General features: G+C 35.9%; 1 protein-coding gene across 1 annotated transcript; it reads right to left on the minus strand.

Annotated features, from left to right (window-relative positions):
- Positions 1-33,501: 33,501 nt before the first annotated feature.
- Positions 33,502-37,330, minus strand: LOC121430006 (NXPE family member 3-like). The gene is made up of 3 exons (XM_041627278.1): positions 37,321-37,330; positions 35,260-35,349; positions 33,502-34,301 (listed from the first exon to the last, which is right to left on the minus strand). The coding sequence occupies exons 1-3, from the start codon at positions 37,328-37,330 to the stop codon at positions 33,502-33,504; spliced, it is 900 nt and encodes a 299-aa protein (XP_041483212.1).
- Between the last annotated feature and the right edge of the window lie 106,849 nt (positions 37,331-144,179).

A 144,179-nucleotide genomic window follows, 5' to 3' on the forward strand; every position in this document is an offset into this window, starting at 1 on the left:
TAGAAAGAAAAAAATAGGAAATTGCCATCGGAACTGTGAATGGGATTGGAATGCACATAGAAATGCATTTACTTCTGTGTCAGCAAGCCATGAATGATTGAGAATGTATATTAGGGCAATACAGCATTGCTGTGATTAAAAAAAGTACGAGATCAAATATATACATGACAACGTTATACAAATAGTGATTTTTTTTTAAGTCGTTGAAAGAGCAAAAAGATCCTCATTTACGTGGGATTCCGACACACCTATATACGTATACTGTATAACCGATTCAATTCTATTCAATTCTAATTGATCAATGAATGCAATATAACTACAAAAAGGTATTTATGTCAGACTACAATTGAAACACTCTAAATGTTTGCTCTGGAATTATGATAGATACAAAAGAATGCATTTATAGTGCATGGTAAACACAGTAGACAATATGTAATGTGTCGGAAACGTAATTATATGGGATCCTTATTTATGCTGGAATTTTTGGTTTCAAACAATCAAACAAGGCAAAAAGACCAATTGTGATGCCACAATTGAATCCGAAAAGGGGCAAGGTTTTGTTAAAATACGATAGTGCACTTGGAATAATGTAGACATTTGCTTGCAATGCAACCTGTTCTATTAACACTCGTTTACATGTAATTTAAAGGGGAATCCAGCCTTGGCCATAAAATGTTGTGTTGGGAAGGAGATAAAATAAATTAAACAGAATGGTGAAAGTTTGAAAGAAATTGGACAAGCAATAAGAAAGTTATAGCTGCTTTAAAATTGAGATCACTAATACTATGTAGATTTCAAATTGGCAACTGGGTAAGTAAATTATGACAAGAGGCAAGGACAACTTTCCCATAGGCCATCTACTTTCTTATCAGGGATTTGTGGTTTTCTCCTAAGTACCCATTCCCCTGGGGCAGTAATCTAAATATAACCCATGTAGTATATTGTTTTATGTCCTCATGAAAGAAAAATATAATTTGAAATAAAACTTCTGGGAAAAATGACATTTTAGCCATAATATGTATTGGAGTACATTGAAGAGTAGTCCTTGCCTTACATCACTATGACATCCCATATGCGGCCAATTTGAAGTCTCCATTGGTATAGTGATTACCAATATTTACAACTTTTAAAAATTCATATCTTTCTTTTTGTTTGTCCAATATTGTTTAAACTTTCACCTATCATCTTGTCAGATTTTTCTTTTCCTTATAAAAACAAGTTTTTATTTGGGTTGGATTCCCCTTTAAATTACTTGCAAGTTAGACAAGAGTGTACGGAAGACAGAATACAGACAAAACCAAATAAATGATAATGACATTGTATACAAAATCAGTTCAGTGCAAGACTTTAAACTGTTTGAATCGAATAAGCGATGACCATTTGCATTCCACTATATATATTCATTGCATTGAACTGTTTGGGAAGGTGATTTGACTCGCAATGAAAGAAAAAAAAAATCAGTTCTCTGCAAGACATTGAACTGTTTGAATTGTAAGGCGATGATTATTTGCTTAGGCATTCCACTATATTCATTGCATTGAACTGTTTGAGGAGGTTTGATTTGATTTGATTTTATTGTTCACTTCTGCAATTACATCATTCGTATATAATACATTTTCCATAACATAACAAACATAGTATATTGAGAACTTTTTTGGCATGAATCATAACTAAATGTACTAAAATTATCATTACAAACAAAACTGATCTCATACCAAATTAGTTAACATTTACAATTTGCAGGAGAAGGATTGTCATCATAAGCAGATTGCTTGGAAAAATGACAACCCCAGGTTAAAACTCATTGATTAATATAATACATTAATACAGCAGAATCGATATACAGTACATTTCATGAAAAACAACAGTAATGTAATTTGAGCAATGAAGATGGAGATGATAAGGATGAAGATGATGGTGAAATGGTGAAGATGAAGGCGATGGAGAGGATGATGGTGATGATGCTTTAATGATGACACATCGACACAGAAATTTTACTTCAAATATTCTGTTATCAACATAGATTTAACGTTTGCCTTAAATGAGTAAAGAGACGTGGATCTTTTTATAGATTCTGATAGAGAGTTCCACAAATCCGGACCATGGTGTCTTATGGATCTCTGCGCAATAAGCAATTTTGGGTTGATTAAATGGAAATTAGAAGAGTTCCGTGTAGGGTATGAATGGATAGATGTGTTCATAGTATAAAAATTGTGAAATGAAGGTGGGAGCATGTTATTTACGTATTTGAACATAAGCAGTAAGCTTTGAAATGAATTTATGTCAAAAATAGTTAGAGTCTTCAGTTCATGGAATAATGGATTTGTGTGTGATAAATATTGCGAATTAGTACAAATTCGAATTGCTTTTTTCTGTAATAAGTATATTGTATTAATTTTAGTTTTTGCACACGTTGCCCAAACTATATTGCAGTACGAAATATACGGCAATATTAATGAATTGTATAGGAGAACGAGTTGTAGTATGAGGAATTATGTTTTTCATTTTGTAAAGTACACCTACGTTTCTGGAGATGTTAGTAGTTATACAACGTATATGTTCATTCCAATTTAAATGTTCATCTATTGTGACACCTAAAAACTTTGTTTCTTTTTTCCTTTTGAGTGGAATATTATCTATGCTTATGTCGTATGGAAACTCAGTAATATGTGAACTTGTATGCGTAAAATACATGAAGTTTGTTTTGTCTATATAAAGTGAGAGCCTATTACATTTGAACCATTAAGATAGTTTAGGTAATTCACGATTAAATGTATCTACTAAAGTTTCTAAGCTAGTATTTGAACAAAAAATGTTTGTGTCATCGGCAAATAATACAAATGATAATAAAGGCGTTACAGTAGTCAAATCATTAATATATATAAGGAAAAGTAAGGGGCCAAGGATCGATCCTTGTGGAACTCCGCATTTTATTGACTGAAAGTTAGAAGAAATATTATTGTGAGTGACATATTGTTTTCTATCAGACAAATAACTCTCAAACCATGATAGTGCGATTCCCCGAATTCCATAATTTTCATGTTTTTTTAGTAAAATCTGGTGGTCAAGAGTGTCGAATGCTTTGCTTAGGTCCATGAATACTCCTATTATGTGTTCTTTATTTGTCATTGCATTTGTAATTTTATCGTATATTTGTATTAAAGCCTGATCAGTGGAATGCCCTTTCCTGAATCCATATTGGTTTGAATTTAGAAACTGAAAAGTATCTAGGAACTTATAAAGTCTTTTGTAAATAATCTTCTCTAATATTTTGGATATGCTGGGGAGAATAGAAATAGGCCTATAATTTGTTATTTCGTGTGGATTGCCTTTTTTTAAAACAGGATTTACCTTTGCAATTTTTAGGGAATCTGGACATTTACCGGTGCTGATCGACAGATTAAAAATATGACACAATGGATAGACAATATAATGTATGATCTGCTTATTAAGAAGGAAAGTACTAATTCTGTCATATCCCTGTGATTTGCTGGATTTGAGATTTTTTGTTATTTCAATTATTTCCTGAACATTTGTGGGGTTAAAGAATAGGGAAGAATTGATGGGTGTGGGAAGAAATTTTGCAAAACTTTGCTTTGGTCTGGCAAGGTTGTTAGCCAAAGAGGGTCCTATGTTAACGAAAAAGGAATTAAAGGTATCAGCCACATCATCTGAATTTATTGCAGCAGCATGAACTGTGAAATTGTCTTTAGGTAATACTTTGGGTTTCTTGCCAATCAAATCATTGATTATCTCCCATGTGGCTTTCATGTTTGATTTAACTTTGTTAAGTTTCTGGGAATAAAACAATTTGCGAGAAGCCCGAATTATATTGGTTAGTCTATTTCTATAAGTTTTATATTTATTTTTGTTTTGAATAGAAGGGTTCTTTAAAAATGTCTTGTATAGTTTATTTCGGGTATGCATGGATCATAGAATAGCTTTAGTAATCCATGGCATGTTTGCTTTTCTTTTTTTGATAGGTGATAGAGGAAAATTTTTGGCGTAATATTTCTGCAATCTTTTGTTAAAATTTATGTAAGCAATATCTGAATTTGACTCATTAAATACATCTAACCATTCCTCAATCGCAAGATCACTTTTAAACGATTCAATATTGATTGGTGATTCTTTACTATACATTGTAGATTTAGGTGAATTTCCTTTTGAAATATCATTATCACATAATAAAAAACCGCTAAATGATCAGCTATATCAGATATTATCAATCCGCTGGAAGTATCTCTGTTTAGTATTTTTGAAAATATGTTGTCGATAAGTGTTGATGAATGGCTATCAATTCTGGTCGGCTGATCTATGTGGGGATAATAACCAAATGAATGCATAGTGTGTAGGAATAAATCGTTTTCATTATTTTGGGATAACAGGTCAATGTTAAAATCACCCATTAAATATATTTGTTTATCTTCTTTTGTTATGGTATGAAAGCATGTTTCAAGCTCTTCGCAAAATAAATTTGCATTGCCATGAGGGGGTCTGTAAACAAACCCAATAATTATATTTTTGCCTTTCGGCTTCATGATTTCTAAGAATAAAGTTTCACTTTGTTTTAATGATATTTCTTTTCTTATTTTAAACTGCAAATGTTCATTGATGTAAAATGCTACACCACCTCCTCTTCGATCTTCACGATCTCGCCTTTTAAGATTATAATTTTGCAAGTTGAATGTGTTAGGTGAATTATTATGAAGCCATGTTTCCTAGACACCAATAATGGAGAATTTGAAGTTATTTAGAGTAAAGAGTAATGATTCCAATGATTCAAAGTTTTTGTTCAAACTTCGGGCATTAACGTTAAGCAAACTGAATTTGTGTTCTGTGTCTCTAAATTTAGAAGTAAAATCTTCAGTTGAGTAATATTTATTACATGATGCATTGTTTGTATTGAAAATAGAAAAGAGGTGATTTTAATTGCAATGAAAATAAAAATCGTGTGAACTCGACAGGATTGAAGTTGGATGGTTATAAACAATGATACAAAGAAGTTTTAATATTTAGGTGGTCTGTCATGAATATGACAGATCACCTATTATATTCGTCAGAATTTTCTTTATTTTTATTGCCAAAGCTGGTAACCACTTTATCTCAATATCGGGCATATCAATTTTCATGATTTTCATGTCATGTATGGCAATCATTATGGACATGCGAAAAGAAACTTTTCAAGGTTATCAAATCGTGATGACGTCATCTAGGCGCCATTTTGTAAAATTAAATGATTGATCATATCATCGCAACTAATCATCAAAAATCATCCATATTTGCATCATATCAAGTTCAGGTGACAAGTCATCAGGACATGTCAACACAGGTCATGCAAAGGTCACGACGCGCACGTACGCGCGCGTCAAAATTTAAAAATTTTCCAAATCAACCGTGGTCAAGTTTGGGTACGTTTCAGGCCATTTTGAGCATGTCAAGAATTTGCGCGCGCACAGGTATGCGTGCGCGTTCTTGCTCCTACCATCGCTATGCCTCTTCGAGTCGTCATTTATTTTGTGTCTGTCCATTGTCCATGATCTTCTGATTAATTTGATACCTCATTAAGCCTCTTACGACCAATAATACCGGAATGCGCGTCCATTCAAATTTGCATTGCACGCGCGTGCAAACTCGCAAAATAAGTCATAAGTGGGAAAAAATATGCCTATATAAAATTCACTGTAGCTCTTCAGGGAGTCCGTTGACCCCCATTTTTTTTCCTATTCGAATAGAGTATGAATTGGAGATATGATTTCATGCCACATTTGACCCTTAAAAACATCGTGACGTCATCAAAATGGCGTCGGAACTAAAAATTAACGTTTTCTGGTTCATGATGTCACCACACTCATGTAAATTGATTCTCATTCAGTAAATACTGGTCCTTATTCGCCAAATTTTCAATATGTTTTAGCCTATAATGTACCCTTTAGACAATATTTCCCTTGTTTTATCTTAAAGCTTGTACTACTCTCAAAACTAGAATTTGTAGAGGTTTGTCATCATGCCAATTTTCAACTTGGAAGAATTTACATTGACAATAAGTTTCCTGTTTTGCACATGCAGTTTGTCGAAAACAATTGTGGTCGACTGGATAACGCACCTGACTGGTAATGCAGGGGTCGGTGGTTCAAACCTCGCCTGACTTTTTTTTTTACCCTTTTTAGGTGGTCTGTCATGAATATGACAGATCACCTATTATATTCGTCAGAATTTTCTTTATTTTTATTGCCAAAGCTAGTAACCACTTTATCTCAATATCGGGCATATCAATTTTCATGATTTTCATGTCATGTATGGCAATCATTATGGACATGCGAAACGAAAATTTTCAAGGTTATCAAATCGTGATGACGTCATCTAGGCGCCATTTTGTAAAATTAAATGATTGATCATATCATCGCAACTAATCATAAAAAATCATCCATATTTGCATCATATCAAGTTCAGGTGACAAGTCATCAGGACATGTCAACACAGGTCATGCAAAGGTCACGACGCGCACGTACGCGCGCGTCAAAATTTAAAAATTTTCCAAATCAACCGTGGTCAAGTTTGGGTACGTTTCAGGCCATTTTGAGCATGTCAAGAATTTGCGCGCGCACAGGTATGCGTGCGCGTTCTTGCTCCTACCATCGCTATGCCTCTTCGACTTGTCATTTATTTTGTGTCTGTCCATTGTCCATGATCTTCTGATTAATTTGATACCTCATTAAGCCTCTTACGACCAATAATACCGGAATGCGCGTCCATTCAAATTTGCATTGCACTCGCGTGCAAACTCGCAAAATAAGTCATAAGTGGGAAAAAATATGCCTAAATAAAATTCACTGTAGCTCTTCAGGGAGTCCGTTGACCCCCAATTTTTCCTCACTCGTCAATAACTCAATATCCCATTTGGAAATTGCATAAATACCACAAAATTGCTTAAAAAATAAAAATTACACATTTTCGCAACATACGTCAACGTATTTATGCATATTTGACCGTATCTTCATTATTAGTGGTCAGTTTTCTCTCAAATTTTGATATGATGTAGTCGAAAAAATTCTCTACAAATAACGTGCGAATAATTTTCACTTTTGACCACAGCATCAATGTGTTTTGACCTGTTTAAGTTTTTCCAAATTTTTTCTGGGCCTATTTTTTGAGAATTTTCTTAAGAAAATATTTTATTAATCAATTTTACGGTCTTCCTATAAATTTCAAGCCAACTGGTTTTGCGTTTTTTCACGTAGGACATTTTTGTAATTTTTCCGGAACTTTTTAAGAGGTAATTTTAACATTGTAGAACATCATTTATGTATTTTCTTTGTAAACGCTACAATATTGAAATGCTGTTGTGTTGAAAAATTTTATTCCGGACATTTTGTGGAAATTTCCGGATTTTTGTTTTATTCGCTTTTCACTATACATAACATATAACAAATTTTTATATGCTTTCTGTAAAATTAAAAATTATGCAATTTACTTTAATACATATTTTCCCGCAATTTTGCGGGAAAATTGCCTGTATTTGAATCTTTTACCTGAATTTTTTCTAGTAAAATCATTAAGAAAGAATTTTCAATTAAAGGTTATAGTCATACACAATTAATAAATTGATATTGAAAATTCTTGACGGAAAATATAATGTGAAATGTAACATTCCCCCCCCAAAAAAATATTCCTTTCATCTAATACATGACTGATGAGTTTTGAAGTGAATGCTGTGAAATTGTAGCACTGTGAAATTTCTCATTAAAAATAATTCAAATTTAGCAAAAGTTTTGAATAAAAATATTTAAGATATTTTAGTTTTCAAAAAGTATCATAAATTTTCACGCATTCTGTGAATTTGATACCCACTGACATTGTGAAAATTCTTGCTTGTAATCTTAAAAGAAAAGTTGCTTACTGAGTAAAGAATTTTTAAAAAGATTTTGCAAAAAAACAAAAAACTGTCGTTTAAAAATGAGCTGCTCTGAAAATGAAGGCTCCTTTCATAGCGCAATTTCGGAAAGCCAATTTCTGAGTTGTTTTTAATGCATTTTACGTGCACCAAACTTCATTTTGTATTGCATTATCACCAACATATTTATAACCATCACGTTTGTCATCACACATTACAGAGTGAGTATTAAGCACCGGGATTTAGCAATGGTCAAAATTTACTCCCATGATGTCTATGATCAAGATTGTCTAATGATTTAGTTCATACATTAGCCGACACTTAATGAAATTTCATGACAGACCACCTAATTCGTCCTAATGACGAATTAAAATCTAGTTTAGATATGTTTTAGTATATTTCTGGGCCCGTATTCCATAAACAAGATAAGATTTTTGCTTAAGTCTTAGCAATTTGTCTTAGCATTTTGCTTGTCTAAGAAATCTTCCCTAACGATATTCTATAAACTTTAAGACATTTGTCTCAAGTCAGGCGATATGGCTAAGCCAAAGTCTCAAATTATATGACCTTCAGTGACCTTCTTAATAATAAATTGCTGCAGAGGTGACTGCAACAAACTTGCAAAAATGTCACAGAAGTTGTTTTTTCTTAAAAATTTGGATTTTATTGAAACTAATTACAACTATTGTAGTAAGAGAAGAGCATTCATCACCCATATATGGTAAGAATTTTTAATTCAAATTATCTATATTTTTGTTAATTACCAAAACATTTCAATCCCAAACCGAGTGACTTGCACAGTTTTTTTGTGTATCAGTCCCATTTATTACTTTTCATGTATTGTTTGTCAAAATATAAATTGAAATATTCCTCTCGACATCTCTACTCTAACTTCAGTTTAAGTAGACCTAGGCCCCCTTAGGGAAAACCTTTTGAGACTAGTCTTGGGTCTAACATTAGGCCTAGATCTAGCCTAGGCCCAAAATCTATAATATCCGTCTGTTAGGAGGAGAATTGAACATTATTTTGACTTTTTTTTATTTTCATGAGACATGAAGGCTGCAAAATGTAACTTTGTTAGACTGCCATAGACATAGTGGAGCAACCGACACTGAAGCTACATAAATTACATAGAAACCTAGGCCTATAGGCCTATCAGTATTGGTCTAGGCCTAGAACAACATTCAGGACTTAGCCTGGCTTAGCCTTACTTAGGACAGGGATAGATTTACATGCAGGACTAGAATAGATCTGACTAGGCCTAGGTAAAGTTAGAACAAAAGCTTCATTTCAGTCTCCGATTTTTTTTTTGCTAAACCAACGTTACGACTAGGCCTACGTCTACGAATACGACACGCGACAGTCTAATTGTAACATTACTTTGGCTAGACCTTAATCTCACCAATGTGATATGACAGTATATGTCAGAAACTTTTAAATAACTCCCAGAAACGACGGTTATTCATGTCTACAGTGCTAGAGTACCCATCATCGCTATACATTGCTTGCCAAAACTTAGATCTAGTCCTGACCTAGGCCTATATATCTATATGTAGGCCTAGATCTAAGTTAGATCTACTTCTGTTTTTGGTCCATCTGTTTGTTTGGAGGAGTTTCTATTTTATACATTTTTGGGGAGTTTGTTTAGATCTAAGGTTTCTAGAAAACAGGCCTGAAATAAAACCTAGACCAACAGCTCAGACTAGACTGGGGCCTAGATTTATATAAATTTACTAGATCTAGGTGGCCTAGCCTAGTATTACTAGGCCTAGTATAGCTATGCTTTCTTCTATTCATTCTAGATTCTATTTCTAGCCTAGCCGGTAGCCCTAACGCTAGGACTGGTTGATCTAGTCTACTGTTTGATCTAGAATCTCTAACGTAGATCTAGGCCTACATCTAGACTAAATGACTAAGACTAGTAAAAGTTACACCCTATCTAGATCTAGAAGTACAACTAACTATATCAATCTAGGTGTAGGCCTACATAGTATTAGGTCGAGATCTAGAGTGGAGACTTGTAGACTCTATCAAAATATAGATTCTAGTTCTAAAAAAAAATAAATGTAGGCTAGTCTAGATCTATTCACCTAAAATTAGGCCTGAAAAGGGAAGTGAGCTAGGGATCTAGCATTGGATTATTTCTAGGACTAAAGGATCTTGATTTAGGCTTAGGCCTACATCTAAAGCTAGGGGCTGTAGTTTGAGATCTAGAGGCCTAGCCCCCCTAAAATTAAAAGCTAGAACTAAGCCCACAGCTACATGTAGTTCTCCATGTAGCCAAACAAAATTTAGGATTTTAGCATTGACCATTGTCTTAATCTTATTTTGGCGTAGATGTTTGCAGTAACATGTACCAATACAAACACATGTTTTGATGAATGAGAAAATGTGTCTTGCAGATTATTTTAGCGCAAAACCTGCATTCCATGAGCATACAGGCCAATGTCATAAAATAAGAAGTAGTTTAATCCACATCATGCTGTTTAAACATTTATTGATTTGATATGCTGTTACCATGGAAACACATTTTTCAATATAGACTATGTCTTACAGATCTATACCTCAAAATCAATGTGTGAGCCAACTTTTATAAGAATTGGTTGAAAACTAAAAAGCGGTTCAAACCACAAGTTTTTTTCACCTAATTTCATTATATTATATGTTGTTACCATGGCAACACGACTTTTGATACAGTCAAAAATATGTCTTAGACATCTTCAAGACTAATGTGTATGCCAAATATTAGGAGAATAGACCAGTTGAAAACGGATGAAGTAATTCAATCACAAGATTTTCATTTATTTTTGGTATTTTTTTTGTTACCATGGCAACACAATTTTTTATATAGGCATAAAATATGTTTTGCACATCTTCACATCAAGACTAATGTTTGTGCCACATTTAATTAAAATTGGTTAAAAACTGAGGAAGTAGTTGGAACAGGAAGATTTATACATAATTTTTGCCAATATATACCGTTACCATGGCAACGCAATTTCCGACACATGCATAAATGTGTCTTGCACATCTTTTCCTCAAATCCAGTGTGTGAGCCAACTTTCATGAGAATTGGTAGAAAATTAATGAAGTATTTTAAACGGCAAAATTTTGGCCATAATATATTGTTACCATGGCAACACAATTTCTGAAAAAGAAAAACATCTTCCACCTCCTTACCTTAAGACCAATGTGTGTTCAAAATTTTATGAAAATCGGTTTAAAAAATGAGGCAGGAGCTCGAAATGCAATATAGGTATAAATTCTAATATTTTGTTGTCTGAATTACCTTGAAACTAATTCAATTAAGACAACTCACAGCTGTCTTAAAGTTAGGGCTAAATTCTTAGCCATGTTGTATTTATGAAATACAGAATCTGCAGTTTTAAGAAAAGTTACTTAGCCATTCATCCTATATCTGTCTTAGTTGCGCAAAACCTCTTAGCCAATTTCTAAGACAAAATTCTTAGCCAATTCTTTATGGAATACGCGTTTTGGCTAAGAATTTTATCTTAGACAGAAAATAAGACAAAATGCTTAGATTTTTTGACTTAAGCATGCTTATCTCGTTTATCAAATACGGGCCCTGGAAGCAAGAGTGAAGAAACAATCATTTATTGAAAAGCAATACCATAATCTTTTTTTACTGCATTCGATAATAAGAGAAATTTATTCAGTTTTTTCTGAAAAGAATATAAAAGAATCTCAGGTTCTCAACATGTCAATCGTGTATCATTGATTATAGGAGTGATATTTCATATAAGCCTGTAAACCTGCAAATTACAAGTAACAAAAATAATCGAAACGTTTACATTATTTCTAGGAATATTCAAAGTCACAATGTGTGTATACATAAATACAGCTTATCTTTCATCTTTGACAGTACGCTACTGTATTCAGTATTCTACTCGAAGTAACATGTTTTATATTTCTTTTGAAAAACAAAATTAAAAAGGTGAAAATGATCACAAGACATGTACACCTTGAATTGCCGATTATACAGAGCGATTCTAAACAAGGTATAAAAAGCAGTGCTTTTGAGTGATCATGTAGTTTAAGAAAAGCTGTATTAATGTAAACAAGCATGTCCAGCAAAAAGGTGTTATCTTGGCCAAACTGAATTGAGATCACTCAATAGCTGATGCGTACATTTCAATTACACACACATAAAGGTTTTCTTGTGAAACAGGTTTAACGAAAAGAAAGACACTTTCCGTGAAAAAGAATTTGTGCGTCCAAAAATTGTTAATATCGAAACTGAAATCATGACTGTATGTTTTCACCGATCAGTAAGAGTGGAATAATAAGCATGATTATTATTTTCTTAATGGGAATTTGATGGATACAGGACTAATCCCTGATAACAATCTAGAAAATCACACAGTTTATATTAAATTTGTTGCAAATGGTGAAAGCAACTCTTTCAATATTTTTGTATTATCATCAAAGAAAAAAAAAGTCGTACATCATGATATTTATAACAGCTTTCATTTTTTTCTCAGCAATAATACACATCGTATTTGGTAATAATGAATATGATTACAGTACTACATTTACAATGGAAAAGAAAAATCTTTACAAGCTCACACGTACATGTATATACCCAGAATGGTATATTAAGCAAGCATTTATATGGAGCGCAAAGATAATGCTATTGGAAATGCATGTGATTAAAGAAAAAAGAGGAGCCGTGTGAACGTGTTAAGCAAATTTCTGTTCATAGAAATGCATTAAAGAGTCAGACTGTGTTTTCATGCCGAGTTACATTATTTAGTTTTTACAGGCACAGTAAGAGTACGTTCCAGAATGTAAATGCTTAATATACTTTATCGTATATTGAAAATGAAACTGTTCTGCGGAATAAGAGCATATACAGGCATTTGACATGATTGTATTATCCATGTTTGATCACATTGTGGTCTTTTAATGAAATACATAGGTTTCGCAGATATTTAATACAAGAAGAAAAAAAAACACAAAAAACAATCCAATTATTTTATCTGGCTAAAAATTTGATGTATTAATTATCTTTTTAAAATTCTTTCAGCTCAATCTTCTTTTGTGAAATTAACAAGATAAAGGTTTAAATCTTGACATTTCTTTTAGATTTATCTTTTAATATTTATGTCAACAGACTATAACTTCGTTTTAAATAAAATGCCATTGAAACTAGACAAATATTTTAAATCATCGTCAAATCTTTCTCAGATTATCTTTTCATGAATATGTTTTTTTTACATTAAAATGAGGGAAAGGGGTGAATCTTGCTTTGATTTCATGTTCTTGCCTTGGGTAGTTGATCGGAGAAGTTTTCATCCTTTGATTAACTTGTTATTAACTTTTATTCGTCGTTGTATGTTTTCCATTCTCTCTCGCCTTTTCCCTTGAACTTGAGAATGACTTCAGTGCCTTGTACAAGTATCTTCGTAGACATGTTGTTTTCCTTGCGAAGGCGATATGCAACGCTTGCTAGCTTTCCACGACGGAATTTCATGCACGGCGGGAGATCAGTTCTCACTGATATTCTGCTTCGCGTTCCCCGGGGAGCACCCTGGCTAGTCGCTTGATCGTCGCTATCGGTTACGTTTTTGTTGCGTGCTAGGTAAGCGTTGTTACAACCGATAATGTCGCACCAACGCATAATGTCGCAGCAACGCATAATGTCGCAGTTTGCGACATTATGCCAAGAGCGTCCGACGCATAATGTCGCAGTCAACGCATAATGTCGTAGTTTTCTAACGCATAATGTCACATGTCGCAACGCATGATGTCGCAGCAAATTCAGTTGTCAACGCATAATGTCACATGTCGCAACGCATAATGTCACAGCAGTATTTTCTTTAGGACTCGAGCTACAGATAAGATATCAAATATGCTTTCACTTAGTATTTTGAGACACGAGAAAGAGAAAGGAAATATTTGGAAATCAGGATTACTCTTTGTATGGATATTTATCGGTTTATTGCCATTTCGTCTACTGCCTTTTCCCCCACTATCGCATGGTCTGATATCATTTCGACTACCATTAGTCAACTATCAACATAGTCCAATAACCATTTCGTCTAATTACCATCTCGTCTAATAGCCAGTTGGTCTAATAGCCGTTTTTTATATTATTATTTCGTCTAATTGTATTTTTTCAGTTGGTCCAATATCCACCTTGTCCAATATCATTACGTCTATTACCTTTTGGTCTAATAGCCAATTGGTCTAATAACCACTTGGTGTACTCTCATTTTCGTCTATGTTCCATTTTATCTAACTTCAGTTGGTTCGCTATCACTTTGTCTAAACCCGTTTCGGCTAACAAGCATTTGGTATCATTGCCATTGGTCCAATCACCAATAGGTCCTATTACCCGTTCTAGGACAATTACCCCCCAGGACAATTACCCCCTGAGGACAATTACCCCCGAGACAATTACCCCCGAAATATTATCATCGAGAACAATTTTCCCCCGGACAACTAACCCTAGACAACTACCCCCTAGAACAATTACCCCCCGGACAACTACCCGCCGGACAATTAATTACCTCTTGTACAACTATTCTAAATATATTGAAACCTGTGCCACCGACTAAGACTCACGAATGGTTCACGCCCGGGGGGGGGGGGCACTCAGTATATAATGCATAGTGGCCGGGTATGTGCCGCGGAGGGGACCCCCATTTTTACACTCAAATTTCAGTTCCAAGGCATAGCATCTTTATCTGGTTGAGAAAAAGAACCAAGAAAGCCGCTCCATAGCAAAGCATTTTCTTCTTATCGAGAAAAAAGAAGAAAGAAATCCGCTCCAAAACTTGACATAGTTTTCGTTACGCCGTTCCGGTCGCATTGATCTTCTACAATGAGCTGCAATTTTGGTGAAATGCGGCCGCAGAGCGCTGTCCGACCTTGCCGCCAGGCCAGCTGCATCATGCACGCATGCCCGTTCCAAAGGGATGCATACGCACTCACACGCTGGCGATCCGTTCCAAGGACCCCGTTTTTTGTCTCGCCCGCGGCACAGCCCTACCACTTTTTTGTCGAGTGCTCCCCCCCGGTGGTCACGCTTGATTCTAACATCGATGCCGGAGAGAAGGTGGGGAGATTTTCCGGGGAAATTGTCCCCACATTAAGGGATTTTTTTTTTTTTGGGGGGGGGTAATTGTCCGGGGGTAACTGTCTGGGGAATCATTGTCCTCGGGAGCAATTGCTGGGGGGGGGGGGGTAATTGCTCGGGGCTAATTGTTAAATGGGGAATAGTTTTCCAGGGGTTAATTGTACGGGAGGGGGGGGGGGGTAATTGTCCTCGGGGGCTAATTGTCAGGGGGTAGTTGTCCGGAAGGTGATTGTCTGGGGGGGGGGGGTAATTGTCCTAGAACAGGTGATCGGACCTATTGGTGATTGGACCCATGGCAACGATGCCAAATGATTGTTAGCAGAAATGGATTTAGACGAAGTGATAGCGAATTAACTGAAGTTAGACCAAATGGAACATGGACGAAAATGAGAGTACACAAAGTGGTTATTAGACCAAAAGGTAATAGACGTAATGATAATGGACAAAGTGGATATCGGACCAATTGAAAAACTACAATCAGACTAAATGACAATAAACAAAACGGCTATTAGACCAACTGGCTATTAGACGAGATGGTAATTAGACGAAATGGTTATTGGACTATGTTGATAGTTGACTAACTAATAGTAGTCGAAATGATATCAGACCATGCGATAGTGGGGGAAAAGGCAGTAGACGAAATGGCAATAAACCGATAAATATCCATACAAAGAGTAATCCTGATTTCCAAATAATTCCTTTCTCTTTCTCGTGTCTCAAAATACTAAGTGAAAGCATATTTTATATCTTATCTGTAGCTCGAGTCCTAAAGAAAATACCGCTGTGATATCATGCGTTGCGACATGTGACAGTGTTAGAAAACTACGACATTATGCGTTGACTGCGACATTATGCGTCGGACGCTCTTGGCATAATGTCGCAAACTGCGACATTATGCGTTGGTGCGACATTATCGGTTGTAACAAGCGTCGAGAATGTGCTGGCGATCCCTCATGATTGCAAACTTGGCGATAATGGGTTCTGGTCCTTGATCGCGTGCTGGTGATCCATCCATGCCGTTTTCCGTGGAAGTCGATGAGCGTTGATGATCGTAATCCCCACAGCTTCTTACCTTGGTAGGCCCAAATCGATGAAGACATTTACAATCTTCTCGTACACATTTTCCTCTCTTGCTTGCTCAACTCCATAGAATAATAGGTTACCTTTACGTTGATAAATTTCCATCATCAAAATCTTCTTTTCCAATGCTGCCACCTCAGCTTTATGCTCGTTGCGTAGTTGAGGGATTACATATTGTTCAATATTCAAGGCCCTGTCGCTGCTATCTTTCAATGATGTTTCGATATCAGAAATTTTACAGTGAATTGAGTCAATCTTCTTGCAAAGAACATCAGACAATTTCATGACTTCCGCTTTAAGTTCACTGAGGGTAGTCTGGTCGGGCGGGGCAGTGGGCGGGGCTGGTGCGTGTTGATTCAGCGGTTGCTTTGCTCGTGTATCATACGGCATGCTTGAGCTGCTGAAATTCAAGTTCGATGACAGAACTTTATTTGAAGAAATGAAGTCAAAAATTCGTCAAAACCCGATGAAACTGATAAATTGTTTCCAAGATTTGATAACTGAATGTATATATGATAAGTAAATCCAAGAAATGTACAGTTTGATTGTAATAATTCTGTAGTAATTTGCACCAACCCGGAGCTGTCAGAAAAGAGCGTGTTTACACAACGGCGTCCATGTAGCTATTTGTTTAGTTCCATTATCTGTATACCTTCGCGCTCGCATTATTCATAAAGGGAGATAACCATCCTTTTCATAATGAAAAATATAGTTTTCCGTTTTTAGATCTTAGTCTCAAACTTTTCCCGCTCGCATCAATAAATTGTTAAGTTATACTGCTATCTAAATCTTAAACTTTAGTTGGTGCCCTTTTTAAGATTAAAGTCTCGACACGAGCTGCAAAAAATTGACATTCTAAGCATTTTTTATGAACATGATAAAGGCAGATTGATCTGAGCGTGAAGCGCGAGCGGGAAAAGTTTGAAATTTAAATCCCAAAACAGGATAGGCCTACTCTATTCATATTTTCATGAAAAGGGTGGTTATTTTCCCACATAAATAATGCGCGAGGCCGAAGCTCGATCGAGCTGAGATATTTTGAGATTCAGACCATAAATAAAAGATTACAGAGCACTTAAAAGCTGAATATGCGTGTTTTGTTATTTTGACTAAACGAATTTAATCTCCATTTCAGCCTGTTGAGCTGTCTTGAGCGTTGGGCAAGATAATTATATCTCATCGAACAGGCAATGCGAGCGCGGAGCAAGAGCAAAAAGTTTATATTATCTAGTGACATGAATCTTTTTTTCATAGTTTTCCTCACACCTTATTTCATTCACTCGTCTCCTATTCTTATTTGCCTCTTTTTTTTTAGATTCCTTTTTTTCCCTTCCCTTTTTTTTCTTTCTCCCTTTTTTCGCGCGGCCCCTTTTACCTCCTGGATCTGCGATGCTGGCCCCATAGATTTTTAAAATAGTATAATTCATTCAATAATGACAAAGTTTCTTTAAACGTACTGACTATAAAGCTCGATCACACGTATATAAAGTATATGAAATTATATAGGAGGGCCGGGGGAGGGGTGACCCCCACATTGTCCAGCAAATCACTTAGCGATCATTATAATGTGCTGTAATGTGAATAAGTAGTCACAACCCGGAGTCATAAAAGCCCACAAAAGGCGTGGAAATCGAAATAAATGAATGAACAAATTATGATAACTGTAATAAAAACTCTAATCCGACTTTTTAATTAAGTTTACAGGTTCGACGCGGTGCTTATTACGTACGTACGTAATAAATACTACGTACGTACGTAATAATACTACGTACGTACGTAATAAATATTACGTTCATACGTAATCAATTACATACGTAATAAATACTACGTACGTACGTACGTACGTAACTGTAATATGCAAACCGTAAATAATCTTTCTAGAAAAGTTTCCAGTCTCCTTACTACAATGCAAATGACACAGGTAATATCTGAACCCACTAGAATTTCACCACATAGCAAGTCAGTAATCGATTTGGTATGTATTTCTGATGCGCTTGTTTATAATATAATTAAGTCAGGAGTAGTGCAGTCAGCTGGACTTAGTGATCACTCTGTGATTTTTACTGCAATTAAAGGGAAAAATCAATCACTTTCTCAAAAAATAACTAAATGTCGTTCGTTCAAGTACTTTGGCAGTGAGAAATGTAAAGATGACGTAAGGAAAGTTGATTGGCATGAGTTCTATTCCTGTGGGACTGATGTTGAAAAATTGTGGCACTACTTTAAAACGCACTCCTGGACATTTGTGACAGGCATGCCCCCGTTATATCATTGAGGCAAAAACAAAGAGGGGTACCTTGGATAAATGATGATTATTTGGTGTTAGCACGCGAAAGGGATTATTATCGAAAGCAATTTAGAAAAACAAAATTAATTTTTTGGTGGAATAAATTTCATTCTTCCCGTAACAGAGCTAATAACTTGATTAAAAATTTGAAAAAAAAGTATTTATCAGGACAAATTTAAGGACTGCGAAAATGACATGAAGAACTGGAACATTTTATCGAAGCTTATGCCTAAGAAAAATAAAACCACGAGTCATGATGTTAAATTAACAATTGATGATGATCAAATACCTAACAATGAAATAGCTCACGTTCTAAACAAAGCCTTTAATGAAGTCGGCTCAAGGTTGCAAGCCCCGTCGAATAATTTCTCGAAAGATTTATTAAACAATTTACAAACTCTTTTTATTCCAGATTGTGAATTTAAATTTTGTGCAATAAAAAAGGAGTATGTTTTGAAAGAGCTATTACATATTGATTGTTCGAAAGCGGTCGGAGTAGATGACATTTACCCTAAGTTTCTTAAGCTGGCAGCAGAGAGTATAGCTGGACCTTTAAACCATTTATTTAATACAATTCTACAAACTAGTGTTATTCCAGAAGATTTTAAGACAGCAAGAATTACTCCTGTACATAAGGGAGGATCTTTTGATATTGACAATTATAGACCAATTTCTGTGCTTCCAGTCCTGTCCAAAATACTAGAGAGAGCAATACATGATTAATTGTGTAAGTAAATGATCTACTTGCAAATTGTCAGTCTGGCTTCAGACCGTCTTATTCCACTGCCACTTGTCTAACTGAGATTACAGACTTTTTGTATGATAAAATGGACCGAAAACATGTTACTGGTGATATTTTCTTGGACCTACGCGAAGCTTTTAATGTTAAATTACTCACAATTTTATACTTGCAAAACTTAAGTATTAGTAACTTAGGTATTACTGGCAACGAATACAACTGGATGGAATCGTATTTAACAGACAGAAGGCAATATGTAATGAGTAACAATTGTCACAGTGAATTTTTAAAGATAAAATTAGGTGTTCCACAAGGATCTATATTGGATCCATTGATATTTTGTATTTTTATTAATGACATGTGTAATTTGAAACTGCATCTACATTCTAAAATGTCTCTTTATGCTGATGATACCGCCATTTTTAATCACGGTGAATCAATTAAGGAGGTACAAAAGTATTTGCAAGATGATTTTGATTCAATATGTAAATGGTTAGACTTAAATAATATGCATTTACACCCGCAAAAACAAAAGCCATGGTATTTGGTCAAAAGAAAAAGTTGAAGGGTGCTTATTTGCCATTGAAATTGAGGAACATACAATTAGAAAATGTAAAAAAGATTAAATACTTAGGTGCTCGATCCGGGCTTGACTTGGTGTGAACATATTTCTAACATCGTTTGTAAAATATCTCGAGCAATAGGTTATATATGGCTGATTAAGCATTTACTGTCGATCCTTTGATATCATGAAGAAGCTGTACTTTTCTATGATTTTACCTTAAATTAATTACTGTAGTACATCTTGGGGAAGCAGTGCAAAAATACATTTAGATAAGATATAAAAACTTCAAATAAATATGCCAGGATGCTTTTGAAAAAAAAAATTATAATACATCACAAATTTCTTTGTTGCAGTCACTGAAGTGGCAATCAGTAGATCAGCGAATAAAATATCAGTATTGTGTTTTTGTATATAAAATAATGAATAATTTAGTTCCAAATTATCTAAAACCTTTAGTATGTAAACGGCCCGTGAAATACAGGACACGGTTTTCTTTGCGATGCCCCCTTCAGCTTCCCAAAGCTAAAATTGAATATAAAAGAAAATCTTTTGCATATTTCGGACCCAAATTATTTAATGCAATTCCTTTAAATTACAAGCCTGTACCTCCTTGTTAGTTTTTAAAAAAAATATGCAAAGCCTTTCATGCGAATTGATAAAGAACGAAATAATATTCCATTGATTTACAATGCTATGTACTTGTATGTTTAAATTGTCACTTCCCACTCTATAGTTTTTGGTGTTAATTGTTTCTGATGTTAAATAGTTTGTATTTTGTATTTTTGACGTTGATTGTTTTTTATGATATATTTTATAGTTATCTTGACATGTATTTTAAACTGCAGGGCGCCTTTGTAAAGCAGTTTTAAGAACTGAACAGGCCTACCCTGCAGTATAAAATAAATAAAGCAAAATAAATAAATATATTTTTTACAATTCACTTAGTTTGTAATTCTTAAATCATCTTATGCAGTGTCTCTTGGCACAGACAAAACACCAATTAAACATTGACATAAGGAAAACCGTTCTTTGAACGCAAAGCAATTTATAAACTATATTCAATTCATTGCGAATGTTAAGTAATCAAACAAAATATCTTTCAAACCTAAAAGAGGGAGGATTTTCATCACACGAACACTGTTATATTCTGGTCAATATGTCTTTGTGTATAGAGCGATAAAGCTAACCGAGTTCGGAGTTTCAGTCAGTGGATTTGTAATGAAATAAAACAGCATAATAATGGTTTGTATGATAGACTTTGATCAAATAAATCATGTTTTTTAATCAAATAATGTATTTTGTGAGTGCTCTGACCAATGGGGTTTAGCTGCAGAAAATTAACTATTTACTTTAGGGGCAAAAAAACATAAAACTTGCAATCAATCGCATGGCAATATGTGACCTCTATACAATAACAGGTTTATAACAATTTATTGATGTCCGGTAGAAGGTATAAATTCATTTGTTGCAATCATAATTGATCAGTAGACTATACCAATTTCGAATTTGCAATTGAATGCAAATAAACCTTTTTTCAACATCTCCAAAGCAGTTTTGAACAAGTTACATGGAACGGAGAGGCAATATACTTCATTAACCTGTAGGTTATCCATAATTCTCATTCTATACTCATCTTATATAGCCTCATTGTTACATGTATATATATATATATATATATATATATATATGAGACAAAGCTTGATATGCAAACATAATATTGAGATAAACATTTTCTTTTTAAAAAAATCCTATAAAAATCATCAAAATGATAACTGGTCTCAAACCCTAACTAGTAGTGCAGTTTGTCCATGGAGGCAATAATTAAGTACCGCACACACGCTTTGTAAAAATAAATAAATAAATGAAATTGTGAACAAAATTGCACCTTCACCCTAAAGATCATGAACATTGCAGAGTCATCAGGCTGTTAAAGATAAATACCAATTTTGGTAACGAGCTCAACATGAGTTCGAACAGAATCCAATAAGATTACCACTAAAGTGTTTGTATGTATGAATTAAAGAAATATGTGCCAAATGATTCTAAAGAAAATGCGTAACTGCAGAGAAATGAGTAAAATAAGCCCGGAATTCCATTTAAAAATGTCGGGTATTTTTCCGAGCAATGATACACTGTCCAACATATGCTTTCTTACCTTAAATTTTGAAATTCAGATTGCAAGAGATGATACCTCAAGAATGAAAGGAAAATTATCTACAACTTTTATCTCACTTTTCCCCTCCACACTCAATCAACTCAACGACATGAACATTAAACAACATACTTCATCAGCCGTGGATCCATGATTTCTCTTTTTTTTTACTTAAAGGGGTGCATTAAAACAGTCTAGATATTGATTTTGTTGCTTATGTTGTATTCTACACATACAGACATTTAAAAAATGACACACTGCTGAATATAAACCTTGATTTTCAAAATCGTGTGGTAGTAGAAATGAGACTTGATCACCTATTAAAAACAATGCTTAATACCCGGGGGCAGTCAAATGTATTGCAGTACACACGCGTGGCCAAATTATTTCCAAACACCGCCGAAACGAGCTTTTCTCTGTGTGCAAATACCAGGGGGCACTTCCATTGACGAGTGGATACCATGCGGGACCAGGGTGTCTCGAAAAGCACCCTAAACAAGTATTTTCCATATTCTGAAAATGCACCCCTTAACAAGTATTGGCGTGTGAACCCCTACCCTTAACAAGTATTGGAAACAAAACGATACTCTTGGCAAGAATTCCCTGAATTGAACCCCTAAACAAGTACAGCGATATTTTGATTGTTATGTCACGGACGTCGGTCGTAGGTTTTACCTTTACCTACATTTTGGGTTTATACGGCTCCACCTCCCACACCTCGCGCAAATCGTACTCTAAACACGTCACGTAGTGTTAACTGTTGGGGTAAAAAGTACATCTTTTATGAAACATTTAAATTTTGATTTCTATTATCTCGCCATTTGACCCTAAACAGGTATACCTTTCCGATAGTGAAATAGACACATTTTTTCATTATTTTAGTGTTTTTGACAACCTGATTACGTTACATACTTAACGTGCCCTATCTTGAAAAAGACATCCGTTTTACTTTTCTGTCGCGCATGGTTGACACTCGTCAATGTAAGTGCCCCCCCCGGGGGGGGGGGGGTTAAATAACACCCTTAACAAGTTTTTCACGGGCTTTATTTACACATTATCCTAAACAAGTTGCCGCCAGAATATGACCCCGGGGAAAAAGCTTGGGGGAAAAAACATACCATAAACACGTTCGGCTATATGGTCTTTAACAAACGCTTTGGAATAAAAACATACCCTAAATGCGTTTGACCCTGCGATTGACCATTGACCAGTCTATAAAAACTACCCTTTGAAATAAATAGAGTTTTTGATACCCTTAACGAGTGCAAGCGAGTGTCACGGTACAGCAATATGTTTGACTACCCCCCCCCCCGACACAATATAAGTACACACACATGTTTAGTGGTAGACACTGAGGGAGAGAGCTCAAACGTGAGATGGGAAATAGAAAATGCACGGTCGCCGTGCAATAAAAAATAAAATTTGCATGCAGCATAAAATTTATCAAGTATTTTATGACTTTCAACCAATCAAATTAGAAGAATCTTTGTATGAGTTGTATAATCATGATAATAAATGACTATTACATCTATAAACTAAAAAAAATAACAACAGTGAAAAATGCAATTAACTAGTTGGATATACGTATACATACATGAAAATAAATAAACTAAAAAAAAATAACAACAGTGAAAAATGCAATAAACTAGTTGAATATACGTATGGGCGATTTCACACTAGAACTTCAAAAATATCATAAATTTCAACATGCTTTCAATAAGTCATAAGTAGTGTAATATTTTACTATGATACCTAAATTTTATGAAAATTATGAGTTTTAACCAAAAGTGAAGACAGATATAGTTTTTTGGGGGGAGAACAATGGAATTTTAAATTTTCAATAATTTTGCGCATTGAATAGTCAAGTACTAATTCCACCTGAAACAATTATTTGCAAAGCAAGAGAAGATTGAAAATATTGCAGGTCAATAGAATAATATATCAGTGATGGTTCCAAATAATATCTACAACATTTTCGTGATCCATAATAGGGGCAGTCCTGATTTTTCCGAACCTATTTTTGGCAATGTCCCGTACGACACATGACAATGCAAAAGTTTTTCCTACAATTTTTTTTTGATGATGCAATTTCATAAAATGAGTTTCTCTTTGTTTGACCCATGGGTGATCGATTTATCCCATAAGGATCTAATTACTGCCCTTCATTTTTCAATTATTGTCCTATTACAAAATGTCCCGTACGACACACAATATATTAATGCATTTAATTGCAGGATTTGGATTCAGAAACCATAAATAGTGGGCATATTTAAATTCATTTAATTGATTTAACATAAACTGAACTGAAAAAGTACTTTGTTTATCTCCACAGAACATGAAATAGGTGATTCTAAACATTTTAATTGATTTCATGTAGGCTTATTCTTTTGTGAATCCCTTCAGCTGAACTGGTGATTTTCACTGATCAGAGCAGGTTAATTTCTTTTCATTGAGCATGAAAAGAAAACTTTTATAATTATTTCAACCCAGCCTGGAAGATGACTCCCTCTTGCATGCTAATGTGGAATTATTATAAGATGTAAAAAAAATACATATCAATCATCATGATCATCTATTTGGACTTCCCTTGATGATCACTATTTTTATATACAGTATTGGAACTCCTTACTTTTTTCAAGATGTAAAAAAAATCTGGAAAATAAGACAAACCATATGGTTTCATGAAATGCAGATGGGTTTGAAAAAGTAGAACCGCATTTCTTTAGAAAAAAAATTGTTACCACAAAAAAGCAAAAAAAGTGACAGTTGTGACTCGCCCCGGCTATCGCATCGCTACTGTACTGTACAGTACTGTGCATACCCAATGCACTGTCAAATCACACAGTGTTGTGAGAAGGAGCGAGATGCTAACGGTAACTGTAAACAATCAAATTTAGCCTGAATAAGTTATAACTGTGTTCAATCACTGGCACAGAGGTCTGCATCATAAGATCAACATACACTAAAAGTTGATAAAACCTAAATTACTTAATTTTCTGGACTAGAGTGTGAACAATGAATTAATATTTTCCTAATATTAATTATAAATCTGGAGTGTGAGAAGTGAGTGGGAGTGACCAGCATTTTCACTGCATGAAACACCTAATGACATTCACACAGGGCTGTGAGTGCGTTACAGGTATCATCACCAGTCGACCTGTGACTGTAAGGAGCGTTCACACGTGGATATAAACAGACATTAATATCTACACTCATTCATTTAAATACCTAATACGTACAGCGAACATACACAATGAGTAGTGGAAAATATCCAGAAATGAACTGGGAGGCAACAGACCTACCCGAAGAGTTCCAGCTTTTCAGACAAAGAATGGAGCTGATTCTAGCAGACCAAGACATAACTGATCAGAGAAAAGTGGCTATAAAAATCAAGATTGCTGTAGGCAATGAAGGCTTGCGTCGAATCAATGCATCGGGGCTATCAGAGACCGATAAAGAAAAACCGCAAGAGCTATGGAGACTATTAGAGGCACAGTTAAAGGTCAATATCAATTTTCGCATACACCGCTTAGAGCTAATGCGGTACAGGCAGAAACCAGATGAAACGATCGATGAATTCGTTACCAGGTGTAGGGACAAAGCCAAAAATTGCGATTTCGAGGAAGCTGAGTTAAATGAGCGAATCATGGAGCTAGTGATTGCGTCAACTCCAAGTCTCGAATTCCAAAAGTCATTGCTAGATCAACCGAAAGGTTACAAGGTCGAACAAATCTTGGTAGAAGGTCGTAAATACGAGGCAGTTGCTGCGAGCCGACAATGTCTTGAGACACTAGACCCTAAACAGATTATCGATTCGTTCAAGCGTAACCAGGGACGAAAAGCGTGTGGTAACTGCGGACGTTTCCACAAACCTCGTCAGTGCCCTGCGTATGACGATGAGTGCCGTGCCTGTGGCACCAAGGGCCATTGGGCCAAATTCTGTCGTAAATCGAAAAATGATCGTAGTCGTAAACAGAATCGTAGATCAGATGACCAAAGATCAGACACGGTATCTGATGATCGGAAACCAAAACAAAACAAATCACGATCAAAGTCGAAAAGTCGAAAGAGTAAACCAATAAGCGAAATGGACATAACACATGATACTACCACAGATCATGATCATTATCAATCTACAGATAGTCCATTCAACGTAGCACAATTTGACACCATACACACTAATGGACCACACACAGTTGTAAATCCAGAAGGTACTGTAGCATTTGCTAACATTGACATAATATGCCCACAGAGAGTAGGTCAACATAAGCTTTACCTAAAAGTGGACTCGGGGGCAAGTGCTAACACTATCACAGTACGTACCGCCAAAGCAATTTACGGTCCAAGGTGGGAATCAGTAGTGAAACAAACAACAATAAAACTTGTAGCTTACGGAGAGACACAAATTCCATGTAAAGGTACACTAGACATAAAGTGTAGATACAAGAGTACAAAATGGTCAACACATACATTCTATGTAGCAGATGTCAAGGGTCCAGCGATCCTAGGGTTGTTAGGTTGCACTGACCTTGGAATTATCACAATTCACTCAATGCACAACAAAACACCTACACCCAATCCTAAACAAACACCTATCACAAGTGTAAGGGATCTCAAACAAGCATATCCGAATCAGTTTGACGCTATTGGTAGTTTCCGGGGGAAGGCAATGCTTCATGTCAAGGATGATGCTAAACCTACCATAGACGCACCCCGCAAGTGCAGCGTACACTTGAAAGACAAAATCAAGGCGGAACTGGACAATATGGAGCAGCAAGGAGTCATCAGAAAAATTGAGTACCACACCGATTGGTGCAGCTCCATGACCACTGTTGTGAAGAAAGATGGATCCATCAGGATTTGTCTTGACCCCAGGAGGTTAAATGATGCCTTGAAGAGATGCCCTCACAAGGTACCAACCTTGGAAGAGGTTCAACCTGTCTTTGCAGGAGCTCAGTACTTCTCTAAGTTAGACGCGAAGGCTGGTTACTGGTCGGTTCACCTATCAGAGGAGTGCCAGGATCTCACCACATTCCGTACACCATTTGGAAGGTACTGCTTCCAAAGACTACCATTTGGGTTATGTACTAGTCAGGATATCTTCCAGCAGCATATGGATAGGATTGTCCAAAATGTGCCAGGCTGCATATGCATCGCAGATGACATAGCGATCGTAGGAAGAACGGAGGAGGAACACGATAGGAACCTCTACTTACTCATGGAGACGGCAAAGCAAGAAGGCTTAGTGTTCAACAGCTCCAAATGTACTATCAAGAAGGAAGCCATCAACTTCTTCGGTTCCAAGTACACTAGATCAGGTATCTACCCAGATCCGAGCAAGGTAGAAGCTATCACATCAATGCCATCACCCAAGGACAAAGAAGATGTTCAGAGATGCCTAGGATTATTCACATACCTAGCAGCATACATTCCTAACTTCTCAGAGAAGTCAGCGCCACTTCGAGAACTTCTACACAAGGAAGTACCATTCATCTGGGACGATGATCATGAACATTCCTTGAACAGCCTGAAAAGTGCAGTATCATCAGGTGCATGTCTACAATTCTATGACCCAAAGAAAGAGACAACTCTTGAGGTAGATGCATCGATGAAAGGGCTAGGAGCATGCCTGCTCCAGCAAGGCAAACCAGTTGCATTTGCATCCAAAAGTCTTTCCACTGCACAGTCCAACTATTCCAACATAGAGAGGGAAACCTTAGCCCTAGTGTTTGGTATCAACCGCTTCCATACATATCTGTTCGGGAAGGAATTCACCGTCATAACAGACCACAGACCATTGGAGATGATATGGAAGAAACCTCTTAGAAGTGCACCACCACGTCTACAGAGATTGCTTATCAAAGTCCAAGGATACCGATTTCAAGTCAAGTATCGACCAGGAAAAGACATGATTCTTTCCGATACCTTGAGCCGACTTCCTAATCCCAAGGAAGCACGCGATGTTCCGCTAGATGTCAGAGTGGAATCCATCTGCTCTGAAGCCGAAGATTCGCACCAGATTGACTTGATATACTTCGGACAACACAAGAGAACAGAGCTTCAGAGAGAAACGGCTAATGATCCTGTTCTCAGATCACTATGGCAAATAGTCACTCAGGGATGGCCTGAGACCATCCAAGAATTGCCGACATCCCTTCGTCAATTTTGGTCTTACAGAGATGAAATCGGAGTATCACACGGAGTACTCTTCAAGGGAAGTCAAGTCATCATACCGAAGACACTAAGGAATGACATCCTTAGACAGCTTCATCTAGGACACATGGGAATCGAAAGCACGAGACGACTTGCTCGTGAGACAGTGTTCTGGCCAAACATCAACAAGGACATTGATCAGCTGATAAAGCAGTGTGAAACATGCCAGAAACACCAAGCAAGACAGCAGAAAGAGCCACTGCATCCCCATGATGTACCACCAGCACCATGGACCAGACTGGGTACCGACTTGTTCATGCTCAATAGACAAGAGTATCTACTCGTTACTGATTACTATTCCAAGTATCCGATCATTGCTAAGCTAACCGATACATCCAGTGCAGCTATAGCAAGACAGATGACGGGAATCTTCAGTCTGTTCGGTCCACCAGAAGAGATTGTGTCCGACAACGGTCCACAATTTGTCGGGAAACCATTCCAAGACATGTGCAAGAAGTGGAATATCAAGCACATCACTTCTTCACCACACTATCCAAGATCCAACGGATTAGCTGAGAGAATGGTTCGTACAATCAAGAATCTGTTGACAAAGTGTTCTCAAACTAGCCAAGACAGCCAACTAGCCATGATGCACCTGAGAGCAACACCAGTTGACAATAACTTGAGATCACCAGCAGAGATGTTGTTTGGAAGACCCATCCGAACCACATTGCCAAGTCACTATCTTTCGAGAGATTCTACTGCCACCGAGTTTCTCTTGAATAGGCAAGACAAAATGAAAGAAGTGCATGATCGACATGCAAGTTCTGATCTGCCACCACTGCATGTAGGACAGCCAGTGAGAGTTCTGCATCCAAGAGACAACACTTGGATACCAGCCAAAGTATCCAAAATCTGTGAAGAACCTCGATCCTACGAAGTTTCAACGCCGAATGGAGGAATCTTGAGGAGAAATAGATCTCACTTGAGGGAAATTCCATCCACCAACCCAACTCCGAAGCGTGTGAGGTTCGACGAAGAAAACCATTCCACAGAAACTCAACCAGAGGAAGACAACGTCCAACGAACACCAATGTCCAACTCTAACTCTAATCAATCTCAACAGACACACTCACAAACCACGAGGTCTGGACGCACTATTCGCAAACCAGAGAGATTCATGTTCGACGATTGAACATTATGAACACTCTAAACTCTCAAACAAAGAAGAGAAAGAGAAGAAAGAAGACAACACTGAAGACATTAGTGTAGTTTTAAGTTTGTTATGTGCATGTATAAACATTGTACATTATTTTTGGTATGTCAAGATAGTGTTTACGAAATTATCAAAAAGACACTATAACCAAAAATTATTTTTTGGAAATATTGATTTCAGGATCAATCCGGTTATCCAAATTATTTTCAGTTTTGCACAAGATTGAAGTTATGTAAAATTGAAGATGCATACAGTTTATCACAAATTGGTATTATTCTCACAAACCAAACAATTTCTATATTATATCTGATAAATCATAACCAAGCCAAATTACCAAAATTTGCAGACTACCAAAAGTATTGTTTGAAAACATTATCATTGAAATTTGAAATTCTCAATCTTATCAGAAGAAGGGGGATGTTACGATATCAGTATGGATATCTAAGCACTCCATACACCTCCCGCAACATGGATACCATGCCTGTTGATTGACCTGCCTAGCTGGCCTGTATAATAAACCTGTATATACGTTCATACCAAAGTCTCCATCAGAGTCCTTTGTATTGGATCAGACCTGTGTGTCATCTGCATAGCAGTGACAAGATACTTTAGGAAATAGACTATTTATATTTTTAATGAGTTGACTTGTGTATAAAGTGAACAGTATAGGGCCGAGACGGGGCCCTTGCGAAATGATTTGGCTTGAGAGGTGATCTATCCCATAGAATCAATTGCCAATGATCCATCAATAATCCACATTAAATGCAATATCAATTCTATGGACTGTAATGATCTATATCCAAGCCTTAATTCAGTAAGTTTTTTCCTCACTCAATATGTACTCGATTTGTTTGAAAAAACACTTTCTTATCCATGTCGTATTGCGGGCCCTGCATTTCGAATATCTCCAACCAGCTGTCATAGTAGAGGCTCGCCGCCGGCTTAGGGGCATATACGATGATGACCGTCAGTCGTAATGTCCATGCATGTATGGTGCGGGTGTCGCATGAAAGAATTTTGCACACGAAAAGCAGTTCTATAAGGGCCTTTAACACAAAGCTTAGCAATGTTTGTAGAGCAGTTTTCTACGTTTGATTCTATTGACTATAATGTAAAATCAATCTTACAAATCAAGTTCACTATTAATCATTAACATTTGTGTTATATAGGGGATCATAACGTTACCGCCCAGGAGGTTTGCGAAAGGTGGCAATTATATCATGACATACGTACGTAATAAATATTACGTACATATACGTTCGTATGAAATAACCCTTTTTCTTTGTCAAAAATGTCCGGAGAAGAAAGACTAATACGTTATGGTGATCGAACATTGAGTTCATTCATTCATTCTTTGATGGTTTGTCATTGACCTGACCTTGAAATCACAGATTGCTTTCATTTTAGAAGCTACAAAATCTTCAAATAAATTACATGGGCTTATTAAGAAAAAGCTTCTTTTTTAAATACACTTATTAGATTATCAAGAATAGGCAAATAAAGGGCTGAACTAAAAGCTCAGTGTTAAACAATTAAACGAAAAAATACTTATACTAACTGCAAAAGTAAAAGATCAGAATGGCCGTTGACGACCATTTTTAAATGTCAGACATTAAATAAATAAATTGGACCAGAAAGCTACTAAAAATATTGTTTTGGGGGTTCACTGGTCAAGAAATCGAAATCTAAAGTAAGCATGATAACATTTACCTTCATACCCAACATGCCCAAGATGGTTGCTACTTTGGGAGGTCAGAAGGTCAATTCAATAATTTTCCATTTCTTAGACTTGATATTGGTCTGTTAAATGTCAAATGAATTGACATACATGTAATTACAATTACTTCTCTAATTGACAATTAACAATAATAAGAAAAGGGGATGTCACATGAATTTCTGTGGAAAAAAATTTAACGGCTGCCCGCCACTGACAACGATTTTGAAGAAAAAATGTAGTTTTGCAAGCTGCAATGTTTTATGTTAAATGTTTTATGAGGTCTTAGGTAATTTCAGTGTCGTTTTGAGGACTAAATGTTTGGGAATCTCTTTCTTTAAGCTGTCAAGAAATATACATATATAGAGCCAAGATTTGATTATTATTCATTGTTAAGACAATGCCTTACTGTCCATATCGAAATAGGCCTGGGTCACATCTTTAGTTTAAAAATAAAATACAAATCTAAGAAAAAATGTCGAAAGTGGATGCAAATATTTTACATTAGCTTTGATTCATCATCTTCTTCATATGTAGATGATTCAAATCGAATGAAAATAGGAATATGGCACTTTGAAGTTTCGCTTAGTTTTCACAAAACAGTGATATGCACAGCTCAGTGACATGCAAATGGGTCTTTCTACATTTTCTCATTCCGGAGTTTTTTGCGTAATTTTCATATTTGGTTATTGGATATTTTCTTTTAATGATGTCTACTGTTGGCTCCCATGGTTTCTGATTTGATTTGTATATGTAAAATTTATTTCTCGTTTATCATGTTTTGAGGAGCCCTCAATATACAAGCCTAGCTTTTTAGTGGGATCCTCCATTTTCACAAATCATAAATCACAATTTCTTTACACATGATTATTTTATATGTGACTGCTTTATAACATGTCTTTCTCAAGTTGATTTTATGACATTGATATATTTTTTATGATGTTGACTTGTTATGATTGTATTTATTTGATTTATATTTTGTTGAAAATGAAATGAAATGAAAGTGGGTCAATCGATGATGTCCATCGCTCATTATTTCTTTGTTCTTTCTTGTTTGAATAAGCCAGTCCGTAGTTCCTTTCTGCGCATGATCAAAAGATTCTACGCATGATCAGAAGAAGGTCATTTGTACTAATGTGACATGGTGGTTTAAAAGCTAATGAGATAAGCACCAACTTTGATATCTTGATTATTCATAAATTCTTTTCAATTTTGGTTTTCATTTACATCCACAAAAAAACAACAATGCGTCCACGAACGACTGGTATTTCACAGTTAGCATTTCAAGTACATTGTTCAACATGCTATGATATGCATTCAAAGTAGGAAAGCAACAAATACCTTCATAAAGTGTTAATTGGTGTGCTATTCTAGTCATCTGGTCTATTAAATTTATTCATTCTGCTATGTAAGGTATGCTTACGAAATATCATAATGAAAGAAATGAAAAGTTACTTGACTAAAATTGGCCATGAAGTAACTCCGAACTGGTCTATTATACAATATTTATTTATTTTATTTTATTTTTTTTACAAATTTGGCAATAAGGACCATCTTGACTGAACCATGTAGTATCAAACAATGCTTATTATACATTCTCAGGAGGAATTAACCAGTGTCTCACTTGACAATGAGGAGAAAATTGAATATTTTACGTTTCATATAGTAAAATACAAAAGAAATAGTGAGTGCATGGATAACGTCACCAGTCTCCTCAATTGCATACCAACCAGGATGTGCATTTAATTGTTTTGTGAAATTAAGCGAAACTTTAAAATGTCATAACTTTCTTATTTTGTATCCGATTTTGATCAAATTTTCAGTGTCATGCTTGTTGGATTTTTCATTCAAACCAACTTGTTGGGGTGAACTTGTCCTTTAACCCTAAAAAGACTGGGGGGGGGCTGATTCAGCCCCCCCCCTCGACATTTTTCGCGATAAATCCGCCGCACGAAATTTTTTGACCGCGTCGCTCGCTGACTTTTTACTTTCAAGTCTCGCGCAACTTTTGAGACCAAAATTGTGACCCCCCGGTACGCGGTTCCGAAATTACGCAACATTTTGTAAGTGCATGCAGACCCAAAATTACTCAAAAACGTGAATTTGTGTACAAATCCAATGCAAATAGTGTTTCAAGCCAAAATTCATAAATGTATCATTATTTTTCCTTTTACTGCTTAAAATCAATTAATTTTATCTTTTTTATGGTCAAAATAAAGTCCCCAACAATTCCATTGAAAAAAAATAAAAAACAAAAAGTCGAAAAACAAAGAAATACATAAGAAATTTAGAAAACAATAGAATACATAAAAAAATAAATGTGATTTTGAAATTTTTTTCAAATAAATTTGATCAGATGTCTTTCTAGAGTATGTGAAAGAAAAAATAGCATTTCAGGGGCATTATTTTATTAATTAGAGCAAACTTATGATTTTACGCATAAATTAGCATAATCAATGAGACATGAGATTTTTTGCGGAATTTGATGTTATAGTTTTGTAGATAATGCCATGGGTAACGCATGTGCCAATTTTCGTCGACGGCCGAGATCATACCCCCCAGTCTTCTTAGGCGTCGAAATAGCCCAGTCTATTTAGGGTTAAGGACAAATATATGAGAGCAGTATACGCATTCCACTTTTTATGATTCCTTCACCTGGGTGAACAGCATCTTTATTTGAGAACCCAACCACCATCGACCACTGATCTATGAAACCTATTTTCTTATCGTAGTCTTTGAATATATCTCTGAGTTTCAAATCCAATTCTCTTGCGTACCAATCACTCATTGTTAAGGAAGACGTGCCCGAGTGCGCGCGGGTATTCGCACTTTTAATGACGACAAGTGTTCCCGGGCTCCGGCGGTGTAATCTTTCCACAGCAGCTTTTATCCTTTTCACTCGATGCTCGTAGAAAGACATGTCTACTGTGGTTAGATGCGCCCATATTGTAAACATGTAGATTGTATCAGACGTTGCTTCTAGCGTATCGAGAGCTTCTTCAATATACTGCACTTCGGAGGCATCGGTCCAGTTATTACGGATCGGGTATCCGTGATGGCGATAATGAACTGTAAAATTATTGACTTTGTCTTCAGCCAGTGAAGGGCCAACTTTCCAATTTGATTGTTTCGTGGGTGGATTAGGTTTAAGAGTACTTTTCAGAACTTTCACGAGATATTCATAATACTGTCTGGCAGTCGAGTCACCATGGAAGTAAAGGTTTTTATTGGAGAGACACTTCAAGGTTTCGGGGATGGCAAAGCTACCAAGACGACAGAAGTTTGAATACCACTGGGCTTTCAGGAAAAAGCCCGCAGCCAAAGGAGCAGAAATATTATGAGACCCAATACTGCATGGAGGAAGCTCATCGTTATAACAGTGACCCGGAGTCGTTAGATCTGAAATACACAATTTAAAAATATTAATTCCCCATCATTTCATTTGATTGTTCGAAAGAATGCAGTACCAAGTGGTTAGCTTAAAGTATCAAAATTTAAGGAAAATAAACATGTAAATAAACCGTTATTTTACTATTGTTTATGCCTTGTAGAGTAGCAATGTAGGCTCCTTGATGTGACTTATTTGCTCCTATTTCACATTCGTTTGGTAATATTCTGTAATATTTTCATTTTTCCGAAATATTAATGGTGAAGACGAGTCCAGAGACTTATTTCTATTTCGAGCCAGAAATTGAAGTCATTATTATTACATCTGTTGAGTATGGTCATGATAATCTGCTGTTATTCCATAAATGATTTTTTTTTCATTTTCTTTTTGGGGGGTGGGGTTGATTTAATTTGTAGCTATTCTCCATAACGTCCCTTCTGTTCTGTTTGCTTATTCTATGATTTACTTTACTTTTTTTAGCAAATAAACATTGAAAAGGGCCAGGTGCCAGAAGCATACAACCTCGACCTTGTGTAACTCTGCGTCATTTGTGACCTTTCATTACCCTTCACTCTATACGAAAATGGTCAATGCGAATGGTAATAAATAATATACGCCTCTCTATATCTCTCTTTCTCTCTTTGTATATGGAAGAATCCGTCACGTTCAAACATTTTCTGGCAAGCAAAAAGTAGGTTCAGGGGGCATGGAGCCAATCGTGGATCCGCCGATGTAATATACTAATCTTTCAATGTATTTAAACGAAAATAATATTATTTACATAAAATTATTCATAGTCATAGTAACATCATAGTGTGTGGTAGGGTGTGAATGTATGTGTGTGTGCGTGAGGCTGTGCGGGTACATGAACCTTTAAACTCTAGGTACAACTTGATACTATAATGTAGATACAAATGCCGATTCTGTTTCGAATTGTCACCATGCCCAGAATTCCCTTTTTATACTTACTTTTGTCTCTCTCAGTCACAGTTACAAAGTCAACTCCCTGTGCTGCTAAAGGCATCTTCTGTCTGTGAAATAAGTAAAAATGTATATGGCCTTTCAAAATAAGAAATAAACTTCGCCTTGATAGTTTCAATGGGTTTGCATGAAAGGTTCACATGTATCCTTGACAGTTGATATGATGAATGCGCGTTACTTGATATTCATATATGAATTAGCTGAAGCAAGCCATGCAACGGCATGATAGACGCCGACATCACAATGAACACAATGATCAGTAAACAGATGAAAAGCTTTCATCCGACCCAAGAATCTCAAAAAGTACAAAGGAACTGGTGTGTATTCTGAAATCACTGCGGGATGAGGAGAAGTTTTTACAGAGACAATATGAATATTTCGTCCCACGGAGAAAAATATTCCCCGCTTGTATTGCACTTGTATGGAAAACTTGGAAAACGGCATTCTTCCTACTGCGCCATCTGTCATTAAACATTGATGCATCCGAATCGTAGACAGAGTCCTGCCTTTCGAGTCCGAGTCACACATGTCCGTGTCCGAGTCCCGCACATGTAAAAATGTATTACATAATCAATCAGAAACAAGTTTTGCTTTCAAAATATCAGTACTTTGAATACATATTTATATAGAAACTAAAAAAAATTATTATTAATTAAGGTGATTTGACTGGGTTTTTCAACTTAAAATTTAGATATACCAGACTATTCCCGTACTACAATGAAGGCATACAATACAAGTGGCGTCTGGGTTTTTCCCCATGAAGTTGGGGGCACAAATTGTGACATTTCAGCATAACTCAATACTAATACCAATACTAATACTAATGATGAAATTGTTAATAGTCTTTACATTTGTATTTTAAAAGATCATACATTTTACTGGAAATTTGGGGCCATTTAGACTAATTTTCCATGAAATTATTTAGCAAATCAGTGTATAATGCTGTTTGGTGAACAGTAGAATCGAGATATTTACATGTGGTCATAAAGGTTTAATTAATGCATTTGGACTGACTAAAAAGGAAAAGAATGCAAACATTTACTTGTTAAGTCAGCGAGCTAAATATCTCGGATACTCTATGCATATATGTAGTTTTTAATATAAAATTTTGAAATTGTCAAAGTGTCCATGTAGCACTGGGAAATGTCACATCTGGTGGACATTGTGTTGCACAGTGAAAATAAAAAAAATAAAATAGAACTATATGCAAAGGTATGCACACGTACACCGTTTCTACTAAACAACATTATACAATGTTTTGTTTAATAATTTCATGGAAAATAAGTCTGAATAGCCCAAAATTTCCTGTAACATATAGGGTCTATTAATACAAATATTAACCTACGAACAATCCATAAAGAGTACTATCAGCTAAGAGTTATGTTGAAATGGCGCAATATGCATGACCCAACTTCATGGAAAGACTCTTCTACAAGGCAAGCCTTTCAAATGCGAAAATGTGCTTGTTGTGCTTCAACCGTTCAGTTGACACCATAGGGGTAGTATGATAAAAATCAATAACCTTTAGGATTAAGGTGCAATGTAAGTTGCCATATATCCGCTTGTATATGCCATAAATACGTCATTCATGTATCAAAATGTTACTATAGGTGACAGCTCTAACGTTAAAGTAACATTTAAAAGTGAAATTTAGATATCAAACCTTAACAACTGGAATGCCTCTGGCGGTCTCACCTGCATCACGCGATTCAATATAGGAGCAGTGATGACTTTGAAAATTACTGTAACTCGCACAAGATGTTGTCAGTGATACTTGATTACTCTTATGTCCAAGTTTAATGAACTAGACCAACATACTTTCAAAGTTATGATGGTAATTCAACAAATACCCCTAACATGGCCAAAGTTCATTTACCCTAAATGACCTTTGACCATGGTCATGTGACCTGAAACTTGCACAGGATGTTCAGTGATATTTGATTATTCTTATATTCTAAGTTTTATAAGCCTGATCCATAAACTTTAAGAGTTAGTATGGTATTTCAACAAATACCCCAACACGGCCAAAGCTCATTGACCTTAAATTACCTTGGACCATGCTCATGTGACCTCATGAAAACTTGCACAGGATGTTCAGTGATACTTGATTACTATTATGTCCAAGTTTCATGAATCAGATCCATAGAATTTCAAAGTTATGATGGTAATTCAACAGATACCCCCAATTCGGCCAAAGTTCATTGACACTAAATGATCTTTGACCTTGATCATGTGACGTGGAACTCATGCAGGATGTTCAGTCATACTTGATTAACATTATGTCCAAGTTTCATGAACTAGGTCAAAGTCATATAATTCATAAGTCAAAGTCATAGGTAAAGTCATATAATTTCAAAGTTATGATGACATTTCAAAAACTTAACCTTAGGTTAAGATTCTGATGTTGATTCCCCCAACATTGTTTAAGTTCATTGATCCTAAATGACCTTTGTCATGTGACATGACTCTCAGGCAGGATGTTCAGTAATATTTGATTAACCTTATTTATTAGCCTATTTATGGGAAAATCTGCCATTTTGGAATCCAATTGAGGCAAAAAGCTATTTCCGTTGAAATGCAAGCCACATAAATCGCCTTAAAACTATATGGAGATGGGAAAAAGTTGTCTTTTTTCTAACATCTAAATTTTAAGGAAGTGCTAGGGACTTGGAGCCTACCCCTCAGGGGGCTGCTGAAATTACTCACCCCTTTTCCGAATTTTGCCTATTTATAGGAAACTTTGCCATTTTTGAGCCCCTAATGAGGCGAAAATCTGTTTCCGCTGTAAAGCAAGTCACTTAAATCATCTTAAACTACCTGGAGACAAACGAGTACATTTTTTCCTATCAGCTGCATATAAGGAAGTGCTAGGAAATCGAAGCGTATTCCCCTCCCCGCCTTCTGAAGTTACCCACACCTTTTTGCCTATTTTGCCAATTTCTGAGAAAAAAATCCGCCATTTTGGAGCCCCATTGAGTCAAAAGCTAATTCCGCTGTTTCCGATACAAAAAAGGGCCATTTTGCTCTAATGGGGATGCCAAAAAGACGATATTGCTAAATACATGTCAAGCACGAAAAATGGTGATGTAACTTTTAACAGGTTCCTGTAAAAGTAGGCTTTAAAATGCCAGGACAATATTTTTCGGGAAGAGCCGTGATGTAGTGGTTCTGACTCTCGCCTTGTAAACAGAGAGTCATGTGTTCGAATTCGACCGCGGGCTAGCGTCCTTTGGCAAGGCGTTAATCCACACTTTGCCACTCTCGACCAAAGTGCTAAATAGGTACCCGGTAGGATGCGAAAGATATTGTATGTTTGATTTTGCCAGCGCCATAATGAGGCTGCGATGAATGCAAGGAATGCTCCCCACGGAGTGGAAATTGTGCACTTTTCGTGCGGGATTTAAATGAATCCAATGACCGGGGTAATAACATGCTTTAACGCGCTTTGAGTTATTCTTGGAAAAGCGCTTTATAAAAATTGGCTATTATTATTATTATTATTTTTGAGCAAATTTCTCCTCAATAATTTGCAGGATATCAATAAAACTAAAAAACTGGTTCACTAAAATATACATCATACACTACTCCTAAGTCATTTGCATCATACGTTCATGCCCTCTCTTATTCTACTTGCATGCTCGCCTCTCTATGCTCTTTTCTTCTCCTCTTTTCTCTTCTGTTCCCTTCTCTTAGCCCGTTCTTTTTTTAATTACTGTTTAATAATGGTTTTATAGGTATCCCGATTTCTGACAAAGGGACCTGCTTTCTGTGTCTTTACGCATTCTTCCATGTACAGTTTATGTACTGCATTCATTGTTTTCTCTTCTATAGTCTGGGATATAGGCCCCATAGAAACTTGATCAAACCTTATTTTTTTATATATACAATATTGTTTTGATGATTTCTTGTCAATTCGAGAGTGCTGATTACGAATGTGAATGATGCCACTCCGCAAATTGGTAAAATCCATTGTGGCCGCCAAAATATGCAAATTACCCATGAAAATCCTAAAATTGTTCGCACATTGGCTATGAAATGCATTAAATCGTGTGGCAGGACTGAAATACTCTCTGAATAAAATAATTTTTGGCTAAATATTTTTTTTCCTGGTATTCAAACTGGCCGCCTAGGCCCTTGTATACTTTATTATTACCAATATGAATAGGGAAAACTAATTTAAAAAAATGAGCACTAAACCGCAAAAAATGTATGAACGAAGTAACATATTTATGCAAATTATCATTACTATGGGGACATTGCTGTATTTTGATATCTAAAATAGCCGCCACTGTCCAAAGAGTATATGTGCAATGAATGGCCGGGGCCAAAAAATGACAAAAGTGAGCACTAAAATGCATATTATTAAGATAAACGCGTGGATTGCTGACTAAAAACATCTTTGTTGATATGCCATTTATGTAATAAATGCTGTATTTTGACATTCAAAATGGCCGCCATAGGCCCTATATTTATCATGTACAATGCGAATGGAGAAACTAATTTTTACGATAGTGAAAATCATAAAATGCATATACACTGTGATGTACGAGTAAAAATATTGTCTTTCACATGTTTTTTAACTAATAACATCACATATTGGTCGTGGAGGTAATAAATGCTATACTTATTATATAAGTATAGCAAGATCCAAAATGGCTGCCATAGGTCCTAAAATTATCGAGTACATTGTAACATGGGACATACAATTTTGACAAAAGTTTGCTTTGCTTGACTGTAAATATTGCATAAATTGTGAATCATGATGTAAGGGTGAAATATTTCTAAAGCTATGGTTTCTAACAAGATATATCATAATGTTGTGTAATTAAGGCGATGCATGCTGCATTGAAAATGGCCAACATAGGCCTTTCTCGTATGATATACAATTTGAGTGGAGACAAATAATGTTCACAAAAAGAGCATATGGCAGCCATTTTTAATGTTGAAATACAGTATTTATCAACCAAATTAGATAAGATATGGTATATTTCGTTATAAATCATGTTACAAACAATATTTCACTCATACATTACCATTAATTTTGGCCAGGCAAAGCAAAATTCTGTTGAAATAATTTGTTCCCATTCACATTGTGCATAATACCGTAAGGGCCTGTAGCGGCCACTTTGATTTTCCGAAGACAGTATTTATCACCTAACTGGCAGAATAAATGATATATCTTAATAGAAATCATGCTTTCAGACAAAGTTTTACTCATATATCACTATTACGCTCACTCATGGGAATATTGGTTTCCCCCTTTGCATTGTACATAATACTGTTTATGTCTGTGGCGGCCATTTTTAAAGTAAAAATACATTATTAAACACAAACTTGAAGCCTAAATCATATATTTTGATAGAAAATTTGCTTTTAGGCAGCATCCCATTTATTTATTACACATGTATGCATTTAGTGCTTACTCTTGTGATTTCTTTGCGGCCTCTATCTCATTGTGCATATCATTTTTAGGGCCTTTGGCAGCCATTTTGAATACCAAAATACAACATTCATCACATATATGGCATATTGATAATATATTTCGTTAACGATTATGTTTTAGTCAGTATTCCACTCATTTAAACTTAATAACATGCATTTAAGCGATCACTCTTGTGAATGTTTTGGCTCCCATTGCCAGTGTACGCAATACTGTTTGGGCCAGTGGCTGCTATCTTAGATATCAAAATACAGAAATGTTCCCATAGATGACATAATAAATGATATATCTCGTTAGTAATGATGATTTGCATATATTACTTTGTTCATACATCGCGATTTTTTGCAGTTTAGTGCTCATATTTGTGAAAATTAGTTTTCCCTATTCATATTTTACATAATAGAGTATACAAGCGCCTTTGGCGGCCATTTTGAATATCAGGAAAATAAAGATTTTGTCAAAATTTATTTTTTTTCAGAGAGTATTTGACTCCCGCCACACAACTTTATGCATTTCATAGCCAATGTACGGACAATTTTAGGATTTTCATGGGTAAATTTGCATATTTCGGCTGCCGTATTGGATTTTGCCAATTTGCGGAAATGCTCAACTTACACGAGTGGCATCATTCAGATTCGTAATCGGCACCCTCGAACTGGCAAGAAGCCATCAAAAACTATTGTATATATATGAAAAAAAAACAAGGTTATGCCTCTTCTGTTCTGGACTATAATGGTATTATTGATGAGTATATTATACATAAAATTTATTTAATGTCAATTGGAATAAAATATATGTTTAATTGAATTGAAATAGAGTTAAATAATACAACAACAAAAAAAAAACCTGCTACATTGCTTCAATTACTTTTTTCACATCAAATGAAAGGGAATACTGAGTGTAGCAACATTCATCTGAGAATCGAACTTGATCATCATAATTCGCAATGTAAATTTAGTTTGAAATTTAACACGAAATATAAATTTTCACATCGCAATGTTTGCCGTATCACTGGGCCTATCATCTATACACAACAAAAAAGTAAGTCCCCCTAAATCAAATTGCTGTAACTTTTGAACGGAATTATTTTGAGATATGAAATTTCGTAGGTGGTTTTCTACACTTATTAAGCTTGTCAAAAGTCCATGCACCGTTCTTCATCGTTCTTCCCGCATCCGGGTTTTCGCTTCGGCTTTCCCGCCCAACGTTCCCTTGTCTTCAAAGGAACGGCCGCCATCAAAGGCCCTTTAATGCCACCGTTCTTTTGTTCGTCTTTCCTGCAAGTCTTAATTTCTGTCGAAAGGCCGAAGAATCTATTCTAAATAGCTCCCTCTACGACCAAAACAAATGTGTGCCTTCATCATGTTCATATTGACTGTCGGATCGAGAGTTCGGGTCACTGTTCTGAACTGTGGTTCGCATCTATCGGGTGCATTCATAAAGCCACGGTAGCTTAAAAAAAAAATCACGCATGTGTCAAAAATCGTTACTGATCTTTCGAATTTGCTGCAATAACCATGAAAACCTCTTTTTTGCAATTGGAAGACAGTCAATTCATGTTTTAGGTGGGAAAATAAGATTCCACATATTTTCGTTTCGTAGGCCCAAGCCATTCGTAGAATTCACGTCGACTTGGAATATTAATTATTACTCGCATCTCAAGCAGGTGTTGAGAACGCCCCCCCCCAAAAAAAAAAAAAAAAAAACAGAAGGAAATAGAATGATAAAATAAATATGACCGGAACAGCTAGCTTAGCGCTATTAGGCATAGAAATATAAAAGATTTACAAAGATTTATTAGAAACTGTTTTAAATAGTTTTTTCATATTTTTGACGGGCAACCATTTCCCCAGGATAACATATTGTCTCTTAATTTTCTTTATCTCCATGTTTTAAAGAAACGGGACCAAAAGGGATTGTGAAAAGAGGAAAAAGAAACTAAGAGGTCAAAGGGAGAGAAAAGGAAGGGGAAACAGAGAGAAATAAGAAAATAATATGGGGATGGAATAAGAGGAAGGGTGAAAAAAATGGAGGAAATACAGTTGAAAGAGTGGACAAAACTCGGAAATTTGAGAGGGGTTCTCCCGATTTCTGCCTCTACATCGAAATCAATATTCATGAGAAAGCAGAGTTGTGTCCTCGCAGAAACCGTGATCAAGTGGGGGTGAAATTATTTTATGACTTGCGTCTTCGGAATGAGAGTACGCATGCGCGTGGACTGGATATTTACAAAATTGTGGTCGTCTATTTCGAAAATAGTATGCCATGAATGAATCAGCATCCTCAAACTTCCTGTCACCCTTCTATCACTGGGGGATTTAGGGGGGGAGCCGCCCTTGCCCCCTTTCATTATGAGAGGCACAATTAGAATTTGTAATGCAAAATGCAGCCAAAACAGAAGAGTGCCCCCCCCCCCTAAAAGCGGAACCTTTTTCCCCCTGTCATGGATCCTCCCCTGACCTTTAGACATTATGTTGTATAGATCCGATTCTTGGTTGGATTTACATTTACAAAGGCCCCCCCCCTATTGGCGGAGCAAAAAAAAGGGAAAGAAAGAAAAAAGAGAGGAGAAAAAAAGAAGAGGAAAACATAAGAGGAGGAAGGCGAGTGAATAAGATGATGCGAAGACTTATTAAATAACTTTAATAATCATTACGCCACTGGGACAACCAATTCAAAGAAATAATTAAATATCAACCTTGGGCGGCCGATCGGGGAAAATATGGGTGAAAAAAAAATCACCCCCCCCCCCCTATTGGCGGAGGCTGGATCCGCCCCTGATTTAGATTTACATTTTATTCACCCTATCGATCCCCTCTCGGGGTATGAGAGTACAACATAAAAACAACATATTACAGACTAAAGTATAACTTCATTTAATTGGTTTAACGTATTAAACGTAATGTTCGGAATTGAAGATAAATACCAACTGTGGTAACGATCTGAAAATTTGTTCGATCAGATTCCAATGAAATTTACCAACGAAGTGTTTGTATAAATGAAAAATATTTGCCAAATAGCCCTGTGAAAGAAAGTCGTAAAAGTGCTGAGAAATGAGCGATATAAGCACAGAATTCCATCAAATGTCAGGTATTTTTCGAGACAATGTTATAATACACTGTCCCACGTATGCTTTTCTGTTTTAGTGATCATCAGAATTATCGATATTGAGCGGCGATTTCATTATTCTACAAAGATAAGTGTATATTAATGTACTAGGTCTAGATTTATGATGAATATTTCGTATCGAAATCGTCATGTAATCATATTTGAAATTGCGCCTGATACGTTGTGCTGTACATGGTCTATATCCTCCCATAGTTATCGATATCGTCATCACCGCTGTTACTATCGCAATCATCTTCATTTCTCTATTATAAGTATTATCTTCGTTAACATTTCTATTATTTCATTATAATTTTATCATCATAAATCGATGGGGTGGGAGAAGGAGGAGGAGAAGAAGAATTACCAAGGAGAAGCAGACGTACATGTAGAATGGAGGAGCAGTAAAAAGGATGAGATTAATGAGAGATGAGGAAGGATACGGAGAGGAAAAGAAAGATAGAGAAAAAAAAGTGACGCAAGAAGAAAAAGAAGAAGGACGAAGGAAAAGCAGTAGGAGACGTATAAGAAGGGCAGGTGGGCAGAAGAACAAGAAGAGAGGAGACGTAGAAAAAGGGGAGGAAGGAAAAGAAAGAAGCAGAAGGAAAGGATGAGGTGGAGAAAAAAGAATAATGAAAGACGACAAAGGATATGAAGAAGAAAAAAAAGATTTAAAAAAAGGAGAAGGAGTAAGAAGAGTAGATGAAGAAGGGAGTGAAGGATGAGAACAAGAAGAATTATAAGGTGGAAAAGAAGAATAACGTCGGAGAAACAGAAGAAGTAGAAGAGGGGGTGAGTTTGTTCTAAAGTAAAATCAATGTGAGTAGAATTAAATTAATGTTTTTATTTATATTGCACTTGCAGTGATTACATCATTACAATACTAGGATGCCATTATGTTCAATAATTTAAGCTTCAAAATTCGGTAATTCACGGGTGAAGATAAATTATGGGGCCGTAAGCTGCAGGGAGATATGTAGAGTGATATTAGCATTAGGTCATTGCTCTAAAATAGATGGAATGTGATTATTTATTATTAATATTAGTTAGTACACTTACTGGCCTAAAAGCAAAAGCAAATAGGGCCATGATATAAGCTTCTCCATCAAGAGAATTGAACATTATTGACCTTTCAGGATTGCTTGGCATTGATACTCATCGAACTGTTCTTAGTCATTGCCCTGGCCTATGATCATGAAAAAGCAAGATCAGTCACCCGCATAGTAGAGAATCAATGACAATAGCATGCTCAGCGGGCCGCCACAGAAAACAATGGGAGAGCTAGAGCTCACAGTCTTGAATTCCCCATATCCGCTGCCGTGATTATTGTCGTAATTTCAATAGATAAACCTACTTCAAAAGACCGTTGGCCCGCCCGATGGGGAATCTTTTGTAATAATGTAGTGTATTAAAGTATGTGTATGCAGTAACTACCGCCCCGACTTCTGTTGTGCTATTTAAAAGATTTCTTTCACCATCATCGAGTAGCGATTAGCGTGTAAAATCGCATAAATTATCTCACAAAACGGATCTAATGTTCATGATTACCAACATCACCATAATCATTACCATTATCTTTCATTTTTTTTAATAATAATAATAATAATAGCGGCATATTTACCCAGGGTAGCCACTTCAGTTCCGAAAACTGTTCTCCCAGAGGGCCCTGCTATTATTACCCCGGCTTTAGCACGGCTACCTTGATCGGGCCGCGCTCGAGCATTCGAGGAATTTCTTCCTACCGGGTACCCATTCACCTCACCTGGGATTATATAAACTATACTGGAGAACGATTGGAAATATAGTCGATTTGACATTTTCCGAACCTAGAAATGTTCTTTCCGATGAAGTTTTTTTCTTGATTCGTGTTCCTATGGGGTCCTAAAACAAATTCAGCTTGGTTGTTAAAAGTTGCCGTTTGGGCAATTTTGCTAATTTGCATAAATCCAAAATGGCCGCCAGATGCCATCTTGAAAACCTAACTTTTGAATCCCTGTCCACAAAATGATGAGTAATGACTCGTTTTAGGGGTTTAGAGATGTGTAGAACTGATTTCTGTAATCATTTTTGCAATATAAGGTCATCTTTAGGTCAAATCCAAGATGGCCGCCATATAATCTTGAAAAATTGACTTTTGTTCCCCTTGCCCCAGAATGACGAGTAATACCTCTATTTAGGGGTTTTGGGGTGTGCAGAATCCATTTCTGCTTTCTATTTTGCAATATAATGTCATCTTCAGGTCAAATCCAAGATGGCCGCCATATGACGCCATCTTGAAATATCAATTTTTGAACCCTTTGCCCCAGAATCATGAATAATAACTCTATTCATGAGTCATTAGGTATGTTGATTCAATTCATGTAGTTATTTTGCACAAAAGATAATCTTCAGATCAAATCCAAGATGGCCGCCAACCGCCATCTTGAAAAATTACTGTCTGAGGCTTTTACGTGTTAGAACTAATGTAAAGGGATTTCAGTAAGAATACTCATTTCTTTTATTAATTCTCAAGTTCATTTCAACATTAATTGCTCAACTTAGAATGAATCCTCTTTAGGTTTGGGCTATCCATTTCGAGTGTATTTTTTAAGGTCCATTCATACCTTTGTACTGAAGAGGCTTTTAGGGTCTTATTTCAATTTGAAAGTGTTTTATCAATATTATTTTTCTAAATCAATGTGTCCAATGATTGGTAGGCATCAGTTCGCCTTAAAAGACGATGGTGTAGCGCTAGGCCTTACATTTTCGAGAGTGACTATAGAGCTCCACTCTAGAGTGGCAGTCTCTAGAGCAAATTTTTACAGATGAAGGAGGATGGCGCTGAGACACGTTTATATAGAGATGCTGCCCTAGCCTTCCTCCTATGCCTTTGGTCTGCCAATTTAGCATTCCGATTATTTTCTGACGTCTTGACCCCTGTACTTAGTAGCTCTCCATAGAATGGACGGCGACTATCATCTACACCTTCATAAGTGTTAAGGTGTCTATGCCGGCAAGTGTTATGTTATATTTGCATGTGTCTTTAAAACGGAGGTGTGATCTATCGATGGGGTGAGACCAATCACACAGCTTACCTTACCTTGGCGAATCCAAGAAGGGATTCGCCAAGGTTTCATGGGGCAAACATGCCCCAACCACCTGAGGTGCCTTTGACTAAGGAGCGAGAAGAAGCTTTTGATGCTAGCACGTACGCTGAAGGGCCTCTGTATTTTTCACTTTGTCCTGCCATTTAACGTGCATGATACGTCCGAGGCAGCTGACATGGAAGGTGTTTAGCCACTTTTCTTGGTCGGCGTACGTTTTCCAGGACTTACTTCCGTGCAGGAGCTTGGCCATGACTGTGACAGATTTTACAATCCTGATGCTTATATGCTTGTCCTGTGAAAGGGGACAAGAGACATATAGTCGGTCCAAGGTAGGTGAGGAGTCCACTATAACCAGACGAGTGTGTGTGCTGTTGATATACATATCTGGAGGACAGTCGGTGTTTTGAGTCTATCAGGATTTCTGACTGTCTCAAAGTCTGATGGATGGTCCAAACCCCTTACATGCACAAGACAGGCAGCTGTTATGTATGACTAGGTCTTGTACTCCCACTTCTTGAGAGGAAGGGGCGACATCGTTTCCGTAAAACATTTCACGAATGAGAACAATCCTGACCGTGGAACAGTCTTGGGGAGCCTATCTTCTGCAGGAGGCTAAAGAGTGCACTCCTGCTGACCAAGTCAATGGCTCTTGTCAGGAGGAAAAGTCCAATAATAATTATAAAGGAAGTTAATAATTAAATAATTTTTTTTGAAAAAAAATACGGAGAAATCACTTTTTAATTCAAATAATACTTTAAAGTCATTTCACTGGAAAAGTATGGTTGCACAGAAATAAAAAAGGGATCAAAACTCCCGAAATCATAGCCCAAACCTTGAATGGTTTAATTCTAAAGTAAGCGGTTAATGACGAAATCTATCAACCATCTGACCATCTTAAACATGACTTGACCTCGAACTAAAAATGGAGTGATTAAAAGAAATGAATCATTCTCACTGAAATCCCCTTACATGAGCTCCAATACATAACAACAACCTTATTAGGGACAGCACTTCTTCAAGGTTCAATAGTCTCGGAAGTAGTTTTTTTTTATTTCTTAATATGGCGTTTAGTGGTCATGTTGGATTATTTTGACCTGGAGATGATCCTACATTGCAAAATTATGAACAGAAATTGAATAAACATACGAAATAACTCACGAAAAGAGGGATATTATTCATGATTCTGGGACAAAAACTTGAGAATTAATAAAAGAAATGAGTATCTTACTGAAATCCCTTTACATTAGTTCTAACACGTATAAGCCTCAGACAGTAATTTTTCAAGATGGCGGTTGGCGGCCATCTATGATTTGATCTGAAGATTATCCTTTGTGCAAAATAACTACATGAATATAATCAACATACCTAATGACTCATGAATAGAGTTATTATGCATGATTTTGGGGCAAAGGGTTCAACAATTGATATTTCAAGATGGTGTCATATGGCGGCCATCTTGGATTTGACCTGAAGATGACATTATATTGCAAAAAAAAGCAGAAATGGATTCTGCACACCCCAAAACCCCTAAGTAGAGGTATTACTCGTCATTCTTGGGCAAGGGGAACAAAAGTCAATTTTTCAAGATTGCATATGGCGGCCATATTGGATTTGACCTGAAGATGACCTTATATTGCAAAAATGATTACAAAATTCAGTTCTACCCATCTCTAAACCCCTAAAACGAGTCATTACTCATCATTTTGTGGACAGGGGTTCAAAAGTTAGGTTTTCAAGATGGCATCTGGCGGCCATTTTGGATTTATGCAAATTAGCAAAATTGCCCAAACGGCAACTTTTGGCAACCAAGCTGAATTTCTTTTAGGACCCCTTAGGAACACGAATCAAGAAAAAAACTTCATCGGAAAAAACATTTCTAGGTTGGTGTATTGAGCCTATGAGACTGTCAAATCGACTAATAGATAATGAATGAATGATGATGATAAGAGTGATGATGATGGTGGTGGTAATTAGAACTTTGAAGTGATATTAATGGACATGATAATACGAATAATAATATCAGTGATAATGTTGATGATTAAACATTAACAAACGAAGATGATTGGTATATTTGCGGCAATGAACCATGTATAACTTGAGACGCGTTTTTCATTTATCATGTTTGTTATAAAAGGGTTTTCATAATTATCATGATCCTGAAAGACATAGATTATTTTTAGATTAAAAAGAAAGAGAATGGATGGTCATCTAATTATGGAAAAGATTTTGCGGGATGTCAAGTCCGATGCAGTATAAAAATGATTGCATATCGAGGTAGATGCGATTTTTATATCAACGATATCATCCCCCAGAGTCTATCAAGTTATGAGTTTGTGTGCATTTTAGCAAAATTGACATTTGTAATACGAGATTATTCTAATTTAGAGTGCTGTAACATCCGAACTGCATGCCATTCCTGCTACATACGTTTTGAATTCATGAGATATTTCGATTTCTGGATGCATGTTATATCAGTTAAAGCGGTGTACGCCTGAATCATATTGATTGTCATTTGTCATTAACTTTATAATAACGTCGATATACCAAAACAGAATTCATCAGGTTCTTTATCATTACAACAATGATATGAACTTATGCACATATAGGCCTACGTCTTTTGCTTGATAGAACACTGACCCCCCCCCCCCTCCATTAGAGCGAGAACAATATTGTGCTCTCTCATTAATATTGATTTCGATAAGGAGATCGGGAAACGCACGCCATTAATAGTAATTTACATTATTTGTATGCCACTTACAAGTGAAGCACAAAATATGTATCTAAACGCTACAGAACAAATAGAAAGAGAGAATGAATTTCACCAAAATTTAAAGTATTTGCACAATTCACAGTAGGCTGTAAACGATAGGGGGCTTCACATGCGGAGGGAAAGGCTATTTAACCCCCCCCCCAAAAAAAAAGTTTTAACATTGACTTGAATTTCTCTCTTGAATCTGCTTGTTTAATACTTTCTGTTAGATTGTTCCAGAGTTGGATCTAGGGGGGGCATGGGGCCTGCCCCTCCCTCCTCCCTCTATTTGCGGAGAAAAAACAAAACGGGGAAAGAAAGACGAAAAGAGTGGAGAAAAAACATAGGAGGAAAACGATTGAATAAATAAGATGAGGGGAAAACAATTAAAAAAAATTATGTCATGTCATTATATAAAATTTTCGCTCCTGCTTCACGCTCGCATTGCCTTTTAGGTGATTTACACATATGGAACTCAAAATATCAAATTTTGAAATCAATATACATAACATATTTCAACTCGGAAATCGAACTTTGATTTTTAAAAAGTGTTCTGTAAAAAAAATATATTTTTATTGTCTGAATATCAACATTTTCTGCTCCCGCTGCACGCTCACAAAATTTGATTTGTCAGGTACCTATTATTTTCCTGTATTCCATTTTAGTTATCAGAATATCCCTATTCATGTCAGATTGTAAAACATATTAGCTAGCGCTGCACGCTCGCATATTGATTGGTGAGTTATGAAAATTTCAATATTAATTATATTACAAACTAATTAAAATCTCCATTTTATGACAGTTTATCAAAAATTTTCGGCTGGCGATTTGCGCGCACATTGATTGTTAAAAATATATCAACTCAGGCATCTTATTCATAATTACAAAAGTGCTTTAAATATATAATATTGACAGATTTCGCGCTCTGATTAGGCTTATTAGATTAATTAATTAATTTATTGATAAATTGTCCCTTTTTCAGAATGGAATATCAAAAAGTTTCATCTCGCGATTTGATAAGAAGAGAAATAGGAAGACAGTCATAATTTTCACATGATGGAATATTGTTCTTAGAATATCCCGGCCCTATGTCAAAACTCAAAGTAATAATAATGAATCATATATGTTTCTTTTTAACTGTGATCCATATCCACTCACAATTCTACAAATCTCAAATTTTCCTCGCGCTCGCTTGGCTTGCTTAGTTATGTATTTACCTTTTTCATGATTACAAAGATTGCTTAGAACTTCTATTCTTCAGGTAGAAAAGTAAATATTTTCAGCTCACGCTTCGCGCTCGCATTATTTGATTGTTGAAATATGTAACGTTTTCATTTACAGATAATTAAAAGTAGCCGTTAACAGATTCTTTTTTATCAGAACGATCAATGCGTACTAAATTCATTCATCTCGTTTAGGATCACAAGCATTGCCAGAATGCTATTTTAGGACAAAATACATGAAATAAAAAATTAAAAATTAGCGCGCGCTTCGTGCTCGCACTATTTAGATTAGGCTTGTGAGATTATTTTACATATATTTTTACATTTGATTTAAAAGAATAAAGCTTAAAAGTGACACTATTTGGTTTACATATTATGAGGTCATCTTTCTATTGAAATCCGCAACCCGTCAGACCACCTCTATGTTCAAGAATATACGTTAATCTCCCCAATCAAGAATGGGGTAATTTAAATCTACCTTGTCAATGGGGTAAGCCGTTAAATACAGCTTGCAATGCGCTGGCCCATGTCATTTTCAACGTCCGGCTTTCGGGGAATTAAAATGAGCATCAAATGGGTAGTTTTCTTGTTCTCGTTTTGTCCCCATACTAGAACCTTGATTTTGTTTCTTTTCGTAATGTGCATTTTGATATGGTTTCCATTATATTTCTTAACATTTCGACATTTAATGTAGTTTAATGCTTGCCTTTATCAGTTTATAAAGAGCAATATTACATAAAACCTATCTGACGAAGCAGATTATAACATAACGTTCGACTGATATTTTATCAACACATTTTTGATTAACCATGTAACTTCCCTCTTTATAGGTCTACTCTTAATGTGAACATTTGAGTTATATTTATTGCCTACCAACTCTCTGTTTACCAGGCTAAAGTGAAGGTCCTCATTTGTGTATGAACGACATGTTCTCATTAAAATGCATGTTGTGAGTTTCAAATAAAGGGGGCACACTTGTGTAAAAATGGCATATTTACATTAACAAATTTGATAAAGGATCTCAAAGGGGGGGGGGGGGGAGGGGCACACGGACCGGATGATCCCCCCCCCGGGATTCACTACATAACTGTACCCTCTGATGTGCAGAATATAGACCATCGTATAGACCCACTGACTTCTTTTAGTAGAGGTCACAAAATAGACCACAATACTTTTGAGAGCCCAACTATTGTTCAAAATAAATACGGTGCTGATTGGATTGTATTGTGTTACTCCGGCAGGATCCGCACCAGCATGCACTCCATTCTTGTTGATCTAGTATGCTAAATACCTCGGTCACATTTGTTCTAAGGCGAGTCGAAAACAGTCATTTTAACAGTTTTTGGACCTGCTAAATATAGGTTTTAATAAAATGAATAAAACGGCTGTTTTCGACTCGCTGTATGGCCGCCGTAGAGCAAATGTGACCGAGGTATTACCATTTTCTGTACGTTAATTTATTTTTTGGTGCATATTTAAATATGCAAGCTATACAGAATGCAGCTATACGATTAACAGGTGAAGTACAAAGTTGGAAGGGAAACTAGGCCAAAGAGGCTTTCGTATTACTAACTTTACGTCGGTAAATTATGTTTACCTTAGACACTGGGAATCTAATTTGCAATAATTTGACATACACACATTGCAGATTAATTTAAATATTTGATAGGAAGAAGAAATCAACGGCAATATACACGTATTGTTCAAGTCAAACGTGAAGGTTAAAAAAGAATAGGTATAGAAAAGTTTTAGAAAAATTCAAAGGAAGAAATAAAGTTGGATGAAAAAAGAAGCCATCAGAATTAAGTTGACAAAATTGAATATTATAAGTAGAACAGGAAAATTGAAAGAAATAATTAAGTCGCCTCCCCCCAGCGGACTGGTTTGAAGGGGTGGGGTCACCATGCATAAAATCATGGTACTTGTTGAGGCCTCAGCCCCAGACCCCCCTTCGGTTATGTGGCTCCAGGATGGTAATCAAGAACACTAGGTCACAGAGCACTCTAGATCACAGGGGAAATTTATATAAGAGAATAAAGAAGGATCCCAGGTAAAAAGATTTTATAGATTTTCCTGTCCAATATCATGTCGGAGTCACTTAAATGTGTTAATTTGCATTTTCATTCACGCGATATTTTTCATCGGTCATTAAAGTGTAGAATGTGATTAATAGAAGACGCTATAATTCCTTTATAAACACTCAACTCTATTCATGGTCAAGACTACCTCAACTTTGATAATTTCAATATTCATTTTTAAGTGCTTTTGATTTCGTTCGAAGGTAAAGATGTTTGTAATGGTCTTAAAAAGTAACGAAAGTACTTTTTGTTCTGAATTTCGGGCAATGAAATTCAAGAATTGTGCATTTAAGCTACAATGACCGATATGACAGCTTGAGCATCCAATTTATTTTTTAAAGTTCAAATAAATGATATTTTATTCGTTTGTTTTGCACGGCATCTGTATTATGTGTGAATATATAAGTTTCTAGAATTCAAATGTTTAAACAAATGCAGTGGCGTATCTAGGATTTTCCACAAGGGGGGGGGGGCAAAATCGCCAAAAAAAGAGTCCTCAAAAAAGGACATTTCACAGCAAAAACAAATTGACAAGAGGGCTAAATTAAACATAGACCTATGTTAAGCTCAAATTTGAATTTCAACGCTGCCCTTAGTTTTCAGCCTTTTTTCCACCAAAAAAGTTTGCATTTTATGTTTTTAGTGTTTTTTTTTTTCACAGTAGCGTTTCAGTGTATTGCTTTAAACGCCATCATTTTTGGACCCAGGTATGATTTATATTGCATCTTTTGCGTGGGGTTTTGCATTTCGTTTACAAAGATGTTAAGGTCAATTCCATATCTTTCCTTTTCACCCGACAATGCTGACTGTGCGGGCTCAGTGTGATGAAAAAAAATCTTACCCTCGCCTGAACACTTACTTTCAGAAATTCAATTTCTTAACGGTATGTTCTTCAAAATAAAACAACATGCTCGTGCTAAAGGGCTAAAGCTTAATTGTTCTATTAAAGAAATGAAATCTAAATCTTATTGAATTTTGTCATATACTGAAACCCGAAACGAAAAATTATCAAAAAAATGTGAAAGCGTAACTTTTGAAAATATACACCCCACTGAACTACGCACACCGATACAAGGACACAACGATATCCAGATCAGTGACCAGAGATCGCTCGTTTAATAGTTTGCCTAAGACGTCGATATTGTGGACATAGAGGGCGCTCATGCAGAAACATCTAATCGGAGAGCCAACCGGGGGTGTCAAAAGAAAAGATAAAAGCGCACGCTTCCGTTTTCGCTGCAAAAGGGAACGCTGTCGTCTTAAATGGCAAGAGCACTGACCCGTAGGAAAGAAAAATGGACAATGGCACGCTGAGCGGGTTCGCCGCAGAATATAAAGGTAAAAACGCACGCATACCTTTGACAAGCCGCCTTATTAAGCAACTCCTGGTGAAAAATATGAGATTGATCGGTTGATTCATGCATGAGTAATTAAATATTTAATTAAAAATGATCATTTTTGAAAGTCACAAGAGTCGTTTTTCAGATTGTGCATATACAAAGTTGGGCAAAAGTTGTTATAGGTGAATTTCATGTGTTATGCTGTTTTACTATCCATCATTTAGCCACTCCACAATCTGGGAAGCGGAGGGGGGGGGGGGGGGCGGGGGTGACTTCAACCTCCTCCTCCCCCTTTCCCCTTTTTCCAAAAGCATGTACAAAAATGTAAAAATGACCATACGATTGTGATTTTTGCATGGTCAGACCCCCCCCCCCACACACGCGCGCTTTGAAAACCGTTCTGCGGCCCCTGTATTGTGACGTATCATTATAGGGGTTTATTTTTAGTATCCTCTTCAACTTGTTAGCTCATGTTAAAATTCTGAAAATATTGGCGTCTCCCCGCGGACGTTGATTAAGAAAAAATATCTCTTATATAATATACAATCATGGAATGCGATCAATAAAGCTATGGGTAAAGAACATAAAGGTATTTATTAGGCAATATTATTGGTGATGGAGATGAGGTTACATAATCAAAATTGTTTCCTGATATTTTCAATAACTATTTTGTAAATATTGGATTCAAGGTAAATAGTAGTTTTACAAGCCTAGTTATGATGTCACCACTCATATCAAGGGTAATGACATGTCTATGTATTATAATCCAACAACCATCTGTGAATATTGAAATTGTATCTTTTTAAGTCAAATGTTGTCCATAATGGTATTGATATGAGAGTGATAAATAAACATTCACTTTTGTGTCAACATTTATGTCCAATGATTAATGCATGCTTTGAGACGGGAAGTTTTCCAACGCACCTGAAAATTGGTCGGGGTATTCCCATTTTTAAAGGTGGTCCTGAAATACGAACTACCATCCCATTACTATTTCACCTATTTTTTCAAAGATTTCAGAGAAATGTGTATGTTAGAATTCTAATAATGAAAGCAATATAATTAGTCCGTACATGGATTTCGCGTGGGGTACTCCGCATCTTCAGCATTACTTGATTTTATTCAAGTGTTACTAGTGTTATCGAAAACAAAGTAATTAAATTGCCTTTTTATTTCCTATTTGTTTATAAACAAAGCAAAATTTATCTTTCATGTTTTATATTATATATAATTAATTTTATTCATTCTTTAGTGTGATATTCATATTTAATATTTATAGATTTACGATTTTTTAAATCTTGTTATTTTACAGTTTGTCCAATAGGATGATGCAGTTTTACAATTTTCATGGAGGTGATATTGATGATGAGAAATAGTAGGCCTAATAGAACAGTGACTGGACAACAATACAACCTACAGCAGTTATTTGAGTGAGTTAAGTAGTGATTATGTTAATAATGGAGGTTTTCCACATTTTTTGCAACAAATAGACCTGCCTTTGAAAATCCCATTTCAATTTTCTTTTTAGATTATAATTAGTGTCTTTTTAATCACAGATGAAAATATTCTGTGCAACATATCAACTTTAATTCTGACTATTTTATATAAGTTACATATGTTAATTCATATATTCATATTCAATGGAGAGTGGTATGTAAACTACATAGAACAGGTTTAAGTGGTATGCTTTATAGTAGTACAAGTTTATAATTAGTAGAAGGAAGATGTCATATGTTACATGTATGTGTTGAAGAAGCATATATAATTATGTATAGTCTCACTTTTCTTAAAACATTTATGTTTTACAATTCATGACAATTTTAATTTAAATTCATTGATTTTCTTTCTCTATTTTTCACTCTGCAGCACTGGTGTAACAGATGTTTTCATTCAAGAAATCCAACAATTCAAAACTGACCAGTCTGACTTAAGGATCACTTGTTGAAGATGGAAAAGGTTTTTTTTTCAAGTCCAATTTAAAGAGAAAAGAAATATCACAACCCCAAATTCACGACGTATGAAATTTCTTGTTGATTTTCATAAAAACTGGTTGCAAAAGGGAAAAACATACAAATAGGAGCGGGGGAGTGAAGGTTAATTTGGGAAATGCTGTATTACGTGAAATTTTTAAGAAGTTATTAGCGAGCCAAATTTTGACATTCTTTAAAAGAGAATCCAATTTTGCGATAGATTTCGACAAAATTTTCAAAATGATATATATCACCCTTTTGTTTTCTTTGCTCTTTTTTTTCTTGGTCGTGATTTTTTTAGGGGGAAGAGTCCTTCAAGCCCCCCCCCTCTCCATCTGTACGAAACTGCTTATATACCCCCACTCACATTAATTTTTAAGTTAAACTCGATGCACAAAGGATTTCCTTCATAAGTATACTATAGAAATGAGAATATTATTGTTTTCTTGCTTCAAAGGGCATTCGTCACGGTAACCATAAAACGGGTCCTTCTCAGGTGAAAGGGGCACAGAACAACTTCCTAGGGAAAACTTTTCTTGGGTTATAGTGGGCAGTGATTCGAGAAAGAGCACTGACAAGAAGGCGAGGGGCACTCCTTAACACATGAAACGGGCCCTCAGATGAAAAGGCAAAGAACACTTTCGGAGGGTGGGGGGCATTTTTGGGGTAGAAAATCGCATAAAAGGAAGAGCACTTGGTAACACCTAAAACAGGTTCTCGTCAGGTGAAAGTGATAGAGTACGCGTTCGTGAGGGATTTTCGGGCTTGCATAAAAAGGCACCTATTCAGTGCTTTAAAAAGTAAGGAGATCTGTGCCCCCCCCGGATCGCTGTCCCAGCATATAAAAAGAACTTTTCTTTTGGTTCAAAGTATTAACATACGCTGAAGAAAAAGGTAAAGCTTCATTCTCTGATAATGTGATTTTTTTCTGGCTAATTAATAAAATTCACCACTAACCAGAGAATTCCTTCATGTCTTTCATTTGTGTGCATATGGTATTTGTACAGAGCTAAAATGAAAAGAATTTGGAATTGGCAGAATTAAAAATGAGCTGGAAATTGAGAGAGGGAAAGAGTGATTAGAAGTGGGTTGAAAAGAGATGAGAAAGAAATGGAGGGGCACATATAAACAAATATTTTAGAAGGGTTGTGGTGTATAAGAGAGCTAGAGTGTGTGAAGGAGGAACAAAAGGGGTGGAAGAGCTATAAGACGAGATTTATTGAAACCAGGAGATAGATAACAAGTGGGAAAAGAAGAAGGAAATATATGAGGAATTTAGTTGCAAAAGGGTTAGGGCCATTTTGGACCTTTTCGAGACAAAACATGTTTTTATTCTCACTTATTGCAATATTCTTATGAGAAACTAAATTGTCATGATGTACTATCCTATCTTGTGAACAGTGAATATAAAATTGGGCATACAAGAAATCTACCTGTCTTCATTTTCCCTATATACTTAAAAAATATATTATAGTGTACCTAACCTTTTGCAAACTGAAGTGATTGCTGATGTGGTTTACGGTACACCATGTGGAGTGTTACAGAAGCAGTGGATAGAAGAAGAGAAGGAAATGGATAGGCGAGAAAGTGGAGATTTGAGAATAGAGTATTCTTTCTTGAGAATAGTCCGTCTTCCACTCCTGAAGACGGACAGTCAACCTGTCCAAAACGTCGAGTCTCTCTACTACTCATCTCTACTCGCCGACGCAAGCCAGCATCTCCTCATCAGCTCTACTACTCAAGCTGTTCTCACTCAACATTCCTTCTGGTTTACAGTCCTTTTCAGGACTATTCTCAAGAAAGAATACTCCATTCTCAAATCTCCACTTTCTCGCCTATCCATTTCCTTCTCGTCTTCTATCCACTGCTTCTATAACACTCCACATGGTGTACCGTAAACCACATCAGCAATTGTACATGCCACCATGCAAACCTTCAAACAACATCAAACTGAAGTGAATCAAATCTTTTTTTATAAAAAAAGTGAGTTTTCTTGGCCACTTCCATTCTGGTTTTAATTTCAATTTCAAATTTCCTTTGGTATCATCAGAGTGACTTAAAATGTAGAGGTTTAGACACAGAAAACAATATAATTAATGAAAAATGGACTTAAAACCCTTTTGACAAATGAAGTCTTCAGAAGGGTTTAGTTGCAAAAGGGGTTAGGCCCACTCTAAGAAAATAATTTTTTCTAATTCTCCCATATTGCCATATAATTATGCGAAACTTAATTTTCATGATACCCTACCATGAGAACATAAAATTGAGTGTAAAGAAATCGACCTGTCTTTATATTTTTTAAGATATTATTTAAAAAAAAATTGTGTGGACCTAACCCCTTTTGCAACTTAATGAAATGAACCTAACCCCTTTTGAAATTTTTTTTGCCAATTTAGTTCAGAAATTAATAGAAATTTCAACGTTTCTATCATAGAGCTACTAATAATTTATACATTAAGACTTAAAATCAAATTTGATGAAACATGGACCTAACCCCTTTTTAAAGTGAGCTCTTCATATGTAGGAGATTGGTGGCACAAAAGAACAAGAGTTGGAAGATGATTAAATGGCAAAACAGAGTAAGAAATGCTGAAGAATAAAGGGGACAGGAAACGTATTAAACATGATAAACTGTGGCCCGTTTCATCATGAGTTACAAGTATGGTAATTACGATGGTATAACCAACCAATCATAATCAAGGTTACCACGGTAATTACAATAATAGCGATGTTTAAATAGATGTAATTCATTATGAAACGGACGCCAGATGAAGAAAGCAGGCACGGGGATTCATGAAGGAGATTTTTTTGTTTGCTTTTCGAAATTTGTTTGTAACAAGAAATGTACTCTTTTAGTGGTGACAGTTATTTTTTCAGGAACCATACTTAACCAATGTAAATTACCATAAAATTGTAACAAAGGTTTTGCCCCCACCCCCCCAAAAAAAATAAAAATAAACCTTTTTGGTATTTACAACAGCCCCCTTGATCTTTCCGCGGCCTCTGCCGGCTATTTAGAGTCGACATTCTTTATATTCGTTAAAACTGAGATTGCTGTATTTCTTATTGGAGATGGCAACAGCAATGGAGACCGCTTTACCTTATCACTACTTGATGTACTATTTTCATCTTCCCTTTTATAATTAGCATAGGTCTAATACAACACTCAATACAAAAAATGCTATGTTTTTAAGTGATATCGCTTGTGATATCGATACTTTATAGAGCACAACGTATCGTCTCAGATTTGCGCTTGCTTGATTCGCTGAATCCTTCTCGTCATGAAAGCGTAACACAATGAATACATAAATGAATTTCACAAGTTGACCTTTGTCATTGCTCCGATGTGCGTATTGTCTAATACACGTACAAAACGACAGTTGAAGAGGGACCATCATACGAAATTGATATTAATGAGGGCTTATTTTAGCTTATAATGGATTAAACAAAATGACGGTAGCTTCGGGGGCCTGCGTCCATCAATCATTTCAGCTCTAACGCGCTAAGTGCTACAGCGCCATCTAAATATGATTAAACATTATAGCCAAAACCGAATCGGACTGGTTCGGTACAATATTTTCAGACACCCCCCACGCTCGACATCCATGCCTGGCACCAAGTAGCCGGCCGTTATAAGGCAGAGGGCTTCTACAATATTTAATGAGATTATAAGCCTATTTCGCCGACATAAGCCAGGGCCACAAATAATGGCAAATTTTGTATTTTTTCAATACTGATATCGACCTTAGCCTTTCTTGCCTATGTAATTTTTACCTCCGCCATTTTTAGCGAAGACGATTATATACAGAGCTACCCATTCACATACATGTCTATCGACATTCGAATGAGTATGTGTATATTACATGATACAAATACAAAGGTGAACTTACATCTTGAATAATTGGCCTTCTTTCTTATTCATTGCAGATTTCAGAAGCTGTGATGAATATTTTTTGTTTGCACAGGTCCATGCGAAGTTTGAACAATTTAATTGGGTCTTCTTTGGCGCTAAACAGAACCATGGTGCGTCAATATTAGCTCTCGTATAGTCACACACGGATACCTGTTCGAAGAAGTGTAAAAGTAATTAAACGATGAGCATATTCTTTGCTTTTACCAACTATGCTAACTTGATAAGAAGAAAATTTAGTAAGAAAAAAATCGACAAGCAAAATGATATAAAATAAGTTTTTTTAACGAGAAATATATTGATTTTGAAGATATTGATTATGACTTGATCGTATACTAATGGAAAGGTAATGATTTTGGGATTATCACAAGGCCATTCGAAAGTAACGAAAATAATAAACAAGATGGAAATCGCCTTTTAAAAAGCACTGAAATGCCTCTCCGACAAATGCCTCGCATCGGTCTGTGAATGGACTCGAATTTCATGACGTATATGAGAGTATCATTACGTGAATGGCTCTCCCACATCAAGCTTCACTTGATGTGCAAAACCTAATGTTAGTGAACGTGCGATTTCTCCACACTGCTAAAGAGTAGTTCGATCATGGAATGGAAGAAAACCAAGAATCTATATCTAGATATGGATTTAGAAACAACGTGTAATGTTGTTGAAGAAGAAGATATTGATGATGAAGATTCTGTAGTATAACCTCATTATAATTATAATCATAAAGAACAATAATTTCTTTTTTCCAAATACCTTTCTCTTCCTTTCTTCGTCATTTTCTCCTTCTTTTTCTCATTTTCCCCGTTTTTTTTGCCAGCCAATGGGGGGGGGGGGGGGGGGGGGGCACGTGATCCCCTATCCCCCCGTAGTTACGCCACTGATAATGAGTGTTGATCAGAGTCGTTTATCAAGATCCAGATCTAGACACGAGACTAGATCTAGACTAGATTTATTTATAGTCCAGTCAATCTAGCCAAAATAGGGGGTAGCCAACCGCTTATTGCAACACGAGATATTCCACTGAAATGCTTTCCAGAAAGGTCCCCTAAACAACATACTAAAAGTCCAATGAAATCCAAGCAGTGGAAATTATGAAATTTGCATATTATGCAAATTAGCCATGAGAAATTAGAAAAAGAAGGGAAATAATCCGGAGATTACAAATTAAATGTCCAAAACAATTAAATTTGAATAGAAATTCATGATAAATAACTGAATTCCATGTTTTTAATCAAAAGTGCAAAAATTTCTACCTCATTTGCATATTATGCAAATAAGCATCCTTATATGGAAAAATGTCAAGATATTGTGATTTTTCTCATATAAACTGCTTGAAAACATTCCATTAATGTTGACATTTGTATGCTACTATATCACTAAGCATGAGAATTCATCCCAATGCCTGAAAATTATTTTGCATATTATGCAAATTAGCCATTTAAGAAAATAAAAAATTAGAAAATCAATCCAAACATTACAAATTAAATGTCAGCAAGTAATTTTTAACAAAAGTTCATCAGTTCATGATGAATAAATAAGTTCAATGTCTTTATTTTAAAAAGCTAGCGAATCTGCCTCATTTGCATATTATGCAAATAAGTATCCTTATAGGGACAATGTCAAGAAATTTTTATCACATTGACTGCAGTGAAAACATTTCAGTTTTTCAAATTAATATACTGCCACTAGGCATTCAAATCCTAATATTAATATTCAAGGTAAAATACTGGAAATACGTTCTTCGTTTCCTAAGCCGAATTGTCAGCCTGACAAGATGATGGGTTTGCAAGAACAAAGCACAGTATTTGAATTCGTGTGTAGTTAGTTAGAGTTGACAACCCTTTCTTGTGTGGATGGGAACGACTTAGACTTTCTTGATATTTCACTGTATAAACATGATCAAGGGAGGCCAGGAAAAGCAAACTTACACTTACACTTACGGCAGGTAAGATCATTAAGAAGTGTAGCAGAGATTCCGTCTGGCCTAGTAGCTTCATGCAGGTTTTTTTTTAACAATTTCTTCAGTAGTCTGGCTACACCTGCTTGACTAAACCATATGTTATCTGGCCATATCTGGGTCAGGACTGGGTCCCAGGACTTGTAGATCAGCGTCATCATCTTCAGTGGTAATTACTAAGATCTTTGCCTTCCTTTAATAATGCTATTCCAATGTAGTCATATCTTTTGATATTAAGGGCTCCCTACAAGCTAATTGTTACAGCCTGGATCATTGTCAATCCGGTCAACAAATTATGCATTATAAGCTTGTCTACAAACCCTCATATGGTCCTCTTTAATGCATTGTATTAATTCTGAGCTTTACCTTAGTGATGCTTTTAGAGCTCTAAAATGTGCAAGCCTTCCCAGCCTTTCTCTAAAACTCTTGACATCTTCCGACACAACTTATGTCCATTGTCTCATTGAGGCAACTTGTGTCGGAAGAAGGCATGATTGACGGTATGTTCTTGCTAAAATCCTATTGACATGCATTCAGTCTTCTATGCTCGACTTGTCGGATTTTAGTACAGAGTACAGAGATTGTCCAAAGTACATCTGCATGACACTATTAAAGTTAGCATTCCTCCAGAATAACATCTTTAGTCATACCATAATTACTAAAGGTTTATTCCTCTGGATAACATCACAGTATGCCCATGAGTAACACACTGTGGCAAATTAATCCTTGAAATGGTACTCACTGTCTTATCAATGTTGGATGGTATTTGATGGTGATGTTAACTCGTGTCATCTTGTTGGAAAGGCAATAATCTAGCTGGCTTAGTCCTCCATCTGGTTTGTTCATTATCTCACTGAGGAATTTATGTTTACCATAAATATCAGGAAATTAATATTATCATTTGCATCCAACTTACTAAGAAACTATAGCTTTAACATTTGGAGGTGGTTGCCATAGGAGATTTATCAAAGAAAAAAGAACAGAAAATGGATGCTTCATCATGAAGCAGCAACTGGATTCAGCAAGAACGTCTAATCACGAATCCAGTATCTGAGAAAGATGTCTATAATGCACTTTAAGCCTTCATCATTAATTTATGATTGGCTTTCATGTCGCTCGTATAGGCAAATGCCCATTGTTACTCTTATTAAGTATACCCAGAGACCTTGTGATCCAAGGAAGTACTCCTTTTCACCACCAAGACAAGTGTTGTTGATGATGATGGGTTCTTATAAAGTGCCGGTATCCGCCTCAGCTGGGCGCTCATGGCACTTGCTCAAAAATAGGAAATATCTCTCAAATGTCAATGTCTTCATGGTCTTCAAACAGTGCTTAGAATCATCATTCAGTTCAAGTACTGTCCTAGTAATGCTACAATTGAGTTATTCTTGGGATACAGAAAGGTCTTCAGGTAAGACTCAAAAGTTGATTGGGTCTCTGCTCTCCTGATAAATTGGGGAAGGCTATTCCACAGCTATGGCCAAGAGATGTAGAAGGCTCTGTCACCCCAGGTTGTGTGGCTGAGAGATTCCCTCAGCACTGCTTGATATGCTGATCTGAGACTGCGTGTTGGTCATGCTGAGATAAGAGTTCTGATATGTAGGGTGGAGATTTATCGTTAAGCGCTTTAAATACAAAGCCCCAAGTTTATAAGTTAAGTGATGTGATACAAGGACCAAATATTCGAAGCTAATGGGCTTATATTTGTATGGGTGTGACATTTTGTGTTGATCTTTGGCAATCCAGGAGCTTGCTAGCGTGGACTATACTCGCAAGAAACGAAGTATCTCCAAAGTCAAGAAGAGAGCAATGGATGGAAATAATGAAGCATTCAAGCAGTGGGATCCATGTAGAAGGGACTCATTGTACAATATGAGTGGGGTAACTGCTCGTGACAAAATTCCATACCAACCAAGCAAAAGTGTAGGGAAGGTCATCATGGTTAATACACATAATCGATATGGAATTTTCGAGGAAAAAATACGTATGTGTTTCTTTGAATATTTATAACATGTTGTATGCTTATTTGCAGAATATGTAAATTACACTTCAGATATTAAGCTGATTATAAATGTATTTGCCATTCTTAGTGATCACATCATATTGATCTAGACTGAAATGTTTTCATTATTGTTCTTGTGAGAAAAATCAAAATTTCTTGATTTTTTTCCTTACAATAATGCTCATATATATGCAAATGAGGTAAATTTATTTACGATTTTTCATTTAAAAAATAGATTTGTAAAACTTATCATGGGCTCAGATCAATTTGTGTTGTTTTCTGCACTTGATTTCCAATATTTGTATTATTTTCCTTATTTGTGATTTATTATGGCTAATTTGCATAAAATGCAAATTTTGTGATTTTCCTATGCTTGTATATTTATGGACTTTTAATATGGTGCTTGAAAACTTTCCTGTAAGGTATTATCATATTCCAATTTCAATAGATAATCTACTTGCAATTTTTGAGGGATGTATCACCAGTGTGTTTTCTTGAATATTCATAACGTGTTAGATACTTTTATTTATTTATTTGAATAATATGCAAATTACAGTACAGACACTAAGCTGAATACAAATGTTTTCAACGTCTTTAGTGATAGCAGCATGTAAATTTCAAAATTAATGAAAATTTCAAGCAGTTAATGAGAGAAAAATCATAATACCTAGACATTTTCCCATATAAGGATGCTTATCTGCATATTATGCAAATGAGGTAGATTTTTTTGCACTTTGACCAAACACATTGAAAACAGTTATTTATCATGAATTTTTGATCAAATTGAATTGTTTTGGACACTCAATTTGTAATCTTGGGCTATTTTCCTTATTTTTCTAACTTTTTATGGCTAATTTGCATAATATGCAAATTTCATAAATTTCCGCTGCTTGGATTTCTTGGGACTTTTAGTATATTGTTTAGGGGACCTTCCTGGAAAGTATTGCAGTGGAATATCTCGTGTTGCAATTAGTGGTGGGTCAAACCCTATATTGACTGGACTATTAGGCCTAGGACTAGTTTTATATGCGGACTAGACCTATTAAACCAAGGCTACCAAGCTCGTTGATCTAACGTAAGGCCCATTGTGATCAATTCATTTTTAATGAGTTGTATAAACTAAATGTATCAAAAAGCACTGGGTTAGATTTGATACCTGCTAAATTTCTAAAAGAAGGAGCAAAGAGTTTGTACAAACCATTAGATTTCTTGATCAATCTATCTATCTTTACTAGCACTTTCCCAGAGGATATGAAAATTGCAAAAGTTTACTCCTATTCATTAGAAGAAAGATGAAACTTCTGTTGAAAACTATAGCTATATGTTAAAGAAAATGATATGATTTACGAATATCAGTCTGGTTCTCGACATGACTTTTCGACTGAGACATGCCTTATTTACTTGATTGATTATCTGAGAACTAATATTTGTCAGGAACAATACAATGGGATGGTATTTGTAGATCTTCAAAAAGCATTTGATACAGTTTATCATGGTATCTTGTTGAAAAAATACAAATAATAGGTTATGACGGGGCTACTGTAGCATGGTTCAAATCCTACTTGTCGAATCAACATCAAGAGGTGACTATTCGCGATATTCGTTCCAAACTCATGCCTATAACGTGTGGAGTTCCACAGGGAAGTATTTCAGGCCCAAACCTGTTTTCAACTTAGATCAATGGCATGTCTATTTGTATAAAAGCTTACTGTAAATTATTATTGTATGCAGATGATAGCGCACTACTTTGTTCAGATTCCAACCCAAAATTTGTTGAGGAAAAACTTAGCGAACAGCTGTCTACATCTGTCGATTGGATGACTGGTAATAGATTATCGTTAAACTAAGGCAAAATCAAAAGCATTCTGTTTTGTTCTAAAAGTAATTATAAAACTACATTTGAATTTGGAGTATCATACAATTATAAAATTCAGAGGAAAGAATCTGTAAAGTATTTAGGCATTGAGTTGACTAGCTCCCTTTAATTTTCATCTTTAGTAGAATCAATCGTAAAAAAGGCGAATGCCCGTTTGAAATTTCTGTACAGGTATCAAATTTGTATGGATAAAAAAGCTAGGCGTATTCTCTGTTTTGTCCTTATTCAGAGTTTATTTGACCCTGCTTGGTTTAGTGGCATAAGCGTACTCGATGAAAAGAAGTTGAAATTTATACAGAATAAAATGGTTAGATTCATTAACTGTTCTGGTCCTAGAACCCGTGTTGGCTACACAAAACTCTCTGGAGCAGGTTTTCTTGAAGTCAACAAAAGATCAAAACATCTTATTTTGCACCACGTGTATAAAATCTATCACAATAGATCGAACCATTACATTGGATCAAACTTTAATCTGGTTCCCGAAATGCATAACTATAATACAAGAAACAGCCATTTCAACTTTTGCTTACCAAAAGAAAGGGTAGGTAGTATTGGTAATTCCTTTTTATTACAATGCTATAAAATATTGGAATTCCATTATGATAAAATAAGTTGCGGTAATAAATAACTAATGCACTTAATCAGTACAATCCAATTGTTTAATTTCTTGGTAGAAAAATTTTGAATAAACCTAATTTCATACAATAAAATACAAAAGAACAAGTGGGGGAAATGACATTATCAGCACACCAAATGAATATTCATATAGACATGCCTAGACCCGTTTCACCGAAATAATGCAAATCTTTAAAATTCAATGACTTTGCTATTTGGTATCCGAATTTTACTGTATTTATTGAATTATAAACATTTCCAGCCTGGAGCATCCCTTTGACTTGTAATTTTCAACAAAAGCACAACAAACAATACATGTATAACATAGTTGTTCCTCCTTTTTTCCCTTTATTTTCCTATTTTTTGTCCACAGTTAACCAAGTAATGTAAACGGATATTGGACATTTCATTACATGTATTGTTTTTCTTCATTTCAACCAATGAAATCGGGCAAAAAAAATTTCATTGATTTTTTTGTCGAGGATCTGTATTTTTTGGTCTCGTTTTTTGAATTTCGAATCTGTAATTGGACATGGAATTATTAGTATTCATATGTTGTAATCCAAGGAATTTTAACATTTTTATCTTGTCTTGTTTCGTGTTTTTTTTTTGGCTTTTAAAACAAACGGCAAGTGAGAAATTAATTTTATGAAAACATAAAAATTTTGATTTTGAGATCTGAAGAGAAATTTATTGTATATCTGATAGTGGAAGTCATAATTTAAAAAAAAAATTAATACGTATGTAGAGGTATGAGAAGCAAGCGCTGTGGGGGCATGCACACATTCTACTAACACGCGGTAGCATCATACACATTATTCCAAATGGACATTGGACCAAGTGGTAAATGGACCAAATGGGTATATTGGACCAAGTGTAGTTCACTGGACCTGAAAACTGTACTACGTACACATCCAATGATCGTTGATAGTATTTTTGCGTGCAGGTCCAACTGATACCTACTCTGTTTGATCTCTCCCGCTCGAAAATCCGCCTTCTCATTTTCCAGCTAGCCAACTCTTTGATTGAAATGTGATATTTCTTAAATTTCATGTCACTGAAAGCTACAGTTTGTATGAAACAGCTCAAAAGTTTTGATCACTCGCTTCGCCCACTCGCAGCCTCTTATAAAAGTTCCCCCATACGCCATGTCTGGTCCCTCGTTTTTGTTTGTTTTTGTCTCACCTGCATAGCAGAGTGAGACTATAGGTGCCGCTTTTCCGACGGCGGCGGCGTCAACATCAAATCTTAACCTGAGGTTAAGTTTTTTAAATGACATCATAACTTAGAAAGTATATGAACCTAGTTCATGAAACTTGGCCATAAAGTTAATCAAGTATTACTAAACATCCTATTAGAGTTTCATGTCACATGACCAAGGTCAAAGGTCATTTAGGGTCAATGAATTTAGACCATGTTGGAGGAATCAACATCAAAATCTTAACCTGAGGTTAAGTTTTTGAAATGTCATCATAACTTAGAAAGTATATGGACCTAGTTCATGAAACTTGAAAATAAGGTTAATCAAGTATCACTGAACATCCTGCATGAGTTTCATGTCACATGACCAAGGTCAAAGGTCATTTAGGGTCAATGAACTTTGGCCGAATTGGGGGTATCTGTTGAATTCCCATCATAACTTTGAAAGTTTATGGATCTGATTCATGAAACTTAGACATAATAGTAATCAAGCATCACTGAACATTTTGTGCAAGTTTCAGGTCTCATGATTAAGGTCAAAGGTCATTTAGGGTCAATGAACTTTGGCCGAATTGGGTGTATCTGTTGAATTACCATCATAACTTTGAAAGTTTATGGATCTGATTCATGAAACTTGGACATAAGAGTAATCAAGTATCACTGAACGTCCTGTGCGAGTTTCAGGTCACATGATCAAGGTCAAAGGTCATGTAAGGTCAATGAACTTTGGCCATGTTGGGTTTTTTTATTGAATCATATCTCTGTAAGTTTATTGGTCTAGTTCATAAAAAATTGACATAAGAGTAACCATGTATCATTGAACATCTTGTGCGAGTTAGAGTAGTTTTCAAAGTCAGCACTGCTGCTATATTGAACCGCGTGATGCAGGTGAGACGGCCAGAGGCATTCCACTTGTTTTTTTTTTTTGCTCACCTCTCGTCTACTCCCCAATACCAAGCGCATGTTCTGTGCCCCGTGTGATTTACCACCATTTTGATATCACTTCATTTTGGTAACATACTTGTTGAAATGAGAATTTAGTGTGCTATGAAATCTTCGATTAAACTTAAAGCGGAAGTTTACCCTAACCAAATGTTAATGGTTCAAATAGGAAATATAATAATGAAAAGTCATGGTGAATGTTCGAAGAAAATCCATCAAAAGATTTATTTTAAAATTCTTTTAATTTGTTGCGCCATAATTATGAGCAACTTCCCATGTATCATGAATTAAAAAAAAATAATCAAATGCCATTTTCTAATAAAGATAGAAATTAGTTAATTGTACACTGTCTTGCATCTTTATTTAATTTTTTAGTCATAAAAAACTATTAAAATGTTAAAATTTAAGCGTTTTATACGACTTCACAAATAATAATGATATAAACTTGAAATACATTCATGTATGATTTTGTATATATTTTGTTTTGTATATTGATTTTTTAAAGGATTGAATAAAACGAATTGAATTGAATTGAAATATATTTCTTATTCTTAATTGCTTTCATTCTCAAACCAATATTCGCCTTGCATTTTTACAACAAACTTTTCGTCAGGGTTAATTGTCTCTTTAAGATGATGCAAGAATCCATATAACAAGGTTAGCTGCTTCGTTCCCGTGCAAAAGAGTCCTAATGACAAGTTCGGTCGCTTTGCTCCCTCGAGTTACTTTTTGATACGCCTTGCCCCCCCCCCCTCGGAAAATAAATGTGTGTACGGCCATGCCCTCGCATTAGTGATAGAATCCTTATTAAGTACTTTTTTAATTAGGCTTAAATGAGAAATTTGACTTGTAAGAACTACCCCCCCTTGAATATCGAGCGACATCAAGGCCTTGCCCTTACAAAAAAATCCATTGGTAAATCAATTAATGGTATCTTTAATGGTATGTGGTATTTCAATGGTATTTGAATGGTGGAGTCTGAATGGTGTATGGTGTTTTAATGGTGGATTCTGAATGGCGAAAAGGGGTTTTAATCGAATTGTCTAAATGGTGAATGTTGTTTTGTGGTAGAATCTGAATGGTGAATAGCATTTTAATGGTGGAGTGTGTATCGTGAATGGTGTTTTGTGATGGCACTGGTAGCAAGTGTTCCAATGGTGGAAGTCTTTATGGTGAATGGTAGTATGTATGGTGAATGGTATTTTAATTGTGATGACAATGCTAGGCAGTGTTCCTATGGTAGATGTCTGTATGGTGAATCGGGTGCTTAATGGTAGTCTGTACGGTGAATGGTATTTTAATTGTGATGAAATGTGGAGTCTGAGTGGTGTATGGTGTTTTAATGGTGGAGTCTGAATAGTGAATGGTGGAGTCTGAATGGACGTAGTGTTTTAATGGTGGAGTCTGAATGGTGAAAGGGGTTTTAATCGAATAGTCTATGTTGTTTTTATGGTGGAGTCTGAATGGTGAATAGCATTTTCATAGTGGATTGTGTATGGTGAATGGTAGCCAGTGTTCCTCTGGTAGAAGTCTGTATGGTGAACGGTGCTTAACAATTTAAGAGCCATTGGCAGCTATGCGTGACCTTAGCCCGCTAGTGCCATTGGCACATATACGTGCCAAAGTAAAATTTTTTGTTTAAGCAATTTTACAGCCAGAAAATCGACACCTTATTCTGCGTGTTTATGTTTTTATACTGGCAATTAATTTACAATTCATTTTATCTCATAAAAAGAAGTGGTTTACATAAACATTTTTTGAGTAAAATTGTATTTTTGCATCATTATTTTGAAGAGTTGATTTCGGATATTTCCCCTAGAGACACGTGTGACATAACGGTTGTGTGTAGCAATACATGTACTTCTACGGGCAGAGCAATGGCGAATGTGCGAAGGCATTCAGCTCGGAAATGACCAATGACAGAGCGGTATGATGTTCCTCACCCAACACTACTCGCCCATTCGCTATTGTAACACGAATATTCATAAGCTTGCGATCGAGACTTTTGCAGGCCGGTAGGTAGTGTCAAGGTTTTTTTCTGCCTGCAAATAAGCACGGTTTGGGGAGATTTTTTTTTTTTTTGGGGGGGGGCGGGGGAAACGTCTTATACTTTGTGTTTAGCATTTTCACAAAATTGTTCTCGTTATAAATATATGAATAAAGAAGGCTGTAATTTCCAACTCTCGTCTGCGCACTGCAAAAATCACACTCATTATTTATTTATTCCTTTAATATTGTTATCATCATTATCATTATTAGTATTACTATTATCATAATCATCATTATCATTATTTTTATTGTTATTGTAATTATTATTGTCATTATTCTTCTCCTTCACCTTCTTCTTATTATTATTAAAGGGATGGTCTGGGCTGAAAGTATTTATAGTTTAATAAATAGAGCATAATTCACTGAGCGAAATACCGAAAAATTTCATCAAAATCGGGTAACAATAAGTTATTGAATTTAAAAATTTAGCAATATTTTGCGAAAACAGTCGTCATGAATATTCATTAGGTGGGCTGATGATGTCACATGTCCACTTGTTCCTTTGTATGTTATTGTACGAAATTAGGTTTATTCATTTTTTTCCTCAAAGCACTAAAAAATTGAATTGACAACGGATTTAATGCAATAGATATTTATTGTTGCACAACGCCTATTATATTTTCCCAACACGTGACACTTACCCCCAGGGCTTATGATCTAGGTCTGTAATTTAGGCCTAGATCTAGGTGTGGGCCTAAACGAATTCATTTACATGTACGAGTATGCCTGTCAGTGGACCAAGGACTAGATCTAATCTTGGTCAATAATGGCAATGAAGTTTAAACTTTTAGCCATGAATAAAAGTCAAAGTCAGACATCAAATCCATATAGGCCCAGATCTGGGTTTAGAACCAAAGCTTTACTTTCTAGGTCGATAGATCGAGAGTCCATCGTTACTATCTAGATCTAGACCTACGAGTAATTTAGATACGCGAATGCTGTTGCACAGCTCTGAGTCTTGGACTAGATCTTTACTTTCTTACAAATAGATCTAGACCTAGTGCATGAGATGAAATTATGTTAAAGTCAAATGAAATAAGATTCGGAAATAAAAAGATGCAGATGTTTCTTTTTTTTTTTTTTGGGGGGGGGGCAGACATGGGAAAAAATCTAGAGAAACCTAAAATTCAGAAAGCGAGGGCCAGAAGTAAACAATATTACCTATGGCCGTTTTGTGTATTTTCTAAAATAAAATTGAAGGATGTCATGCAATTCTTTTTTTTGATGAAGGTTTTCACATTTCAGCTCTTACCCAAATCCCTCCCCTATACATACGGCCATGAAAAATATTACTTCTTATTTAATATTGTACTCTCTTTTCTTTCACAAACAGGTTGAGTTTGGAGAACAAGAAAAACAGGTTGAGTTTGAAGGACAAGAAAAACAGTATAGAGGTCTACCTATGTGGTTCAAGATGATGATCATAAGTGCGTGCATCATTTTGCAGATTCTCATCCAGGTCTAAAAGTTAAACTAACCAATTCAAAATTACAGATACATTACATGCATTGAATATTAACCACGTTTACATTAAATAAAAATAACCTGAGCCACAAAGAGGTAGGATCTGTACTGAATATACACTTAAATATACAGGCTCTCGAGTCTAAAGTAGAACCAATGTCAAAAGTTATGTACCTGGAGCAAATTTATAAAATAAGGTCATGTCCTTGATCTACTAGTAATTAAATTGCCTTTTCATTACCTATTTGTTTATAAACAAAGCAATATTTATTTTCATGAGTTGTATTTTATAAAATTCATTTTATTCATTCTTTAGTGTGATATTCATATTTGTAGATTTACGATTTTTGGGTTTTGTTTTACATTTTGTCTAATATGATGATGCAGTTTGACAATTTCCATGGAGGTGATTGATGATAATAAATAATTGGTGAAGTAGGCCTAATAGAACAGTGACTGGACCACAAAGAGAAATACAAATTACAGCAGTTATATGAGTGAGTGAGTTAGTTAGTGATTATTTTTGATAATGGAGGTTCTTCACATTTTTTGGGCAACAAATAGACCTGCCTTTGAAAAACCCATTTCAATTTTGTTTTTAGATTATAGTTAGTGTCGTTTTTAATTACAGATCAAAATATTCTTTGGAACAAAACATATCAACTTTAATTCTGACTATTCATATAATTTACATATGTTAATTTATATATTCATATTTACAAGAAATATCTGACATTTTTTTCAAAGAGTACATGTAGTTAGAATGGAAAGTGGTATGTAAACTGCAGAGAACATGTTTAAGTGATATGCTTTATAGAAGTACAAGTTTATAATTAGTAGAAGTAAGATTTCCTATATATGCATAGTCTCACTTTTCTTAAAACATTTATGTTTTATTAATCATGACAATTTAATTGATTTTCTTTCTCTATTTTTTCAATCTGCAGGACTGGTGTAACAGATGTTTTCATTCAAGAAATCCAACAATTCAACATTGAAGACTTAGAAACCACGTGATGAAGATGGAAAAGGTTTTTTTTTCCAAGTCCGATTTAAAAAAAAATTATTATCACAACCCAAATTCATGACGTATTAAATTTCTTATTGATTTTCATTAAAACTGGTTGCAAAGAGAGAAGCTATAAACAGACAAATAGGAGCGGCGGATTAAAGTTGAAAGTGGGGGGGGGGGGGGGCACAGGGAAAATGCTGTTTTATGTGAAATTTTTAAAAAGTTGCGAGTGAGCAAAATTTTGACATTTTAAAAACAAATATCCAATTTTTTGTGATAGATTTCGGAAAAATATTCAAAATGATATATTTCACCCTTTGCTTTTTTTTTCTTTTTTTTCTTGGTTGTGATTTTTTTTTTTTGGGGGGGCAAGAGCAATGGCGGCGTAAGGCAAAAAATTTAGGGGGGTCCACCTGAATTTATCCACCTAAATCTTAAAAGGGACCACAACAATTTCCAGCAAAAAAAAGGTTGTCAACCACAATTTTAGGGGGGCCACAACAATTTTAAGGGGGGGGGTCTACCTGAATTTAGGGGGGACGCAGGAAAAAAAATTGACGAGCCAAAAAAATAAATTCTCAACAAAAAAATTAGGGGGGAACAGGTCCCCCTATCCCCCCGCTTCCGCCGCCTATGGGCAAGAGTCCTTCAACCCCCTCCATCTGTACGAAACTGCTTATATACCCCACTCACATGAATTATTAAACTTAATGTACAAATAGGATTTCATTCAGAAGTATATTATAGAAATGGAAATATTGTTTTCTTGCTTCAAAGGGCACTCGTCATGGTGACCATAAAGCAGATCTTTCTCAGGTGAAAGGGGCACAGAACAAGTTCTTTAGGAGCACTTTTCTTGGGTAAAAAGGGGCAGTGATTCAAGAAAGGGCACTTTCAAGAAGGCCAGGGGGCACTTTGTAACACATAAAACAGGCCCTCAGATGGAAGGGCACAGAACACATTTTTTTTAGGGGGGGGGCATTTTTGAGTAAAAAAAATGCATATAAGGAAGAGAACTAATTGGTATTACCTAAAACAGGTTATCATCAGGTGAAATTAAGGGACACAGTACACGTTCGTGAGGGGGCATTTTTCTTGCATAAAAAGGCACTTTTCAGTGGTTCAAAAGGTAGGGGGAATTGTGCCCCCCCCCTCCAGCATACAAATTTTTTTTTTGGTTCAAAGTATTAACATACGCTTAAAAAAGGGTAAAGCTTAATCCTCTGGGTAATTAAACAAATTCACCACTAACCAGAGAATTCCTTCATGTCTTTCATTTGTGTTCATATAGTATTTGTACAGAGCTAAAATGAAAGGGATTTGGAATTGGCAAAATTCAAAATGAGACGGAGATCGAGAGAGGGAAAGAGTGATGAGAAGTGGGTTGAAAAGAGATGAGAAAGAAATGGAGGGGCACATATGAAGAGATAATTTAGAGGGGGTGGTAAGAGAGCTTATGTTGGAAGTAGGGACAAAAGGGGTGGAAGAGAATTAGACGAGATTTTTGGAGACAGATAACAAGTGGGAAAAGAAGAAGGAAATATATGAAGAGTTAAGTTGCAAAAGGGGCTAGGGCCACTCCAAGAAAATCATTTTTTTTATTCTCCCATATTGCAATATTCTTATGCGAAAATGAATTTTCATGATACCCTACCATGAGAAATTTAAAATTGGGTATAAAAGAAATCTACTTATCTTCATATTTGTTTAAGATATTATTTTCCAGAAAAATTATGTATGGACCTAACCCCTTTTAAAAAAAGTGAATTTTCTATTCTTAGTTCACTTTTTTATAGGAATTTCAATTTTTCTATGGTATCATCTTATAGAGCTTCTAAAAATCAATTAAGACATAACAATCAAATTTGATTAAAAATGGACCTAACCCCTTTTAAAAAACTCTTCATATGTAGGAGAAAGGCGGCACAAAAGAACATGAGTGGGAAAATGATTAAATGGGAAAAAACGGAGTAAGAAATGCTGGAGAATAAAGGGTCAGGAAACATATTGAACATGATTGGGGCCCGTTTCATCATGAGTTATAACTATGGTAACTACGAATACCAATCATAATCAAGGTTCCCACGGTTATCACAATAATAGCGATGTTTAAATAGCTCAGTGTAATTCATTATGAAACGGACGCCAGAAGAAAGCAGGCACGGGGATCCATGAAGATTTTTTTTTTTTTTTTGCTTCTCGAAATTTGTAACAAGAAATGACTCTTTTAGTGGTGAAAGTTATTTTTTTCAGTATTCATACTCAACCAGTGACAATGAATATCATCATTGTAATAACCAAGATTTGCCCCACCCCCACCCCCCCCCCAAATAAAAAAGAAAATACATTTTTTGGGTCAGCTACAAAAGCCCCCTTGGATATTTCCGCGGCCTCTGCCGGCTATTCAGAGTCTTTACATTTGTTAAAAACTAAGATTGCTGGTATATCTTAACATGTGAAAATTTGAGGATGGCAAAAGCACTAGACTTTTTTTACCTAATCACGACTTTATTTTCTCTTTTCATCTTCCCTTTTAAAATTAGCATAGGCCTATAAGACGCAATACAAACATTGTTTTGTTTTTAAGTGATATCGCTTGTGATATCGATACTTTATAAAGCGCAACGTATCGTCTCAGATTTGCGCTTGCTTGATTCGCTGAATCCTTCGCGTCACGAGCGCGTAACAAAATGAATACATTAATAAATTTGCCAAGTTGACCTTTGTCATTGCGCTGATGTGCGTATTGTCTAATACACGTACAAAACCACAGTTGACGAGGGAGCATCGTACGAAATTAATTTTAATGAGGGCTTATTTTAGCTTCTAATGGATTAAACAAAATGGCGGTAGCTTCGGGGGCCTGGAAGGTCCACTTGATACGCGCATACAAATGAAGTGCGCGAACAATTTGGTAGTCATGCCAACGTAACCATGATCCGATACAATACACTCACGGAGTGACAGCAAAATAGAGGTAAGCTAACAGATTATGACAAAAGTAGATTAAAACAATAACAAGTGGAATGCCTCTGGCCGTCTCACCTGCACCACGCAGTTCAATATAGCAGCAGTGCTGACTTTGAATACTACTCTAACTCGCACAAGATGTTCAGTGATACATGGTTACTCTTATGTCCACTTTTTATGAACTAGATCAATAAACTTACAGAGATATGATGGTAATTCAACAGATACACCCAGTTCGGCCAAAGTTCATTGACCTTTGACCTTGGTCATGTGACCTGAAACGTGCACAGGATGTTCAGAGATACTTGATTACTATAATATCCAAGTTTAATGAACTAGACCAATAAACTTTCAAAGTTATGATGGTAATTCAACAGATACCCCCAATTCGGCCAAAGTTCATTGACCCTAAATGACCTTTGACCTTAATCATGAGACCTGAAACTTGCACAAAATGTTCAGTGATGCTTGATTACTATTATGTCCAAGTTTCATGAATCAGATCCATAAACTTTCAAAGTTATGATGGGAATTCAACAGATATCCGCAATTCGGCCAAAGTTCATTGACCCTAAATGACCTTTGACCTTGGTCATGTGACGTGAAACTCGTGCAGGATGTTCAGTGATACTTGATTAAGCTTATGTCCAAGTTTCATGAACTAGGTCCATATATTTTTAAAGTTATGATGACATTTCAAAAACTTAACCTCAGGTTAAGATTTCGATGTTGATCCCTCCAACATGGTCTAAGTTCATTGACCCTAAATGACCTTTGACCTTGGTCATGTGACATGAAACTCTGATAGGATGTTCAGTAATACTTCATTACCTTATGACCAAGTTTTATTAACTAGCTCCATATACTTTCTAAGTTATGACGTCATTTCAAAAACTTAACCTCAGGTTAAGATTTGATGTTGACGCCGCCGCCGTCGGAAAAGCGGCGCCTATAGTCTCACTCTGCTTCGCAGGTGAGACAAAAACTAAAAATGTATTAGATATTGAAAAATAATTTACCACATTTTGAAAATAATATATCACTAAATGATTGTCTCAAATTTTTGTACATCTTCAGTAAAACAGGATTAAATTCTGTCATGAATAAATCAGTCTGCTAATTTCACCCGGATTTAGTCAAGCTCATTTTGTGACCACCGAAATCCTCTCAGAGCACTTTTTTAGTAGATTGTAGAGTTGATTTATTTTCATTTCCTCTTTAACATTATTTTTGCTTGAAAAGTTTTTACATCAAATATGATGCGTAAAAATATAAAATATTTTTTCCTGTATTTTCCATAATATAAAATTTCGCTGCACCATAATGCGCCTAAACAACTAGCACCGCCTCTTGAGTATACAAGCGCCATGGCTGACATTGACCGCGCCGGTGCCCCGGGCCGGTCGATGCTGAGGTAGGGTACGGTTGCCTGCATGCATATGCTAACACAAATTTTTGTAAAATTATGGTATGAAAATGGTAGATGTGACATAGACCTTTGCGCCTTGATCGTTCTCAAGTCAAGACCCTTCGGAATATACATAGCTTGATACTAAAACCAGATAATTTCTGTCTAATATTATGTCTAACGTTAGACTAGGTCTAGGACTTGGCTTTGCTAGTAAGTTTAGTGGCCGTATTCGATCCTGCCTGATGGATTGCAAAATGTGGGTTGGATTTGTGGATATAGCAGGATTGTTCTAGATTTTCAGACCACAATTTACATAGTAAGTGAAAAGTAAAATTCTAACCTTGAATATTTATCGTACCTCATTCGCCATAGTGCCACATTAATGACAGACCAAGCCTATATCCTTCAAGTCCATATCTAGCTAAGTCGAGTCGCGTCGAGATTATCCTGCCAGTGCAGTGCGGCCCGCATATCATTCGCGCAGCGCAGTACGCGCACCGAGGTACAGGTGACCGGGGAAGTTTCGGCGCGGCCAGACCAGAACATCACGGTCTTGGCTTGGCGTTAGCTTGTGTAGATTGGTAGGGGCAGCGAAATTAAGCAGAAGAGCGGTAACACAAATGTCATCAGTCTATGTATTTTTATTGCTACGTAAACTACAAGAATCATGATTACCTTTTGTCTTACAATTTTTAAAAAATACAAATATACCAAAATAATATTATTTAACATATTTCCTTGGAGGCTTCATTATCAATAAAAAATAATAAAATTGAACAAACGAAAAAAATCAACTCTACAATCTTCCAAAAAAGTGCTCTGGGAGAAGGTGGTCACAAAATCTGAGCGAAGTGGACCTTCCTAAAAGCAACACGCTTGTGTGTTGCTGCCCTCTACGTTCGTTGCTTTTCGCTTTCAATATTTTTGCTCCCTATTATAGATTACTGGAGGGAAAAACTCTTGTTTTTTTTCATATTTTCGCTAGATTCCGAGGCGTTGTACAACACAAATAGCGAATATTCTTATTCGTGCAATGGTGCAAGATTTCGCATTCGGTGAACGACAGAAACCCTCTATTCAACTCGGCTAACGCCTCGTTGAATAAAGCATCTTTCTTTCACCTCATGCGAAATCTCGCACCATTGCACTCATGCCTATTCGCTATTTGTATACTGCAACTTATTTCATTATAAGGGAGACATATTATTCACACAAGTATGAAATAATTGAATAATTATGATTTTATGTAGTAACATAAAAAACGGAAAGTGGGGATGTGACATCATCAGCCCACGTAATGAATATTTATGACGACTCTTTTTCACAAAATATTACTAAATTTCAAATTTCAATAACTTTATAATTTCTTATCCGATTTTTTATGAAACTTTTTTCTCAGTGAATTCTACTCTATGTATAAATATATGAATGTCTTCCTTTAATCCCCTTAATGTTATTGCCATCAGAGTCATCATCATTATGATTATTATTAAAAAAAAATTGTTGTGATCATATTGATTTCTAACGCATTACCAACTGGGACAGATGATTGACTTTCATTGGAATATTGGAGTTGCCCTTCATTCTATTCGCCCAGTCCCATGTGTGTCTTTCTTTACATGCTTCTTGTTGGAATGAATACGACAGTACTCAATGAAACCTACTGTGTCTTCTAAAGTGGTACGTTGACTCACTTAGTCTGATCTATAACTCATATTCTGAATTAGTGATTAGTGATCTTAGTGACAATTTATCAAGTTGAACATCTAAAATGAATATGACTTCACTTAAAACCAATCATTGCAGTGGGGAACCTGGTACGAACAACTTTAAATTCAAACTGCCTAAGTATGTCACCAAACCCAGTCTACAGACAGCATCAAGGCACATTCATGCCTCCAGCTATCCCACTCATGATTCCAATAAAAACATTATTGATATTATGACTAGTGAACTTAAGTCGATTTATCCATCATTGAACGAAGAGATATATATGCCGTCATTTCATTAAAACTGGCAAAGATGGTCATCTTGGTAATGGTGGTCACCCTACAGATCTACGGGACAGTAATCCCAAACAAAGAGATATTGATCCATGCCAGTGCTGCGTCATTGAACCTATGCTCCACGTTCTAATGCAACAAATCGAGACAATGTCCATAACAATTGACCAAACGATAGACAATGTGCCCAGTGTAGCAAAAACCAATGTGGGCCTAAATACCCCAACTCGTAATGAGGTAGACAACAATGGTCAATCATTTGAGTCTCAGATTGCTGATTATCGATCCAAACAACAGGAGATCTTTGTATCTAAATCGACCAAAAACAAACGTGAACAAAGCGTCAAATCAACAGAGTCAAATAAAGGCGATATTCTACTTATTGGTGACTCTTTGATCAAATGCATACAGCCGAAAAAGCTGTCATAACGTCGAAGGATCAAATGTAAATCTCTACCAGGAGCCAAAATTGAAAATGCTTATGACGCCATCTGTGACCTCACAACGTCTACTCCTCCTGATGAAGTGATTCTACACCTTGGAACAAATAATATACGTAGTGATAACAATGACGTGATTATTGCAAAATTTTCATCCCTATGTGATGAAATAATCACCCTCTGTGATGTACCTAATCTCACATTATCGACCATCATACATCGATATGGTGAATCCCCCAGCCAACGCCAAAGAGTTGACAAAGTTAACGCCCACATCAAACTTCTGGCCAATCAACGCGGATTGTCGATCATAGACAATGACGTGATTCTCCCGCACATTCATCTCTCGTCAGACGGCATTCATCTGAATAGGAGTGGTATCGTCGCCTACGCTCGAAATATCATAAGCCATCTACGGCATTATTCCTCTACTGAGCACGACCAACCGCGTTTAACAGATCACCGGATGACCAATCATAGGCGCACACCCCGCGGCCGGGAATTTCCCCACGTTTGGACGGACCAGACAGGAAACTTGTGGCCGATGAACGACAGTTAACTCTCGCAGAACTAGTTAGTGACAATGTTGATGATCATGATATTTGCTCAGACTTGAACATTATGTCAATATCTGACTCTAATGATTATAATGTATGTATATCCAACTCATGATTTCTTTTAATTCGGATCAACTAGCTGCAGAAAGTTCCATCCATCGTCTTGAATGTTGCATGGTTGATGTTCACAATTGGCTGACTTCTCACTCTCTTAAGTTGAATCCAACCAAATGTGAATTTCTTCTTTTTGGCTCCAAAGTACAGCTTAGTAAAATCCACATCGACTCCATCTCATTTCTGGTCTCACTGTAAATTTGTCAAGTTCTTGTCGCAATCTTGGTATAGTTTTTGATTCTCACATGACAATGTCGAATCACATTTCTTTTATTTGTAGATCAGTTCGCTACCAATTGCGAAATATTGGTTTTATTAGGAATTACTTGTCTCGACCGGCCACAGAAAAATTGGTTCATGCTTTAATTTCGTCCCGTCTTGATTTTGGAAATTCCCTATTGTTTAATCTACCCAAGAATCAGTTAGTGAAAGTTCAGAAACTTCAAAATGCTGCCGCTCGCATCGTTTCTCTATCCACCAGGCGCACTCACATTACTCCTATTTTAAGATCCTTACATTGGCTCCCTGTAAAACAGCGTATTATGTTCAAGATTTTGTTGTTAACTTTCCATTGTGTTCATGGCATATCTCCCTAGTACCTTATTTCACTGATCAAAAGTTATACCCCTTCAAGATCCTTACGTTCCTCCCTTTCCAATTCTCTTGTTACCCCCAAAGTTTCCAAAACCTGGGGTGAAAGATCATTTGTTTACTCATCCTCGAAGCTATGGAACAGCCTCCCTCATAACATCAAACAGTGCTTGACTTCTGAAACTTTCAAAAATTACCTCAAAACATTTCTGTTCAATTCTTCTTAATTTCTTTTATAATTTCCTAAAAAGCGCCTTGAGCACTCTACAGAGTGGATTTGGCGCGATATAAGTCTTAATTATTATTATTATTATTATAAATAAACTCAAGAAATACAATGGTCTCAATCTAGCTCACTTAAATGCCTGTAGTATGTATGGGAAACTAGAAGAACTGCGATTTCTCTTGCAGAAAACTGAACTTGATGTATTGCATTTCTGAAACTTGGCTATCTAAAACTATAAGTGATAATCTGGTATCAATAGATGGATATGCACTTTTCCGTATGGATAGATCAGATGGTCGCCGTGGTGGTGGTGTTTGTATATATGTCAAAAACACATTATCATGTACTCAACGCGATGATCTTTAAAGTTCTGAAATAGAGGCGATATGGATAAACTTAAAAATATCCTTGTCTGATAATCTGTTAATATGTGGTCTATATAGACCACCTGACTCTAATACTGATTACTTTAAAAATATGTTGGATGTGTTTGAAAAGGCAACCGATGATCCATCTGATTTAGTGATCATGGGTGATTTTAATATAGATTATAGAGTTGATGAATCACTCCATGAAAATCACATAAATCTCTTAGAAAATGTATTTCTGTTAACACAAATGATACGTAAACCTACTAGAGTAACCTTGACTCCTTCAACCTGTATAGACCACATATTAAGCTCAATTCCTCAGAAACATGTTATATGTGATGTAGCAGAAATTTCTATGAGCGACCATTATATGATATACATGCATTGATTTCTTCACAAAAAGAAACAACACAAATGTCGTCGTTTTCGTGACTATAAATCATTCGATGTAAATAAGTTCATTGCTTCTGTGGAAAATGCTGAAATATTCAAAGGAGTCAATAACGGTCCAGTTGAAGAAACATGGAACACCTGGAAGAAATCTTTTCTGACAATATGTAATGAACACGCACCTATCAAAACAGCAAGAGTAAGATAGAATATGCCCTTGGATGACCCCTGACATTGTAAAACTCATCTACACTAGAAATTTTCTCAAAAGAAAGTCAGTGACTTCTGATTAATATGAAATACGCACTGAATATTATGAAAAATATAAGAAGGCAAAAAACTATATTACTTGTCTTATCCGAAAGCGGAAATAAGAATATTCCGTGATGTACACAAGAAACATAAAAATAATTCTTAGAAGTCGTGGTCAGAACTGAATAAGATTCATGGGGTGTCGAAATCTGTCGACCCTAGTTGTATTGTTGAATGTAATGAAATGAATAATTATTTTATTGATACCAGTAAGAATATCTCTAAATCATTTCGCAAAGAAAATTAAATGTTTAATCATCCACCATGTATCTATAAATTCAATTTTCAACCAATTGACTGTTCAAAGATTCTACGGCAATTGGACAATTTGGACTCAAATAGTAACTTAGATATCCTTGACTGTGATACAAAATTATTGAAATTAGCTGCCCCTTTTATTGCCCAATCCTTATGTGACATCTTTAACACTAGTTTAGATACATGAATTGTACTTGCTGACTGCAAAATTGCACATACGACACCACTTTTCAAAGGTAAGGGTTCAAAAGACGAAAAATCAAATTACCGACCAATCTCAGTCGTTAGTCACATCCCCAAAATCATAGAAAAGGAAATACAATCTCAACTACTATCCTACCTTCAAAAGCATGACATGATTAATGTTGATCAATACGCATTTCTTCCGAACCATTCAACAATAACGTGCCTACATCGTGTCTTAGATGATTTCTATGATGCATTAAATATGAAAGAAATGGTTGCTGCATGCTTTCTAGACATCTCTAAAAATGTTTTGATTGTGTAGATCATGGACTTCTTCTATTCAAACTCGAAAAATATGGAATTATCAATAATATGTTTACTTGGTTCAAAAACTACTTAAGTAATAGAAAGCAAGCTGTATTTTCCAAAGGTAAATTATCTAATATCAAAAGGCTTTCAATTGGAGTACCGCAGGGCAGTGTTCTGGCCCCCATCCTGTTCTTAATTTTTATTAATGATATATCTGAATGTATTACTGAAGGTACTTGCAGCATATATGCTGATGATGTAGTAGTATTTGCCTCTGACAGTAAGTTGGAAGATGTAACAAAGAAATTACATAAAGATGTAGACGCCTTAAATGACTGGTATAACCGAAATCGATTACGCATTAATACAAGCAAAGCAAAAACAATACTAATTAAATTAAGATCATCTGATACATTTAATATATATTAATAATGATCTGATTGAACAGGTAAAGTCCATAAGGTATTTAGGCATTGTGATAGATGAAAACCTGAAGTGGAATGTATATTTAAGAGAATTATGTAAATCGATTGCCTATAAGATCTACTCTTTAGGCAAATTGAGTAAATTCCTGAGTTCACATGTACTAAATATCCTGTATAAATGCATAATTCAGCCCTGTATAGACTATGCAATTTCTGTTTGGGGCAACTGTCCAGAAGGCCTACAATTGCCCCTAATCAGATTGCAAAAAAGAGCTGCCAGATATGTATCTGGAATTTCTGACTATCAAATTGCGAGCGGGAATGCATTGATAAATCAACTCTCCTGGCAAACTATTGACCAACGTCGAGATTATTTTCTGGCAATTCTCATGTACAAGTGTATAAGGGGCGTTGCCCCTCCCCGCTTATCAAATGAAATTGAAATGTACTTCGATCGCCATGGCATGAACACTAGGAATGCAAATTCACTAAATGTAGTATTACCCAAACCTAATATATCCCTATTTAAACAATCCTTTAAATATGCCGGAGCAGTAACTTGGAACAAACTCCCGGAAGAAATCCAGAATGCCATTTCTGTTGATAGTTTCAAACATCATTACAAGAAATTTCGCTTAAATCTATAACAATAATTTAACTGTTCTACTTTGATCCATATATATCTGTAGTATTGATACTATTAGCATGATTGCCAAATAAGACACATCTACTAATCATCAATGTGTCTGGATTTCCTATGAGTATTAGTATTGTTACGACTCTTTAAATCAGTCAGGGAAACTCCCGGTTTTCCGAGAACGTTTGAAAAGTCCCCTTTTCGAGATAGTTGCGTTCACTGAAGCGTGAATCACCGCTGAAAACCTTCGCCCAGTGTAGTCTTTCTCGGCTGTTTTCAGACCCTTATGTATGTGTGCGAAACACTCGGTAAGAGCGGTGAAAATATGTACGCGTGTATACAACCGTGCATTGTTCGGGACATTGTTAGCTGTAAAACATGTGCCTCTCTCTCCCCTCTCTCTTTCTCTCTCTCTCTTATCTATTGCCAAGCATTCGATTTGATTTTCATTCATCACTTACCCTTAATCCGGACGTTAAATGTGCCGTAATTAGACCATATTTTTGGATCCACCTTCATGAATTGAATGAATTGAATTTATTACAGAACGTCACCGGCAATTGCCAACATTTTGTTCAAAACAAGAAAATATATACATAAACAGATAAACAAAGACAAAATAGTATTTTTTGTCAAACAAAACAAAATCAAAACAAAATATAACAAAGCAACTTATATATAAAAATATACACTATAAACATAGGCATTATTCGGGTACTCATTTTAACAATGAGTAATAAAGAAAAAAAAAAAAAAAATATCCAACTTTCATGCATAATTCCTGAGCCGTTCATCTTCAGCTTATGATCTGCTGCACAATCCATGATCAATACATTATAATATTATTTCCACTACTAGTGCCGGCGGAGGTCATGGAAATTATTAAATCGATATGCAATTTCAAAACATGCCGAATACAGGTCTGTCCTAAAACAATCATTGGCTGGTTGACAAAGCCACGAATTGGAAAAAAAGTATAGTGTATTCACCTTCAAAACAAACATACTGCAAAGTATTGGGGCTAGCGGTCACCAAATCAAGTGCATTATAAAAGTCTGCCTGTCAGCTCGATCCATGTCCAAACTTCCCCCAAACGTCCAGCCCAGATGAGTTAAAAGCAATATCATGATGTCATTATGATCATGACCATTCTCCATTCGACATGATTCATGCTAGCAGTGAACAGGTGTGAGATCAATGGTTTAGATTATGAACATTCAAGAACTGCATGTCCATTTTCCATTTAGCCCATGATAGCACTAACCGCCGGAGAGCTGGTTAGAGGTTATTACCATAGGAACGAATATATTTTCCAAGTCTTTCTTATCAGATATTACGTAATGCCGTACCCAAAATAACTTTCAGCATGATCATGGAAGGTCCATGGTAGTACCATAGCTCTATGCACACTTTGTACACGCAGTACACACACACCACACGTTCGGCTACAACATGCAGCGGAGTATCGCGGCACAAAGGCTGAACGCAGAGACTAACGTCCTCTTACGAGAACTTTTGCTTGCATTTTTTCATCATAAATGTGTCTTCTTTCTTCAATAGCATCTAAGCACCACGGTGGCGAATTCTCTTTTTTCGAATATAGATGAGAAATTTAGTTTTCTTTAACATATTTGAAAATAAAAATCCGCCACCGTGGTGCTTTTTTATATGATTTTTTTGTGAGGGTATGTCAAAAAACCACATTCACTTTGTACAGGAAAGCTATTCGGTGAGATCCTAAAAGATTACGTCATGCGACCACAAATCCCCGTTATTCGAGATTCTGTCGCTCTAGCAAAAGCGGGAGTTTCCTTGACTGTTAAATTGAGACCCATTCCTGTCTTGATATCGACGTATAAAACCTCGTTCATTTTTTCCTTCACTTCTTTATCTTACTTCTTTATTTGATTTTTTAAATCTTGCTGTATATAATTACATGTATTCCTCATTATTTGTAATCTTTCCTTTTAATATGTGCATATTTTCTTTATGCAGGACCATTATGTGAAACAGCCTGCGAGCTGATTAATGTTTTATCCTGTTGAAAGATGTTTTAATAATTAAATAAATAAATATAAATTGCACTTATATAACCCAAACCATTTTTAAAGAAATGATTGACATTGTTATGCTTATCAGTATCATATTCAAACTTCTCACAAAAATATGAAACGTTCAATATACTCCTCGAATAAAATAGGAAGAAGCAAAAAAATGTGATTATTAAAACTGCCGATAATAATGCTTTATTCCTCTAAAGATTTATTTGTTTTTTCAAAGTGGATGTTTGCTAAATCCAACCATTGGCAATAGAAAATGTAAACGGAGTATGTACAAAAATATCAGATGTTTTGAGGATAAGAAAGAAAGGGATAGGGTGGGACAGCTGCCAGTTACATTAACAAAACCGATCAGACCGACCTGTTAGTTGCTGCATTGACTTCACTATCAAGAAGATTTTCAAACGACTGTGGAGAGTAGAAATGGAAATGGTGACGATAACGGGTTGAATATTACATTTCTTATATATTGTACATTATGTTATCTGAACAAAATTTTCTTTTTTTTTACCACGGATAGAGCTACAAGCTGGGGAAACCCTGGATAGATGACGGATTTTTTTGTAGGGGGGGGGGGGCGGGGTAATTGTTTTCCTTTTACCTGAGTCACCCACACAAAGTAAAATGTAAAACGAAATATATATCGGAACCTCTGAAAGTATTGAATAGTCAATTCAAAAGACGTGCGTGAGCCCCGATTTCTATGAACATCCTGTGTTAAATTGCTCTCCTAGACATATTTGAAAATAAAAATCCGCCACCGTGGTGCTTTTTTATATGATTTTTTTGTGAGGGTATGTCAAAAAACCACATTCACTTTGTACAGGAAAGCTATTCGGTGAGATCCTAAAAGATTACGTCATGCGACCACAAATCCCCGTTATTCGAGATTCTGTCGCTCTAGCAAAAGCGGGAGTTTCCTTGACTGTTAAATTGAGACCCATTTCTGTCTTGATATCGACGTATAAAACCTCGTTCATTATTTCCTTCACTTCTTTATCTTACTTCTTTATTCGATTTTTTAAATCTTGCTGTATATAATTACATGTATTCCTCATTATTTGTAATCTTTCCTTTTAATATGTGTATATTTTCTTTATGCAGGACCATTATGTGAAACAGCCTGCGAGCTGATTAATGTTTTATCCTGTTGAAAGATGTTTTAGTAATTAAATAAATAAATATAAATTGCACCTATATAACCCAAACCATTTTTAAAGAAATGATTGACATTGTTATGCTTATCAGTATCATATTCAAACTTCTCACAAAAATATGAATCGTTCAATATCCTCCTCGAATAAAATAGGAAGAAGCAAAAAAATGTGATTATTAAAACTGCCGATAATAATGCTTTATTCCTCTAAAGATTTATTTGTTTTTTCAAAGTGGATGTTTGCTAAATCCAACCATTGGCAATAGAAAATGTAAACGGAGTATGTACAAAAATATCAGATGTTTTGAGGATAAGAAAGAAAGGGATAGGGTGGGACAGCTGCCAGTTACATTAACAAAACCGATCAGACCGACCTGTTAGTTGCTGCATTGACTTCACTATCAAGAAGATTTTCAAACGACTGTGGAGAGTAGAAATGGAAATGATGACGATAACGGGTTGAATATTACATTTCTTATATATTGTACATTATGTTATCTGAACAAAATTTTCTTTTTTTACCACGGATAGAGCTACAAGCTGGGGAAACCCTGGATGGATGACGGATTTTTATGTAGGGGGGGGGGGGGGGGGGGTAATTGTTTTCCTTTTACCTGAGTCACCCACACAAAGTAAAATGTAAAACGAAATATATATCGGAACCTTTGAAAGTATTGAATAGTCAATTCAAAAGACGTGCGTGAGCCCCGATTTCTATGAACATCCTGTGTTAAATTGCTCTCCTAGATAATAGATAATAAATTAAACGCAACTCTTTCTGCAACGGGCTCCTGGAGCCCGTTGCAGTTTAAAGGCAAGCCCAAAAATCAATCGCAAGTCCCAAATGCGCGCTGTTGATTGGTTGAAAGTCAAGTTGCGCATGATTTTTAGAGTTGCGATCGATTGCAACTCTTTCTGCAACGGGCCCCAGGAGGAAGCGCGGATTAGAGATTGCTCATGAAAGAGAGTCTGAGCATCTATTTTTCATGACTTGGTGGCATGAAGAAAAGAATGTAGTCGCGGAGAATGTTAACAGGTGGCTACTTTTGTCAGACTAGTAATACAGAACAAATAGGCCTATTTTCTTTTTGTAAATTTGTATTGATTTTTTGTTTGTAACTGATCTGCATTTCCTCTTCTTCGATTCACGAAAAATAAACATTTTTTCTCTTGCTTTTTGTACTTTGCCAAGAACGCCCATATCATTTTGTGGGATTTTATACCCCAAACTGTTAGTATTGAATAAGTCCGATCCTTTTTATCTATATTTTGATATATAATCTTTAAATTTATATTTTGTCTCCTTCTGACTGGCAATAACTTTGTTTGTTACACTACGAATAACAAAAAACACAGGGTCTTATTTTGAAGACTACACGAATGAAAGGTTACGATTGGCCACACTTTGCAGATACAGGGTTCTGATATACATGTATTATTGTGTGTGTTCGCGTGGGGATCGCAGCTGTTCTGTGATTGGTCACTTGATCGACGACAATGCGCTTTATTGGAATAGGTCGCTTTCAATTGTGTGTATATTCTTCATCAGAAGCAGCTTAAATAGTAAAATAGTATTTCATTCAAAAGAGGATTATTTTCTGTTATTTCTGTTCGTTCAATTTCATCAATATCTACGTCATTTCATTTCATCTTCTTAATTTATTGGTATCTCTACAGTTCTTCAGGTTATTTGCTCGTTGAAATGGTCACGGAATTATAATTTCTCGGTTTTACCTATTGAAAAAAAGCAAAGTATTGCATTTTCTCACTTGTTTTAAACGCGAATAAGAAAGGCAATAACACGATCATAAAGTCCATGAACCATGCATCATTTCATGTGTAGAAGGTTTCATTATACAATGTACGGGTAAAGAGTTATGACCGTTTTAAAATCAGTCTCTGCTTACGTTTCGGTCAATTTAGGATTCCCTCGAATACCCCTGGCAGTCTAAAGCCCCTTTTACACCTTCACGGATGCAACACGGATCATCACGGATCTCAGTCCGTGATGATCCGGGGTGCCAAATTTGTATTTCCCTAGCATTCCCGGAATGAGTACGGAGTTAACTGGTTATTAACACGGATATGTACGGAAAAGTACGGAGTCTACAAGGTAGGCAAGGTAGCAATAGGGATCCTGTTTGATATGCTCCCGGAGCCAACACGGAATACCCGGATGATCACGGATGTTACTGGGTCTTTACACGGACCTTACCACTTCTTGTCGCCGGCATCTTGCTAGAATGAAGTTTCGTCCCTTTTTTCAGCCTCTGGAGCATGCTCGTGCTTGGTTATGAATACGGACTATTGTTCATGTACGCAAACAATACAAACATTTGACCCCGGATAAAGCCGGTATCAACAAGGATCACCCGGTTCTTACAAGGAGCCTCCCGGATGCATTCGGTAGCTACACGGATGTACAAGGAGGCTACAAGGATGAACACGGATGATTATCAGTCCGTGTACTCCGGGATGAAAAATTGAACATGTTCAATTTTTCTGCCGGACATGCCGGTACATCAAGGATGGCGCCGGATGAGTAGCCGGAGTGTACACGGTAGTCCCGGACTGTACACGGATGAACCCGGATTGACAATCCGGGATGATCCGTGTTGCTTCCGTGAAGGTGTAAAAGGGGCTTTTGTATTGTTTGCGTACATGAACAATAGTCCGTATTCATAGGCAAGCACGAGCATGCTCCAGATGCTGCAAAAAGGAACGGAACTTCATTCTAGCAAGATGCCGACGACAAGAAGTGGTAAGGTCCGTGTAAAGACCCAGTAACATCCGTGATCATCCGGGTATTCCGTGTTGGCTCCGGGAGCATATCAAACAGGATCCCTATTGCTACCTTGCCTATCCTTGTAGACTCCGTACTTTTCCGTACATATCCGTGTTAATAACCAGTTAACTCCGTACTCACTCCGGGAATGCTAGGAAAATACAAATTTGGCACCCCGGATCATCACGGACCGAGATCCTAGATTATCCGTGTTGCATCCGTGAAGGTGTAAAAGGGGCTTTAATTAACTGTGCCAATACGAATACCCTTAAGCCCCTTTTACACCTTCACGGAAGCAACACGGATCATCCCGGATTGTCAATCCGGGGTCATCCGTGTACAGTCCGGGACTACCGTGTACACTCCGGCTACTCATCCGGCGCCACCCTTGATGTACCGGCATGTCCGGGAGAAAAATTGAACATGTTCAATTTTTCATCCCGGAGTACACGGACTGATAATCATCCGTGTTCATCCTTGTAGCCTCCTTGTACATCCGTGTAGCTACCGAATGCATCCGGGAGGCTCCTTGTAAGAACCGGGTGATCCTTGTTGATACCGGCTTTATCCGGGGTCAAATGTTTGTATTGTTTGCGTACATGAACAATAGTCCGTATTCATAACCACGCACGAGCATGCTCCAGATGCTGCAAAAAGGGACGAAACTTCATTCTAGCGAGTACAGAATGTGAGCAACCGTGAAGGTCCGTGTAAAGACCCAGTAACATCCGTGATCATCCGGGTATTCCGTGTTGGCTCCGGGAGCATATCAAACAGGATCCCTATTGCTACCTTGCCTATCCTTGTAGACTCCGTTCTTTTCCGTACATACCCGTGTTAATAACCAGTTAACTCCGTACTCACTCCGGGAATGCTAGGAAAATACAAATTTGGCACCCCGGATCATCACGGACTGAGATCCGTGATGATCCGTGTTGCATCCGTGAAGGTGTAAAAGGGGCTTAAAGCTGCGGTATCAACAAGGATCACCCGGTTCTTACAAGGAGCCTCCCGGATGCATTTGGTAGCTACACGGATGTACAAGGAGGCTACAAGGATGAACACGGATGATTATCAGTCCGTGTACTCCGGGATGAAAAATTGAACATGTTCAATTTTTCTCCCGGACATGCCGGTACATCAAGGATGGCGCCGGATGAGTAGCCGGAGTGTACACGGTAGTCCCGGACTGTACACGGATGACCCCGGATTGACAATCTAGGATGATCCGTGTTGCTTCCGTGAAGGTGTAAAAGGGGCTTTAGTCTGTATGGTGAATGGTATTTTAATTGTGATGAAAATGGTAACCATAATTTTTAAGGGGGTAATATCGTCAATTGCGGATCACCTAACTTATGTATTCAATCTGTCAATTCTTAACGGTATTGTTCCAGAGAGCATGAAAATAGCAAAAGTAATTCCTTTGTTTAAAAAGGGTGACAAAATTAGATGTTAATAATTACCATTCGATTTCTTTGTCACTTACATTGTCGAAAATACTAGAAAATATTATTTATAAAAGAACTATAAATTTTCTCAAATCAAATAATATACTTTCAAATTCCCAATTAGGATTTAGGGAAATGCATAGCATTACACATGCATTATGAGTTTCATTGAAAAAGCGGCAAGTTCAATCGATAAATCTTCTCATTTAATTGCTTTGTTCCTGGACTTCTCCAATGCCTTCGACACCATTAATCATGATATTTTACTTGACAAATTACATCATTATGGAGTGCGTGGGAAGGCCTTGGAGTGGTGATCAGGAGCTACCTCTTGAATATGAAGCAATATGAATTTTCAAACGGGCGCAATTCTCAAATGAAAAAAGAATAATTGTGGAGTTCCCCAGGGTAGTCTTTTAGGCCCGATTTTGTTTATAGTTTATATTGATGATTTTTTTGTAGATCATCAGATGTTCTTTCTTTTATTCTCTTAGCGGACGACTCTAACTTATTTTTTTTTTCACATAAAAATGCTCTTCACCTTGCTAATATAATCAACTCGGAACTAGAAAATGTCGCACAATGGATAAGAGCAAATAAATTGTAAAGAAATCTTAAAAAAAAATATGTTGTCTAGCAACTTTATTAATACACTTCCTGTTCATATTTCTCTGGATGGAACTCCCTTGGAAAATGTATCCCATAATACGTTTCTTGGAATAACAGTCGATAATAAGCTCTCATGGAAATTACAAATAGATAACATATGTAAAACTATTTCACGCAATATTGGTAGAATTAACAAGCTTAAATTTTGTTTACCATTATCATCCCTGCTTACATTATATTCATCCCTTATATTGCCTTATTTAAATTATGGAATTTTAGCGTGGGTTAATACATGTCACGGCCCTATATTGGGGTCCGGAAAGAAAAGAGAGAGGTAGACTTGTGAACGGATACTCAGTACAACAAACCCTGACACTTTGAGTAAATTTTATAATATCATTTAATTAATAAGTTCTTGTTCCCATGTCAATTTACAACAGTGGAAAGGAGTTATTAATAACAAAAGCTTGGAAAACCTTATTTATTTATTTATTTATTCATGTTTTATTTAACAAAAAATCAATAAAAACAACAGTGGAGGGTAGTCCGGTTCAGTTAAAAACTGGTTTACAACGGAGCCCTCCACGAATAAAAGAAACATAAACATGATAAGAAAATCAGAACACATACATAGTAAATAAATAAATAACAGAAAATGAGTATAATGAAATAGTTAACATAACACAAATCGTAATCAAAATAAAAGTTTGAAAACATAGACAAAAACAAATCAAACAAACAAAAAGAAAATCATGATAAGGTGTGGCTGAACGTGGTATATCCACCCCCTACCCCCCCCCCCACACTAGGCCAGGTTGTAAAGTTAAAGCATGTTGATGAAAGTTTTGCAAAGTTTTTTGAAGTTATTTAGGGACTTAGAGTTTTGTACGGACAATGGTAATTTATTGAAAATAGAATTTGCAGTGAATGAAAATGATCTTTTTTTGTATTCAGATTTAGGGTATGGTATTTGTAGACGATTTTGGGCGGAATGTCTAGTATTATAAACAATGGGTCGTATAACAGATAATGGTTTCAAGTATTTTGGTGCAGAATCATTCCAAATTTTGTAAATTAGAATACATTGTTGGTATTTAATCCTCTGTTCAACGGATTGCCAGTCGAGTGTAGTTAACAAAGAACATTGTGAAGTTGAATAATCTGTATTCAAAACCAAGCGAGCATATCTATTCTGCAGTTTCTGTAATCGGGTTATATTAGTTTTCGAACAGTTTCCCCAAGCTGTAGAACAATAGTCAATATATGACAATATAAGCGCAAAGTATAACTGTTTTAATTGATTTCTGTTGATTAAGTGTTTAATTCTTCTTATGCAAGCAATAGAACGTGATATTTTGCAAGATATGTACTGTATATGCAAAGACCAGCTTAATTGAGAGTCGAAAATGATTCCTAGGTATTTGATATTATCAACATGTTCCAAAGTTGTATTCTCATAGTTTATTGAAATTGTATTATTTTGTAGTTTACGTTTGTTACCAAAAGTCATGATCTTAGTCTTTTGAGGGTGTAAATACATACGATTAATTTTTAGCCACTTGGCAATTAAGTCCAAATCGGATTGTAAATTTCTTTGTATGTTAATTATTGTAGTGTCGCTGTTAAAGACAGAAGTGTCATCTGCATATAAACAGAGTTTTGTGTTTTTATGCAAGGTTAAGTTTCCTAAATCGTTGATATATAAACAAAAAATCAGGGGCCCAAGTATGGACCCTTGAGGGACACCTGTTTTTACATCTAAAAAGGAACTTGTTGCTCCTTTTATTGAAACACATTGTTGTCTTTCAGTTAAATACATTTTAAACCATTGCAGTTCAGAGTCTTTTATACCATAATAACACATCTTGTCAAGGATCAAATCAATAGGGATTACATCGAACGCCTTCTGTAGGTCTAAGAACAGACCCCCTGTTATTCTTCCAGAGTTCATGTTATTCAAGATAAAATCAACTATTTCTGTCAAACAGGTAGATGTCGAGTGAAGAGGCCTGAAACCAGACTGACAATCACATAGTAGGTCATATTTGTTTAGATAAGCATAAAGTTGTTGATGGACTGCTTTTTCTAGTATTTTAGAAAGTGTCGGTAGAAGCGAAATCGGTCTGTAGTTCTTTGGTTCAAAAGTACCCCCTTTGTGAATTGGTGTGATCTTCGCTTTCTTAAATTCTTTTGGAATTCTACCGGTTTTGAGTGACGTATTAAATAATCTTGTAAGCGGTTTGGCGATATGGAGGGCAGATTTTTTTAACAATTTAAGATGCAGACCATCAACCCCAGATGCTTTTCTTATATCAATATTTTGCAGTTCTTTTAGTACGAACTCTTCTTTTATTTCTTCAAACACGAAACGTTTATCGGTTTGGAATAATGTATTCATACTATTGATATTATTTGTAGAAACCTGAGTACCTTGTGCTAGGTTCATTGCAAATTCATTAAATGACTTGTTCAAAAGGTCAACTATAATATTTTTGTCAGTAATTAATACGTCATCTTTAACTATCTTTACTCCTACTATTTCTTTTTTACCTGGTAATAATTGTTTGAGGATTCGCCAATTTTGGCGAACATCATTTCCACATTTCTTCAACTCGTTTTGGTAAAAATCCTTTTTTAATTTTTTATTCATATTATTTGCTTTATTACGGAAGTATTTGAATTTTTCCCAGTATTGATGGTTTTTGGTTTTATAAAATTTTCTATGGAAATAATCTCGTTGTCTAGCCAACAGGATATATTCATTATTGATCCACGGTACACCTGTTTGTTTGAGACGTACTGTAACGTATGGGGCGTGTTTATCACTTACTTTCATAAATATAGATTTAAAGTTATTCCAAAGATTTTCGACATCTTCAGATTCATTCCACTCGACTTTATTCAATTCTTCATTAAATTTTTCTTCATCAAAGTTTCTGAATGATCGAAATTTGCTTACAAGAGGTTTTAACAATGAAGCCTTTCCATGTATTACCAGATAGACCAAAGAATGGTCACTGAACACTAGTGTGTTCAAAATACATTTGAGAGTTTGAATCATACATCAATTGAAGAGGAAAAATATTCACGGACTAAATGAAACACCCACACCCAATCACACACACGCATTCACACGAAACCTGATTATCAGTTCGCGGTAGGGTGGGGCCCCTTGGTTTTGAAACACAGTTCCAACTCTTGCCGGTGATGGCGCTGTCGATATTTCTGCGACAAAATCGGTGATCTGAACGGTGTTGCGGCGTCCCAAAACGACGACCTTGAGCTGTCCTTGACGATCAGTATTGGCTGCATAACCGTACCCGATAGGGTAGCCGACTCCAGTCCTGACGATGGAACTCTATATTAAAACAATAATCCAAAATGTCTTTCGAGAAAAGGATCTTTGAGATTAAGAATTATATTTACCCAAACAAACATTCGCATTCATCCTCAAGCATACATGCCAATCATGTCCGTTTGGATTACATTTCCTCATTTTACCTAACGCATTAAAGATCGAGGTAAACAAATCTTTTATAAATAAATCATTTCAAAAGATTAAATCATCCTTTCATATGCTCTTTAAAACATTTCATAAGAATAATAAATTAACAATCAATGATGGAAATGATCTACAAAAGATGCTTCTATCACATTAGCTATTCATTTCTTCCGTTTTCCATTTAGTAATTGAGTTTAATCTATGCAATACTCAACTATTAATTTGAAATCAGTTCTATATTTAACATTCAAATGCTTTCAAAAGTCGTATTTTGCCTTAAAGATGGCGAGAGATAAATAAATACAATCATTGCTTACCACCGCAGTGAGTTTTTCAGATACACCAAAAAGGACGACTTCTCTACACGTCTCGATCATAAGTTGATTAAAAAGCTTGGTAAATAATTACTGAAGACTTCAAAAAAATAAGATTCATTTGGTGACTAAATAACTCAAAGATACAACTCAGGAAAACATAAATATGGCGACTGGCAGGAATTAAACTGAGACGACTACATGTCTTCACTCAACGAAAGCAAAAAACGTAATGCCTGCTACTAGCTTGTACACCAACCAATACACCTTACCCGACGTATCAACTTGGGCGTGGCACATACGTGTACGTATATACATTTGTACAGATTCAATTACGAGCCACGTACGCTCGGTGAACTAATTTGCATAATTACCATAGCGACGAGCGCTAAGAAAGAAAATCGGCGGCAATTTGCCACGAAGCTATTTTGCTATACATTTGAATAGGCCCGGTCATTGACCAGTATTTTGTTTAAACGTAAATATTAAGGAATCTTTTCCTCAGTTAAATTTTGGGAGATAAATATATTAAAAAATATATTAAAAAAAAATGACAATTTAGGAACTCGACTTGTGACAATACACAACAAACACTCTTAGTCAAATTACTCCTATTTCAAAAGAAGTCTCTTCGTATCATATGTCACACAGCATATTTTTCTCACACTGACCCATGTTTTTTTAACATAGAATATTGAAAATTAAGGACTTATATTTGTTTAATCTCAGTCAGTTTATGTATAACCATATTAACAACAAACTACCAATGTCTCCAAAAAATCAATCCATTCATAACTATATCCTACAAGGCGCTTGGGTGAATTCCATTTACCGCTTTTAAGAACTCTGCTGGCTCAGAACACATTTATATATGATGCACCGAAGTTATGGAACTTCATAATGATATAACAACTGCAAAATCATTGAGCTCTTTTAAGACTAAATTCAAATTATCTCTATTAAAATCTTATAATGTACCCTCAAATTAAATCTAATTCATTATCTCTGTCAAGTCATCATTATTACTATAAAGACTATAATTAAACCATAAATTAATCATTATCCATTTTTTATTGAAAAAAAAAAATCTGACACAAGTCCTTCTCAGATGTACTCGGTATTGAACCTCATACATTATTTTGTATATCCTCTCCTGTATTTTCTCTTTCTCTCCTGTCCGCTTATCCGCCTTACTACCGGTTATTTGTTTACGGCATCAATCACATTTTTTGTGCATTATATTCTTTCCAGGTCATTTTATATATTTCTTCTCATTGTATACACATCATTGAGTCCAGTTTGCTTGAGTCCACGATTGCATGTGTTCTACCTACGTTCAGCAGCACCCATCCATCTTCTTAGGGCATTCTCCCCTTTTCTTATCTTTTTCGGGGGGGGGGGGGTGCGGAAGGGTGGATATATTTTAGGACGGGTTGTTTTGTCCATATACAAACTATATTTTTTTGATAACTTCGTATTTATTTTGTGAGTATTATTTCTCTCTCATTTGTTTTTTTTCTCATTTGATTACATATATCTGTATTTTTACTTTCTACATGTATTTTTTGAGGGGCCCACACTGTACAAGTATTGCTTTTTAGTGGGTCCCTCCAATTCCATGTTAATTTAATTCCTATTGAAATAGTATACTTATTAAAAACCTCCAATGTGCTGCCCAAATTGTCTAAGTGTTTTTTTTCACAACATATGTATTACTATTTTTGTTTCTTTGCAACGGATACAAATATTTATGTTTATATATGGTATACAATTTGTTTTTGAAATTCAGATATTGTTTTACTCACTCATGCGTGAGGAATAATCTAAGTAATATCGGATGAAAGAGGAGATTCTAATCTTGTAGTCTGTATGGTAAATGTTATTTTAATTGTGATGACAAAAGTGTTCAAATGGTAGAATTCTGTATGGTGATTGGTGTTTAATGGTAATTTGTATGGTGATTAGTGCTTCATGGTAGTATTATGGTGGTGTTTTAGTTGTGGTTGCAATGGTAACCAGTGTTCAAATGGTAGAAATCTATGTGGTGAATGGTGTATGGGTTTTGCTCACTCATGCGTGAGTGAGGAATAATCTAAGTAATATCAAAAGACAGAGGGGATTTTAAGCGTAACATTGGTAGATCATGTGTCTATTGGATTTGTAATTAAGTTATGATAAATCATCGCTTAATCTCGGTTTCGTTTTTTCTGGGACGCAATTTATAGTCTGTATGGTGAATGGTGTTAAATTGTAGTCTGTATGGTGAATGGTATTTTAATTGTTATGAGAACTGGTAACAAGTTTTAAAATGGTAGAATTCTGTATGGTGATTGGTGTTTAATGGTAATCTTTATGGTGAATGGTATTTTATCCGTGATGTCAATGGTAACCAGTTTTCAAATGGTAGAAGTATGTATGGTGATTAGTGCTAAATTGTGGTCTGTATGATGGATGGTATTTTAATTGTGGTGGCAACTGGTAGCCAGTGTTCAATGGTAGAAGTCTGTGTGGTGAATGGTGTTTAATTGTAGTCTGTATGGTGAGAGATATTTTAATTGTGGTGTCAATGGTAGAATTCTGTGTGGTGAATGGTGTTTAATGGTAGTCTGTATTGTGAATGGTATTTTAATTATGATCGCAATGGTAGCCAGTGTTCAAATGGTAGAAGTCTGTGTGGTAAATGGTGTTTAATGGTATAGTCTGTATGGTGAAAGGTATTTTAATTGTGGTGTCAATGGTAGAAGTCTGTGTGGTGAATGGTGTTAAATGGTAGTCTGTATGGTGAATGGTATTTTAATTATGATTGCAATGGTGGCCAGTGTTCAAATGGCAGAAATCTATGTGATGAATGGTGTTTAATGGTAGTATTATGGTGAATGGTATTTTACCTGTGATGTCAATGGTAACGGGTGTGCAAATGGTTGAAGTCTGTATAGTATATGGTGCTTCATGGTAGTCTGTATGGTGAATAGTATTTTAATTGTGGTGGCAATGGTAACCAGTGTTCAAATGGTAGAATTCTGTGTGGTTAATGGTACTTAATGGTAGTATGTATGGTGAATGGTAGATAAATTCCAATTCTGGTAACGATCTCAAAATTACTTTTTACAGAATCTAAAATAATGACCATACAAGTGTCTGTTTGTATGAATGATAAATTTGTGCCCAAGGATTCTGGAAGAAATTGTGTAATTGCTGAGAAATAAGCAAAATAAGCGCGGATTCGGTCACTTCCGTCGGGTCTTTATTCCAGCAATAATACACTCTCCAACGTGTGCCTATCTGTGTTGCTGATCTTCAGTGTGATTATATTTTAGCTTAGATTTTATGATTTCACAAAGTTCAGTTAATGTAACTGTACCAGATCTAGATCCACGATGATATAGTCATACTTGACCTTGGTTTTACAGACTTTCTTATGAAATAAGTGTTTTACTGCAACTGCTAAATCTAGTGTTCGTGGAGTTTATAATATCAGGCTTATGTCGAAAGGGTGGGTGCTGTCGCGTTAGGGTGCGTCAACGCGAACGCGAAGATTCATCCAAAGCCCCCCCCCCCCCGGTTTAGCCGAAAGGGTGCGTCGGAAGCGCCACGTCGCGTCGCGTTCACTGGAACGCGCCCTTTCGTCCAAAGCCCCCCCCCCCGGTTTTGACGAAAGGGTGTGTTTAATAATAATGAATAAATAAATAAATAAAAATATAAATATTTATAAGAAAGTTGAATATAAGGTATTTTGCCAATTTGCACGTAAAATAGTGGATTTTCAATCATTTAAAGCATTGACAATTTGAGGAAAAGAAAGAAAAGTTCAACTAATAATAATAATGATGATAATAATAATAATTATGATAATAAAATCAGATACCCACCATTGTAATAAGCCACTTGGCGCCAATTTTTCACTCCAAATTAATTTCCATAAATTCACTCTTTGGGGTGAAAATTATTATTATTATCATTATTATCATTATCATTATTATTATTATTATTATTATCATTATCATTATTAGATGAAAATTAGAGAGGGGTTCCAGTATTTTGATAAGAATAGTCGTATCCTTTTCTTTCCTTTTCCTTGTTTCTTTTCTTAGTCCCTTTCCCTCTCTCTTTCTCGCCTTCAGTAACTTTTATCCCCGCTATTTCATCTTTCTCAATTTTCCCTTCCTTTTTAATTTCTCACCCCTTATTCCTTCTCTTTATCCTTCTTTCTTTTATTTGCCTTCCACCTTCCCTCTTTTCTTTCTATCTCACCTTCGCTTTTTTTCATCACCTCTGTTTTCTTTCTCTCTAGGTTCTTCTTCTTGTTTTAATTTCCCCCTTCCTTATCCCTTCTCCATTTTACCTTTTCCCTCTTTCTCTTCTTCACCCCCCCTCTATTCTCTTTCTCCCCTTTCCCCTTCTCTCAGTCCGGGCTCCCAGTTTTCTATTTCTTTTATCAGCCTCTTATTACCTTTTGCTTCCGATTTGAAAGATAGTTTTCGAAAAGTTTTAGTGTTACAGTGCCGGCCGCGGGAAACGTCACAGTGCCCCGGGGATAGACGCGGGCGGTTCCCTAGGGCACTCATTTTCTAGGGGAGCGGACGCGGGCGTCTTCCCGCGTCCGCTCCCCTCAAATGCCCGCTACGGGCTACCGCGTCCGCCCTAGGGGGCACTGTGACGTTTCCCGCGGCCGGCAGTGTATTTTAGCCTACCAGGGTCCCACTTGGAAATGCCCATCTCTAATCCAGATGATGTTCATCTGGTACATATGGGCCCAGATACATCCCAGATGGGTCCCGTATATGTTTGCCCATCTGGGTCCCACTTGAAAATGCCCATCTCCTGCCTAGATCATATTCATCTGGTACATATGGGCCCAGATTTAACCCAAAAGGGTCCCACATATTTTAGCGCATCTGGGTCCCACTTGGAAATGCCCACCTCCAGCCCACATGATATTCATCTGGCACATATGGGCCCAGATATATCCCAGATGGGTCCCACACATTTTAGCCCATCTGGGTCTCACTTGGAAACGCCCATCTCCAGCCCAGATGATATTCATCTGGTCCATATGGGCCCAGATATATCCCAGATGGGTCCCACATAATTTAGCCCATCTGGGTCCCACTTGGAAATGCCCATCTCCAGCCCAGATGATATTCATCTGGTACATATGGGCCAAAATACATCCCAGATGGGTCCTATATACATGTATGTTTGCCCATCTGGGTCTCACTTGGAAATGCCCATCTCCAGCCCAGATGATATTCATCTGGTACATATGGGCCCAGATATAACCCAGATGGGCCCCACATATGTTAGTCCACCTGGGTCACACTTGGAAATGCCCATCTCTAGCCCAGATGATATTCATCTGGTACATATGGGCCCAAATACATCCCAGATGGGTCCCATATATGTTTGCCCATCTGGGTCCAACTTGAAAATGCCCATCTCCAGCCAAGATGATATTCATCTGGTACATATTGTCCCAGATTTAACCCAGATGGGTCCCACATATTTTAGTCCATCTGGGTCCCACTTGGAAATGCCCATCCCCAGCCCAGATGATATTCATCTGGTACATATGGGCCCAGATATAACTCAGATGGGCCCCATGTAGATCTACTCCCTTCTAGCCCATATGGTTTCCATATGGGCCATATGGGTCCCAGATATTTTGCTATCTGGGTAATTATGCCCCTTCACCCATATAGGTACTACATGGGGCCCATATGGTTTTATTATGTGGTTTCTTGGTGGGGAAACCCATATAAGCCCCAAATGGGTTTTTATATGTTTCTATCTGGGCTCAGTCGATCCATGATTATGCCACCTCGCCCATAAAGATACCACATGGGGCCCATATGGTTTTATTATCTGGGTTCTAGGTGGGAAAACGCATATGGGCCCCATATGGGTTCTATATGTTTCTATCTGGACTCAGTCGATCCATAATTATGCCACTTCGGCCATATAGATACCACATGGGGCCCATATGGTTTTATTATGTGGTTTCTAGGTGGGAAAACCCATACGGGCCCTATATGGGTTTTATATGTTCCTATATGGGCTCAGGCGATCCATAATTATGCCACTTCGCCCATATAGATACCACATGGGGCCCATATGGTTTTATTATGTGGGTTCTAGGTGGGAAAACACATATAGGCCCCATATGGGTTTTATATGTTTCTATCTGGGCTCAGTCGATCCATAATTATGCCACTTCGCCCATATAGATATCACATGGGGCCCATATGGTTTTATTATGTGGGTTCTAGGTGGGAAAACCCATATGGGCCCCATATGGGTTTTATATGTTTCTATCTGGGCTCGGTCGACCCTGAAATAAGACCACATCGCCCATATACATGTAGATACCACATGGGGCTCATATGGTTTTTTTTTTATCTGGGTTCTAGGTGGGACAAACCATATGGGTGACATATGGGTTTTACATGGTATATATGGGCCCCATTAGGCCCACATGATTCCAATATGGGCCCCAGATACTTTGCTATCTGGGTATATTTTAAAATTTTTGTTTGATATGATGTAAAGTGGTGATCTTCAAACTATCCAAAAGAAAATTTCACAAAAAAAGCAATAGTTTTCTGTTGAATTGAAATAAAGTAAAAAAAAAACAATATATGTAGTCCCACGTATAGAATTTCTTGTATGGTTCCGATTCTCCTTTAAAGAGATGGGTAAGACAAAAATTCTAGCTAATTATGCTCCCCTTTTGTATCTATGAAATTCCATATGAGTTTTGAAATAAAAATTTGATCCAGATTTGAAATAGAGCCAATACAAATTTTTGGAAAATTCATGATATAATGTTGTAAAACCTTTGTACTTGTCCACTCATACAAAACGAACACCTCATCTTGCGACAGACTCTATAAAAGAGAGAATTTAAGTGAAATAAGTATATAAGATCTTGGCCGCCTTGCCAATGGGAGGATCTATATGGATCTCAATATTCAAATGCTCATCACTTTTTTTTTTCAATCTTCCTTGAACTTTGAACAGTACGTTTCTTAGATTTTTCTCTTTGATATGAATTGAACTGGTTTCAACAGAGTTTTATTCTCCTTTAAAGGATCTTGCACATTGTAATTATAGATTTTCATGCAATGCTTGTGTCGTTAATGTTGTCAAAATAAGGGAATATTATTGAAAAAGTTAGAAGACACACTTCCTTTTCAGTTTATATATTCAATTATTCTGATGAAAGCGTATTATTGCCATGAACTTCAACCAATTTTTGTGTGTGTTAATGCAGCTGTACTTTAAGGCAATATGTTACATTATGATGACTATGGAGTATGGATGTGACCTCAGCGGAAACTTGTCACTTTTATATGCATTTATATTGTGAGTGTTTTATGGAGTGAAAGTATAGTAGACTGTAGTAGTATTTAGTCAACATTATTATCGTAACTGCTCTTCCATACATATGTCTGTTCTTGTTTTAAATCTTAGATTTACAGGGCCATAGTTTCTTCTACTATAAACCATGTCAAATTTTTAACCCTAATACTCCTTGCGAAAGTCGCTAACTGAGTATTTACATTCAAGTCTCGCCCAACCTTTTAGTCCAAATATGCTGTTACAAGTATCATTTATATAAACAACAACAAAATTTGTGTAACAAAACGTTAATTTTTATTTCTTGCATACTGACCAGGATGTGCATATTATGTTTTGTGAAAAAATAAACAAAACTTAAAAATATCTTATGTCTTACTTTATTTTAAAACCAATTTTGATGAAATTTTCAGTGTTATATGCTTGCTTGATTTTTTCTCTTTTTACTCAAATCAACATTTTGTTGCGATGGGCTTGTCTTTCAACCAATATTGTGTCATGGAGTGTCAATGGTAGACCGATGGTCTACCATTGATATTCCATGGTGTATTGTTTTAATGGTAGATCATTGGTACTTCAATGGTATACATTGCTTTTATGGTAAGCCAATGATAGAATCAAAGGTGCACCATGAATGGTGGCAAAATGGTAGATCGTGTATAGTAGATCAATTGTAGATTATTTGTGTTAACCCAATGGTAGACTCTGTATGGCATACCAGCGGTGGATTATCTATGATAACCCAATGTAAACTATCTATGGTACACTTTATGGTAGACCACCGGTGGACTATTTATGGTAGACTAATTATGGTAGTCAATGGTGGTAGAGTTTCTATGGCAACATAAAAGAAATTGAAATCAAGGTTGCGAAAAATATCGGAATTATATATCGCTGAAGTTTTTAGCTTCAAAAACCGGTCCTACGTACATTATATTGCTCTGTAATCCTGCCATATTTTTATTATTGTAATTTGGTCTGGGCTAACACATACCAAACCCATGTTAACAAATTGTGTTCCCTTCAAAATAAAATTGTGCGTACAATTTCTGAGAACGACATCTTACCACCAACAGACTCGAAATCTTTATTTCATTCCCAGAAACTGCTGAAATTTAACGACATCAATAAACTTCAGCAATGTAAGTTTATGTACAGGTGTTTGAATTCTCATATTCCAGAAAATTTTCGTAATTTCTTTACGCATGTATCAAATATACATCATTTTGCTTCCCGAACAAATAACCAAATATATATTCCTAAACACAAAAAAATTATCTTTCAACACAACATCCGTTATTCTGGCCCGATAATATCATGAATATGGAATGATCTTCCGGACTACATAAAAAAATCCTAGATTTGATTTGATTTGATTTATTTATTTCCGTTTCACAGTAATATAATGAACATAACAATAATATGGTAAACATAATATCCTTGTCAGCAACTAGCTTAAAATTCAAGATTAAAAAAGAATGATTTTCAGTTCAGTTTGGTTTATTTGCATTTCAACTCAAATCAATTTAACAGCAAAATAAATCATTACAAAGATATAAATGAATATGCAAGTATATACATTATGACAATATGGCATAGATAAATAATGCTTACAATAGAAACGAAACAATATAATCATAATAATAATGATATCCTATGCTTAATATCCTCAAACCTTATATTCCTTTTGATCTTAAGTTAACATGAACAATGTGCAACTGTAGCGGCATTTTTCCCCCTCTCTCCTTCATACATTGTTGTACGCTCTATTTGCTCGGTACTCGGTAACTCATGCCCGCCTTCCTGCTCACGTCTCCCTCTCTCGTTTTCTTCCCGTTTTTGTCTCACCTGCGAAGCAAAGTGAGACTATAGGCGCCGCTTTTCCGACGGCGACGGCGGCGGCGGCGGCGGCGTCAACATCAAATCTTAACCTGAGGTTAAGTTTTTGAAATGACGTCATAACTTAGAAAGTATATGGACCTAGTTAATAAAACTTAGCCATAAGGTTAATCAAGTATTACTGAACATCCTATTAGAGTTTCATGTCACATGACCAAGGTCAAAGGTCATTTAGGGTCAATGAACTTAGACCATGTTGGAGGAATCAACATCGAAATCTTAACCTGAGGTTAAGTTTTTGAAATGTCATCATAACTTAGAAAATATATGGACCTAGTTCATGAAACTTGGACATAAGCTTAATCAAGTATCACTAAACATCCTGCATGAGTTTCACGTCACATGACCAAGGTCAAAGGTCATTTAGGGTCAATGAACTTTGGCCGAATTGGGATATCTGTTGAATTCCCATTATAACTTTGAAAGTTTATGGATCTGATTCATGAAACTTGGACATAATAGTAATCATGCATCACTGAAAATTTTGTGCAAGTTTCAGGTCTCATGATTAAGGTCAAAGGTCATTTAGGGTCAATGAACTTTGGCCGAATCGGGGGTTTCTGTTGAATTACCATCATAACTTTGAAAGTTTATTGGTCTAGTTCATTAAACTTGGACATTAGAGTAATCAAGTATCACTGAACATCCTGTGCGCGTTTCAGGTCACATGACCAAGGTCAAAGGTCAATGAACTTTGGCCGAATAGGGTATATCTGTTGAATTACCATCATAACTTTGAAAGTTTATGGATCTGATTCATGAAACTTGTACATAAGAGTAATCAAGTATCACTGAACATCCTGTTCGAGTTTCAGGTCACATTATCAAGGTCAAAGGTCATGTAAGGTCAATGAACTTTGGCCATGTTGGGTTTTTTTGTTGAATAACCATCATATCTCTGTAAGTTTATTGGTCTAGTTCATAAAAAGTGGACATAAGAGTAACCATGTATCACTGAACATCTTGTGCGAGTTAGAGTAGTGTTCAAAGTCAGTACTGCTGCTATATTGAACCGCGTGATGCAGGTGAGACGGCCAGAGGCATTCCCCTTGTCTTCCCTTCTTTTCTCTTTTCCCAGCCCTTCTTATCGTTGTATTGTATTTTGTGTATTGTATATATTTATATGTGCACAGGCGTATCCCGCCACAAGCATTTGCTTCAAGGGACCTCAGCCTTCCTCTGTACACATAAGTGTATGTATTTATATTCTTTATGGAAATTGATTTTATGTGAATTCTTGTTAACAAAAATGAAGAAATTTGTAAAAATGGAAGGAAAATAAATGTTTATTTGAAATGAAATTCCAATGGTAGACTCTCTATAGTAGCCTAATAGTAGATTGTCTCTAGTTGCCCAATGGTAGACCAATGGTACATTCTCCACGGTAGACCAATGGTAGACAAATGGTAGTCTCTCTATAGTAGACCATCGATGAATTGCCTATGGTAACCCAATGGTAGACCCTCTATTGTAGAAAAATGGAAGACCAATTGTAGACAAATGGTGAAATGATGTATGGTAGCCCAACGGTGGACTCTATGCCAGACCAATGGTGGATTGGCTATGGTAGCCCAATGGTAGACTCTCTATGGTAGCCTAATGGTGGTCTCTCAATGGTAGGTAATGGTATATTGTGAATGGTGTTTCAATGGTAGATACATGGTGGACTGTGAATGGTAAGTATATGGTAGACCAGTGGTGGATTGTGAATGGTGTTTCAATGGTAGATGAATGCTGGAATGTGAACGGTATGTCTATGGTAGACCAGTGGTGGTTTGTGAATGCTGTTTCAATGGTAGATGAATGGTGAACTGTGAATGGTACATTTCAATGGTGGATGAATTGTACCACTTATTTACCATTGATATGCAAATGAGGCCAGAGGTGTTCATTTCAATGGTGGACAAATGGTACTACTCATCTACCATTGATATGTAAATGAGTCCGAAAATGTACATTTCAATGGTTGATGAATGGTACCATTCATTTACTATTGATATGCTAATGAGTCCTAAAAATGTAAATTAGGTCGAATGGTACATTTCAATGGTGGATGAATTGTGCAAATGGTACCATGATACATTTTGAATGGTATTTTCAAATGGTGTTTTCTTCCCTTCTTTTCTCTTTTCCCAGCCCTTCTTATCGTTGTATTGTATTTTGTGTATTGTATATATTTATATGTGCACAGGCGTATCCCGCCACAAGCATTTGCTTCAAGGAACCTAAGCCTTACTCTGTACACATAAGTTGTATATATGTATATTCTTTATGGAAATTGATTTTATCTGAATTCTTGTTAACAAAAATGAAGAAATTTGTAAAAATGGAGGGAAAATAAATGTTTATTTGAAATGAAAAATGAAATGAAAACCCAATGGTAGACTCTCTATAGTAGCCCAAAAGTAGATTGTCTCTAGTTGCCCAATGATAGACCTATGGTACATTCTCCACGGTAGACCAATGGTAGACAATGGTAGTCTCTCTATGGTAGACCATCGATGGTACCATTCATTTACCATTAATATGCAAATGAGTCCGAAAAATGTAAATTAGGTCGAATGGTACATTTCAATGGTGGATGAATTGTACAAAATGGTACCATATTTTGAATGGCATTTTCAAATGGTATTCCACTAGTATACTCCAAATGATATTCCATTGGTACTTCCGAATGGTATTCCACTGGGACTTTCAGTGGTAAACCGTCAATTTTTTTGTAAGGGTGAATGCGATACAATTATGGTCGCCTAGGGAATATCGAGCACAGAAGAATAAAGTTGAATTGTGCATTATTTTTCTACTTACATTTTGCTGGGGAACGTAAAGATTGCATAGTGTATCTTCCGTCACAGGTTTATCTCCTACTGTCCCGGTGAATCGTCCAAAGTAGCCATATCTTGACAAGGACCTCTCACGTGCTCGTCTAAGAATATTCACGGCCTCGGCAGGATGGACAAGAATTACACGAACAAACGTTTTCCCGGCCCATCGAAGTGTAAACGATGCCTTTTTATGGGGAAAGGAAAGAATACTTGATTACTTGCTATTTGATTTCCATCTACATCCAAATACTGCAGTGGGGTCATAGGCGGATCATAGGCCCGGGCCCCTCGCCCCCCTCCCCATATTGGCGGAAAAAAAGGGAAAGAAAAGAGGACGAAACGAAGACTTGGATAATATATATATATATTTTAATATTTCATGTCCCTATAAACTTTTCTATCGCGCTTCGCGCTCGCATCGCGTTTGAGTGATTTACACATTTTGCTCAATATGGAGCTTAAAATATGAAATTTTGAACTCAACATACAAAACATATTTCAGTTCCGAAATCGAACTTTCAATGTTTTGTTTGATATACAAATTGATTTTTAAAAAGTGCTCTATAAAGATTTATATTATGAGGTCTGAATATAAACATTTTCTGCTCGCGCTGCGCGCTCGTAAAGTGTAATTTGTCAAGTACATATTATTTTCGTGTATTCCATCAATTTTTCAAAATATCAATTTTCAAGTCTGAGTGTCAAAACGTACTAGCAAGCGCTGCACGCTCGCATTTTGATTGGCGAGTTATGGTTCTCTAAATATTAATTATACAACAAACTACGTAAAATCCCTTTCCATGACAGCTTAATACCAATTTTTTTGGCTCGCGATTTGCGCTCGCATTAATGGTTAAATATATCAACTTTTGCATCCTATTTATAATTACAATAGTGCTTGGAATGTTCAGTTTGCAGGCCATTACGTCATCAGATTTATGAATAAGATATTAATTTGATAATCAAATTGTCCCTTTTGTTTCACCTCCGGCTTGGCAAGAGGAATAGGAAGATAGTCATTTTCATATGCATGTCCTAAGGATGGCCATGTCCTATGTTAAAATTTAAAGTAATAATAACGAAAAATATCAGCTCTTTATTAAGTGCGATCCATATCCACCTCACAATTTTCCTACAAAGTGCTTCATATATAGGCCTAGAGCTGAAATTGACTCTTTTTTTTCAGATAGGAATATCATTATAAAAGATGTATTTAGAATGCCTCGATTCTAGGTCTAAGTACGAAACAAACAAGCCAAACAAGCGCATGTTTATTCAGATACTCAACTTGTTTTCTATTCAAAGCATTATCCAGTTTCAGATCACATTATCAAAAATGTTCTCCTCGCGCTTGTGCTCACATTATTAATGCAGGAAGATTCCCTATTTCTCATTCTCTTCATAATTTACAAAAACATGAATATTATAATAGTGACTCGTTTTTTACGCTCGCGATTCGCCCTCATATCAATTGTTTCGTTATACACTTATCCTGTTCACGATTAAAACAAATTGATAAAAATTTACATTCTTTATGTTGAAATGTCAAAATCTTTCAGCTCGCGCTTCGCGCTCGCATTATTTCATTGTTGAAATATGTAACTTCATGGTTAAGCGCAAGCAGTCCGTAACAGGGGTCTTTTCGATCAGTATACTCAAATTTTCTGCTCGCGCTCTGCGCTTGCAATATTAATGTGAGGAAGATCCCCACTTACCCATCCTTTTCATGATTTACAAAACTTGAATAAACAGTCTCGTTCAATAGGTCTAAATCCGCTCGCGCTTTGCGCGCGCATCAATTGTTTAGTTATATACCTATTCTGTTAATTAAGTTACAAAAAATGCTTAGAATTTCCATTGCTTTAGGTAAAATAAAAAAAAACAGCTCGCACTTCACGATCACACTATTTTATTTTTAAAATATGTAACGTCTTCATGCATTGCTAACTGTAAGCAGTCTTTAACATGTATCTTTTCCATCAGTTCATTTCTGATCGCGCTTCACGTTCGTAGTAATTATTGTTTTGCATACACATTTTTTTAGGATAACAAACATTGCCCAGAATGTTCAAAATTTTAGGAAAAAAATACATAAGATTTCTAAAAAGATTTAGCTCGCATTATATAAATGAGGATTGTGATATTACATATTTACATTTATTCATAAGAATATAGCTAAGAAGTGACTATCAGGACTACCCATTCAAAGAAGCCAACGATCATCTTCGAGCGGCCGATCGGAAAAAACATGGCTGAAAAAAATTCAGCCCCCCCCCTATTGGCGAAGGCTGGAACCATCCCTGAGTAGGGTCGTATGCATAAATCGTGATGAAAGATGAAGAAATTCTGTCTTACTGCAATTTAACTTCAAATCATTCAATTGAGACAATTGGTTTGCCTTTTTGGATGCTATATATATATAAATGTGTATCATCAGCATACAACATCTTGGATATCGGTCCAGGATGTTTATTGATTAAATCCTCAAGAGGAGAGGTGTACAAGGTAAATAGAACCAGACTAAACTTGTGGTATCCCTTTGGTAAGTAGATGGGTAGAAGACCGATCATACCCTGTCACAACGTTATGATTGCGTGCCGATATGAGTCCAGCCAATTTAAGGAGATCGATTTGATTCTCCGACATAATCCTGTAACTGGATAGCTGCCGTTTTTTTCTTCAAACTTTGCCAAAAATTTGAGATTTGCTATTGGCCGCTAATTCTTAAGATCGTTATGGTAACACGACAGAATCTATAGATTTGGTTTAATATTAGCACTTTTTAGGCTTTTGGGGAATATCCCATTATCAAAAGAGTTGTTAATCATACTATTCATGATAGGAACTAACTCATCAAGAAACTTCTTCAAGAATGGAGTGGGGACTGGGTCAAGATTACAGGTACTGGACGAAGAATCTTTTATTACTGTCAAAGACTTGCTTGCAGACACAGGCCTGAACTGCCCAAGATAGAAGGTTGTTAGATGCTCATCAGTAACATATACATTATGTCCTTTCGATGGTTGAATTTCCGAGGAGATATTTTCTACGTTATCTATAAAACAACCCAGAACCGTTCCAGTATCCAGTAAGTACCGGTATTATTTTCAGGAAGTTTGTCAAAGGAATCAGGAATTAAAAGCTTATTAACTTTTCGAAACAGCTCTCATGTACTGCAATCATGTACTTGATCTGCATAAGAGGTCTTCCTGGCTAGCTTTCAATTGATTACTGTAATGATGGCGAGCCCTCTTTAAATTCTGACGGTCGACTTCTAATCCACGAGGAGAAAAGGCTTTTCGTTCAAGAAAACGTTCCCTCTTACTCTGGCGGAGTTCATCAGAGAACCAAGGTGAGTTAAGACGAGATCTGACTATCCGTGTCACTTCACAAGAATGTTTATCCAGAAGCGTCTATAGAATCGATTCATATTGATCAATTCGACCTTCGATGTCAGCACCTGCAGACATGGGGATGAAAATAGCTCAGATTAAACAATGTCCTTGAGAATCGGTGTCCTTGAGAAACTCTTCAACATCTACAGCATGTATTTTTCTACTCTTGATCTGAAGTTTCATTGGTTCAGGCTTTTTAATATCCAAGGAACCTGTAATTGCTACATGATCCGAATTAAGGAAGATAATTAATCAGATGAGTTAACTTCGTTGATGAATCTGTCCTGATCAGGAGAATGATGGCCAAAGGAATGACCGTCCTTGCGTGTCGGAAGCAGTACATGCTGTTTAAAGATAAGTGAGCACATCAGGTTCAGGAATCGATTAGAGTTGATTGACATCATTACTCAAGTTGACATGAAAGTTGAAATCTCCGACGATTATCAATCGATGAGAAGTCGAAACCATCTGTTCCAAGATAAATATAATTCTTGAAAGAATATTTCATCTGTCGTTTCTCCTGTGGATGTTCGTTGAGACCTGTAAATGATGATGAGATAATAATAATAATAATAGACATTTATATAGCGCCATCTATCTAGAAATATTCTATTCCGAGGCGCGCTGTTATTATTATTACCCCGGCTTTAGCTCGAGCTGCCTCTCAGCGCTCATGCATTCAAGGAATTAATCCCGCCGGGTACCCATTCACCTCACCTTGGTCGAGTGCAGCACAATGTGGATAAATTTCTTGCTGAAGGAAATTACGCCATGACTGGGATTCGAACCCACGACCCTCTGTTTCAAAGTCAGAAGACTTATCCACTGGGCCACAACGCAGATGAACAGGATGAAGACGGACAGTCAACCTGCCCGAAAAGTTGAGTCTCTCTATTGCTTCATCTCATCATTTCTACTCACCGACTCAAGCCAGCATCTCCTCATCAGCCTTACTACTCAAGCTGTTTTCAACTCATCAATCTCTTCTGGATACATTCAAGAAAGAATACTCCACTCTCAAATCTCCACTTTCTCGCCTTTCAATTCCTTTTTCCTCTTCTATCCACTGTTTCTATAACACTCCACATGGTGTACCGTAAACCACATCAGCGATGCATGTTTTCTATATATTTATCGTCTTATATCCCATTATGTTTATGATATATGCAGTATAAGTATTTGTACATTCATATTTTTAAATATACAATTGCTTTTATAATGTTTGATGCTTATCAATCTAACATGTCTATTGCTTATAGATACATAATGATGTGATGGGGGAGGTATTGTGGAGGTTGGAATAAAGTGACCAAGTCACATGTACATGATGTTTGACAATTGTATTTTGCCGATTCTAAGTATCTTTATTTTATTTTTACCATTAGTTTTCTGACCTAGATGGAGTAACGAGGTTTGGAGAGGAAGACATGTGGGTAATGGCCGTTAAGTTAGTCTTTTCCATAACCAGACAGCGTCTCCAACTCTCATCCAGGTCTTATTTTCTCAATCATTTTGATTGATCTTGTCTCTGATCTGTTTGTGTTCTTTTTGTTTATTGAGATGCCAAATAAATTAATAATAATATTATTTTTTTTTCATTATTCTTTATGGAATTATTGTCAATATTTTTCATATCATTATTTTTTTGCGGGAATTCACGTTTTTTGAGCATTTCAGGGTCTGACATACATTTGACTATCATGACTGCATACCCACGCATGCATCCCAAACATAGTCTTGAACGATATGACGTGCTTGGCCCTGTCGTGTTATGGAGCTATCATATAATTTTTTGAGGGGGCCATTAAGGTCCACTGGGATTGTAAGGGTTAAGGCTTGCTAGCTGATTAATAATATTAATAATAATAGGCATTTATATAGCGCCATCTATCTAGAAATTATTTTCCGAGGCGCACAAGAAAAGAAAGAATGAGAAAGTTTGGATGAGTGTCAAAGTGCCAATAACTAATACTGTTAGAAAAGATAAGATTTCAGTTTGGATTTAAAGGTCTCCAGTGATTGTATAATTCTTAAATTTAATGGCAAATTATTCCAGAGGTGCTGAGGCAGAGAAAGCTCGTGCACCATATGCTACACGTGTCTTGTGAGTCTTAAGAAGTTGCTGGTGTGATGATCTCAGGCTTCTAGCTGGTGCATAAGACGTTACGAGGTCTTGTAGATATTTTGTTAAACACTTTCCAAGTGAGAAGAAGTATTTTAAATTCTATACGCTTCCGGATTGGCAAACAACGTAACTTTTGGAGAATTGGTGAGATGTGTTGATATTTTGATGTACCAGTTAAAACCCTGGCAGCTGTATTCTGAGCATACTGAAGTTTATTAACATTGCGTGAGGTTATATTAAAAAGAAGAGCATTTCCAACATCTAATCAAGAGTGTATAAGCATAGCAGCAGACTTATGGTCAAGGACTTTTCTCATGCTGTTAACATTATGAATATTATAGTATACTGATTGACATATTTTCTTTACTTGTGCATCCATAGACATATGTTCGCCAAATACGACACCGAGATTTCGAACTGATGACAAGGCTTTAATCAAGGAGTCCCCAACCTGTATAGTCCGGTCCTTAATCAAATGACTTTGTGATTTAGAACTAATAATCAACAAGTCTGTTTTACTTTCATTTAATTTCAACTTATTGTTTAGCATCCATGCCCGATATCATCTATTGTATTTTGTAAACGAAGCCTGGCAGACAACTCACTAGCAGAGTCAGTTGGATCAAATGACACATACAACTGTGTATCATCCGCATACATATGAATGTCTATGCCATGTTTATGCGCAATTTTTTGCAAGAGGACTGGAATAGATGGCAAAAAAAAACAACGGCCCGAGGACTGAACCTTGGGGCACTCCAATACCTTATATTGTTCAAGGTGTTTTCTTTATGTTTACGAAGCACAAATTTCACCTGCTTTCACGTGTACCTCAAGGGTACGATGTCAGTTTACTGGCAGATTATTTGTAAAATCTTATGATGTTTGTGCAACAATTCCATTTCATTCAAATACTAATATTGCTTGTATTGAGCTACATGTAAGTTTGAATAGTGTTTCGTTCCCTGTCCAAAAAGTGAGCTGACCACTCACGTTTGCTTGTTAAAATGAGAATATTCACAATGGATTGATGTGCACATTCAAACAGGGAGGAAAAGAACATGACAAAGCAATGGAGAAGGGTAGAGTAACAAGAATGAGGAGGAAAAAAGACTGGTTTTAAAAAGGTTAGTTCAAAAGGTTGTTAATCACAACGGAACTGTCAGATCTTGGGACTGAAATTCCCAGTCTGGTAATAGATTTGGTTCTGTTTGAAACGAAAGTAGTTACCACTTGCAATAATCACACAATCATTCAATATCTATATGTAACATAAATTTAATTCAGAGCGACCAGCTCTATAAATGTACATATAGTTAAAGAAATTGAATAATCAGAATTAAATCATGAATCACATGCATATCAACATAACATCAAACTGTATTCAGCAGTTAACATCAGCATGAATTAACCTATACTGAATATGTTGCAATATGTATCTAATGAGAGTGATTTATTTATATTTAATCAAGGCCTAATAATTTGGCATCCAAACGTGACAATATTTTTGGTTATTAATTCCACCAATTAAGTTTCATCAAAAGAGGGTTTATACTTGGATGAATACCTACACTGGACCGTAGTATATCTAATCTGGTTATAATTTATATAGTTCAGAATAAGGACCCCTTCGACATCGTCAATGACTATCGTTGGTCCGATGAATATAGTCGTCTAAGAGCGAGCTGCGGTGGCTTCGACGACGCGAAGTAAAGCGAGCGAACTCTCGACGAAAAGCCAGTCCAGATTCGCGGACGAAATGATGGGGGCTGAGAGCCACAAGATTGCTACGATGAATCACAAGTCACGAACTCTGAGTTCAAGGATGAAGTACGAGCCCAGCTCGTCCCTAAAGAGAGTAAATAAATAACCATCTCCTAATAGACAAGGTCCAGTAATAACACTATAACTCTTCACAAATCAGTTACGATATACTAGCTTGAATTCACTGAGCTACTTACGGAAAATAATGTAAAAAAAAACTACGGTATCTTTTATCCCTAAATAGCAAAAGGAAATCTCTCTTCTCATAGAAGTATATCTTCTCAGTTTAATGAATATTTACATCAACTATATCATATACAACATCACTACACTGATCCTGGCTATTACTCTTGTTCAGTTCACAAGCCATATATCACATAACTATCAGTTTAAAATATATGGGAATCGTCATTGTCATTGAGCGTATAAACCAACAATTCTTCCATAATAAAATGTCTACTTTAATTACATTTAATTACTTCATCTTTATATCATTACTTCATGTTTAGTTGGTTTCACAAAGTTTTCATTTATGAAATATGATTTACTATACAATACAACAAAGCATTTAATATTCTTTGCACTTTAGTGTTCAATACTCCAACATTAATCATAAGCAAAATAATTACTGAATGTCTGTTTTCTTTGAAAACACTAAGTTTTGATTTTAATTACAATAATTATACCAATAAAATAGTGAACTTACAGTTCTTTGGAACAGTCGTGCCTGGTGAGATGAGGGCAGATGTGGTGGCTTTACCTGGCCTGTGCTGCCTGGATCCAGCCTGCCAACGATGGGGATTAAGACTCCGCTGTGCCTGCACTACACAGCCTGCAACATACACCCAAAGTAATGGCCTACGAGAACCACACCCTCACACTCCGAGTTAAGACCAAATGTGGAAGGGTCTTCCTCTCCCGAGAATCAAACGATTTCTGATTTGCTTTTACTCAAACACCACTCCATCTTGACTCTCACAAAGACAAAGTCATTAACATTCTCAATATTCCTCTGCTTTACTCTTCCACGCTGAACATATCCAATTAAAACTACTTAACTATCCAAGCTTTAATTTCACCTATTCAAAACTCCCATCTCAAACATTCTCAACAGTCTTTTCCTCTCATACATAAAAACAAACATCTATAGAATTTTAGAGCTCCATTGAACTTAACTAAATATATCAAGTTAAATGACCCAATGCTCATGACCTAAGATTGTCAAGAAGTCAAAGTAAAATCCTAGCCCTTACACCCCAGCGGGTTTGATCACTTACTTAAAGATACAGTTGATTGACTCTGGGGCTATGACAAGAGTCAACCACCCAAATTCCTTTTATTATATACAAGCTGAATGGTTACTAGGGGTTAACACTAAATAGACTTATAGTCGCATTGTGACAGGAACATCTAACTGCATCACAACGTACAATACCATACAAAGCCTTGACAACATAAATTAGTAATGCAAATTTCCTCCTTGATTCCAATGTTAACCAGTTGAGTCTTAGTAATCTGTCATGATAGGACATTTCTTGCCTTCTTTGTTTAAGGATTATGCGGGTTGCTCGTCTCTGATTATTTTCGACCTTTTGGGATAGATATTTCGTATGCAAGTGACAAGCTGGTTGACCGTACTCAAGAATCGGAAGAGCAATTGCTTTGAACAATGAGAATATTGAAGATGGGGTCAAGGACTTAGAAACTGACAATACAAAACCGAGCATACATGTATGATTTGCTTTCTTAACAATGTGTTCAACGTGAGTATTCCATTGTCATAAGTATCGTAAGGTACTCCATGTTTTTTTGCCCAAGTTATCCGTAGAACTTTAGATTTGGATGAATTAATGCGTATTCTATTGTTCATACACCATGAATGAATATTATCAATATCGTTTTCCAGGACTTAGAAACTGACAATACAAAACCGAGCATACATGTATGATTTGCTTTCTTAACAATGTGTTCAACGTGAGTATTCCATTGTCATAAGTATCGTAAGGTACTCCATGTTTTTTTGCCCAAGTTATCCGTAGAACTTTAGATTTGGATGAATTAATGCGTATTCTATTGTTCATACACCATGAATGAATATTATCAATATCGTTTTCCAACCGACAGCCATCAGAGGGTGTCAATATTTGTCTCTATAATAACGTATCGTCTGCAAAAAGTGCACATGGTGATAAGGTTTGGGAGAGAAGGTCATTTATAAACAAGTTAAAGAGACACGGCCCTAAAACACTGCCTTGCGGGACACCAGAAGTTATGGGCAACCAGCAAGAGGTGGAACCCCTATAAATTACTCTTTGTTCCCTACCATGAAGGAAGGAAAAAATCAAATTCCAGACACTTCCAGTAATGAAGAATTGTGAAGAGAGCTTTTTCATCAAAACGTCATGTGGCATTATATCGAAAGCTTTTGCGACGTCGAAATAGATAACGTCAAGTTTTGGTGTGGGAGAGGTATCAAGAAAATTCAACCATTTGTTTGCAATATTCATTAACTGAGTCACACAAGAGCAGCCTTTCACAAAACCATGTTGGTTAGGGTTAAGTAGACAATAGTCATTGATATGTGTATGAATACGATTTGTTACGATACGTTCCAGTACTTTACATACAACCGAAGTTAGGGCAATAGGTCTGTAGTTGTACCAGAGCCTTATCCCCGGATTTGAACACAGGGGATATATTTGCACGTTTCCAAGACATAGGCAATCTACCATGAGAGAGCGAGAGGCGAAATATCTTACATAATACAGGTGTAATGATAGTAGAATCCAATTTCAAGATCATTGGAGTGATTTTGTCTGGACGTGGAGATTTTTCCTTCTTCAAACCCTTTACCACATTAAGCACATCTATTTCTTTGATTTCAATTATACGTAAGTATGTAGCAAGTTGATTTTCCTCTAATTGGGGGGTTTCTGTTGGTGCATCAGAATAGGGTGTGAAAACAGAATTGAAATATCTACCAAACAACTCCGCGATCTTATCAAGCTCATACAATATTATGTTATTGTCATTGATTGTTAGAGGATCTCGACTCTTTTTCTGGGCCCTAACGAATGAGAAAAATCTCTTCCTATTATCAGATTCATCAGAAAATAAGCGATTTATATAGGAATGGTATAATCTGCTGGTAACAATTTTAATGCGATTCCGTAGTTGTCTATACAGTTCCCAATGAGTGTCTAAGCCTAAATCTTTTTTGCAAGCTTTACTTTTTTCAGAGGCCAGCTTCCGAACTTCGACCGTAATCCATGGGCTACCTTGCTTGGCACGACCCACTTTCCTTGGAATGCAATCACGTGATGTAGCATCGCACAAATCATGAAACCCTTCCCATGTTTTATCTATATCGGTTTCGTCGAAAAACAATTCCCAAGGGGTGTAAGAAATTAGATTATTGCAATGTTCAACATCAGTTTTATCATACCGCAAGAATTCCCTAATAATATTTTTAGGAGATCGAAGCTTCTTGAACTTTATTTCGAAGGAAATTGCGTCATGATCACTTGAGACTGGGTTTGACATGGTTTGAACATTATCAATATAATAGGGAGAAGTTGTGAAAAGTAAATCGATGATAGTTCCTCTAGAAGGGTCTTGGGACGAACGTCGAGTAATATCTTCTACTAGCTGGGTAAGATCCATCGATGACATGATGGAGTCTAGCTGATGAAGTATAGGGAGCTCCTGATCGGCCCAGTTGGTGTTAAAGTCTCCAGAAAGAATGATCCCTTGATTAGAAGAGATAGCCTGAATGTCGTCGACTGCTTGTTGTAGGTGATCCCAGAACTCAACAGTTGCTGATGGCGGGCGATACAGTACGCAGATAAGCCATTTGATGTTGGGTTTATAGGCAAAATCGAAACACACCATCTCAATATTGGGAGGCGTTTTGGTATCAAGTTAGGTTTGACAGCAAGCAGTACACCTCCATTCCTGGTTCCTGATCGGTCTCGACGGAACATTACGTGATCGGGAAAATGGACATCAACCGTTGTGTTCATATCTGAGAACCAGGTTTCGGTAATTCCTATGATATCTGGGGATGACGTCTCATAAAATGAATTGAATTCATTCATCTTATTCCTTAAACTTCGAGCGTTAAATTTAACAGAGGAGATTTGGGTAATTGGACGATTTGTTGATGTACCCTGTTGTGAGTCAGATTGGGGTGGGTTGTTGGAGTGGAAACGAGGACCTGGGTTTTTCTCGACATCGCCATGGCAAAGTATGCATATGTTGAACGTAGAACATGAATTATATGTACTGTAATACGATACCGGACATTTCAGATATTTTATTTTCCGAATATTCGTTTGCTCAGAGTTTTTTTTACATCATAATCGGAATCATAGGTGGTATTAGTAAGAAGCAACACAGACCCGGTAAGTAGCAACAGGGTCACTATGGATACCAACCCGAACTGTCCGTGACAATACATCGTGAATATTTATGACTGTTACGTAATCAACATGCGACTTGTCAGTGCGGTTCACTTCCACGTATCGTTTCACAACATGAAGCTCTAACTATGTGTGAATGTATGTAATACAAGTTCATTGAGAAATGAGGATAGTGCGTAATGATGTACAAAATTCAAAAGGTAATATACACGAAAAGTTCAACTCACACATTTCTGCTCCTAGGTGTATCCATAGATCCAAAGTATACTATGTTCCAAAAATTGTGCAGGAAAGACTTACGAATCACTAATAAACAAGACCCAATGATACAGGAAAAATGAGGTGCGACCCACTCTAATAAAAAAGAAATAGTTCAGATTCCATGGTTTCATCCCGTATCTTTATATTTTCTTAAAGTGAGTTATTTACGCTACAGTACCGTGGGCATAAACACAGCGGACGGTTTGTGGTGAAATCGCGAGGAACGATAGCGCACTGTATCTATTCCACGAACCGTCCTCTCTGTTACGATGCCCACTGTCGCGTATATTAACTTCAGGAAAATATAAAGATATGGGATGAAACTTTGGAACCTTTTGTCCATATTTTTTATCTTTCCTCATCGTGTGGTCAATTTCCAGATGCAATGAAAACTGCGAAGGTCATTCCACTTTTTAAAAAAGGTGATAAGCTTGATGTTGGAAACTATAGACCTATGTCTTTATTATCTTCGTTATCTATATTGGAAAAGATTGTACATATTCGTGTAATTTTTTTTTTAAAGAAGTTTGATATGTTTTCTCACTTTCAGTTTGGCTTCCGTGAGAAGCACAGTATCGTACACGCTTTATTGTCTTTTGTTGAGAAAGTCTCTCACTCTCACTCAATGGATTTATCGTCCCACACTATATGTATATTCCTGGACTTTCGACACCATTAACCATGACATTTTACTTCATAAAATGTTGCACTATGGTGTGCGTGGGAAGGCCTTGGAGTGGTTCAGGAGTTAATTACTGAATAGGAAATAATATGTTTCTTTAAACGAATATTAATCTGAACTACGAAACACCAGTTGCGGTCGGTGTATCTCAAGGAAGTTTACTTGGCCCTCTTCTTTTTGTTTTGCACATAAACGACTTCTATAGGTCATCAAACTCTCTATCATTTTATATTATTTGCTGATGACACCAATATTTTCTTTTCACAGAAAGATCCAAATATTTTAGTTGATACAGTTAATAATGAGTTATTAAGTATATCGAAATAGATACATGTGAACAAACTTTCACTTAATTTACAAAAGACAAATTACGTGCTATTTAGCAACTCTTTAGATTCATCACTTCAGATATAATTTTAATGCATTAAAACAGGTTTCTCATACTAAATTTGTGGGGGTCATAGTTGATAACCATCTTACATGGAAAATGCATATTAAAAATGTATGTAAAACTAGATCAAGAAATATTGGTGTTATCAATAGAATGAAATTTTACCACAATCCTCATTATTTATGCTTTATTCGTCATTGATTTTGCCATTGCAATACCCATCAAACATTGATAGAAAAGATTTTTTATACTGTAAAAGAAGGTTATCCGGATTATTTGCAATGCTCCAATACGCTCTCATACTAATTCTTTATTTTTCGAAAACAAGATTTTAAAAATTAAGGATTTATATTCATTTCAACTAGGTCATTTTATGTATCAATATAATAGCAATAATTTACCTATTGTTTCTCATGAAATGAGCAATCATAAATACGCAACTAGGCAATCGGATGAATTACATTTACAATAATAAAATAAAGCGAACAATGAAGGGGAATCCACAAATTACACATTGCCTAATGGAACTTTACCAGTAAAAAAGAAGACCTTTTTTTTCTATTTAAAAGGGTTCTTGAATTAACTTGACCTCAGTAAATTATCAAGTAAAGAAAAATAAAATGAAAACGGGAATGCAATATTCGTTAAATCTAACATGAAAGAGACATGATCTGTTGTCTCCATCATTGTGCATCTCTCATTATCAAATATGAAATTTACTGTCAAACACTCTTGTTACCCTTCTGAACATGCTCAATGTTCAGATTTGGTAAGCCTGGTTAGATCATGAAGATTTCCCTGGTCAGATCAGGGAATTCGCTGGTCAGAATGATCAGTTGGGGTTGATAATACTTGAAAGTGCAGAACATACAGCAGTACTACATGTATATGCATGTAAACTTGGAATGGACTAAAAAGCACAATTGTTACATAATAGACTATGTATTCAAAACCACTGAAGCGATACCAAAGAAGTTTTTATATAGTTCGCGAGATGAGCTTCCTATATCCACACTTTTCATTGAAAATTAATTTCAAGTTTGGAAGTAATTATTTGGGGGACGCACTGTATAATCCACCCCATAGAGAATCTACAGCTCCAATAGAAATCCCCTGTTATTCTATTTCACCCATTCACACTACCTCACAACACTCCATCCCCCATATATTTTGGGAAATACATATATATATATATATATATATATATATATATATATATATATATATTATATATATATATATATATATATATATATATATATAGATATATATAGATACATATAGATACATACATATATATTTATTTATTTATTTATTTATAAATGTGTGAAGTTATACATGTACAACGGCTTTGGCAACTCTTTTATTTGAATATTGTCAACTTGCCCGAAAGGTCGAGTCTCTCTACTGCTTCTACTCATCATCTCTACTTCTCTACTCGCCGACTCAAGCAAGCATCTCCTCATCCACCCTACTACTCAAGCTGTTTTCAACTCATCAATCTCTTCTGGTTTACAGTCCTTTTAACGACTACATTCAAATTAAAATACTCTACTCTCAAATCTCCACTTTCTCGCCTATCCATTTCCGTTTGTCTTCTTCTATCCACTGTTTCTATAACACTCCACATGGTGTATACCGTAAACCACATCAGCGATTGTACATGCCACCATGCAAACCTTCAAACACCATTATTAAGCTTATTGAATATGTGATAATAGTAGCCATTTTCCAAGTGGCCGCCATAGAGCATTTATTATATTTTTATTATTATTATTATTATTATTTTATTCGGCATTTCAACTAAAAAAAAGTTTACAATGAAATTACAGGAGAAAATACAATTACAGAGTGGAAAGGGATGTTTGCAGAACAAGTCCAGGTTGCCTGAAAAAGGAAAAAGTTAAATAAATAACTGTAGCCCGCAGGCTATCCTTTCCGACCTGGACCTGTATGTAAACACCCCAAGAATAAAAACATGTATATAGATTATTATATTAATACAAGCAATAATTCATATAGAAAAAGCATATTGAAATTGATATGTATAAGATCAATGCAATATAGTGTGATTGAAACGTAATTAAAGGGCAACTTAAAGAAGTTGTAGTAAATTGGTATTTAGATATACAATTGAATTAGCCAGGTAAATATAAACTTTAAAGAACATTGTATTGGGGAAGGTGTATAAGCAGTAAAAAAAGGGAAACCTCATAAGATTTGAAATTAATAAAAAGAAGAAAATATGAATATTAGAATAATGTACCGGTAAATGAGTGTATATTTAAACAGAAATTTGTCAGGTTAACAGTTCACTAGGAATTACAATAAATATACATTGTTTAACGTAATTCAAACTAGTGGATTAAAGAACATTAGATTAGACAAATTAATGCAGTGAGTATAGGAAAGATGAAGCTGACCAATATTCCATTCTGTTGCTCATAGAGCCCCCCCCCCCCGCAGTAATCATTATACATCTTATTCAAATAACTCAGTCCGTAAGCATCTTAGCCATGGATTTAAAGATCCACAGACCAGGACAAACTCGTTTCGTAGACTAGGTGTTAATTCCTCCCACACTCTTGGGAAATAGTGGATTGGGGAGCAGTGTAACCTTTGGGTCCTAGCCAGCAGGTGTCTGAACAGTACATTTTCTTGATGACGGTCGTTAATTATTGTTTTGGAGATTATGATAGTAGAATCAATTTGTCTGAACAGGGACTTGGCAAAAAACGAAATCAATAGAAATTTGCGTCTGGAAGCCAGTGTTGGCCAATCTAAAATACGAAGACGTTCTTCATATGACATCTGTTGTTTTTTCTGCTTTAACACCATACGGGTGGCTCTCCTTTGCAGAGACTCAATTCTGTGGATCAGACACCTGTTGTGTAGGTACCACGTGGGCATGCCGTATTCAATAATGGGGAGTACTAGGGCTTTATACAATGCAAATAAAGCCTTTGTAGCCTCTGTGACATAGTAGTGATGAGACCAAGCAGTCGATTTGCTTTGGATACTACATATTCTACATGGGAATGCCAGGTAAGTTTAGAGTTTAATATTAGCCCAAGATATTTGATTTGTGAGACAGAGTCCAGGGGCTTATAACTCATGACATACTTGGGATTATTGACATTTCTAAGTCCACCAACAATGCGCATGATTTTTGTTTTACTAACATTTAGTACCATGCGATTTGATGTACACCATAAACATATCTTATCTAAATCGTCTTGCAATATCTTTTCATCAGCGGGTGACTGTATAGATCGATATATGAGTGTATCATCGGCAAAAAGTGCATGGGAGGAATTCATACATCCAACTATATCGTTGATGAACATATTGAATAGCTTCGGGCCAAGTACACTCCCCTGAGGGACACCTGAATGAACATCAACCAACTCTGAGTAGTGTCCATTGAATATAACTCGCTGGGAGCGTTCAATTAGAAATGATCGCAACCAGTACCATAAGTTACCCTGAATGTTGAAGTCTCTACAAAGTTTCTGTAATAATATGTCATGCGGTATCTTGTCAAACGCACGAGAAAAGTCCAAGAAGACCACATCTATAGGCGTTGGTCGTCGATGATCCAGTGATGTCAACCAATCATTAGTTAATTGTAGAATCTGTGTTACACACGACTTGCCATTGGTAAAGCCATGCTGGGTTTGAGAAATAGGACAGTTAAGCTGAAGGTGGATGTCAATTGCCTCAGCCACGCATGACTCCATTAATTTTGAAACAGTTGACGTCAAAGCTACAGGACGGTAGTTCCCAGGATGAGAACGATCACCTGATTTGAAGACCGGAGTTATGTTAGCCAACTTCCAGTCTTGAGGGAGCTCACCATTTGCTAGGGAAATAGTAAAAATCCGCTGAAGTATGGTAGCAATAACCGCTGCAGTGTTTTTGAGGACGGATACGGTGATGCCGTCGGGCCCAGGTGCCTTACTATTTGGGAGAAGCATAAGTCGTCGATGAATATCACCAGCAGTAATCGGTACTGAGCTTAGAGCAGATATTGGAAAGGCGCAACTTGATGGATAAGAAGGGCAAAATCCAGGCTCTGAGAAGACTTTAGTAAAACATGATAAGAATTCCTCTGCAATTTCATAAGGCCGAATGAACAACTTTCCATCAACTAAAATTGAAGGAGGCGGCGGACTAGATTTCCGGAATCTGACAAATGAGAAGAATCTTTTCTTATTATCTGGTAAAGAAAACAAATTGTTAACATATGACCAGTATGATGCAGTGATTTTGTTTTTTACATCATTTCTAACTCTCTTATACTCAGACCACGCTTGGCTAAGGGAACTCCGCTTAGCGAGCTTGAAGCATTTCCGCTTTTTCACTATGAGACTTTTAATGTCTGGAGTGATCCAGGGTTTCGTCTTGCGCGATTTAGATCGAGTATAAGGGATGGCATCTCTACAGGCAGCGTGGAACAAGTCAACGAAGCCCTCCCAAGTGGCATTGATGTCAGATTCATTGAAAACCATCTCCCATGGCGAAAGCCTTAGCAGATTGTTCAAGTGCGGGAAGTCTGCCTTGTGGAACAACATGAATTCACGAAAGACGTCTTTAGGGACATAAGGTCTAGTGATCCTCATTTCGAAGGACAAAGCATGGTGGTCACTCGCTACTGGATTAGGACATGTAGATGCTTCCACAAGAAGATCAGGACGGGAGGTAAACAGATGATCGATAATGGAACCAGAGGTTGGGTCATCACTTGCAGGCCTTGTCACTGAAGTTATTAGCTGTACCATATCCAGCGAGTCAAAAATCGATGTAAGCCGAGTTGCATCGGTAGAAGTAGGAGATGTTAGATCAACGTTGAGATCACCAGTCAAGATGATACCTTGGTATGTGGCAGATACCGCCTGAATATCGTCAACAAATTGCTGTAGCAGTTCCCAGTATTCTGCATTAGAATTAGGTGGTCTGTAGATCACAATTAATAACCACCTACTTCCATGTAAAGAAACCTCAGCAACTACTACTTCGAGGTGAGGATGTTCAAGGTTCAGCAGGCGTTTTGGACATAGGCTAGCTTTCAGACCAAGAAGTACACCACCGCCTTTAATTCTGGGATTAGAGCTACAACTTTTACTCACAGTATGGCGATCTCGTCTGTAGACTATGCAATCTGCCGATAGATCAAGTTCACATGTATATGTATGGTCACAAATACAATAAATAGTGAAATTATTTCCCATACCTAGAAATATAACGGTTTTAGGCCAGATTAGTGTGGTTGCTTTTAAACTCAGCACTGCCACGTTATTGAATAAGAGCAGGCGAGAGAGGCGTTACATTAGGCTTGCTATCACCGCTTACTATTCCGATTCATGTATCAGCTAAATAGAAATAGTGTATCTAATGTCCTACAAAAGAAATTTTAGAGAAATAGTACGCTGCATTCATATAATACGAGAGAGTCAATGACCATCACTTTCCTAAAAGTAGAACAGTATTTTCTAGCAAAACTCTATCTTTCACAGAACCCAAACTCTGGAATTATCTCGACAGATGAAGAAGGAACAAATCAGAATATGAATAACAGAAATGAAAAAAAGGAACTCACTGGACAGCATCGCTTGTTTATGGGAGTCCCCTGAAATAAATAACTGAACAAAATTGATAAAATACAAATAGAAATTAACAATGTTCAATAGAATAATTAAAAATACGAATGGGGTCGAGCTTCGTATGTTTATGCACAATATGAAATTAATAAAATCCCTACAACATAATTATACCTATGGTATACAAGAAAATATACAAAACAACGATTGAGATAGGGTTTATAAAATCAATTAGAGAAGCAAAGACGGAATATAAATAACAGGGAAAACAAAGACAGTGTACAGAGAAGGACAAGACATGACAAAACAGGACATAGAAACCAAAAAAGAAACCAACAAAAACAGTAGAGAAAACAATCTAAAAGACCAAAAGTAAAACAGACAAAATAATCAGGATCACTGTACATTAAGAATTCAAAGAGAAGACAAACGTGTGAGGGGAGAGGAAGAGAGAATAGGAAAAGAAAAGGAGGGGGAAGCTGCTGTAATAAAAGACAAGTCCACCCCTGGCCAACAAAAAGTTGATTTGAATAAAAAGAGAAAAATCCAACAAGCATAACACTGAAAATTTCATCAAAATGGAATGTAAAATAAGAAAGTTAAGATATTTTAAAGTTTCGCTAAATTTAAAAAACAGTTATATTTACATCCTTGTCCGTATGCAAATGAGGAACTGATGACATCACTCACTCACTATTTCTTTTGTATTTTTTTATGTGAAATATGAAATATTCCAACTTTCTTCCTGTTGTCATGTGATACAACGATTAATTCCTCCCTGAACATGTGCAATTAGCTTTGTTTAATACTATATGGTTCAATCAGTTGGTCCTTGGTGTCAAATCTGTAAAAAAAAATAATGAAATATTGAATAATCCAAACAATACAAAACAAAATAAATAGTGAGTGAGGGACATCATCGATTGTCTCATTTGCATGTCACTGAGTTGTGCATAATCACTGTTTTTGTGAAAAACATTTAATATGTCATAACTTTCTTATTTTACATCGAATTTTGATGAGATTTTCAGCATAATGCTTGTTTGATTTTTCTCTGTTTATTCAAATCAAGATTTTTCTGGGTTGGACTTGACCTTTAAGTAGATACGTAAGAGATCTGCGGTTTATATTTGTCGAGAAGAATTTTCTTTAACCCATTACTGAAACTAAAATGTATCGTTTTATTGAGCACTGATTCCCCAAAATAGATCCAAAGTATTGTACAGGTAAAAATAAATGTTTTATTCAGATGCTTTTCACACTGCATTTCCTTAGCCCCATACTAACCTTAACCCCGGACTATCCTTAACCCCGTATTTTTTTCTTCGATTCACACTGTCTTTCTTAACCCCATACTATCTGCTCAGCCGTGGTTGATGCCTTAACCCCGAACTATCCCTCAGCTCATGAATATATGATTTTACCATACAGAGCGTGATTAACGTGTAATTCGACTTCTGTGATTAGGTAATGCTTAGCCTGTTTCGTGTTCACACTGCATCTCTTAGCACTGCAATTGTGGTGCTAGCACCACTTTGCTAAAACGTAGTGTGAAAACGAAGTGGGCTAAGCTTAACCCCAGGAAATCGGTGGGGCTAAGACCCCTAGCCCCACCAATTTAGGACAAAAAGTGCGGTGTGAAAAGCATATCACAAGAAGCGTTCTATGTTTGGCAGTTTATTTCTATCTAAAGTATACATAAGCTTTCCAAAATTACAACTATATTAATCACCGACCTTCCAAATATTATGATCGTAGAAAAGTGTATCAGTGTGTGAAAGAAAATCTGTAGAGTGCACATAACCTTTTTTCTGCAAATTCTGTTGACGAGGTAGTAAGCACAATTCCCCAATGCTATTATGCCATAGTTTAAGTTTAATACAAATTAAACAATATATGATTAGGGAGGAAATTATTTTATTTGATAATGATATTTCTCGAAATTATTTTACAGATGTGATCTACTTGTTCTTTCCAGGATAAATTGTTGTCGATAGCTACACCAAGAAACTTACTGTTAACTGTTAACTCTTTGTATGGTAGTATTTTCAAAAATAACATTGCCTGGAAGATCATCTATAATATTACTGATTAAAGCAAATATTTCGTGAATTTCATACTTATCTACGGTAGTGTTGATTAATCTAAAATCAATATTTAATTATTTATATAATGTATATACATTCGTGTTACAGTGTTTACATCTATATAAATTTATAGAATTTTGCCGATTATTTCTACTCTTCTCATACATGTTATATCATATAGCCCGTGTATAAGATTTTGATAGGGGGTCTATATCTCACAAGATTTTCTTTTTAGTTGGCCCTCCATTCTTTTTTTATAATTTCATTGGTACGTTTCAATTCCGCATGTGCAGTTGATGCATCTTTTCATAATAAAAAAGAAATGACCTAATATGAAATCAATTTTGAGAAGAAAACAAGTGTACAAATAATTTGCCATTGCTTGCCATTTAATTCCATACGAGGCATCAAAACACATAGGCAATATGCATAAATAACATAAAAGGTAATGAACATCAACACAATCTAAATAATGTCGTGAGATATAACAAAAGACTACATATGCATTAGAACTGTGGCATACCGAAAGATATGGTCACGTGAACACCAGGAGGGTAGTAACTCCTCCCTGGGGCTGTTGATCACGTGACCCACCCGCAGGGTAGTAGTTCCCACGGGTATTTCCCCTAAATCTTGGTAATCAACATCTTTGGAGCATATACTTTGATATTAATATCGGTGATCTGTCAGGTTTCAAACAATTTGTTTCTGAACACAAACCTTCTATAAAGGCTATCCTTAATTTCATGCTCCTTACCATTTACGTGTAACAACCAAAATTAGCCATACTACGTAATATGCTTCCTTAAGTCTGAAAATATATATGACATGTATACCTATATATCCATACTATGGTTGTATCCGCAACTATCTGTGCACGTTTTCTTGATAAACGCTGTAATTGCCCACCCAACCTTCCAACCTTATGCAGGGCTAAGAGTTACGTTCAGATTTCCTGTGTTCCTAATTACCAACATAAAATCAATATCTCTCCCAACCTCCCAACCAATGCTGATATAATTCTTCCCAACCTCCCAACCATAATGTCCTGTTTCACGGGAGCTTCATAAATCGTGATACACAAAATCTCCGAAACATTTTCCATACTCCTAATTTCGCTCATAGAGCTCAAGGACTCAAAGTCTCTCACAACCATGATGTTACAATTCTGCCCAGCCTCCCAACCATAATGCAGAGCTGCCAACCTGAACAAGAACATTTCAGTACTGTATTTTCAAGATTGAAAATCATTATTTTGGTGAGGAAATTAGTATTTTCACAGGAATACCATAGGACAACACATAAACTGAAACTTAAGAAATCAGTATTTTGCATGAAACCATCAGTATTCTTTTCTATTTTCAGTACTAAATACGGAAAATCAGTAGTATACTTGGCAGCTCTGATAATGTAACGTCCCACAGGAACATTATAAATCTTGATACACAAAATGTCCTAAACATTTTCCGTGCTCTTTATTTGCATCATAGAGCTCAAGGACTCAATGTCTGATCCAACCTCCCAACCATGCTGACATAATTCTGCCGAACCTCCCAACCATACAGTAAAATCTCACAAGAATATCATAAGTCGTGAAACACAAAATTTCCTATGCATTTTCCATGCTCTTAATTCCACCAAAGAGACTCAAAACTCAATGTCGCTCCAAACTTCACAACCATGCTAACATAATTCTGCCCAGCCTCCCAACCGTGGTGTATGTCTCACAGGAACATCATACATCCTGATACACAAAATTTCCTAAACATTTTACATGCTCCTAATTTACATCATAGAGCTCAAGGAATCAATGTCTCTCTCAACATCCCAACAATGCTGACATAATTCTGCCCAACCTCCCAACCATAAAGTAAAATCTCACAAGAATATTATAAGTCGTGAAACACAAAATTTCCTAGTTATTTTCCATGCTCTAAATTCCATCAAAGAGACTCAAAACTCAATGTCGCTCCAAACCTCCCAACCATGCTGACCTACTGTCGTAATTCTGCCCAGCCTCCCAACCATCATGTAATATTTCTTATGAATATCGTAAATTGTGATACACAAAATTCCTAGATATGGTTATTCTAAACAGTAACCCAGCTCTACGTGTAAAGTCAGGTGGTGTGGTAACACACAACAATCATTCATTGTTACACTGCAATGCTCACAATGACTCATTTAGCCCCGACAAACTGTAACCTAAAGTGTCTAAATTTTGTACTGACGTTAGGTCCTCCCCTCTCGATATTATAGAATAAAACCCTGATATTATACAACAAAAATACATAGGGTGGGAGGGGAAGGAAACTTGTTGCCTTGATGGGATTTCAAAGTGCAATGGCTTTATACGAGCACATGTCAGTACAGAGCCGGGATAATAGTATGGAGCGCTTAGAATCATTTGTATTAAGCGCGATATGAATGCTGCATAATATTATGCAAGTTCCCCGCTGTGATTAATTCACATGATATGCAACTAGTGATCAGATGCACGTTCTAACTCAATTTAAACTAGTTACATAGTTAAGCACCTGACTTATTGTTCAATAAAGCTAACACTTGTCTCTCTCAAAATTTTACTGATCACTAACAATGATCATTACCCTTTCAGGATTTGTGGAATATGAATATGTAAATAAATGAATAAATAGATAAATATAAATTAATTAATTAATCAATCAAAATATAGATAGATAAATAAATAATTCGGTTATTTTAATCGGGCGGGTACAAACCTTATATTTGCCTTCTCCGATATAAACAATGTTTCCATCTGTGGAAGCACCGGCGTTAAGGTCCGCGTTGTAGATCCTGGCCCGGAAGTAATCTCCCCCGTTCACTTTTGATATAGCTTTATCGTCTTTGGCCTCGATGATGATTTCCAATCGATCGCATATTTGGTAAATCCTGTGCGCATCAACGATAGAAAAGCTGGAGGTCTGATAACTTGTCACCCCAGACGTTTCCTTTTGAATAAAAAATCATAAAATTTGTATAAGAAACATGGGGCAATATCGGGTTTAACTTTAAACACACACACACACACACACACACACACACACACACACATACACACACACATATATATATATATATATATATATATATATATATATATATATATATATATATATATATATATATATATATATATATGTATATATATATATAAGGCAATTCCAACTGTCTACACCTATAAACAATAAACGTTGATGGCGAATTGATAGAGGATCCCCTCGCCTGGCAAATGACTATTTTGCATGCGTAGGCAAATATCTTGCCAGCACCATTTCTGACCCTTCTCAATATTTCACATCTTTTCTCAATGATCCTTATCCAAATTCGATCTATTTTACACCAGCGGCTGAAACAGAACTATAGCTGATATAATTTCTGAACTGAAGAATGAAATGAGTTCAGGGTGTGATGAGTATTATTCTCTTAAAATGACTTTGACAGATACTTTTAAACCTTTGACTTATATTTGAAATCTCTCTCCGTTTCCAGGAGTTGTGCCATCATCAATAAAGCAAGCCCGAGTTATCATTGCTCATTTTAAAGGCGACAACACTGTGGTGGGTATATCGCCCATTATCATTGCTGACTTGCCTTTCAAGTGAAAGAAAATAGTATTTGTACGAACGACAAAGAATATAAAATATGCATAAACTGTTATATCCCTGAAATAACTCCACTCTCTTTTGATCAAAAAAGTGATTTTTTTTTCTTTGCCACTTTCATTCACATTTTCATTTGAATTTCAAATTTTGTTTGGTATCATCACAGTGACTAAACATTTAGAGGTTTAGAGACAGAAAACAAGGACCTAACCCCTTTGGACAAATGAGTTCTTCAGAAGAGTTTAGTTGCAAAAGGGGTCAGGTCCCTTCCAATTTTTTTTTATTCTCCCACATTGCAATATTCTTATGCAAAACTGAATTTTCACGATGCCCTACCATGAGAACATAAAATTGGGTATAAAAGAAATCTACCTGTCTTCATATTTTTTAAGATATTCTGTTCTAAAAAAAAAAACCGGTGTGGACTTAACCCCTTCTGCAACTTAACTGAAATAAACCTAACCCCTTTTGAAAAAAAAGGGATTTTTTTTCTTCGCCATTTAAGTTTTTAACAGGACTTTTAACGTTTCTTTTGTATCATCTTATATATAGCTACTAAAAATCTATACATTGAGACATAAAAGTCAAATTTGATGAAAAATGAACCTAACCCTTTTGCAATTGAGCTCTTCAATTATGTGCTCAAGGCGCTGAGAAAAGGAAACTCAGCAGGGAAGACAAAGGATAAAAGACACTGAGAGGAAACTATACCAGGTGGGTGTTTCATAAAGCTGTTCGTAAGATACGAACGACTTTACCCATGACTGGTAATCCTTTCTTGTGCTATGTAATATCACTGTGTAATTGAGTTATGACCTAAGAACATGTTCCAGTCGTGCGTAAAGTCGTTCGTAACTTTACGAACAGCTTTATGAAACACCCACCTAAAGGTAATTTTAAACAAATGGGCCTGTATTCTGATAGCGTGGTTTAACTTAACCCTGGTCTAAGTGTGGTAATAAACTGCCATATTTAAACCTAGGTTTAAGTTTTGTATTCCGATAGCAAGGATTAAGTTAACCCTGGTCTAAGTGTGGTAATAAATCCTCAAAAAGTTAAACTCGCGCCGGGGTAGTTTAAGCCTGGTTTAAATCAAACAAATCATGGCCAGCAATCTTTTTTTAGAATTTATGCCTATATTGCATTACAAGCTACTTTCTCAGTTTTTAACCGATTTTCATGAAATTTGGAACACACATTGTTCTCAAAGTAAGGAGGTGTAAGAGGTTTTTTTTTCCTTTTTTGGAGATTGTTTTGCCATTGTAACAGTTTATTATGGCCAAAATTTTGCCGTTTAAAATACTTTAATCAGTTTTCTACCAATTCTCAAGAAATTTGACTCACACATTGGTTTTGAGGTAAAGATGTGCAAGACACATTTTGTATTGTGTCGGAAATTGTTTTGCCATGGTAACGGTATATTATGGCAAGAACTTTGTATAAATCTTGCTGTTCCAACTACTTCCTCAGTCTTTTACCCATTCTCATGAAATTTGGCACATACATTAGCCTTATTGTGAAAATGTGCAAAACATATTCTATGCCTAAAGTATGTAATTGCGTTACCATGGTAACAACATATCAAATATCGAAAATTATGTGAAAAACTTGTGGTTTTAATTACTTTAGAATTTTCAATTCAATTTAATTATTTATTTTCCACTTTCAATTTCATATTTACAATTATGATTCAATTGACATAGTAACGTATTATAATCACATTTGAAGTAAATACAAAAAATAAATTACATTCAAAAATTACAAGAGACAATCATCAGATCGAACTCCGGAAAGGACAGGCTAAACATTTTCTCATGATATTTGGCACAGACATAAGTCTTTAGGTGAAAATTTGCAAGACACATTTTTGCATGTGTCGGAAATTTTGTTGCCATGGTAACGGTATATTATGGCAAAAATTATGTAAAAATCTTGCAATTCCAACTTCTTCCTCAGTCTTAACCAATTCTCATGAAATGTGGCACAAACACTAGTCTTGATGTGAAGATGTGCAAAATAAATTTTATGACTTTATAAAAAAAATCATGGTGCCATGGGAACAAATCAAATATCAAAGTTAGATGAAAATCTAGTGATTTAATCTACTTTATCAGTTTCCAAGTGGTCAATTCTCTTAAAAATTTGGCACATATATTAATGTTGAGGTGAAGATGTCTAAGATATATTTTTGTCTCTATCAGAAATCGTGTTGCCATGGAAACAACATATTACATAATGAAATTAGGTGAAAATCTGAACTCCTTCATTAGTTTCCAACAAATTCTTCTCACACACATTGGTTTTGAGGTTTACATTTGCAAGACATATATTTGTGTGTTGGAAACTGTGTCGCCATGGTGACAGCATATTAAATCAATAAATGTGTAAGTACATCTAATTAATTGAATTAAATCTTCATTTTGTGACATAGGCCTATGCTCATGAAACTTAGAACACTAGGTTTTGACTTGAGGTAAAATAATCTGCAAGGCACATTTTCTCATTCATCAAAATATGTGTTTGTATGGTAACTACACACCAAAATAAGATTAAGACAATGGTCAATGCTAACTGTTGTTGGCTACACAGAGAACTACATGTAGCTGTAGATTTACTACTAGTTTTAAGGGGGTACAAGACCATTAGATCTCGAACTACAGTCCCTAGCTTTAGATCTAGGCCTAGATTTAGATCCTTTAGATATAGTAATAGAAATAATCCAACTTAAGATCTGTAGCCTACTTCCTTTAAAGGCCTAAAGTTAGATGAGTTGATTTACTGTAGACCAGCCTACATTTACTATTTTTTGTATTTAGAATCTACATTGAGCATGTTGAGAGTCTACAAACCTCTAGATATAGACCTATTACATGTAGACCTAGATTGATATAGATCTAGTTCTAGGTCTAGATAGGGTCTAACTTTTAAACTAAGTTACTTAGTCTAGATCTAGGCCAGCGTTAGAGATTCTAGATCATACAGTAGACTAGATCAGCCAGTCCTAATGTTAGGGCTACCGGCTAGGCTAGAAATAGAATCTAGAAAGAATAGATAGCACAGACAAACATTAGGCCTAGATCTAAATTCTTACATAAATCTAGGCCAGGCCTAGTCTAGTCAAGACTGAGCTGTTGGTCTAGGTTAAGGCCTGTTTTCTAGTCCTGGATCTGGAAACCTAAACGAGTCCCCAAAAAACGTTTAAACAAAAAAAGTCTTCAAAGAAACTATATAAGGACCCAAAACAAGAGTAGAGAGATGTCTAGGACTAATTCTAAATTTAGCCAGGCCTAGTTACTTGGCAAGCAATGCAGCGATAGTCAGATCTAACACTGTAGACAGGAATATCTGTTGTTTCTGGGGATTTATTTTTAAAATTCTGACATTTCACTGTCGTATCACATTGCCTTGGTGAGAGAGGCCAATGTAGACTGTCATAGTTCAGCGAACAACCAATGCAGAGACTGTTCAAAGCTTTTTTTATCTAAGAGTATCAGATCTTTTCCACTAACGTTAGATCTAAGGTTAGAATCCATGTCCCAGAGACTGTTCAAAGCTTTTTGTCTCAGATAAATCAGACCTATTCCACTAGATCTAAGGTTAGAATGATAATCTATATCTATCCCTGTCCCTAAGCTAAACCAGCCTAAGTCCTGAATGTTGTTCTAGGCCTAATGTAGACCAATATGTATCTTCAGTCTCAGTTGCTCCACTAACTCAGTAGACTGTGTACCGTAGTACGTATTGCTTCAGCCTTCCAGTAAAGTAAAAAAAAAGTCGAAACAATGTTCAATTCTCCTCCAAACTATTGGGCCTAGGCTAGATCTAACTATAGACCTAATGTTATAACTATATGGCCAAGACTGCTCTCAAAAGTTTTTAAAAAAGTCCTTACTTAAAGTTAGAATAAAGACGTCGACCTCTTAACTTATCGTTTAAGATCTAGGACTAGAGCCTAGACTCTAGTCTAGAGTTGATGAGCCTTGAGGGGAATCTATTCAATTTAGATTTTGACAAACATGAAAAGCAATAAATATGACTGATACACAAAAAAACTGTGCGAGTCACTCGGTTTGGGGTTGAAATGTTTTAGTAATTAACAAAAATAAAGATAATCTTAATGAAAATTTCTTACCATATATGGGTGAAAAATGTCTTTTTTTTCCACTACAATAGTTGTAATTAGTTTCAATAAAATCTAAATTTTAAGAAAAAAACAACTTTAGTAACATTTTTTCAACTTTGTTGCAATCATCCCTGCAGCAGTAATTTACCAAAGAGATGCTAGTATTGGTTAAAAGGGGGTTATTATTTCCAAAAAGAATTTTAAACCCGGGTTTAACCCTGGTTTAGTTAAACCCGGCTATCAGAATACCAAAATAATTAAACTACACTTTGACCTTAGAAAAGGTTTAGTTAAACCAGTGTTATCTTTAGACTAGAGTTGAATTAAACCAGCTATCGGAATACGGGCGATGGGGTTTTAGAGCAATTGTGAAACAATCGATATATACGGATGGATTTTGGCAACCGATTCCACAAGAATGGTCTAGCATGTGCAAATGACTGACCCCCCCCCCCGCCATGGTTTCTTGGATTTAGGAACTGCAAGCAATTTTGAACCATAGGGTTATAGATCTTAAATTTCGAGGAGGATTGTATGGCATCATCAAATTTGCATTATATTCTGGGGCAGATACATGGATACAGTAAAAAAACTAACAATAGTTACTTAAATACAATGCCGTAAAAATGGGTAACCAATGCAATGAGGACAGAACCGGAGTAATGTGAGTAGAGCGTCAGATAAGGGTAACAATACGATCAGAATTTTGTATAACGCATTATATTCAAGGGACTCTCTATGCGCCGTAAAAATATCAAATTACATAATTATACAAATTATATATCAAACTTATTTGTGACTATCCATTAAACCTGAAAAATGGAAAAAAAAATTACAACAAACTACTGTGCAGAAAATCACAAAATTATATATGGCTAATTTTTAACAGATTCATAATATTTCACACCAGAACATTATTTTGAAAATAAATAGGCCTTAAGAACGGAATACAGAAAAAAATGATACATTTCTAATATTCAAAGGTAAAGATTTCCAGAGAAAAGGGGCAGATAAAGAAGGGGATCTATGACCATTACGTATTCGTATTGATAGACAAAAAAGATCATAGGGATAACTACCGACGACAGAATGTCGTAGAAAGAATATAGAGATAATACAAGCAAAATAATTTCACAGGAAAATGGAATGAATTATACATAAGTTTTAATTTCACTTCCCTACTGAAACAGATATGGTAAAGGATTTACAACATTTCACAGGAAATTTTGCAAACAGACTAAAAATGTGAACAATAAAACTGCAAATTGTATGATTCTTGCTGAGCTGGGGAGACATAAATAGATAAAAAGTACATAGAATGTCGAATGATTAACCCCGGATGCAACCTTCTTCAGTGGTCATGAAAAACATTCTGGAAAAGTAATTATCAGGATAAAATTGTTATCAGAGCACAATTTGTACCCTTCTCCGTGGTTAAAGAAAGTATAGATTATATTGGATAAACTCGGAATGTGTAGTATATGCAATACTTGTGAGAACACTAGTTGCAAGTGGATTAAAGGTGCGGTAGGCCGACGTCTGAATGATATTTATTCACACCATTTATTGTCACACTCCACAACTTTATTTAAACAAAATCTCCACTTTGAGAAATACTTAATTGAACTTAACAAACGTGTATACACTGTACATAGCGTTGTAAATAGTATGTAAATATGTAAAATGCAAAAGAAGAATATATTGTAAAGTTTGCATGAAAGTGGCCCCAATACCCGAATAAGGGTGGCATGTGTCTAATAAATTCATTCTCATTGTCATTGTCACGCAATCTCACTCCTTTGACATACCCAAGCTCCTGGCAACATAACATAACCATATACGCAATGCAATGTCATCGTGACGTAACAATAGTTTCGTGCGTCAAAAAAGCATGGCAAGCCTCTTTAATGTTTATTCACATTTTCTAACAACCAGAATCTTGATATCAAGAAATTAATTATTGATATCATCAAGAAATGTAATTCTTGATATCAGAAAATGTGAATAAATGTTGAAAACAGCTCGCCATATGGGCGACGCAAAATATTCATTGTATCTAATTTGGAAAATATTGGATGGCTTTAATAGCATACACGTTAAAAACTAGTTTTGATATTTTCTTTCTTTCAAACAACACCGCATGACGTCAAAATATACATCTTAAAGGGGAATCTAACCCAAATAAAAACTTGTCTTTATAAGGAAAAGAAAAATCAGACAAGTTGATAGGTGAAAGTTTGAACAATATTGGACAAACAAAAAGAAAGTTAAGAATTTTTAAAAAATGTAAATATTGGTAATCACTATACCCATGGAGACTTCAAATTGGCCGCATATGGGATGTCAGAGTGATGTAAGGCAAGGACTACTCTTCCATGTATTCCTATACATATTATGGCTAAAATGTCATTTTTCCCAAAAGTTTTACTTCAAATTATATTTTTCTTTCATGAGGACATACTACAATATACTACCTGGGTTGTAATTAGATTACTGCCCCAGGGGAATGGGTATACTTAGGAGAAAACCACAAATCCCTGATAATAAAGTACATGGCCTATGGGAAAGTTGTCCTTGCCCCTTGTCATAATTCACTTACACAGTTGCCAATTTGCAATCTACATAGTATTAGTGATCTCAATTTTAAAGCAGCTATAACTTTCTCATTGCTTGTCCGATTTCTTTCAAACTTTCACCATTCTGTTTAGTTTATTTTTCTCCTTCCCAACATAACATTTCATGGCCAAGGCTGGATTCCCCTTTAATAATAATATTATTATTCCAGTGGAATAAAAATGAGAATCAAGCTTAGTCTTTTCTACAGACCCAGTTTTAATTAAAACTGGTGGAATAAATGTCTTTGTTGTTGTTTTATCTTATACAGCACGCACTGTGAGTAAATGAGCTAAGATTAAATTTAGAGTCAAGCTTAGTCTTTTCTCCAGACCAGGTTACTCTAAACTAAAATATAAAACTCTACAGTAATGCATTCATATAGCACAAAACTGTAAAGTCTTTTTTCCAGACCCAGTTGTTTCCAAAATTATAATATAAGTCCGGAGTCTTTTTTACACCCGGTTGTTAAAAAAATAAAGATATTGGTCCTAACTTTTTTTTCCAGACCCAGTTCTTTAAAAATTTTTTTAATAAAGTCCGGTCTGTTAGCGTCAAATATGCCCTACTTGTGGACACGGTGGACAAAAGCATGATTTTTTCTCCAGACCTTTGTTTATGTATAAGAATGAAAAAATGGGGTATGCTCCAAAAAATCTGGCTGGAGGAACAGTGAAAAAAATGGGTTGAAAAAAACAGTTGATCATAATATTCTCCTTTATAAACTTTCTCATTATGGAATTAGAGGGGTACCACTAAAGTGGTTCAAGAATTATCTAACCGGGCGTTCACAGTTCGTTTTACTTGATGGTAATATTTCTGAACGTAAACCTGTTCTTTATAGAGTTCCACAGGGCAGCATTCTTGGCCCACTTTTGTTCATTACTTATATAAATGATATTGATATGTCATCAAGATTGCTTCAATTTATACTTTTCGCTGATGACTCTAATATATTTCTGTCACACCCCGACCCAGATCAATTGACGCAAATATTCAATGACGAACTAAAAAATGTTTCTAATTGGATAACAGCTAACAAACTCTCTCTTAACCTAGCAAAAACTAGCTACATGCTATTTAGCAACAAGATTACGACTGTACCAAAAGATGTAATTTTAAATGATACTGTTATTCAAAGAGTGCGATCTACTAAATTTTTGGGACTGTTCATTTACGATAAACTTTCTTGGAAAACACATATTGATAATATTTGTAAAATCATTGCTCGCAATATTGGTGTCATTAGAAAATTAAGTCACTTCTTACCCCATTATATTTTGTTATCATTATATTCAACTTTAATTTTACCTTATCTGAATTACGGAGTTGTTGCATGGGGTAACGCAGCGAATTCTCAAATTAAGAGACTTTTTATATTACAAAAAAGAGCGATTCGTATTATTAGTCATGCAGAATTCAGGGCACATACAAATATTCTGTTTTTGAAAAATAAAGTCTTGAAGGTTAAAGATTTATATTCTTTTCAACTCGGACAGTTAATGTACAAGTTTATTAATAAACAATTACCGTTTAATAATATGTTTGTAAAAAATGATACAATTCATAAGCACTTTACTCGCCAGGCGAGTTCCTTTCATTTACCTCTGAATAGAACATCGTTTGCACAGAAGACATTTTTTTTTACTGGTCCAAAATTATGGAATTCTTTTTCAAAGGATATTATACAATGTAATTCAATACAAAATTTCAAAGGAAAACTGAAAAATATCTTCTGGATTCATATTAGATTATCGTTTTTTTTCACAAAGTTATGTAATTCAGAACTTAATATGTAAATGGGTTTGTTAATTTCTCTTTGTATATATGTTTAATCGTTTTATGATTTCTGTAAACAGTGTATACTGATTCATTAATTTTTATTTCTATTTATTTTTATTTTTATTTATTTTTATTTTTGTTTATTTTTTATTCATTGTATTATGTATTGTTTATTTCTGTATATTATCATATTTTTATTCATAAAATGTACTTATGAAAGGGGGCCTTCACCCTACAAGCTCTGCTTTTTAGTTGGTCTCCTTCTCTTTCGATTTCATAGTATTATTGTATTATAGAAATGATTTACATATTATATTTTGTAAATATGTCTATTGAACTATCATTGTAAATGTAAAAAGATTGAAAGAGAAAATAAATGAATTGAATTGAAAAAAAATGTCAGAATTTATGAGTTTAGATTGGTCTGATGTATAGACTAGCACTAGTGCAAAACTCAATAGCAGTGCATTATTTTGCATTGGATTAGTTCTTGAATTCAGACCCTTGTTGAACAGATCTTCTGTTTATCCTCACATCTCTATGCACTAAATATCTGAAAACAGATGCTAAACAAGCCGAAGGGTGACGGTGGAGGGGGTTGAATGTTGGTGTGTATGTACATATTTTGGTCTTGGGGGAAATATGTGCTATACATATTTTTTGCATGTGTTGGACATTGTGTTGCCATGGTAACAGTGTATCATTGCAAAAATAAGGTAAAAATCTTGCAGTTAGAACTAATTCCTCTGTTTTCATCCGATTCTCATAAAATTTGGCACACACATTGGCCCTGAGGGGAAGATGTCTAAGACACATATTTGTGTGTCTTTCAGAATTCTTGTTGCCATGGTAACAACATATTATATGGTGAAAATTGGGAAAAAACTTACAATTCAAACTGCTTCATCAGTTTCAATCAATTCTCATGAAATTTGGCACACACATTGGTATTGAAGTAAAGATGTACGAGGCACCTTTTGTGTGTGTTTCAAAAATTGTGTTGCCATGGGAACATAGAATATGGCAAAATTTAGGTAAAAACCTTGCAATTTGAACTACTTCATCATTTTTTAAACCAATTCTCTTGAAATGATTATGGCTCAAACATTGGCCTTGAGGTAAAGATGTGCAAGAACCTTTTTTTGCATTTGTCAGAGAGTACATTGCCTTGGTAACCACATATAGCCAGAAATATGGGGAAAACTCATTGTGGATCAATATACTTCTCAGTTTTCAGCCTGTGCTCATAAAGGTTGACACAAATATTCATTTTGGGCAAAGATTCATATTCAGTGTTAAAATGGAATCCAGCCTTGGCCATAATGTTGTGTGCATGGAAAAGGAGAAAAATAAGAATGATGAAAGTTTGAAAGAAATCGGACAAGCAAAATAAAGTTATGGCTGCTTTAAAATTAAGATCCCTTAGGCTACCAGTATGTAGAATTCAAATTGGCAACTGGGTTAGTAGATTATGACAAGGGGGTGAGGCAGCAGGGACAACTTTCCCATAAGACTAGAACTTAATAATCAGGATTTTTTTGTTTTTCTCCTAAATCCCTATTCGATTGGCGCCGTAATATAAACCTGGTAGTATCTTTTATGTCCTCATGAAAGAAAAATTTAATTTGAAGTAAAACTTCTGATTTTTTTTTAGCTAATTATTTATTCCAATACATGGAAGAGTGGTCCTTGCCTTACTTCACTATGACATCACATATGCGGTCAATTTGAAGTCTTCATGGGTATAGTGACCAATGTTTACAACTTTATTATTATCACAACTTTCTTATGGTTTATCCGATATTGTTCCAACTTTGACCTATAAACTTGTCTGATTTTTCATTTTCCTCTAAGATCAAGTGTTTATTTGGGTTTGATTCCCCTTTATAACGTCAAATAATAGCGCAGGGTATTAATCACCTTCAATAATATTAATAGGGTTTTGGGGGGGCGGAGAAGGTCCTTAAAAACTGACATTTTAAAAATATAGAAGGTCAAAGCCAAGGTCATGACCATGAGGAACACTCTTTAAAAAAAACACCCCTTACATTTTATTTTTTTTTTTGGGGGGGGGCTTTAGAAAATTGCCACATAAAGAGAAAAAGGAATTTATTACGACTACACTCTAAAAAATGAAGTTCTAATTCAGCTCTTAAAGAGCGTGTATAGTGACTGCACTTCGGAGTGCTGATTTGTCTAGTTCAAATTTGAACGAGAAAAATCAGCACTCCGAAGTGCAGTCACTATACACTCTCTTTAAGAGCTGAATTAGCACTTTTTTAGAGTGTAGGAACTTAACCCCCCCCCCCCAAAAAAAAGGGGGGAATCCTTTACACTTCAGCGTAGTAATTTAAAGCCTCAAACATTCTGCTTTGAAAAAAATAATGTTTCCGGTGTCCAATTAATGAATGTTTTATTTATCCCCTTCTACTCAGTCTTTGTTCATTTCAGTTCCTACTCTGACTGTCTTTCATCACTCTTTGCACTTTTGAGCTTTACCATACCTTCTTGTTCTTTTCCTCTCTTCCCCCTCTTTTTCTTCCTTTCTAAGTACATTTTTCTTTGCTATTTTAATTCATTATTATCTAACAACAATTAGTCAACTTTTAATGCTTACACCTACACCAAAATATAATACCATGACATTTAAAATTTTTTCTTCATAATCTTTTAAACTCAATTTTGGCTACACTCTGTCGATACTATTAGCAATATTTAATGTCTAGTTTAAAGAATTGAAGAAATGACTGCTATGATATTATATTTGGGTAAAGGTACATCAAATTCATATTAACAAGTATGCAGCATTCAGAATAGAATAACTTTTGCTTGACAAAAATGGATGTAGTTATTTTCCGAA

The sequence above is a fragment of the Lytechinus variegatus genome, chromosome 1 (assembly GCF_018143015.1).
Source record: "Lytechinus variegatus isolate NC3 chromosome 1, Lvar_3.0, whole genome shotgun sequence".
Taxonomy (NCBI): domain Eukaryota; kingdom Metazoa; phylum Echinodermata; class Echinoidea; order Temnopleuroida; family Toxopneustidae; genus Lytechinus; species Lytechinus variegatus.

Excerpts from the sequence above, each read along its gene's own strand:
- LOC121430006 (XM_041627278.1), bottom strand. Across the intron at positions 34,302-35,259 it reads TGTGACTGAGAGAGACAAAA|ATCTAACGACTCCGGGTCAC; the intron begins GTAAGTATAAAA and ends TGTGTATTTCAG.